This window comes from Apus apus, chromosome 3 (genome assembly GCF_020740795.1).
Source record: "Apus apus isolate bApuApu2 chromosome 3, bApuApu2.pri.cur, whole genome shotgun sequence".
Lineage (NCBI taxonomy): Eukaryota > Metazoa > Chordata > Aves > Apodiformes > Apodidae > Apus > Apus apus.
Genome location: NC_067284.1, coordinates 53,526,055 through 53,644,955, shown reverse-complemented (window position 1 = coordinate 53,644,955; position 118,901 = coordinate 53,526,055). Strand labels below are relative to the sequence as shown.

General features: G+C 44.5%; 1 protein-coding gene across 2 annotated transcripts; it reads right to left on the bottom strand.

The window, feature by feature from the left end:
- Positions 1-13,489: 13,489 nt before the first annotated feature.
- On the bottom strand, positions 13,490-84,422 carry SPRED2 (sprouty related EVH1 domain containing 2). Of its 2 annotated transcripts, none has more exons than XM_051613222.1 (6): positions 84,241-84,422; positions 45,751-45,928; positions 44,224-44,392; positions 41,347-41,411; positions 17,416-17,565; positions 13,490-16,994 (listed from the first exon to the last, which is right to left on the bottom strand). In XM_051613222.1, exons 1-6 carry the CDS (start codon positions 84,285-84,287, stop codon positions 16,344-16,346), a joined length of 1,260 nt encoding a protein of 419 aa, XP_051469182.1. In that variant the 5' UTR covers positions 84,288-84,422; the 3' UTR covers positions 13,490-16,343. The 2 variants fall into 2 exon arrangements, with proteins under 2 accessions (XP_051469182.1, XP_051469183.1); XM_051613223.1 differs by lacking the exon at positions 84,241-84,422 and adding an exon at positions 55,412-55,778.
- Between the last annotated feature and the right edge of the window lie 34,479 nt (positions 84,423-118,901).

Genomic DNA, 118,901 nt, shown 5'->3' with positions numbered 1-118,901 from the left:
CCTGCAAAAAAAAAAACCAACCCTCTCCCTCACCAAATTAAGATATTGCCTGAGTGAATAGAATTTTCAAAGGATTTTCAGATGTAGTAACTTGGTAGGTGTAACTGAAAAGGAGATTGCTGCATTAAGACAGATTGCATTTATCTGGTTCCCAGATCATGATGTTAGAATTTCCTCTTGCTGTACTGTTGAGATAACCAAAAGCTCCGTCTCCCTATAAAACCCTTGTTTTCCACACAAATGGAATGACCTTACACAACAGAAGCACCAGGCCTCTCCTGGCCAAACTCTTCTCTCTGCTCCACTGGTGGGAATCAAGAGTAAATGCCTGGAGCCCTGAGACTTGCTGTGCACTTCTGGGGATAGAGCAGACCAGAGGTTCATGCTTTGCTGGCAGAGTAATTTCCACAAGCTCAGCTTTAGAAATTCACTATAGAAACAGGTTCAAGCCAAACCTTTTGCTTAGTTATAAAGAGAAGGGATGGCTCCTTCTGTTTAAACCACTGAGTGGTTTATGTAATGTAGCATTGGGCCTCCAAAGTGTTTTATGGCAGAGCACATCTGGAGCCAGCAAAAGGCTACCTCAGGCCAAGGACTTTGTTCTTTACCATACATGAGCTAAACATGCAAGTTGGGTGTAATGCTTTGCCTAGAGTCATAGCTGAAGTGAGATAACACAGCTAAAAGTTTTGGAACTATCTGAAATAAATACATTTCTAAATAGACTTCTTTGCTTCTTAAGTTTTTATGACCTGACGTTTTATATTCAGTGACAAACAAATACCATTCTACTCTCTTACCAGAATGCAGTTCCCAGAGCAATTCATTCACACCTGTTGCTTTCAACCTAGCTTCTCCTTTATCTCCTTTATTGTTTATTCATGTCTCAGCTAATACTAGCCACTGTGAGCAGGTCAAGACTCTGCACTCCAAAAAGCTCCTTAGAAGCTAATGGAACCCAGCCCAGTGCCAGTAGGATGGAGGAGCAGGGTTTTACATTATTCACTTCCCAGGTGGTGACAGAGGTAAATTCCTGACTTCATTAGCTAATAGTGCAGACAAGAGCTAGGCCTTTGCCCCAGATTTTTGCAAAGAGAGGGGCAAACATTCAGTGAGTTGCATGTAGGAAACCAAATGCAGCAAGCCAGAACCAGAGCACGCCTTTGGACATTTTTGCCCTTCTTCTCTCCAAGTTTGTTGACAATATTTTGTACTGCAGAGGACATTTCCTCCCCCCTCTTCTGTAATGATATGGTGAACAGGATTATGCTCAAAAAACTGCAAGTGTTTCTCTGTAAAGACTGTGCTATGGTGTCATGGCGTACAGAAGTGGTCCAGAGCCCAAACAGACCAGGGGAATTTCTACAGAGAAGGAGGGAAAAGGCACAGAGCAGTGGCCCAGTAGGTATTTGCTGAAGATTTGCAACTAGGCAGGGGAAAAGGCACTAATGAGCCCAGTGTGAAGAACAGGAAAATGGAAGACAGGGCTCCATGTCCTCCTTCTATCTGCCTTAATTTGTCTCTGTTTCCCAGCCAAAACGTGGGTGTAATTGTTCAGGCATAGCATGAAGGTTTAAAGACTCGGAGTGGATATGGCATAGCGAGAGGACAGCATGATGTCAGCAAGGAGTTGTTTTCCTCAGCAGCAAAAGAATTAGCAAGCTAAAAATCCAAGCATGTCAAGACTTTAGTCCAAATTGGAAAGAGTATTTGAGCTCCCCAAATTGGCAGGGGACAGAGGGACAATTCTATGTCTCCCCTTGCAGAAAGGCTTGTTGATTTTCCTGAGTTAAGAGCCACCAAGAGCTGTACATATCACTCACACTCCTTAAAGTGCTGCAAACCCCAAAGCAGTGTCCCCATGGGGAGAGAAGCAACATGAGTTTGCCACGAAGAGGGGAGAGGTGAGGTGAATGCCTGCTCCTAGAGCAGACCTCTTTTCATTTAACAGCAGATGACAGTGTCACTTATTTTCACAGACAGCTATTTAACAGTCAACATAAGAAAGCATCATGAATAGAGAACAGCAGATGAGGCACAAATTATACAGCTAAACAAAGAATATGGTTCCTACTCTACTTTAAAAGGCAGGCCAGATGTCTCCAGACTGTTAGTCAGCATGGCAAAACCCCTTCAAGACCAGCTAACTCAAGTCACAATGTGTGCTTGAGTCGCTTGGCTGAACGGGGATCTTCCTGGGCTGTGAGCAGGATCTACATGCAGCTGAAAATACGGTGGGAATGAGTCAGTTCCTTGGAGCTTATGTGGGAGGCAAAGACAGAACTGTGGGTGGCTTCAAAGTGTTAAACAGCCTTTTAAATTCAGGCCCAGTTTCTCAGAGGAATAAGGAAACAGAGATATTCACCGAGTCTGGATTTAGTTCCATGCCTTGGGTCAGCCTTGAGAAAATTGCTCTCTGATAGTAACAGCCACTTCCCAGGCATGCAGGCCTCCTTGCTCCCAAGCCCATTCAGCCTCAGATGTAATTCTGCAGAGTTTAAGAGCAACTCAGTCTCTCACCCATAGCAAGGCAGCAGCAGCTGGCCCTTCTCTCCAGGAATCTGCAGGCTGCCTCCAAGGCAGGGCAGAGCCTCACCAGCTCCAGGTCAGGCGTTTGTCCATCTCTGCGCTCTGCATCTCTGCATCTCTGCATCTCACTCCTTTTGCTTCAGTTGCCTGCGATAATAACTCTGCCAACACAGGCTTCTTGGGTACCCACTCCCTGTGATGACGGAGAGCTGCTTCAACCTTTCCAGCTTTGTGTTGGCAGGGAGTTTCCCTGCCTGACAGTCTATCATTCCACCTCTGGCACCAAAAGCTTTGGCACGTGGTCTTACCCACAACTGGTCCACACATTTGGGGGAAAGGGGATGCTGTGGGTTAAATTACCTGGTGTGTTGGAAATTCAGGCCCCATCCAGTTACCTCCTGCCAACTGTTTGCCATTCAGCCCTGTTCTCCTACAGTGCAACCAGAGTCTGGTCAGCTCTAAAGAGGATTTATTGCTTTTACTGGATCAGGCTCACCCTTCCATTTAAGTGGATTAATGTGGGTTAGCTCTAACTTAGCCCCACACAGCATTAGCCAAGTCAACATAGAGTTCCCTACTACTGGCAATGTTGTTGTTTTTCCCTGTCATGATGAATTTTTAATGGTCTTTATGTGCAAAAGCAGCTTTGCAAAATCCTGGGCTCCTGCTTTCCAACTTAGATGATTTGGCATGTGAAGAATGCAATGAATATTTAAACCTGTAGTTTGGCATGGACTGCACAGAGCAGCTAGAAACCTAGTTCTGGTCTTTCGGGGCCTGGCCAGTAATCATGCAAAATCCCCAGCCCAGAGGAGCAGCATGGGGAGCTTGTGAGGATACATCAATCTTCAGCCCTCAAACAAAATCACCCTAACCCCACCATTCTTTAGATTCTTTTAATTAACCTCAGGATTCATATGGAGGAGCTGTATGCGGGTGGAGCTGCGGGTTATTTGATAGATGACTTGGATCACTCTGCTGGTCGTATTTTATTCACGTGAGAGTAGCTGTTGAAGGCTGTTATTTACCACTGGGACTGGGGTCCTCATCCCAGTAGACAATGTGCAACCATGTGGTAACAATCGCTGCCTGGAAGTTCTTACAATCAAACCAGATTAGACAGAAGGGTCAAAAAGGAAGGGACCCCTCTTTTGCCCTCATAGTACAGATGGGTGAACTAAGGGCTCACACACACATTCAAGCAGTCACCAATTAAGAGTTTACTGTAACCTCTTTGTATGCAATTTACCCCACAGCAAAATCAAGGCAAATCGACTTAGCTTTATCGGCTGTAAAAGGGCATCCAGTTCAGGAGCCATCACAAGAAAACCTCCATCATCCGCTTGAACACACAAGGATAGATGCTGGAATTCAGCCAAGACAACGTGGCTTTCATCTTCTACATGAAAGGGGGCTCCCTTTGACATTTTGAGGCCCACTTTTTAAAGAACTGTTATGCAAACTTCAGCTCACATGAACTTGAACAATACCGAGATGTGTACAACCGAAACTTCCAAAGTAAGCAACATTTCCACACCCTGGACCCTGTTCTGCAAAGATGTATGCAGGAACAATCCCATTGACTTTGGCTAAGCAACTCCAACAGGTTTCAGTTTGCAACCATCAGCCATAAAGAACCACAGCTGAAAGGCATTTATTTCTGGAATCAGTGTCCCTTAAGCCACGGGTTTGGTTTAGAAACTAGTACGGAAAGGTGCACGTTTCTTCAGGCATCTCTATTGCCCTCTGTTTCAATGTGTTTTTCTGGAAATCCCAGCTCTAAATATTGGCAGTTCTGAGCTATTTAATTTGGGAAGCCATCAGACCTCCTGTAGCCAGTGGCTGTCTTCAAATGTGATCATACTTAGGAGGCTCCATAAGCTGGTATGTCATTATCTCAGTGTGTTAATTAAGTCTGGCCTACATACAGTTAGCTGGAGTATTCCCTTTTGGTTGTTATTATTAGCAAGACCCAGACATTTAAAGCCTTTTGGAGCCCAGGAATCTTCCTCATCATGCAAGTAGATGCCCAAGGAAATCTTCTGGAATCATTGACTTTCTAGCTACAATAATTCAATTTAATAGATGGAAAGATGCTCATATTGATGCACAAGCAAGTGAGAAAAAAAAAAGGTGAAAGCAGACTTCAATCTGGCAACAACAACAAAAAAAGTAAATCATCCACCTACAGCCCTCCAAAGATACAGCCAACACTCTTAGCTGAGTTAACAAATTGTGAAGCAGACCCTTTAGCAGCTAGAGTAAAACTGAAAAAAAACAGGGCATTACTTGACACATTTATTTGCCCTGATTGGGAAAACATGTCACTTCCTTTCTAGATATCACTGGTATATGTTAAAACAAGTATTTCACAAGTGATGAAAACAACAGCTCTTGATTTCCAAAGGATGTGTCTGAGCATGACTGGCTGTTTAAGAGAGAGATATGATGTGAAAGTTATAGAATCATAGAATCATAGAATATGCTGAGTTGGAAGGGACCCATCAGGACCATAGAGTCCAACTCCTGTCCCTGTGTGGGGCACCTCAGGGCATGACTGCCAGCTCGGTTTACCCACAGGTAGGGCATTCATAACAAGGTTTTTCCCACATTGTTTTCTGGGTGTCTTAACAGGAATGAGCTCAGCAAGAGTACTAACAGCTCTCTGTTTTACCCAGCTGCCTGTTTTTATGAAGCCCATAGGAAATTAATTTCTTCAAGACCTCAGTTTGGTTTTCACTGGCCATGGGACTCAAGAACCATTATGGGAGTAGAACAAGCAGAAGATTAATGGTGCAAACTCAAATCTGTTAGAAACCAAGCCCAGGTTGAATTTGTGTGCGTCTTTTTACTCCAAGCTGTGGTTAAATTCAATGAAGCACAGAGCCTCAGGACCCACATCTTAAAAACCCCATACCTACTATTTTCAATGAGCTGTGGCCTGATTTCCGGAGATGTCGATCATCTGTAGTTCATGTTGAAGCAATCAACAATTCCTAAACAATCCAATTAGAAGACTCAAATTAGGATTCAAACATCAACCAATGATTTGCTGCAGCAGAACTGCCAAGTTTTGACTATTTGGCTGAATTGCTCACCTGGGCAGGCAGGCCTTGTTTTAAGCAAAGCAGGTCTGTCACTTGCAGTGACTGTGACTAAGGCCAAATAGATGACCTTTAAATAAATTGTGATGGCACCTTGGGCTGCAGAATTCTTCTGCATTTCTTTATAGGGAATGGGAAAATGCATAGAAGAGCTTTGTACAAAGAAATAAACAAGAAGAGGCATTTGGTATTGCTCTATGCATCAGCCGGGCTCTTTGAAAAATAGTTGCTGATTTAATTAGTTTCCTAGGTCTATATTTTCAGGGTCATTCTCTATTACTGAAGCCAGTGGGAAGTTTGCCATTTACCTCAGTGAGGCCACTTGTTTTACACCTACCCAACTAGGAAATCTTAGGTGTTTCAGGAAGAAATTAAGACATTCAGCACCTCTCAGAGCAAAGAAACTAAATACAGACTTACACCTTCATCTCAGACACCCAGTTCATCCTAGTTTATATTCACAGCTACAGCACTGCTGTCTTAGAGAGTATCTTGAGTCCCAGAAAACAAGTATTACAAATCCAGCTCAATATCAGCAATCTGACAAATAAACAAAACAATAAATGTGCTGTCTTTTCACTACCCACCTCATATTCTCAATCTGTTTTGTATCCTTTGACACATAAGAGGCTTCAGAGAAACTGTGCAACAATAGGAACACAGTATCATCCCATCGATAAGATAATGGAGGTTAAATGATCCATAAAAGGGGATTAAAAACACTTGCCAGGACAAGGAGACACTGGCATTTGCAAAATGGCTGCTTTAGTGTCCCAACTCCTGAACATCATCACATTTGCAGGATAACTGTTTAAAAAACTGTCAGGGAAAAAACCTCAAACTGCCACTTCAGCACTAGAAAAATCTCCAGAGCAAAAGGCAGAAGGGTTGTTATGGTAGTTCAGATAAATCAAATACATTTAAAATAAAAATTTGTTAGGCTTAGTGAATAAACTCACATCACTGTTACATTCACTTGGATTTTTTTTTTTTTTTAAGAGGCCCATAAACGTTCCTATTTGAGGGGATAAATTGATGACAAATTGTCTGATGTTGGGAAGAAATATCCTCTGCTAGCAGATGATTCCAATACAGAGTTTCTTGTATTCTCTCCCTTTGAAGTATCTGGTACAGGCTGTGGTTAGAGACAGGATATCAGCCTGACGAACCCCAAAGACATTTTCTTGTAGCTCAAAGTTCAGATGGTCACAAACAGCAGTTGTTCTGGTTAGAAAAAAGTATCACGCATTTGCTCTAAGTTCAAAAGCTCTCTGCTCAGCACCTGGACTTTCTGCTCTTCGTGCCACATCTTTACAACCACTTCCTTCAGGAACTGGCCATAAAATGTACTCTGATGGTGACAGCTCTTAAAATGTTATGTATGTGAGTGGGTTTCAAAACACAGTTCTTTCAGGGGTGCTGCTTTGTTACAGGAATTTTTTCTCATGTATGTTAGTACACAGGCACCCTTTCAGCCCTTTAATCTTTGACTGGAAATTCAACCTAATATCAGAAAGAATTGCTGCCAGCCTGAAACCCTGCAAGCCATTAAAAAGGAGTGAAAGGTGGCTGAGGGAATGGCCCTGCCAATTTGTCACTTTTTAAGTCAAAACTGCTCACTCCTCCAAGATACTTTCTTTTCTTTTCCAAGCTGGTTTGTGAAGGTCCAAGTGAATTATATGGCCTGGCAATTGGGCACAGGGAAGAAGCCCTTCCTCAGCCATCAGAATGATGCTCTTGCTCCTCACTCATCCACTTTTTACTTGGCAGGAGCAGAAAGTGGCTCCTATTTCAAACACAGCCCTTTAAAGACAAAACTGGGGAGCTGGTGCACTGTGTTGGGTAAGAAATCCCTTGTTATGGACTTAGGCTGCCATTATACCTACTGTCCCTGAGGAGAAGGAGCGAAGAAGAGAGTTCACCTCAGGGAGTTGCCAGCTGAGGGGTTACTTTGTCTGCCAAACCTTGAAGTACTAGCATCCAAATCCTGCAGATCCCAGGAGAGAAATCCTGGCTTCACTGAAGTGGATGGGTTTTTTGCTACTGACTTAAGTGGAGTCAGGATTTTACCCCTTGGAACTGGGAAACATGATCTTCTGCCATTGAATGGTCTGCTCTTCTCCAGTCTTCTACCTGATGCAGGAAGTAGACCATTTGTTCAAAGTCTAGGGAAGCAGAAATGCAGCAAATAGCATTGCATCTGTGATGAGTGCTGGAGTTTTGAAATTAAATGTATGTGGTATCCCTTGCTACCTCTCTGACACAATACAGCTCTCTGAATGTCTCTGCAATGGCAGGGGTAAGTGTGAGGACTTTGCTTACCCAGCAGCCTGCTCCAGGCCTGTGGTACTTCTGGCCACACTTGGAAGTACAACTATGTCTCAGCCCTGTGGCAGACTACAGAAACTGTATCTAAACTGTGGTACTGGCATCACTGCAAAGGCTGCCTTGCTCTGGCCAAATGGTTTGCACTGGACTCCTCCATTTCAGGCAGATGAATGCACAAGCTTTCCTGCTCTCCAAAATGCCCATGGTTGCCCCACAGCCCAGTCACTGGCCCCAGAGAAACAGCCCAGACCATTCAGCACATGACTCAAGTCACAGCAAAGCAGGTAACTCCTCTGAGCAGAACACGTTGCTCTGCCCCATCCTTATTGCTATTTTGCTCTCTGCTTTGGAAGCCTTCCCATTTCTGTGGCTGGCACAACCACTTAATGGGGTTCTGGGGCTTTCCCCAAGATGAGGATGGTCACTGAAGTCTATTCACTAGGTGAGCAGAGAAATCCTGCAGCAATACCCAATACCTGGGGCTACTGCAGAGAAAATACCAGTCTTTGTTGCTTAAGCCACCAGGGTCTGCCACACAGCTGGAGTAATACCTGTTTCTTTCTTTACTTAAAGGGTAACTACCACCTGGGCTTTTAGCTCATGCTGGTAATTTCAAATACCTGATCCAAAAGGATATGCACATATGTGCATATATATATATCTGTCTGAATATATGTTTGCTTCTTGGCAGCCTGAGGCGCAGTGTTGGTCAGAATGCTCCTGACAGAGGCACAGACCACCTGCCCTTCTGGGCAGGAATACAGGGCAACAAGTGGGATACTTCAGCTTGAGCATCAGGTCCCATACCAGTACACTACTGGGACACTGGGAGCTTCATTTTAGGTACCCCTCAAAAAACAAATGGACTGTATTTCTATTTAATATCTGGAATGAACCATGTACCTTCCATCTGTATCCAGATTTAGCTTCTACTCTGTCTTTTTTAGCTGCTCAGTTTTCTGATACAAATTTACAGGGATTTGAGTTTTGCAGTGCTCAGACTCATGAACAAAACCAGCAAAGCTGCTGCTTTTGGCTGCGAACATCAAAATGCTTTCTGTTTTAAGTTGTGGCCAGCACTTTGGCAAATTGTGGTTGAAAGTTATACTTTCTTTCTAACCTGGCTTTCATCAGTGTTCTCAGGAAGTTGTAAACAGTAAGCACTTTTAAAGTGAAATCACTTGAGTTCAGTAGCTCTGGAATTGGGCTTTTAAGGTTGGGAATAGCCCTCCAGGGCACAAGGACATTAATGCTTCAAATTTTAGAAGTCTCTGAGCTTTTAGTTTCTGAATCAGAGCAAAACAATCTGAACACCAGAAATCTCAGATTAGAAGATAGGGTATATTTGAGAACGCATTAGACTTGACACTTCAACGTCAAGGATCTCACTGTTTGCACCGACAAGTTCCCTATCCCTGTGCTTTTTTCATAAGATTGAAATCTCCCACCAAGAGCTTTAACAGTTAATAAGCTAACATAGGCACAACACTGAAACAGAAAAAAGTGTGAAGAGTGGAAAAATGCCTGCTCAAAGCAGTAAGCCTGATACTAGTCCTGTTAGTTGCCTTAAAACAGACACTGGCCAATTCTGCAGTTTTTTGTGAACCTTAGAAAATGCAGAAAAAGAAAGGTCAGTTTGTATTATACTCTCTATATAATTAAAAGTAATTAAGAATTCTAGATAAGGTTGTGTATGACTTCATAATGTCTTAGCCATCCCAAAGTATGCATCAATTCTAGCTCCCCCGTGCAATGGTATGTCTTCTTAACATCAGTGACTCCTTGGGTCGTTACATGAATTATACTAAGTCTGGAAATGACTTTGTACTTTCCTTGCCACCCCAGAGCACACATCAGTGCATGCAGCTGTGACTGCACATGCAGAGAGCTGGGGTGCCTTACAGTTCTCAGAAACCTTTCTTTTTACAACCACCCAGAGCGCTGCTGTGAGATCCTGTCTCACATGACGTTAGGCAGCAGGCTTGAAATCTAGCAAAAGCTAAACCAAAGTCTGTCAACTCTTCCTAAATTAATTTACAAGCAGGGGAATGGGGGAATGAGATGAATGGCATGGGATGGTTGCGCATGAATGCAGGAAAGCAACTAAAAATATTTGTAGATATCTAAGTACACCACCCCAAAAATACACACATACTTTCCACCATTTATATATCTTGTCTCTGGGTGGAAGCCAAGCATTTCTCTATTTATTTCCATGTATGCCACAAAGATACAAAGGAATTTAATTGCCTAATTCAAAATGTTAAAAAAATACCAGAAGGCTGAACAACCTGGAAAAGGACAAGGTGTTAGGAGGATGTTAACTCATCTAGCATTGTGTACTGAAGAAAGGACAATGTTTCTAGTTGCTAGTGCTCCGAACTCTCTCCCAAACGATTCGTGAAACATACTGCGTTTGGTCTGGATAAGAAATCAAATTCTGCCTGTGATAAGCACTGGGAACACATGCAACGATACCCCTCATTTCCAGGCGTCCTGACAACTACTTCCAGCTTGCATTTCTGAGTGGAATTAGCAGAAAGATTTACACATTCCATGCTCTTGGGCTGACTGGTTTGATTTGTGCTCCACGGCAGTGGGGCTCCTGTGGAAGCCCAGACACCCCCCACTTAATCTTCAGAGTGACAGGAGAGACAACCTTTGGATGAAGATGGTGGTAGACTTGTGCTCAGGATACCTGTGCCACAAATTTCCAATGTGACATTACGCAAGTCATTCAAATCCTCTTTGACTTACTTGTTTTCACAACAGGGATGTCAGTTTTGCCTATTTAAATTACAGCTCATTCACCAGAGTGAGAAAAACTTCTTATTACTGAGCAATTAAAGGAGACCAGGTGCAAAAATTCTGCCCCTGAAGGTAATTCTGGGAAGCTGCAGCCACTCCTGAGAAATGCTTGACACTGTTACTGTGGTGCCTTGCAGGAGAACAGAGCTGCTGTAACTGGAGATCCATACTGGTTATCTCTTGCAGTTGCCCTCCATTCCCCCTGCAATTTCTGACCTGATACTGCTTTTATGAGAGGCTTGCTGGAAGCATTTGCAGGTTTCCTGAGTGAGTGCAGCCAAGAAAATCCTCTCCTTGCCATCTGTCTCTTCAGTTTCACAGGCTACAAAGAGAGAAGTTCATACAGATGAGACTGCTGTGTTAACATTTGTCTGAACCCAAGGATGCCCCCTCCAGAGAAAGGCCCGGAGGTGGACTGGGTCTGCACTGGTCCTGCTGCCAAAGCAGGGAAACGAGAGGCCGGGAGAGCCATTCTGACCCAGACAATGGTAGCAGCACATTTGATATCAAGTCTCTGCTATAAAATGCCAAGCTGTATTTGTCAGTGCACAAAACTCAGTCTGGTGAAAGACTTTATTGTAAAATGCAATTCATATTACATTTACTAGTGTAATGTTTGCAATATCTGTGTCCTCTTCAAAGTCAGTCTCCTTGATTCTATCTTGCAAAGAGGACAGTACCTGTGCCAGATGATCAGCAGGAGGAAACCCAGGACCTCTGCATTGATCAGGCTGCAGATTGCCTTTCATGGTACCTTGTATCTTGGTGGTGGTTGTTGCATTTTCCACCAATCTAGGGTCCAAACGTACCATTTACTGGTTCAGTATAGAAACCTCTAAGCATAAGCAACCCCTTTGATTTACAGAAGAAAGCAAACTTGTCCTTCTGCAGGACAACTTTATTTGAATGACCAGAAAACAGTGCTGACATCTTCCTGCCATAACTAGTCAAAACAATACGAACTGTAAGCAACAGGCCATTGGAGTCCCTTTGCCCTCAGCTTTGCTATGGATGGAGCGAATGCCAAAGCAGACCAAAGGATTTTGTGTGCAACATGAGTCCTCCTGAACACACTACCTGGCCCACAGTGCTTCTCATAAGGCCTCCAAAACCTTTTTTTTTTTTAAGTTAATTTCTAATAAATACACACTCGTATAATATATTTATATAATAGAATCATCATAGAATAATTTTGGTTGGAAAAGACCTTTAAGATCATCAAGTCCAACCATTAACTTAACTGTGCTGAGTCTGGTGCTAAGCCATGTCCCTAAGCACCACATACATCTACATGTCTTTTAAGCACCTTCAGGGATAGCAATTCAACCACCTTCCTAGGCAGCCTGTTCCAGTGTTTTGATAACCTTTTTGGGGAAGATGTTTCTTCTAATATCCAGTCTAAACCTTCCCTGATGCATCTCGAGGCCACTTCCTCTTATTCTGTCTTGTTACTTGGAGGAAGAGACCTACACCCTCTTAACTACAACCTCTTTCCAGTAGTTGAAGAGCGTGAGGTCTCTCCTCAGTCTCCTTTTCTCCAGGCTAAACAATCCCAGTTCCCTCAGCTGCTCCTCGTAACACTTGTTCTCCAGACCCTTCACCAGCTTCATTGCCCTTCTCGGGACTCACTCCAGCACCATTATATCATAAGAGCATGTAGTATTTTGAGAAACACACAAATACAAACTAATAAAAAGGGAATGCAGACTCAGGACCTCAGCAAAGCTGTGACAAATTAACACTATCAAGGTTACTTAAGCAATGGGCCCGTCACCTCCTGTGCTGGGTGGGTGCAGAAGGGTCAAAGCACTGCCACTGCAGGAAGCAAACCTTTTATCCAAGAACACGCAGTTTGGCACGTGTGCTCTTCGCCTCCCCTTACATGGCACTCCAGGCAGCTTGGTCATTCAGCAGCAGCACATAGAAACAAAGGAGCACGGCTTGGTTGTGTTCTCACTTACCTACAAAAACCCTGGGCTTTTCCGAAGCGCACAGTGTTGGCCTAACTAGCTCCCATGAGAAGTAACTGTAAAAATTCAGATATTCTCACTGGTTTAACTCTGGTTTCTTCAGTCAACTGGCCACAGCCTGGTGTGTTTTAACCGGGTTACTCCTCTTCCATCTTCCCTGTTAAACCTCTCTCAGCAGGGACGGCAGTGCCAGCCACCCCAGGTGTCTCTCCCCAGCAGCATCCAGCCAGCCCTGCAACCTCCCACCCTGCTCAAAAAGGCTTGGCAGCCACGTCTGCCGGCCTTTCTCTCTGCTTTCCCTGTTTCTTTGGGGCTGCCCTGCTCAGGTGCAACAAAATACAATAAAAACATTCAACGTGGCATATTTAGCCCAGGCCAAAGCAGCACATGGGATGAGGGCCAGGGAGAAGAGAAGGGAGGGCAGGAGGGGAATCCTGTCTGCTGTCATGGCTGTTGTGCCACCAGGCCAGGCCACCTCGCATGCATCCTCCCCAAAACTCTGTGAAACATCCGAAAAACACCTAAAAAACAGTCAGAAAGACACCTGTCCCTGCACTCCCTGCTGTGTTTGAGCCAGGGTAGCTTGTGCCTGAGGCGAGCAGCATTTGCCACCAAAAAAAAAAAAAAATCCCATTTTTTTCCTCAGGAACCCCAGGGTCCTCGGGAGGCGGCTCTGGCAACAGCCCTCTGTTTCTCAGGACCATGTTGTTTTCCCTCATTTTCCAGTCGGCTGAAGAACAATAAACAGTGTAATTTTGATATGATGTATTTATATTTACATGGTACATTTTAAAGCAATAGCTACACTGATCATACATATTAGAAACAATAAAAAAAGAAGTTAAGAACTAAAATGTACATCATACACTTGTATATATATTTTTTTTTTTACACAGAGGTAAAAAGGCTTATAAAAATCAATACAACAGGGTTTTAACTTTTAGTATATAGATACAATAATGATGAGGCTTCAGGCACTTTAATTTGTTAACGTGAGCGACAGCTTGGAAAAAAAACAACAAAAAATCTTTCCACAACAGAAGAAATAAAATTTGGTTAATGTTTTGTTACCACAGATACAAAAATAAAATCTGAATAATTTCTCTCAAATGATTGATGTCAGTATTGCAAAGCTGACTGGGAGAACGCTACACACTGTTCAGCAGCAGTGTGGAAATTAAGGAGAAATATTTACAAAAAAACACCCATTTCTATCATTGTGCCCTTACACCACTGCCTTCACAAACCAAATAACACACGCAGCAAAATCTACAAGTATTACAAAAACCCCAGAGAAGAGGGAAGAAGGAGGAGTGGAAGGAAAAAAAAATAATAATAAAAAAAAGAGGGATGTTTTTTAAAAAAAACTTTTATTTCCAGACATACAGAAAGGCTTGGATAGTATGTCTAATTTATTTAAATAAATAGGGGCACTTCAAGACCGGACAAAAAGCTGTAAGATCTTTTTGTAGTGTTGTGCTTTATAGAGAGAAGATCTTACAGATGTTTGTTTACATGAAACAACTTTGAGAACAGAAATAAAAGGAGAAGGTTGTTCCATTTTTTTTTTTTTTTCCTCGAGGCTGGCTTGATGTTTACTAGACACCATTGAGAGATTTGTCAACTGCTATTAGGCACAAAATATTTATATTTCATTCAGCAAACCCAGACATATCACCCAGAGTGTAACACTCTATCCCTTTTCTACTATCATTCCTTTTTTTTTTTTTCCCAACCTAAAAGATCCCCAGCAACTGCTACGAATTAAGCCTACCAAACTCTATAGTGTATAAGCACGTTGCATACTTAATTCATGGTTGACTAAAAAGCTGTGATTAATTCCCAGAGGAACTGTTGGGACATTCCACCGAGAAAGAATGGCAAGCGTTCCTTTTACATTTATTTGGCAAATTAAAAAAAAAAAAAAATTCCTCTCTTTTAAGACTGATGTCAATGTGCAATAGAGGGAGGGAAAGGACATGCAACCACTGGCAATTTACTGCAGAAAGAAATTATGGCAGGAACAGCAGTGCCAGCTTTGACAAGCCAATCCCTAGCTGCCTCAAAGTATTCAGATTGTACTATGCTAGTTAGAGCTCACTGCGCTAAATCATTTTCTTTTAATAAAAATTATTTGGCTATTCCTTGTAATATATTAGAAAAATACTCTTTTTCCAAGCTAATTACAAGCCTTGTACACAAGACAACATGACATTTAAAATAATAATAATTAAAAAAAAAATTAAAGTAATCTTTATCCTGCTGTATGCACCTTATGCATCCACTTGATAAATCTGGGTGGTGAACTAGGGAGGGGATAGCCAGGGAGACACTTCGGTCTGGCTCCTGCAAAGACTCACGTGCTTCATATCCTACACATGGACTCTCAGAAACGCCGGCTCCACACGCAATACGTCGAGACGTGTAAGCATCTGGAGGACTGGGACCGCAGGTCAGGGAATGGAAGTGGTGGCTCACATCCTGGCCTTTGATTTTAAATCCCTGTTTCGACTGCTAAATGTAGTTTCTACCGTGGATGCGTATGTTCTCATGCTCATGTATTATTATACAGAACGAACAAACAAACATGGTTTTCCATATAATCCACCACTTAATGCAGCATTTCCCAAGAATTGCCATAATAGTGCTTTTGACATTGCATTGTTAGTAATTCTTTGCATAACAACAATTTTCCTCATCTGGAACCGTAGTGTTTTATTCACAATCATTACATGGCTGGCTACTGAAGAAGTTCCCTTTCTTTTGGGCAGAACTCTGAAAACACAGTTTTATTTTTCCAATGTTATTTAGGGAAAAAAGAAAAGCCTAACATCTAAGTTTCCCTTTCAAGTAGTGGTCTGAAATGATTGCAGGTAAGGAGAACTACCAGACTCTCAATGGTTATGTGACTATGGTAACTGAGCCTTGCTTTCTGTTCACAGAGCTTTATGAACAGAGAAATAATTTAAGATGTTTGCTGAAGGAAATGACGATGGACTCTAGAAGACAAACTGCAGCTTAGATGACTATTTTGGCTTTGGAAAACAGAACGAAAAACCCAAGGAAACCAGTGACAGAAATACTGTGTTGTGGTACAAGTTTGTTACTAGCACACCTTCTATACACACACAATAACTTGACGGCAAGTTAAAATACCTTCCAAGTGAGATTTCATTCACCACACCACCCCTTTTCTAGAAATGCCAGAGCTTGCTAACCCGCTGATGGTACCACACAAGCAGAGGCAAGACGGACACAACCTGGAGATGTTCTACAATCCACCACCATTTAAAGCAGTTCTTTTCTCAAACTCATTGTAACTGGAAAAAAAAATAAAAATAAAATATAAACATGTACAAGACAGTCTGTTTTGATTACAGATTAATAATACAAAAGTCTATGCTGTAGGTTAGTTAGTTAGAACACTTTATGAGCAAATTAATGCAGTGTGAGCCCCAGACGACCAATGTAAGGTGATCCAAACTGGTGGTTTCTGGATGCTGCTGGGCACAGTGGCTGCATCAAAATGAGTGATCTCAATGCTCCAAAACCAACGTGTTCCTTGAACTACAGGAAAAAAGTAACACTTTGAATGCATCTGTAGTCATCCAGCAGCTTTGTGTTTTCCACCACAGCACCTGCACATGACCCCACAGTGGTAACAAGCCCGAAGCGGCAAGTAACAGCACATACATGGAGCAATGAAAGACAAGGCGATAAGGGCCATCCACCGGAGGCAAAACATTTCATCACTGGTGTCACACGAGCAAGGATCTGTATAGTCTCCTTCTGGATCGGACATACAGTGATAGAGCATAGTGTCTGCACACCACATACAGCTCACTCGATGGATGCAAGTCTTGACGCGGTCTGGAGCATCCTGGCATTGACCCCGTTTGTTCTCCTCGTGGTTGAACATGTCCCTGCAGTACACACACCGTGACCTCTCACCATCCTCCTTCCGCCTAGGCTTGAATTTGACAGGTTGAGTCTTTATCACAGCACCCTTGACATCTTCACCCAGGTCAAAGTCCGAGTTGTCTACATAAGGGTAAGTGTATTCATGTTTTGAGGCCTCGCTTTTGGCAAAACGTACGTAGGAGTCCATGTCATCAGGATCAAAGTTCTTTCCCCGTGCTGGGGCATGGCGATAGTCCTCGTATCCAGTCATCCAAATCTTTTCCCGAGGATTGATTCGCACTATCTCCTCATCATCATCTGGAAAGTTGACGTGCCGGTAGGATCGCGATACTGACTGTGGAAGTAGGGATGGAGATGAAAAGGAAGAAAAGATAAATAAGCTCACTTTGCTATCAGCAATCACTGTCTCCTTGCTTAGTGAAAAGGCCATGTTTAATTGTTTTAGTTTTTCCTTCTTTGTACACCCTTCACCATGACCCATCACAGAGGCTCAAGCTTTGGCTCAGGAATGAGTACAACTGTCACACACCTACAATGGTCTGGGAGCACACAATACAATATAACAGACTAAATCACAGTGTAAGCCTCTTTAAAAAAATAAAAATAAAATTGGAAGGCATTTAAAGCTAACTGAGAAAGGGGCAGAACAGAAGGAGGGAGGGTGGTGTCTTTCAGGGATGTGGGGAGAGAAACAACCAGCCTTAGCTATGGCAGACACAGCCGCTTTAGGTGGCAACCCTGGGAAGAAACCTTACTTGTTCTAGATGGTAGTGGTCAGAGCTGTAATGGTCGTGAAGGTGTCCACGAGTGCAAATTCTTCGATGTTCGCAGGATGGAGGAGAAGCCAGTGTTCTCACAGGCTGTTCCCTTTTTTGAGAGGAGTTAGAGGAGCTATCTGTAGCATTCTGTTTTAAATGGAAAGGAGGGGGGGAGGAAATTGTCACACACTCAGCTGTTACCATGTGCAGTATTAAAAGAGATGTTTTGCTACTCACTGACTTCGTGCACACCTGCAATACTGGCAACACCTGACAGCAGCCGCTTCATAAAGTATCACATAAAATATGTGAAAGAGGCAGATCTGTTGCCAGCCCATAAAAGCTGTCGCCACACACGTGGAAAAATAATATGCCATAGCCTACCCATGACACATTCACCAACACCACTCGTATTTGCTTGGCACGTTATTTGTTATACTGGGCATTGAGGGATGATGAGTGTTCACGTTAGAAGCTCCCCTTGAAGAGCGAAGTTTAAACTCCATCAAATGATGCAATTGTTTAAGTCCTGCAGGCAGACTCAGACAGAGCATCTGTGTGCCCAGGCTGTACCTTACTAGTTACCCAGGCTACAAAAATACTGACAATTTTTTTAAGGCATCCCATTAAGCCAAATAGTCCTCTACACATTCTTCTCCAAACGCTCACCAAACTTCAGTTCATTCCAGGCTACTTGAACGATCAGATTTCCTTTAAAAACTTCAGGATTTTTTTCCTCATTATGTCACTAATCTGTAATATGCAATGAATGCTACTTGTGTTTTTGTACATTCCTGGCTCACGGTGAGTACTTTCTTTAGGTTAAATAGTTACATCATTACACGATCATGAAAGAGTGAAGTATCACGCAATAACATACTGTTGCCAATACACACAGCTTCTCAATACACATATTCCTTCTCCTGGAGAAATACACAGTGTGGTACCAGTCTTAGCCATCCTCTCTCCATAGCCTGCCCTTGGTTAAAACAGTCTCCATACAATTATAGAATCATAGAATGGTTTGGGTTGGAAGCGACCTTAATGATCATCTATTTCCAACCCCCCTCCCATGGGCAGGATTTTTCCCATTAATTCTTTTCATGGATTGGTTGGGCTTTTTCATATTAACATGAATAGCAGAAGACAGCTGTTAACTACACTAACAGATAAGGAACACAAAAAAGAGCCTCCATGCGCAACAATTCTAAGAGCTGTAACACTGCATATGCCTAAAATGTGCTTTGAATGAGGGAAAATCAGAGAATGGTTTGGGTTGGAAGGGACCTGAAAGATCATCTAGTTTCAACCCCCCTACCTGGCTAGGGACACCTCCCACTAGACCAGGTTGCTCCAAGCCTCATCCAATCTGGCCTTGAACAATTCCAGGGATGGGGCATCCACAGCTTCTCTGGACAGCCTGTGCTAGTGTCTCACCACTCTAACAGGAAAGGATTTCTTCCTCATACGAAGACAACTCTACCATCTTCCAGTTTAAAGCCATAACCCCTCAGCCCGTCACTACAAGCCCTTGTAAAAAGTCCCTCCCCAGCTTTCCTGTAGCCTCTTCAGGTATTGGAAGCCCACTCTAAGGTCTCCCTAGAACCTTCTCCAGACTGAACAATCCCAACTCTCTCAGCCTGTCTTTGTAGCAGAGGTGCTCCAGCCCTCTGATCATCTTTCTGGCCCTCCTCTGGTCTTGCTCCAACAAATCCATCCCCCCCCAACTAAGAAGCTGTCCTGCAGCTACAAGTCCAAGGGAAAGGTTTCCATTTGCCACAACAGTTAGCTAGAGACACAACCTCAAGAGCAGGGAAGTTTTATCGGCAGTGGGAGAAGACTGGTTTTACCTGAAAAACCTTCTCTCATTAAGAATGCACTCTCTAAATATTATTTTCTAGACATGTCTGTTACTCCAAGACTACAAGAACACTCATTGTGAATATCTGTTTATTCTGAAAACAATACTCTAAAAGACTCTATCCAAAGGTGAGCACACCTTAAAGCATTACAACACAAAATAGATGTTGATCTTCTTTAACTGATATAGCACTTTAAAGCACTGAACTCCCAACTTTGTTGAAAGCAAATACACAGACCTGTTTGCACTGTGATGTAAAGCCAGGCTGGGTTATCTAAGAAATACAATGAGCAGGATGAGTTTTGAATAGCTGACCTGCCCATTAGGAACAGATTTTTTAATGCGTATGTTTGTTTTGGTTGTGGGTTGTTTGTTTGGTTTTTCTTCCAAACAAGTACCTAGAAGCAGAACAACTCTTAAGACAGTTAGCAACACCTCCAAAACGTAACTGCATTGATATTCAGGCTCTTTTAAAAAAGCCCAGTCTTTGCAATTTATTAGAAAAAGGCATTTCAAATCTGGGGTTTAGAGTCAACAGAACTAATTCTTGTACCTGTAACTTTAGGTCATCCAGTATCTAGCACATCTCAGGGACATTTCAAAAGAAAATGAGCAGCTTCTACAAGCAAGTACTTAAGCTTCTAACCTATCTGAAAAACCTGAGAAAAGTTAGGATTTAGTTACAACACCTGCCTCACATGAGCACCTTTTTACAGTGCTGTATGCAGAGCAGACCCAGATGCTGAGCTGTAATTTAAGCTTCTCAGAACAACAGAAAGTCACGCAACCCATAGCCCAGGCAGCCTCAGCCAACAGCATGCTCTTCAAGTTAAACTTTGACTGCCATGAACCAAAAAGGAGGCAGGGCCTTACCATGGTGCCGTGCTGGCCAGCAGGACCCTTCGCCTTCACTGGAACTATGGCCAAGCCCTGCTGGGACAGGCCTTTTGTGGATGCGTTCCAAAAACATCGTGGGTGCTTGTGGTCAAAATAACGAAGCCTGGGAAAATCACCCAACTGGAGGGGGTTGTGCATACTGGCCTGCAACCCCCTCACCCTCCTAGATGGAAATAAAAATCTCAAACTGGATATAACTACTAGACAATCTCAGTGGGGCAGATGGGAGCCATACCCAGCCCTCTAAGCAGCCTCCTGTTTGCTGTCTCTCGGGAATGGCAGTATTTCTGCAATAGGCAATAGAAAAAGAGGCAGTAGGGATTTTTATCTTGCTAGATTCTTATCTACCCTTGCTTTCCTCCACACCTTATTCTCGTTCAGACCCAGCAGGGCAACTGAGCCTCTCTTCCACATGTGTTGACATGGCTACAAAACCTGTTTGCAGCATATCACGGAGGCTGTGGTTCTGGCCTCCGCTTTCACCTTATTAAAAATTGCTGCATTTCCACGTTCAGTGTCCTCACATTAGAAGGGCACTTTGCCAACACAAACACTTACTCTGAAGTGCCCAGAAAGGGAGAAAGCAAGCTATCCGAGACTAGGTCTCTGCTCACTTGTCTGTAAAAAAGTTCCCACTGCCTCCTGGTTGGTGACGCTAAAGGCAACTGGTTGACAAATGCCGCTGCCTGCAGGGTTACCTTGCTGACCATTGGCTGGGATAAGCCAATTACTGTTATTTTCCTACAAGGTCCCCCATTGAAGCTTCAGACCTCGGTAGGTGAGAAAGCTCTTGACACTTAGGAATGAATTGTTTGAAGATCAGGAAAAAAAGGTAGAAAATATCCTCTCCTTCCAAGCAGAAGGCCACCTATGAACCCCACAGGCTCCTCTCCTGTGCTTGTGAGCATACTCATCCATGATCTCAAGAGAGAGGTGAACAACAAGAATACAAGGTTTTCTGATGAAACAAGTTATTCTAGGGTGTAAAAATGAAAGCTGACTCTGAAAAATTCCTTAAGAATCTCATAATGCTGAGAGACCGGATGCTAAAAAAAACCCACCATAACTACCCCTAAAGTGCAAAGTGATGGCAACACCTCGGTCTGACATGTACAGTGATGCACTCTGAGCCAGCTGCTACTGCTGCTCAGGAAAGAGGTCTTGGGCTTAACACAGACAGCCCCAATCTTGGTGGCTTAGCACCAGAACAAAAAAAAAAAAGCAGGAGCAACAAATATTATCATGAAGGCATAGCATTTATCTGCTGTGCTTCCCCAGTCTCCCCAGTCCAGTCTGTCTGCAGTTCTGGCCTCAACTCCACCCTATGACAATAAGAGTATTTCTACCATGGCAAGCTCACAGAGCCATAGTCAGGACAATCAAAGATATGGGATGGCTTCTCATAAACAGCCTGGACTCTCAAGTCTGGGAAAGAGATGATGGAAGGGACTATGGAGATGGGAAGAGAAGCCTATTGAATCATGAGTCTCATGGGAATGTGAGTAGCAGGATATTACTCTTCTAGTATCCTTCAGAAGAGAAGATTGCAAGACATTCACTGGAACAAGCTAAGATAAGGTTCAAACGAAGGAGGTACTTCTGACAGAGCTCACAGTTAGAAAATGGTTCAAGAAGCCATATGGAAACCCATAGAAGAAAGTAAGTGCCTGAGGATCAAAGGCATGATGATGCTCAGACCTTCACAAGCATTCTCTCAGTGCCACCTCACTGGGACTGAACCTGGACTTAGTGACTGCTGAAAATCAGGCACATTCTCAAAAAGAACAAATGATGGCAAGGCACTATCAGTCATGGAAGCAGGGAACAACTTCTGTCCCCCATGACAAGAATGGATCTTGGCTCGGATTTTCTATCACCAGCATTAGCAGTGAAAATTTTGGGGAGGATGATGGAAAGGGGAGACATGAGAGGTTTGTTGCAAGTCACCCAAATACAACACACTGGTGAAAGGACATGGTCTCCAGAGCCAGGCTACTTCACCCATGGAAAAACATGTCCCAAACCATCGAGCCACTGGTCTGTCGGAGAAACACTGTCTTCCTCTAAAGCCTGTTGAAACCAGTCCAGCTCCAGTATTGAGGCAGGAAACTATTACGTGTCCAGTAGCCACATAAGACAAATTAACCCTAAACCAAAGTTGTTGGAACAGGGAGTCCAGTAAGAAACTCTGTTTCAACATGCCCTCAAATGCTCAATTAGAGAAATTTGTGCTGCATGTACTAGAGCTTTGCAATTGCTACAGAGGTCCTGAAGTCTTGTGGTTTCACTGCTTGGATAACAACATCATTAATCATGACCATAATAGTAATTTTATAAAACCTGTGCAATACATTTCCTTTTGCAAGTGAGCTGTACATATCTGACCAAGCACATGTACTGCATGTTGAATTGGCGGCTTTGAGAAACAACCCTGTATGCAAATGACTGCTCTGTGATAATTTTTAAAAAGTCTCCGTGTTTCCCTGTCAGACTTTCAGAAGGGACTCGCTAAATTAAAAAACCCTAGTCATTAGTAAAGAAGATTATGTTAATGATTTACTGCAGCTTACTTCTCATTGAAATGGATTTGTTACACAAGATCAGCCGGCTAATCAGGTGTCTAAGTAATCTGCTGAGATAAGCATCTATCTTAATAACCAGTGACAAATGAAGCCTTCTCCTGCTCCGGACTGATCACCTTACCTCTGATGTCATTACAGAATAGATTCATTCTGTGTGATACAACATTCAAGGATGACTACAACAAAGAAGAAAGACTCATCTCAAAATTATGAACTAATACAATCTGTGGCAGCTTGTCAGAAATTGGTTGCCAGAGGGAAATTATGGAGCTCTGTCACTTGTAACTTCCAGAAGTGCTCTCAGCCAGCTAAAGCATTTGCAAGTTTGCTGTCAAAAAGAATTGTGGGTCAAGCAAGACTCAACAGCTTTTCTTGCCCCTCTAGGATTTTAATGGTTACATGAGATAGAGAGTACAAGGGGAGACAGAAGTATCATTACGTTGAAGAAGTAGTTTTGCAAGTAATGGTCCCAAAGGAATTGAAAACCTGTGCCAGCCTGGCCTCTGCAAAGCACAAGCCCTCTACAAAGTGACCTGCTCCCTACTGCCATGTTCTGCTTTGCTCATCTTGCACTGCCATGCAAGTCTGCTCACTGCATCACCTGTATCTGAGGGGGACTGTCGACATGCAGCATGGAAATACAAAATTGGGTGGGGGCTCAAGGTCTCATCTTTACCAAGACAGCCTTCTGCATTAGCCAGACCTCCTTGCAGCAGCTTCTGTGCTGACTTTGGGAAGCCTGGACATGTTAAAGAGGAGCCCACTGCCATCTTGTAATCTGAAAAACATCAAAGAATCATGGAATGCCAGGTTGGAAGGGACCTCAAGGATCATCTGGTCCAATCTTTCTAGGTGCTACCATAGTTTATATGAGACAGCTCAGCACCCTGTTAAGCTGAGACTTCAAACTGTCCAATGTGGGGGAATTCACCACTTCCCTTGGGAGACTATTCCAATGTTTGACTCTCCTCATGGTGAAAAATTTACCTCTTGTGTCCAACTGGGATCTCCCAAGGAGCAACTTGTGCCATCCCCGGGACAAGAAACCCCACTCCCTCACCAGCTCACGGTTTGAGCATGAGCGTGGAAAAGTGACAGCCGGCAAGCTGCATCCTCCTCCTGGCTCCAGCCCAACCACCTCCAGCTGAGACCCACACGTCGAGCTCCCTGCAGGCAGCCGGAGCCCTTTGTTTGTGTGCTCTGCCCAGGTGCCATCCCTTGGGAGCCCCGGCACAAGCCAGCTCTTCTTCACTTGGCCCTTTTCATTGGCTAGAGTAAGGGAAAACACAGCTGTGCTATCAATCCGGAAGGGAAAAATGATAAAGTCGGCACAACGGCACAGCAAGCGAGAGGATGGAGCTGTGCGCCAGCCTGAAGTTTATCTGCAAGAGCCTCCACTGTTTATGAACTTCACAAAGAGGAAGTTTCAGAGTTATTTCGGACGCATGGCAAAGAAACTTCCACCTTTTCAAAGAAATTAAGATAAAATATAGTCTCCCAGAACTCCCTCAGCTTAATCTTGCCAGAACAAGTCCTTCCTTTCCCCTCCAGCTTTTCTTTTTCTTTTTCTTTTTTTTTTAAGCCTAAAGAGATACAGCACACAGAGAGAGAAAGAACAAAGATCCTAATTTTTGTTTCAAAACAGCTTTTTCTCTCTATTCAAGAAAACTAGGAAAGGGAACAGGTCACGTTTTCCATCCATCTCTAAATGTGCCCCGTATACTCAGGACAGCTCACTTCAAAGTAGGTTTAGATTATCTAAGCATTAAGAAAAAGGTTCAGCATGAAAAATCTTTTAAGATTTGAGACTCCTGTCTTCTGAGCTCAAGCTTTTCACTTGTCACAGCAAGATAATGCCATGGAAGAAAATGCTTTTGTCAAATGTATGTTTGTTTCCTACCACTAAAGACAAGACAGAAATTGTAGGGAAGAAAATAACTTCCATATATTTTTCAAAATTGACATTCTCATCCACTGAAGAACGCTGGAGTTAAATCTAGTTTTATTGCCTCACAGAGAGGCTGAAGGAAAAGCTTTGTGTTAGATCATATTCCAGTACAGTTCAAAGACAAATTGGCTGTACACAACCCTTACAGTAAGCATGGATTACGATTTTTTGAAAACCAGGACAGGACTATAATTTCTGAAATGTTTGGACTGTTTCCTAGTCACCACTTACACAAATACCAATATAAAGCACAGAAAGCTAGCTAGTTTTACTGCTACCTTTTTTTGTTTTTATTTTTAAGTTTTGTGGTTATAGCTTTTAGTGCCAGAAAGATGTTAGTGGCTGTGCTGTCTTAAGTCAGCAAAATGTGAGGTATGTGTAAACAAAGATTTGGTGCACAGTATCATTTCCACTAAGCTGATGTCAAACCCGATTCTGCCATCATCAGTCAGTTCTGTGTGGACCACAGGTGTGGCGTAACAATTCACTTTGAAGGAGAAAAAAGAATATATGAGAATCAGGCAGCGTCAAATAATACAGAAAACGCTCAGATGTGGTAAGGGGGAAACATCAGTGAGATTTTGCTGTTTCAGTACTTGCCAGTGATATAAGGTGTCAGACACATTTCTGCAAAAGCAGGCATTTGAGCAAAGAGAAATGCCTGCAAAAGCCAGAGGACTGAAGTATGACAGTACCCCATTTAGCTTGGACTCAGCTTAGGACCTGAGGGGATCCACACCTATGATACCACACGTATGATACCTCACTGCACCACTGGGCCAGAGCACTGCTTCAATGGAGGGAATGTCTGTGCATCAGGTACTTATAAGTGAAAATGAGAATGCTGTAAGGTGAAAAAATCCCAAACCACAAGTCCCAGTTACTGGGGCTGCTCCCCAGGCAGCACAGCAATCCCATGGTACAGGGGTAAGAGTGGGATGGCTCTGCCTGCCTATGAGATGCCCAAGTCCCTGTCAATCCAGTGAGCTGAGAAGAGGTAAATCACTTTAGCAGCATCTTTTTACCCAAGTCCTGGAACTGTTTACCCCAACCAAGTGCTTAAAACCATCTAGGAACAGAGGCAGGCTTCTCCTTTTTGCAAAAAGGGCTCCTTTGATCTGTTTATGCCTTGGAAATGACATCTCAAGTGTGGCCTACAGCACTGTCAGGATGATCAGCTGCCCAATATTTGAGTTTGTACAGCTCCACAAAGACTTGCAAAGCCTTGCTCCTCTAACAAGTAACATTAGCCACATTACCACAGCTGTGCTCTGCTAAAGCCATGAGAGATGGCCACCAAGGTCCATACCACTTTGGGGAGGTAATGCTCCCTGCTTCTTACTCCCATCAGTCCCATCACCTTGCTCTGTGTGCACGCTCGTGCGGAGAACTGCAGGAACCCAGTCCAATGTCTTTTGTATCAACTACCTGACTGTAGTTATCACCCACCACTGCTGATGGCACAGAAGGGTTTCCAGGCAAATCAGGGAGCACTCTGGGGGGTTCAGAGAGAGAGGTGGGTACAAACTCCTCTTCAAAGTCTTCCCTCTTTGACCTGTTTGTCATCAGCTTAGTGGCAGCTAATTTGGAAAGCGCTACCTCCTAACTTCAAGGTGCTAACAGTGACCCTGGCACATCCACCACTGCTAAAATGCTTCCATTTCGGATCATGGGTAGGGATGCTGGGAAAGAAAGAAGCCAAGCTCAGCTGGGAGGTATTAAAACACTGCACGTGCGCAGAGGAGGGCGAGAGGCTGCGCTGCTGCTGAGTGTAGCCAGGAACAGATGGCTCCACATAACTCACCACTGAATCTCAACCCTTCTATACAGAAATTTCAAAGGCTGGGGAGGGAGAGGGGGAGAATAAGATCGGTGGGGGAAAGAAACATGCTAACGATTATTAGCTAAGCCAAAAGAATCAGTGCACTTAATCCATCATTAATGTCTTTGCTATACACAAATGCAACACTTCAGCCTCCGTGTTCAGTGGTGCACTCCTCCTATATAATACATCAGGATACAAACAGAAAGGAAAAAGCAGTTAAATGCAAACTTCCCACAGCGGGCTGATATGGTATTTTAAGAAGCCAGTTTGGGGTCATTTATTCACACAGTTATGAGCATCCATGTTATTTTAGCTGGACTTCATCACCAAAATAGATTCCAACAGCTGATGCAAACTTTTAAAATACCCTCTTCACATGCACTGCAAATATGTCAGGCTCTGCTTAAAAATGCAGTGGTACTTACTTACTTCTGCCTTTCCTTCTCCTTTTGCTAAATGAGCCAAAGCTAGAAAACTGCTTCCTATAATCACTTTTAATTTTTGTAAAATATTTACGAGAATCAAGACAGGCAGACCCTTGGTAAAACACATTAGGCAGGTGAGGGAAGGAAAAAGGGCTATTTAGATGCAGTTGTTTACAACACACTTCTGTGCTGGGCAGAGGTCCATTTTAAGCTCCCTGGACTCCTATATTCTGTCATTCATCCTCAGTTAGTACCGAACACATGCCTGAGGGTGGAGGGAACACCATCCTGCAGTATTTTGTCAGTCAGAAGGTTGTTTTTTTTTCCTCTGAAGAGATAAAAGAGGGAGCCTGCCACTTTAAAGGAAAATAATTCTTGAAGCTTCATATAAAAGCACATTTCATTGTTTAGCTTTACCAAACTCCTCTTTTCCAAACTCTCCAAAATAAGAAACCTCAATCAAAACAAAACATCTGAGAGGAAGCAACCAAATTATGGTTAGACTAGTTAAACTCGTTTGTGTACTCCAAGCTGCCTGAACTCCTTGTGTTTTGGATTTCTTTCTCCTTTTCTACCTGCTACATGAGACAACAGATTCAAACCAGATTTACCAGAGTTTAAACAGCACATAGAAATTACAGGATCCTTCAAGAACAGCAGTCATTTGCTGCGTGGTTCTAACTCAGCCCCCTTCATTTCACTGCAAAACAGATGCTCCAGCTCAGCACCAGGAATCATAGAATGGCTTAGGTTGGAAGGGACCTGAAAGATAATGCAGTTTCAAACCCCCCCTGCATGGGCAGGGACACCTCCCACCAGACCAGGTTGCTCCAAGCCCCATCCAACTTGGCCTTGAACACTTCCAGTGAGGGAGCATGCACAACTTCCCTGGGTAACCTGTTCCAGTGTCTCACCACCCTCAAAGTCAAGAATTTCTTCCTAACGTCTACCCTAAATCTACCCTACAAATGTCTTTCCTAAATCTACCCCAAAGGCTTCTCTTCCCCTCTAGATCATGCAGAGAGCCTGGGGTGCCAGGGGTAAGCACAGATTTTCCTGCTTGCTCCAGACCTGCATCCTTCTGGTGCCACCAGTGCTGTGGAATTCCCATGGGAAGCTGTCAATCATTGTTCTGTCCCCTGGCCAAGATTGCCTCTTTCCAACCATGTTTATACTCTGCACAGGGCTCACTCCACCAGCCACCTTCAGAGACGGCACCTGGGGCTGGGTGAGACACCCCAAATCCAGCCTGCGTCCCTGGTACCTCCTCCTGTCAGTGCTCCAGGACAAAGTGTTCTGTTCAAACACAGCAGCCAGATTACAGCTTAAAAACATATCTGCTTGCTGAAAGCAACTTCCTTAGGTTATATATTAAATAATGGAAAAGGCCATTTTCTGTCTCTGTGAAATTTTCAAGCGCCTTGTGGGTAAACAAGGACGGTACACTTCAAATGCATGTTGCATAGCCTGGATTAAAGAAGAAACCTAATGGGAAACTACAGTAATATAAAGTATGTAGTTTCAAGGTAAAAGCATAACATTTGGCCATAACACACTCCCACCGACATTGCCTCAGCTATCCTGTCACCTTCTTCCTGGCTCACCTCACCCTCCTGCCATGTGCCACTGAAAAGCAAATATGAGGCTCTGGCTGAGAAAAGCCAGCCAAATGAAGATGAGGACGTTGGGCAGCCTACAACAGAGGTACGCCCACAGTCGGAAAGACCTGCCACCCATATTACTGTGACATCCACAAAGAAGAAAAGAAGGGTTATAGTTGTAGGTGACTCCCTTCTGAAGGGAACAAGGGGTCAGATATGCTGGGTAGACCCTCCTCCCAGAGAAGCCTGCTGTCTCCCCAGAGCCCAGGGTAAGGACGTCACCAGGAAACTTCCTGGTTTGGTACAGTCCTCAGATTATTACCCGCTACTGATCGTCCATGTAGGTGGAGAGCAAGCTGAGACTTGCAGTCTTAAGATCAATCAAAAGAGACTTCAGAGCACTGGGATGGGTGGTGAGGGATTCTAGGGCACAGGTTATCTACTCGTCTCTTCTTCCAGTTGCAGACAATGACGCTGGAATGAACTGACAAATACAGTCTGTTAATACATGGCTCTGTACCTGGTGTCACTGCAACAATTTTGGCTTTTTTGACTGCAGGATGGCCTATACAGCACCAGGCTTGCTGGCATCTCATGGGAAACACCTTTCTCAAAAGGGGAAGAGGGTCTGTGCACAAGGGACTGTGGTGCTGATTGACAGGGCTTTAAACTAGGTTTGAAAGGGGAGGGGGATGTAACTGGACATGCTAGTGAGGCCCCTGAGGGTAGCAGCTCAGCATTTGTGGGGCAGTGTGCTGGCATTTTTTAGAATCAGAAGGCCTACCACCCCCCAAGAGCAAAAACTGAGTGCTCAGCTCCCTCTGAAATGCTTATACACCAAGTCATGCAGTGTGGGAAATAAGCAGGAAGAGTTAAGAGATCTGTGTTAGGTCACAGGGCTATGATATAATTGCAGTTTACTGAGACATAATGGGACAGCTCCCAAGACTGGAATGTTGTCATGGACAGCTACGTACTCTTTAGGAAAGATAGAACAAGGCGAGGTGGTGGTGTTGCTCTTTATGCACTGAGCTCTATCCAGGGCGGGAGGAAGAACATGTTGAAAGCTTGTGGGCAAGAATTAAGGGACATTCAAATGTGGGTGAAACTGTTGTGGGTGTCTACTATAGATCATCAAACCAGGAAGAAGATGCTGATGAGGCCTTCTACAGACAGCTGGAAGTAGCTTCTAGATCACATGCCTTAGTGTTCATGTGTGACTTCAATCACCCTCCCATTTGTTGGAAAGACCAACATATGTTGGAAAGGTAGGCATACTCAGTCCAGAAGCCTCTTGCAGTGCATTGATCATAACTTCCTAATGCAGGTGGAGCAATGCGCTGCTGGACCTTGCATTAACAAATAAAGAAGGTCTGGGTGGGGACGTAAGGTTGGGGACAGACTTGGCAACAGGAATCATTACATGGTAGAGTTTAGTATTTTACAAGGAAGAAGCAGGGCAGTAAGCAGGATTGCAACCCTGGAGTTCCACAGGGCTAAATTTATACTCCTCAAAGATCTACTTGGAGGAATCCCACAGGCTAAGACTCTCAAAGGTAGGGAGCTGGTAAATATTCAAATGTCACTTACTCCAAGCTAAAGACAGGTGCATTCATAATATTCTGTGATTCTATGGTTCTTGTCTCAATTGAATGATTAATTTTGCAGTAGCAAAATTAAGAAGGAAAAAAACATGAAATACAAAGCCAGGCTCAGCCATGAATGCATTAGAACCCCCTTACTGGTACCACTGGCACAAGCACAGTCAGGGTATGCAGTGAAGCTATCCTGCAGAAGGCTGTGCACCCACAGCCAGCAGGTACGCAATGAATTTCAGGCAGCACAATGACTACCAGTGTGGTGGGGGAGGATTTTTGCAGCCTGCTTAGCTCATCACTCATACGCTTTCCTTTGAGCCAACACTTCTGCTTCTCTGGCCCTACAGAAAGCTGCCCCGAGGTTCTAAACCATCAGGAAAGTATTAACTTTCTTTTATAAGGCTAGTTTGTGGTTCACTTGCCTGGGCTGGCTCAGCTGTGCTGGTAAAGGAGGACTGTAGGAGCCCCTCTCCACTCTGCTGGCTCCCAGCAGCGCTGAGGATGCACCAGTCCAGCCGCATCCTGCAGCTGTGGCCTCATACACAGCACTGAGATAACCCCTGCAACCTCATTCCTGCTGCCCCATGCCAGCCCCACTCTTGGCACAGCTGGGCTGCAAAAGCAAGGGGCAGGGGGGGAACTGAGATGGCTTTTCATGGGCCTCCTGCCTCAAATCAGGTCCCCCTTACATAATGCTGAAGAAACGCATTGGGAACTGCAGCTGAACAAAAGTGAGGCCAAAAGAAGGCGGCCACAAACCCAGCCTGCGAAGCTCCATGGTCAAGTCCAGGTAGGCAAAACTGCCATGCTGCAAACGCAGAAAAGATGTGCTACACTTGCAGATGCTCCTCCTGGTTGAAGATGAGGGATCCGAGCTATGCAAGGGAAATAGCAAGGGCCGTGAAGGCTGCTTTTGGGGAGGAACAGCAAAGCCTACCTTCAGCAAGGGGTTCCAGGAATAGCTTTGTCAGCAGCAAGCGATTCAGGCTCCACTTCTGGATGCTGACCCTCCTACATCCCCCCTTTATCTGGGTGTCTGCTGTCGCCTGTGGGGCATCTTAAAATCATAGAATGGTTTGGGTCGGAAGCGACTTTTAAGATCTGGGGTGGGGAGGTTAGAACTAGATGATCTTTAAAGTCCCTTCCGATCCAAAATACTCTACGATTCTCCGATCATCTAGTTCCAACCTCCCTGCCATGGACAGGGACACCTTCAACTAGACCAGGTTGCTCCTAAGCCCCATCCAACCTGGTATTGAACACTTTCAGGGAGGGGGAATCCCTAACTTCCCTGGGCAACCTGTGCCCATGTCTCACCACCCTTACACTAAAGAATTTCTTCCTAATGTCTACCCTGAATCTACCCTCTTCCAGTTTAAAGCCATTCCTCCTAGGCCTATCACTACAATCCCTTGTAAAAACTCCCTCCCCAGCTTTCCTGTAGGCCCCCTTCAGGTACTTGAAGGCTGCTATAAGGTCTAGACCCCCCAGAGCCTTCTCTTCATCAGGCTGAACAGCCCCAACACTCTCACCCTGTCTTTGTAGCAGAGGTGCTCCAGCCCTCTGATCCTCTTTGTGGCTCTCCCCTGCATTTGCTTCAACAGCTCCACGTCCTTATGTTAGGGACTCCACAGCTGGACACAGTACTCCAGGTGGAGTCTCAACAGAGCAGAGGGGAAGAATCACCTGCCTTGACCTGCTGGCCATGCCTCTTTTGATGTAGCTCAGGATATGGTTTGCTTGCTGGGCTGCAAGCACACATGGCCAGCTCATGTTGAGTTTCTTACCAACCAACAACCCCAACCCAGGTACAGGACCTTGCACTTGGCCCTGTTGAACTTCATGAGGTTAGCATGGGTCCACCTCTCAAGCCCATCAAGGTCATTCTGGATGCTCTCTCTTCCCTCCAGCAGGTTGACCACATCACACATCTTGGTGTTGTCAGCAAAGTTGCTGAGGGTGCACTCAATCCCACTGACCATGTCAATGACAAAGACGATAAACAGGGATTATCCCAGTAACAACTACTGAGGAACACCACTCCTCATTGGTCTCCATTTGGACATAGAGCTGTTCTAAGCTCATCCACATTAAAAAATAATCCTTTTTAAAAAAGTAAAAAACGGAAGAAAAATCTCTTCCCCCTCCATTTTACTAAACATTAAGAAAAGGCAATTTTATCTTGCCTATGTTTTGCTTCTGACACATTTGTGCCTTAAGCACACAAATGCACTAAAGCATTCAGCTCCAGATGAATTAAAAGGGAACATGCTCATAAACAGCTTCACACTTTAACTCATCAGAGTTTAAGTACCTCACTACACAACTAAATTACCTTTTTTTTTTTATTAAAAAAAAAACAGACGTGCAACTAGCTGATTGCAAGTGTGAAATGGTGTTACAACACACACAGATCATGAACTCATCAGCTAGAAACTACAGCTAGGATGGCACCAGTCAATTCCCCTTAGGACAAGGAATCCTACAGGCAGGTTTCCTAGCGGCCCTTCTTGTCCCAAAGACACAGGTGACTGCTTATTCCAAGAAAACTGGCTTTTGGGAGTCAAAAGATTACCTGAATGAATGCAAGTCTAGTTATATCTAAGCAAATAATTCAGTAACAGTATAAAACCGTAAGAGCTGACACACTAAAATATGCCACCAGATCATAATTTAAGCACAGGGAAAGGGGAAAATGGGTGTTAAAAAGAGAAAGAAAAAAATACAAAACCCAGACAAAAATCTTCTTTGAACTGCTGAGGCAAGCTGAGAAAAACCCAATACTTAACTGGTGCAATACTGAGAAGTTCTGGCAAGATACAGCTACAGGGAAACTTCCATCACGGCAGAAGATCGTATTTCAGTTTCCTGCAGGTCCCAGCTCAGGACCAACCGTGTTTGTATGTTGGAACAGTGCAGAGCCAGAAAATACACAACAAAAACAGTTTTGAGAGGAAGAAGCGTGACAAGGGAAACTGCTTACCCTCAGCAAGGTAGCTGTCCTGGTTTGAGCCAGGATGAAGCCATTTTCTTTTTACTGGTCTGTTGTTTTTTTTTTCCTTCAGTGAACTCTTAAGCACACAAGTTTTCCAGCTAGTGGACTGGTAACACTGGGATGTTTATAGATACCGCTGAGACATCAAGGACACTCTGCTCTGCTTAGGACAGTAAAGTAGTAGAAAAGTTGTATCTGCAACCCTCCTCTAGGGAGGAGCAGACTAGATGGACAGCCAAGTCAGCCAGACATACTACATACATATATATACACGTAAGACTCAGTGTAAGGTCAGGCATCACGTAAGTCAAGCCCCTTCCTTCCTGCTTCTTCTTCCCTTCTCTTCCAACCATGGCCAGCATCCAGGGGAGGACTCCATCTCTCCATCACCATTGATCCCCAGGCTCATGCATCCCTGACCCTCGTAACTCTCCCCTCAGCTCCTGGCTGCTCTGCCGCTCTCTCTGGCAGCTCCAGGACATTTCAGAACTGCTCACAACTCAGGAGATGCTGTGGGAGTTGCTGGGGGTGGAGGGAGGCAACAGGGGTTTTGCACATTCGTGAACACATTTGTATATATTTGTACATATTTCTTTTATCATTAGTATTTAATTAAAGCTGTCTAGTTTAGTTTTCAATCTGGAAAGTCTCTCTCCTATTTTTCTCTCTCCTTCCCTAGCTGGGTGGGAGGGGATCAGAGCATTATTGTCACTGGTTTAACTGTTGATCCTGAGTCAAACGGTGACAGTAGCTCTACACATCCAAGTCACGCTATAATTAGCTACATAAAAACTACATGACAACAAGACTTGGATATTCTGCTGGCAATACAGGTATTTTCTGCTTAATAATTTGTTACTGAATGACAGATGCTCCTCACCTTGTCGTCAGACACCCCAAATGCCCCAAGCTCTCAGTGGACTGATACTTGCAGGAAAGGAATGCCTACCATACTTAAGATAATGTGGGGGAAAAAAAATAATAATAAAAAATATATATAAATTATATATATATATAAATAAAAATCACAGCCTTTCTTTTGGGTCTGTTTTAGTGACACCAAACTCTTTCCTGCCTTTTCCACAAAGTGCACATGGGTGCCTGCGCTGACTGAATTTTCTGACTGCATTTCCAACGTGTGCCCTCTGGCACAGCTGTGACTGCCAGACCTCAGGAAGCACAGCAGTACTGGTCGGGTGATCACCTCCTTGCCAGGGACTCTGGAGTTCAAAGACTGTGTGTGTTAAAACAACCAGACTAATAGTTTGGTTTAAAAAAGGGGGAAAAAATAAATAATTGTTTTACTGTTTTAAAGCCTTAGACTGAAGTAGTGCCAAAGCAACTGAAGTTCAAGGCATTTGGGAATTGTGTTAAATGGCATATTCCTGATCTGCAGCAAGAAAAGCCTGCTTTGCCCACCAAAGATTGACCTGAAAGCAAAAAACTAGTATGATAAACACAACAGAGCAATACATAAACTGTGTAAGGCCTCTGCTTCTCCCTCTTTTCTTTTAAAGAAAGCAAATAAAGCTTAAAATGTCCCCCACAGTTCTGTCTCCTATCAGTTCCCCTTAGCTTCACTCGATATACATCTCACAGATCTTTTACATACATGAGAATGAACAGATTTTAGGTACTGCGTATCTCCACACCACAGCCATTTTTGTATAATCTTCTGTCCAACAACAGACCGCGAGGAACAAGGACAATCTACAGGCTGAAGTAGGTAGTAATTGTCCCTTTTGAAAGACTTAAAGAGAAGAGCAGCTGCCACCCCAGATCACAGCAGTGAGACCTCCATCTCAGCAACAATCATTATTAACTATCAGTGAGTAAAGCTTGTACTGGTAGAAAGAGTAAGAAAATAAATGGGCTGATTTCCAGCATCACTTAAAAGAAATGGGAGGTCCTGGAGGAAAGAGAGAAACATAACACTGTACAAAACCTGACAGCCAGAGAAAAACTTTCCACTTGATGTTCCCAACTGAAAAATCTCTTAGAGCATCATTTTCCATTCCCATTGAGTGACACGAAATTTGTTGTGGGCAAAGCTGATCTGAAGAAAGGCAGGAGAAAAGGAATAAAAATAAGCTAGCCTTAAAATAGCTGGATATTCAGGACCTTTTCACTATTTCAGTGGCATCTCTCCTACCTCCTGACTCCTGGCATAAAAGCAGGAAGAATTCCACCAAGAAGCTAAAATACTCTGGTATTAATGGGAGGAATTAAAAGAACAATTAAACCTCAGATAAACCAATGACTTCAGACTCTCGGCCTTCCTTAGTAGTCAGTCTGCTGGAAAAAATCAAGGCAGATTTCACAGCACTGAAGTGTGAGGAGTGAAAGCCATGTCCAGACATGATGAGCAACTGCTAAGTTGGTGTTGCGCTGAGCGTTCAAGTGTCGGACAGGGATGCCCAGAGCACTGTTTATAACTTGAGAAACCCAACCATAAAAAAAACCATAAATAAATCTTAGTCCCGGTCATCACTCAAAGCCAGGAAAGGATTTTTTTTTTTCTTTTTTTTTTTTGAGGGAGGGATTCAAGCCTGCTGGTTTCTGCCTGTGAATTTTACTCTTCTTGGCAAGCACTTTCCCCCCCCCCCTTAAAATCTGAATTAGAATAGCTGTGATTTACAATGCAAGCCCAAAATTCAGACATCAGAGGATGTGGCTAGCAGCAAAGAATCTTTCAGCCATACATGCACAGCACAGCTGTGGCTGCTGAGCAGGAAGAGTAACATAGGTAAGGCCATCTAGTCCTTTCACTGTGACAATCCCCTAATTGCTTTGCTCAACCTTACAGAGCAAACAAGGTGGATTTGCTCACAGCGACAATCTAAGCACCGCACCCTACAACCCCTGTACAGAGCTCTGCTCTTCCAACAGACTTTCTTTTTCTTTCTGTTACTTTATCTTAGCCTTAAGAAAAAGGAAATTGCAGACTCTTGCTGCTCCTCATTCCCTGAATGCAACTCATGAAATAAAATCCTGCCAGTCAATGCTTCTCTACTTTCAGGAACATTGTTTTCCATAGAAGGGTGGGATGAGAGATGCTCCAGCATCACATGGAACTTGCAAACATATTCCAAAGTAATTGGACTGGGTTTCTACACAACTACTTTAAAGAAAAAGAGCTGCAGTGTTCTTTAAAAGAACCATCTGAATGTGAAATGACCAAGCCAGCAAGAAAAATTAGATTTAGTGTTTATCTAACTAACATAAATCTTATACATTTTAATAGTGAGGCTGTAATGTGCTTGAGGCCCACATGGGAGATGAAAGTAAGGGAAAAGGTTTCATGGAAAGGCAGCAGGGAGAATTTTTTTTTTTTTTTAATTAAGGAACTAGAAGACATGCAAGGAAAACCATAACGTTAACATCTGCCACAACCTACACTGTACTACAGTGGAGAATGGATAATTGTCTGTCTTTTAAATGATTGTCAGCAGTGTCCAAGCCACACAACAGACTTCCTAACTTGAACATACCTGAGCACACGAGTACAAGTTCATGCTGAGAAAAAGCACATGGAGCACAGATCACTCCAAACACACAACTTTGTGGTGAATACATGGGTTTGAAGATTTTTGCTGGAAGCCCATTGTGAATCCCAGCACCCTGACACTGTACAGAGAAGAAAAGTGGTGGCAGCAAAATCTGTCCACATGACCTTGGTGAAGCAGAATATTTTCCCTGTCTTGTAGTTGAGAAACCAAGACAAACAGTTTTGTGGGTTTTTTTTGCTAGGAGTCTGCAAGAGATGGATCGAGTCTAGGTGATTTGAAACACCACCCTGCAGCTAAGCCACGCACCTCTAGATTGTATCTGCTCTACCTGCAAAATTCTGCTTATCTCATTTTGAAAAAAACCCCGATTTAAAAAAATTGTTAATGACTACATGAAACAGCTATGATTGTAACATGCATATCAAACTTAGTAAGGTTGGATTTTGTTGCCTTCTCTCTTTCATTCCTGTTAACCCAGGAGACTGCAGTAATTTTTAGGTTCACAAACTAGAACTGACGTGGGAGCTGTTGCTCCTCCTGCCAGTGGGTGCCCTTTCTTTAGCACTAAAGCAGGCACAAGGCTGAAGATTTATGTGAAAAACTCGTAAGTGATGTTTCAGTTTCAGCTGAATTGGTCATAAGGTTTCAGAATGGACACCTCTGCTTTTTCAGATAGGTTGCTAAAAGAGACCATATTTCAGGCACTCTGCAGATTCTGGAAGACATTGACCTTTCCTTCCTTGGAATCAATTCACATTTTTCACTTCATGGTCATGTGGGATTATTATCTGTAATTGAAAGTAAAAGTGTAGATTAAGGAAAAAAAATTGCACAAGAACTCAATTATACAGCAAATTCTGTGGCTAAGGCACTTAAATATTTAGTCCTTATTAAACATTATTTCTGAAATGAATGTTAATTAAAGAAGGCTGAAGATTCAGGCTGGATGGATGAAGACAAACAGAAAAATCTCAGATCCTTGCAAAGACAATGCTTCCCCCAATGGAGACAGGACGGACGGCTAGTCTTACTCAGATTGCATCTCTTGAGAGGACGATTTATAATGTACAAGACAGGAGAAATTTATTTGCTAACATATGGAAAACATTTATAGGCTCTACTGAGGACCTGGAATTAAAGAAACACAACTACATATTGTTAAAACTTCTAAATGGAGATTTCATTTTAGAAGTGTTTTCCCCTCAAGTCAGTGACATTTATTTCTATACACCTTTGCTTTCTTCCCTGTTAGGTATGGATTTCAGAGCAGGGGTTTGTATCAGTTTATCTAGTTGCTGTAGGTATAATCCACAGGAAAATTATTAGATGGCAAAGTCCTGTTTTTACAAATACAACCCATGTTTCAGAATGATGGACGGGGAGCCTACATGGTAGGTATGGGGCAAGGTACTGTCGCCCAAGCTATGGCCTTGGCACTGCAAGTTACAGTGACGGGAGGATATAAGGCTAAAGACACCAACAATACTCCCCCAAGCAAAGGGTCACATACCCACAGCTGCAGATAATTTACCCCTTTAAAATCAAAAAACCCTCCACCTTCTGGTATAAGAAAATGATCCTCCATTAAGCCACACAAGATGATAGCCTGAGGGAGAGCTCTGCTGCTGGGGCAAACCTTCTCTTCCCCATGTAAATAACTTGCAGGATGCCCGGAAGGGTTGCATGCTGGCTGACAAATAAACAAAATGGCTGATGTACGAGTTGGAAGCACAAAAATATGCACAAAGTCATCATCCCACAGAGCCATATTGAAGCTAACAGGATCCAGGATGGTAAAAAAAGCTCTTTGTCAATCAATATCCAACAGCCATATCAGGGTCACTGCTTTTATGTAATGAGGTGGTTGTTTTAAAGCCATGGCCATTAAATAGCTGGTACCATTACACAATACACGGTGCAAACATCAGTGCTGACGTGCAAGATAAAGCTGGGGTGGCCGTCTGCAAAGCAGCAGAAAAGTGAAATTCTGGACTGCTGTGGTTGAACAGATTGAAACATCTTCAAGGAGGGACAGGACCTCGGGCCAAATATTTGAGGCAGCAGCGCAGCAGCGACGGCTGGGATTTTCAGAGACGGGTAAATGACTGATTAAATGACTCAATCATGCAGATGCTTTTGAAAATTCTGCCGCACACAGTTAAGTTTATTCATGCATGTGTGGGAGAGGGGGAGGACTGTGAAGATTTTAATAACCACCCTAGGAAATAAAAAAGAACAACTGTGATTTCTCTTTAAAACAGAGCAAAAAAACCCCAACAACCCCAAACCCTAAAAAGGTATTGCTGTGTCTGGAGGGAAGAGTTTATAGGGAAGTTTTAATGAAGTTTTTTTATGTAAGGATGACCAAATGGACCATAATCCACAAGTCAAAAAGAAGTGCAAAAAAAGAAGGAAACAGAAGGATAAAAATAAAACAGATCACAGCCCTATCAATTTCTTCCAGTCTAAAACCCCTCCACACTTCAGTCTGTTATTTCTGGCTTATGCAGACTTCATTCTCCACTATCACCTACTGGGATTCCCAGATAAATGGGGAAGTCAAGAACTTCAAAGAGCTTAGGACTGCAGTAAAAGGAGAGACTTCACCCAGAGAAAGCAAAGTAGTATTGAGGAAAAAGATGCTCCTAAAGCCTTGCTTTTGGAACACGACAACCTGACATGACAGGTTGACTAACAGCACTACACAAGCTCCTACTATTGGTGTAGTCCTCTCACCACCATGGAGATCATGCAACATGCAGACATTGCTGCCAGGCAGGGCACAACTCCAGGTGTGAAGTCACCCTGGATCCCAGCAAGGCACCAATGGCAGCTGAGGTTTCCCTCCTTGCTAATTGAGTAGCTTGCTCCTCCTTCTCCACTGAGCATCCTACCCATAAATACCTGCACAGCAGGGGGTTATCTGTCACTTCCCCAGGGGTCAAGCAGGGGGGAAAATGGAAGTTTTGGCTCTTCACTTTGAATGCAGGAGTAGGAGTGATTTTTATGCAGCTGGAGCACCATCCATCCAACTTTCCTAATGTAAAGCAACACCTACTTAAAAAGGCAACAGCTTCTTCCTCTGGCAAAAAGCACCCTACAAGTTTAAAAATCAGCACTCAACCACAAGACTGAACTTGTAGAGAAATTCAGGAGCACTCTCAGGTCCCTGAACATCAGCTGGTTGTATTTTAGCTAAAATAATCCCTTCCTATTTCCACAGACTACTTTTCACTGCTCTAACAGTATTTCTTCATCTAACTCAGCAAGAGCTGGCACAGGTTTGCCCAAGTCGTATTTTGACAGTTGTCCCCTTTCCAACAAGCAGAGAAGAGCTGCACCCAAGTCCACCGTGACATCCAGCCCCAGCAGAGCAAAGCTCACCCAGCGAATCTGGGGACAAAATAGCACAAATTGGTAAACTGCTCTGGCTCCAGCAGTGCCTCCCCTGGGTCTGTCCCATCCCAATGCCTATAAATCACTTCTGGCAGGTAGTTGGGAAGCAGCTGCTAATGATAGTTTTGCTGCGGAGTGCAGGAAGTCACCTTTTAACCCTGCCTGCTGTTGTTTGTCTCCCGAGCAGTGACAAAAGGACAGATGCGGACAACATGCCAGCTGCTGGGAGGATCCAGACAAAATGCAGCAGGGAGCCTGCCCTGGTCCCTTACCCATGAAACATCACCCTCAAAAACACATTTTGGCATTGGGTGCTTCCCACTGCCCTTTTTCAAACAGCTTGATGCCTCTCCTCAGCTTTTCCTCGTTCACCCTAAAGATGCAGGGAAGTATCCCAAAGATAACTATAATTCAGATTGCTGCTACTGTGCTGAGGATGTCCCACCTACCACCCTCCTGCCATCCAGTCCCCACCTGGGCCATGGGACAAGAGGGAATTTATAATATAACTAACACACATACATGTGTGTGGGGGGGTGTTGTGATCAGAGATGAGCAAATAAATTTTTAATAAGAGAAAGTATTCTTTTTAAGCATCTGCTTTTCAGCCCATGGAATATCCAAGATCGGATTACAATTTCATCTGACTTTATTTATTTTTTTTCCTTTTAAAGTGTGCAAGTGTAGCAGGGACAGTAGCTTCTTCTGTTTCAGGAAGGCTCCACAATACACTTTAGACATTACCACAAATGAAATACAAGCAACTCACTCCTATTTAAGTCACCGCTGGTTAGGTAGATGGCATGCTACTGTGCCTTCCTCCAGCTGAAAAACAACTTGTTTGAACTTTCTACATTTCATGCATAAGTGAAACACCTTTAAAGTTGGCTTTTGTTAACAACTGCAATTCAAAATCTTATTTAAGTATAAATAAGAGCAGCAGCCCCCTACTTGAATTTGTGGGAAGCTTCTCAGGGATGGAGAGAGATGTATTAACAGGTGTGTGCACAATTCAGACTAAGCCTAAGAAATTTGAGGGCGATTATTTCCCTCACTTCTAGCCCCGATAACATCTGCTCTGTCATGCTTTTCACGTGGCTACAGGAAGCCAACAGGAAGCCAAGGCTTTACAGTCTGCAGAGAATTTAATTCCATCAAATAAAACACACCCACTGGCCAAACCGGCTGGCAGCTGGGAGCCAACCCCAGGGCATAAAAAGAAAAATCCTTTCCAACTCGACAATGTAAACTGGACCATAAAGGAGAATGACTTTGGGTGACATATACTTACTGTGAAGACATCATCATCACCGACCTCAGCCTCGTTGTGAAGCGTTGATGAGGAAGTCGTAGACCCTAGAAACAAAAAAAACAACAAAAAACACAGCTTTTTAAACACAAGACGTTCCATACAACTTTTTTTTGTTTTTATTAGGCTGGTAAACATTTGGGTTCTCAGAACTTTGTATGTTGGAGATGTGTAAAAGAGTGCCTCAAATTAAGGAAGAAAAAGCCATCTCCTGGGAGCTGGGTTGAAAAGGTAAAATCAGAAAGTGTTTCTTGACATGCAACTGTATGGCTGCCAATGCTAATTAACTATGTCAAAAATAGCAGTTAACATTTCCAATTACAGAAGATTTTAACTTCTGAAGAATGGTAAAACTACGTACGGATCAGTGCTTAAGACTAGATGCTCAGCTGTCAAGAAACTATATATTAATTATTCTTCACATATTCCCTAAATCTGAGGGAAAAAGGACTTTTTATTTAAAAAAAAAAATAAACTGCATTTTGACAACTAAGAGCTAGATTGGGGTTTTTTTCTTCTTCTAATTTTGGAAGTTGTCATATATTGAAAATGTCTTCTCTGTTATCAGCTATTTCTCAGAGAACCCCTTTGCTCCACCTAAGTAAAGTATATGAAAGGAGCTGAAATGTATAAATACCACAGACAAGAGCAAAATACTAGGGTACAGTTCTCATTAATTCCATGGCAATTGTTTAAAAAGACATTATTCCACCCTCTGTCCCCACTCAATGAGTATCCTCTCTCCCTATAATCACTTGACAGCCTGATTAGAGCAAAAGGGCTGTGAGGAAGGTGACACATGCCATCACTGGACTTGGTATTCAGTTTATGTTGTAGTTAAAAGGGGGTGACCCCTCTCTCCACCACTGACTGAGGGTCCTGAATCCCCTTCCTGACCAGCCTCACCCCTCATGAGGCTGCCTAGGAGGGTGGGTGAAGCAAGATGGTCTGGTGGGGGAAGAAACCCCAAGTCAAATTTTTTTGTTGTTTTTTTTTATGTAAGCCAACTGTCATATTGAATTAGGGCCACACCACATCCCTTAACTAAAATAGTTGAACAGTTTGTACCACATTCATTCTGGAAATTTTTAAAAATAATGTGCTTTATATAATGCTATCTGCACCAGCCTTGGCTGCTCTCAGTTGCATCATCACGAAGATGTGCACAGTTAAGTGTGAAAGCCCACTTAAAACACTAAGTAACATTGAAAACATTTGTTCCATTTGCTACATTAGCTTTAAAAGTAAAAAAGCTAGACACTCTACCAAGCTGCACAGGTTTCCTGTACTTGTGCACAAAGCTTCTACACTTCTGATGCTACAGGGAACAAACTATTGGTTAAATATTAGTAATAAAGCAGTGATCTAATGAAGTGAAGTTTCAAATGCACAGTTTGCTGTTCTTAATATTACCCGCTAAATTTGATCAACTCCATGAACAAAATATGAACGATGTGTGCACGAGCCAGTTATTGTTTTTCATTCAGAAAGCCTTATTTGGAAGTTAAGGAGGAACACATTCATGAGGATCAGCCTGTGCTGTTAATGGGATAAATATAGATTTGCTGATTTTTGAAGTATTCAAGATACAGCAGAACCGGGTTTTATACACCTCCACTGTAAAATGGATCAGAAAGAGCCAAAGAGGAGTTGCCATGTACCAGCATCTCCAAAATACCACTCCACACAGCCGAGTTACCATCTCCTTGAAACTCTGCACAATCCTGTGCTACTCACATAAAACATCACTTTTATGACTCAAAATGCTTCCCAGTTGTAGTAAGCAAGAAGAAGAGAAACAGAAGGCAAAACTAACTTCTTCACATCGATAGCACAGGAAAAGGCAAATGAATTAATAGTTGAGAAGATCCTTCTTCTAACTCATAAGGTATTTACCAGGAAAGAGACCTTGGGGATTAATTCTCTCCCAGTATCTAACATTTCCATGTTAAAGCAAGGACAGGGCATCCAGAAGGTTAAGCTGTCTTATGGAGCTAATGTCCTCAAAAAGAATCCACATCTGTATATATATTTGAGCTAGTATCCTCAAAAAACAGTAACATCTGTATACAAAAATATACCAGTCACATTGGGTGAGAAGGAAAAAGGCTTTGGACCACCGAGTCCCTACATAAAGTGGCATGGTTAGAAAGAAAAAAAAAGCAAGCAAAAACCCCATGAAGACTCAAATTTCATTAATATAAAGTACTATTGAATTATAATGGTATTAAGATTGCAATGAAATGTGAAAAGGAAAAAATGATGACAACTTCAAAGTACAGGCAATTCAAACACATTTTTTACAAAATTAAAAAAAAAAAAAAAAACCAACAACCCCAAACACAAAGTCTTAAAGAACTATCCATCCAACTAAGCGAATGCAGACAAAACTAATTAGTGCAAAAAAACAAACACAAAACAAAGTTTTATTCAACTCCAGGCAGGAATTCCTACTATGATTTAACAAAGATTCTGCAAGATGAGATCTGGCTGCATATAAATAAGAGCCTGGATTGTCTGAATGGCCATCACTAGTGTGAAACCCAAGCCTATCAAAAAAAAGCAGTAATGACAGACTTGATGATAAATAAGTGGGGAAAGTCTGGTTAGACCAGGCCAGACAGGATTAGAAAACACTTGGACTGAAATCCCTTCTCCTTAAGGGATAAGAAAACTCAGTGCTTCAAAGTAGAGCTGGAGCTTGCTCAGCACAGGACAAGTGCCCAGCTACACTTAAGACATGTGCACAAGAGATGTCCAAGGCCAAAACCCGATTTTAAACCCATCCCTCTTTCCCAGCTCCATGACTCAACCCCTTCCCTGTTTTTCCAAGGGTGGAAGTGGCCACCCCTGCGTTACCTTCAATGAGGTCCTCAATGGCTTTCCTCACTCCTCTGTCAAAGGCTCGAGCGTCGGCAGGGCTCTGAAAAGTTAGCCCAAACTTTCTGTTGTCGACTTTCCAGTGGTGGAAGGTGGGGTTCGCCTTTGTGTACACCAGGTCCTTCTTCACAAAGCACTCAAGCACCACCTGGGAGGGCACGAGTCCCAAAAGAGGAGCAAAGTCACTTTTCCCACCCCAAGGACAGAGCCAGCACAGTCTCAGCCCCAACCTAAAAGCAAGCCAAGTCATGCCTCATGTAGAGGAACATCCTTCCCTACCAAACCATGACTAATAAACACCAGACACTGTAATTGTTCTCATAACCATCACACATTCATCTTTGCTTATGCTTTCGGAAGGTCCTTTCTCCCTACCGTAAGTGCCTATTTTGGACTCAGATCCAACATGGCACAGGTTACAGCTAGTGAGGGCTTGGGTGGAGGGAGAACCTCTTCCCTCAAGAATTTTGCTCAACAGAAATTTTATCTGTCAGCAGCAGATTTAAGGAGGTGCTGCAACACTCACCCTCACCTTTTTTTCTCCCTCACCCCCAGCCAGGATCTTATCTCAATCTTTGCTGTGCCAAAAGACAGCTCTAGGGTGATGCTCAGGGAGAAGAGGAATGGCTTGTATGTCTTACCCCATCCCCTGAAACCAAAAGAATGGCTCCAAAATAGTGTCAAAAAAAAGCAAAATAGTATTGCAAAAGACAAACTGTACTTCAAACAGCTTTAAAACACCAGTCTTTTTGAAAGTGAGATAATTTCTGACTCAAATAATGTATTTTTTTTGTCCAAAGATTGAACTCACAGAGCCTGTGCAGGGAGCATATTTTAAAGTTAGCCCGTCTCTTCACGGGAGCAAATATAGAGAAAGGAGATTACAAACTGTAACATCTAAAACGGACCCTGGAAACAGGAAAAAGGTTTTATAAATCTGATTTGTGTGGGGAAAGAAGAGAGCTCCTTTTCAGATAAACAGCTAGCAGGAGAAACTGAGTGCGTCAATTCATAAGAGACAACTTGTCTTCGTATTCTCACTCGGCTCCTTCAAACCCTGAACGGCACGCAGCATAAATAATTCATTGCCATTTTAAAGGCTTGCACTGCATTACTCAGTGAAATGTGACTGGCTTCACGGGTTCTTTACACTTTGATTCACTTCTCAGGTACCTCTGCTAGGTCTTAGGAAAAAAAAAACCAAAACAACAAAACAACAAATCCAAACAAAAAACAACCCAGGCCCTTTTTCAATCATCAATGGACATCTTTGCACATGGATGTCGAAAATTTACCTGCTCCTTCCAGGTGGCAGCATGACAACCTAGACAGCAGAAGATGGCAGTTCTAGAGGAGAATGGGTTTGTTTTGCCCAATCTGGTGCTATCTGCACATACCTGTTTTTTTTTAATTTAAAAAAAAAATCTTGCACAAGAACACAATAGCAATAGATTTGGGATAATTCTCATTATAAGAACAGACAAAAGTTTAATTAGGTTCTATTACCAGTTTGTCTTTCTGCCTTTCACCATGGATTAGAAATCCACTTCTTCCATTGCCCTCCGGGTACGTGACCTTGCAGACGCCAACTCTACTGAGACCGCCTCCTTCTTGCGGCAACCATCCCCCACTAGAGTCATCTCGGGTCATAACCACAGCTTTGACTCGCACAATATAGCTGTCACTGCAATGGTAACAAAACAAAAACAAAACAAAACCTTTTGTGAGCATCATACAATCTCGTCAGGGTGGGTTTTTTTGAGAGCAGTATTTAGGCAGCACTGATCCAGTCCCAACACTGAGTTTCTGCCCAGGATGGAAGTCCACCTCCATAGTGGATGGGCTTGACTGCTCAAGCTACCTCAGGAAAGAGACCCATGAAACAAGAATGGAATGGCCTGAGGTTTCCAAATACCAACATACAGATCAAACAACCCATCATCCCAGACACTCTTTCCCTTATGCAGTTGGGGACAGTGACCAAGAGAGTGCAGTGAGTCAAGCAGCACCCCAAGGCCACTGCCCATAGGGGGTGGATGCACTGGGGCATCAGGTCTCTGAAGAGCTAGAAGAACATGGGAAGCTCAAATAACCCATGAACAAAATGTTTTAAGGTTTTTGTGATAAAATTAGTGAAGAGGGAAAATGACACTCAAAATTCCTCTGCTACTAGGACAGACTTATGGGAAAAAAACCCACAAGTGTAGCTCCAGCTGGTACCTCAAATGAAAGGACATGGGCACCACTTCAGCTCACATCATCAGGACCCCACCATGTCCCTGAAACACAAGCAATTCCAAGGGGCTTTCAAAGGCTGCACATCATAACCTCACAAGAAGTTATTCTGGAAGCACCTGAGAGATTTGGGGACAAACCAAGTGCCCATCACAAGGGGTCAGAAAAGCCCCCACAGTGGGAGACTCCACTCCCCCCACACCTCCTCCCATACCCTTTCCACAGAGCAGCTGCTCCAGCATCTGCTGGGGATCTCTCCAGGGAGGGGGTCATTTGGGAGCAGAAAGGCCACTACAGAATGTAAGCAAAAGTTGTGCACCCTGCATTGGACTCATAACAGACACCAAGCTAAAATGTGTTGTTCCCAGACCTGCTGGCAAATTCCAAAATTAGCTTTTCCATCCTCAGGCTGTTGCCGAGTCCCAGCTCGGTGTGACCTGTCATGTGTTAGACATTGATTTAACCAGTCACTGCTTAGGAAGGGTGCCAACAGCTGTAATGTCCTCATGAGGAGGTTACCATGGCATGGTTAGATGTCAATCATGCACCACTATGACACTGTTGGCTACAGAGCTGCCAAGACATGCACCAGCATCTGCAAAGGTGCTGCAGGACACTCAAACCTAGGCAAAACTGGGCACATGACAGGGGATAAGAAAAAGGACATGCAAAGAAAACTGCCTAGGAATTGTCCATCTCCAAGACACCATGTAAGCTGACCAGAGGCAAACTCAACCTGTAGAGGACTAAGCTCCAAGAGGAGCCCATCCTTTAGAGAAAGAAAATCCTCCTTGAGGAAAGCTCTGTATGTGGGTGTTTTCCCAGCATCCTATAGAACATGACAAGAGAACAGGCCCTTTCTACCCAAAATTAAAAAACAAAGGTAATTTTCTTCATCCCGCACTATGTAAAACTGTCTTTTGTTTTCAGACTTTATTTTTGCATTGGTTTTGAAATTCAAACGCTAATATTTGAAGTTTTAGTCCCCCTTTCTCTAATACAGCCAGATTTTATTTAATACCTAAGCAAGCAGCCTCATGAATCCTACTTGACAGCAGTTTTGAGGCCAGACCAAGGAAGGTAGCGATTATCTTCAGGGCAGAGGCATCTGGGAGCAGTTAATCCCTTTTGCAGCTGGACAGATCTCACAAAACACACGCTGCGATTTTCCCTTCACTGGCTTTATTTTATGGATACACCAGACCTACACAAGGAAGGCAGTACACAGATGCCTCAGGTCCACCCCTATTGCTCTGAGTATTTCACATTGGCTGACAGAACCCATGCTCAGACATTTCTAGATATTACCAATGGCAACTTCAATCTTTTGGCTTCTTGATACTCAAAATTAAGCAAAATACTTCAGCTAATTTTCTACTGTATAAGAATTTATCTGCTTCCATCCAAGACAATTTTTGTTTTCTTCTCTGTACCTTTCCCGTATGGTCTGTAAGGATTAGCAACTAACAGATAAAGAAAAAAGAAAGCCACCTATAAGTTTCTGTGTAGTTCTCCTCTTCCCCAAGGATCCTTTCTGGACTTATTTTTAACTTCTGTGGAGTTCCCATTAAATTTCAGGCTCTAGTCTGAAGTCTGAGCCGCTCAATACTATCTTCCTTCTCATCCTCCCACAAAAGTAATCCACACAAACTGCTGCTTCTCCTTCCACACTTGAAATTGCCACTGGCAATACAACTTCCTGTGGGATTTACCATTAACTTTCACGGCAGCAGCCAAAGCCTTCAGCGGTCCCAAAAGTAACATTGTCTTCAGATATTTTCTTGCAGAAACTCGTCTATTTGAAGGAAAATTAGGAAAGCAGCAACTACTCAGTACTTTGTGAATTCTACTGATTATCTGCACATTTCCATCACCTCTTGGTAAATTTGTCTAGGCTTGCAATTACGTATGAATGCTAGTGGATGCCTATAAGCCAAATTTAGGTCCCCTGAATACCATCCCTGCCCATGATAACGGTAATCTGGTGGGACACAGCCATACAGTTTTCATTTTCATACCTGTGTTGATACCATGATCTATGGCTCTTACGATCTCTGCCACCAAGGCCACCGATTTCACCCATGTGCCCAACAGCTCCATGTCTAGATGCAACATCCATTAGGGAAAAGACTGGTGCTTTGTTAACTCCAACTGATGCTTCTGTTTTTGAATGCCATTTTTTGGAAGTCAGCATCCTCACCCTGAGATGCCTCATCTGCCTGGTTCAGTGGTTTGGAGACCAGTAAGAAGACGGGACAGGTTTTAGACCAGGTTTGGCAGCTGGCATCTGCCCCCAGCAGATTGCTCCTGTGATGGTAGAGGGTCAGTAAGTGAGAGGCAAGGGGGTGGGGAAACAAGCTGGAATAGCAATTATTTGACCCAAACAGGACAAGGTAATTTGTTTTAAAGGGAAGTTGATGTATTTATACTGGCTTTTGAAGAATGTGGTGGATGACCTGAGTGTAAAGTGAAATATGTTAAAATTTACTCCTTTTCTCACCACTTGCTGCATTGATCTGTGACCCCCAAATACCCAGCAGAACACCAAAGAAACTGCATTTCTCCCAACCAGAGGAGCTAACTCCTCAGCAAAGCTCTGGTCCGTTAACATAATCCCTTGGCATGCTTTCCTGCACAATCAAAAGTCCCTGATGAGGCTGCGGTCCTTGGAGAGCCCTGTCCCACTGCCACTACAAGCCACATGCAACCTATGCCAAAGGATCTAGGAAAAAGAAAGAGAAGGAAGAGGGAAAGAAGGTGGTACAGGTTTCTAAGAGCTTTACATCTTGGTTTAGTTACTGGACTGGGACTCTGAAGCTGCACGTTGAGTTTTCAAGGCCACGCACTCCTTCCTTCAGTTTTATGTGTCAAAATCTTGCCTGCCGTTTCCATCCACAAGCCTAGAATAGGCAATGCTTCTTTCCCTCATGCCAGTGTTGATAAATACTTGGGAGGTACTCAAATATTTCAGGTCCATATACGGACCTTGCTTCCTTAGCGTAAAAGCCATTTGTTTTCTTTGCCATTTAATTTTACGCGACTGCACTGAGGCTCTGGCTGGTTTCAAGTGCTCTGAGTCCTCTGGTGCAAAGAAGCAACCTGAAAATCTCACATGCATGGCACTGCTTCAGTGCACCAAGATTTCAGGAGTGAAACAACCACATTCCAAGTCAGCCCTCTGCACTTTTACCACAGCAACTGCCCATTCTGACTATTCCAGGAGGAACTGCTAATGAGGTACATGAAAATATTTGGTCCGTTCCCACTAACAAGATACTGATTGCTGCCAAGATCAGATAACATAAACCTTTCATATAGTTAAAAATGAAACAACTAAAAAAACTCCCGCAGTAGCCTCAGTTCCCCTCCTTTTTATTGGCTTCTTAAAGTTTAAGACCGCTTTAATTGTCAGGTTTATGGCCTACGTGCTACATGTTTCATGAAAGCTATTCTTAATTATGCTCTTAAATGGAATACTTTGCTATCTTAACTCTACAGATTTGTCTTCAACAGCCTTAAAAGCTTGGGAAGAAAAGTATCTGCAGGGACTCCCAGCTGCATGGCAGCTGGCCAGCATGTTCCAGGGCTGCTTCAGGTTGTTCGCCTGCCCCACCCAGAGAAAAAAAAACCATAATGAACTTGGGGAGTAAAGGTAGTGCAGAAAACCATGTGCTGTTTTTGTTGGAAGGAAAACAGAACCCTTTAAAAATTATAGCTCGTGGGTGTGCATATATATATATAAAATATATTTTTAAAAGAGTGCATGCGTGTATAATTGCTACTCTGAAGGATATTGAGGATTTTCCTAAACAAGAAGTGACTGAATTTATTACCTTTGTGATAACTGAACCGTAGTCACATTACCTATAGCCTAACTTTTACAATGCATTTGTGTGCCTAAGAGATAGGCAACATTTTTAAGGTGGATAGAAGTAAAAACTACATTGTAAAATGTGACTGACATCATACTTCAGCCTCTGATGTGAGCCCTATTACTTACAGCAACCACAGCAAATCCAAGAGCCCTGAGCCTTGGTGTGAGCTTACAGCTGCAATCCCACATCCAGCACTAAACAGTCAATAATTCCTTTGTTAGCCAAAGCTTTAATTTTGCCAGTATCTTTGTAAAAGTAGGGTTAAAGTACGCAGCTCCCTTCTACCAGCCTGTCTTCTTTTCCATTTTGCTTCAAATGCAGTCACGTTTAGCACCTGAAACACTTCCTGGACACCTTCCATAATTCAGTAATTTTTTTGGACCTAGCCAGGCTAGTTGACAAAATATAAAGTTATAAACCCCATGCTAATGCAGCCATACAGCACTTCAGTGTTATCCTCCCTTCTCAACTTCCCAGCTTACGAAGCCAAGAGAAACTCAGGTCTAATACAGAATAGTAATTGCATTTAATGGGTTTCAAAATTGTGGACTGTTATCTTCAATTCAGTGACATTCCCGGATCCCAGATTCCAGGGAAGAGCCAAAAGGACAGCAGGAGGCTGTGAATGCAACGGCGGCAGAGGTCAGTCAGGTCATTCAGCTGAACAGAACTGCAGACACCAGGAGCTTAAACACAATTTAAACTATTTGGATCCATGCAAATTTAACTGTATGATTACTGGGGCATATCTCCCTTTTGCTCAGCTTGATGTACTTCACAATGCTCTTACTTTGCTATCCATCCTTGCCCCAGGAACTCTGACAGCTGGAGTGAAAGCCATCCAGTTCGGCCCTGGTGATCTCTGGAAGCTGTACTGCAATTATCCTCTCTGCAGTTCATCCTATAGCTGGAAAATGGCATTTTCATGGAAGTAATGAAAACCTGCTAATTCTGGGGTCCCACTTTATGAATCTGATGCTTGGTTCATGAACCTTCTAGCAAGGGGGAATTATCTGCAAATTACAACCAGCGTTTTCTTCTTCAAAACCCTAACTTACCACTTTGTTAAAGAGAAAACTTCTGAGCATGTGGAGCCACAGTGAAATAAAGTCTGATATTTTGATACCATTTAGGTTCCCAGCAGGTTTGAAACTTTTTCATTAAATATCAGCAAGAATAAAAGCCATCTGAATCTCTCGTCAGACCCAACATTAATATAGAGCCTCTAGAAAACCATGGAAAACCTCCCGAAAGTCTTCCTTGCCCACACCTCTTCATCACACTATAACACAGAACTACTGCACTTGTAACCCATCTCTAGTATAGAAATGTAGATTGCAAATTTGCTATGTCTTTTGAATCCAATATTGCCAGAATAAAAAGGTATCTGGGAAATCTGGTTTCCACCCAGTCTGAGTAAATACAAGACATGTGACTTGTTCCAGCGATGCCGGCTGTGTCCTATGGTATGTCTGTCCTGTGGCACTTCACCTTAAATCAATACTAACCTTACAAGGTCAGTTAGAGGACAATTCTCCCTCTCTCTCAGCAAAATGAGAAAATTTCATTGGCATTTAGTATTTCCTCCCAACTTCCCTCTGAAAATGGAACAGTTTTCTCTTCCAGCTTCCCAGTTTACACCTGGCTCCTGAACTGAGTTTGGCAGCATGTGTTTAAGCTTGTAGACCAACCATTTCATGAAAAAAGGAAAAAATGTTATATTAACCCAAAGAACACTGTCAACTTGCAGCAGCACAGAAGGTAGAGGAGGAAAACCCTGCTCTTAAGGAAGCCCTTGTGCAGCATTTGGAAATCACTGCTGCGTGGTTACAAGACACAGTTCTACCAGTGCATCCCATAAAGCACCCCAGAAGCAATTCTGCATGAAGGTTATTCACCTGTGGGAGTTTTCCTGCTGGCTGAATGCTGCCCCAAATCTTGTGGCGTGCAGCAAAAAAACCCAACCCAGCAGGGTGATCACTCTGATGGACTGCAGTGGACCTGGGTGTGGCAGCAATGCCCTAAGGCTCAACCACCTTCAGCCCTCAAAAGCTTGTCTTCCTATATGACACATGGCCTCATGCAAGGAACGTAGCTCCAGCAGGCTGAAGCAAACCCAGCAAAGTACATTTTGATTTAATTTTTCATTCCTTGATACCTTCTGGGTCTAGAGCAGCACCAAAGACAGAATAAAGAGAGGCTGGGTACTCCATGGCTAGGTGCCCAGCAGGTTAGGGTTGGCTTCCAGTGCTGCAGCCCATCCAAAAAGCCTCCCTAAGAAAGATTAATAGCAGTTTTGTTTGGCTGTTTTTTGGGGTTTTTTGTTAAGTTTTTTTTCCAGAAGGAAAAGGACTTCTCAAAAAACCAAGACACCTGCAACAACCTAGCCCCCAGCCTCCACATCTCCCTTAAACACTGAGGCAACAACGAACAAAGGAACCCTTTCACCAAAACATTTGCTAAATATTTAAGGCTGATTTTACCAAGTTTATGAGAAACAGCTCTACCCTACTTGCTTGAATGGGATTTCATAATCCCATAATTCTTTGAGAACCTTCCAGGAAGTACATAGGCAACTGATTTTTTGAAAATATATATCTATACATCTATAAAACATAAACAACATAGCTAATGCAGATAGAAAGATTTTATATATATACTAATTTATTTATAATAATTATTTTTTTAAATGACACACACAAAAGCATCAGCTTCTGCTCTGAGAGTAACTCCCATAGCACATTTTTACAATGCAATGTCCCAGCTAATCTGGATGCACAAAACTACTGGACAAGAGTTTTAATCCAGCATAACCTCTCCTCCTGTGCCAGGCTTGCCCAGCCTTCCCTGCAAAATGCTATATACATGGACAAAACCCCAAACGAACCAGCAAGTGGCTTTTCAGGGAAAAAACAGGCTTGCAAACATGCTGATGAGCAAGTGAGGACCTACTTACGCAGCTGGTGCACATAGATTTTCAGGGCTTTCCCCAGAAATCAGCTTACTATGCAAACAGTATTGAATTAAAAAGAAAGTTTAACTACGTAACAGGTAATTTACTAGTCAGGGTTGCAGTAAAGCATCTATGTCACTTATGTTGAAACTGAATAACTGAGTTATTGTAACCCATGGCAAACCTTGCTACAAAAATACCCCAGAAGTCTGAGGTTGTTTTGTTTTTGTTTTTTTTGTTTGTTTGTTTTTCTAAACGACAGCCACAACACCACTAGGACACACTCTAATGACAAACTTTTAATGAGCAAACATTTAATGAAACCTCTTTAAAAAAAATAAAAATCACAGTGAACCTCTGTGTCAATGGAGAATCAAGTTACCTCAGGATCAGTCTCATCACAGCTTTGTCAGCAGCTGCTCTGTCACTGATGGCAATAGGGATTACTAAAAAAAAATATTAAAATTCTTCAAATTTGTTTAATGAATCAACTTTGCAATAAATCCTTATAGCTGCACACAATGGTATGTCTTAGTTGTAAGGAACAGGAAAACAAAAAAATCCATTCAGTAACATAATGCATTTTAATAATTTGCACTGCACCTCATCAAGTCAGCATGCAGTGCAGGCAAGACTTGCACACTCAAGTCCCACTACTTTCATGCAAGGATACAAAATATTAACTGATTTCAAGGAAAACTAATTAGCTTTATCATTTACTGCAATGAGAAGGGAAGTTGTTATTGCATGACAGATGGTGTTTGTTTTGTATCACATGCAAGATAAGTGAAAAGCGCATAAAAGCTCAACCAGCCAAACAGGTAGTTGCATGAGATCTGCATCCTGAATTGATTTCCCCCTATTTCCCCCACCCTGAAAAAAAGCCACAAATTTTACCCTATTTTTTTTCCAACATACACTGACCATAAACACCGTCTCTGTTTTCCTGCGTTAGCTAATGCATGGAGAAATTTAGGAAAATAAGAAATAAAACTAACAAGCACAGCAACTGCATACCAGCTTCACAACTTTTATTGCCATTCTTATTTTGTAAAATGAAACTAGAGATTCGATACCGCTCGCCAAAAACTGCAGAGGAATGCAACGGAGAGATCTCTTCGATTCACAAGACGACGCTACTGCCACACGACACTCTTCCCCATTCAGTGAGTTTTTGCTACCATGCCATAGCCTGCCGGGATGCCCACGATGCCACCACCCACACTGGCCAGAAGAGGTATCTCATTACTTCCATATAACATCACATGTTGCAGATTTAAGTGCTACCTGTCCTAACGCAGCCATACTACAGAGCAAGGGATACTTCGGCTCCAGAATCAATGATACCCAACGACACAAAAATAATTATGTATGCACACACATATGTACATATAATTTCTCAAACATTTTAAGTTTACAAAGAAAAAAAACAATTGCAGAAACTGCTCGCCCTAAGCCATCTGCATTTCCCCTCCCTTCCTCCATTTTGATGAGTGCAGAATATAACTATATTTATCCCCCTGTAAACATCCTCCATGACATGCATGATACAACTACAAAGCGTAGACCATATTTTGCAAATACAAAAACCACTTCTGTGACTCAATTCCAGCTGAATGTGTATCAGAGAAGGGCAGGAGGGAGTAAGCAGGATAATTGTGGTCTAAATCTAAAGGGTTTTTATCTTTTGCCAGGTAAACGCATTAAAAAAAAAAAAAGGAAAATAGAAGAAGACATTCTTAACTACATCAAAACAACCAGTATGCATGTTGATTCTGCCGTCCACCTCTCTTTAACCCTGCTACCCCAAGCAGTGTCCATGGAGAGGGACATCAAAGGAAGCGGCTTCTCAGGCAACCTCTGTTTCCCTCTCGGGATTTAAGAGAGGGTGCACGTTAAAACCATTACTTCTGAAAAAAAACTGGTATGCAAGCATAAACGAAAGCCCTTGTTTCACAGAAGTCATACATTCTCACCGACAAATTATATGCTGATTTAGAAAAGACTCAGAAGCTCTGTGGGGGGTGAAAAGAGGGGAAGTGGAGGTTAAAAAAAAAAAAGTAAAAAATAAGAAATGATACACAGCAAGAGCATACACACGTACCTGCTGGGGGATGCCATTTCCTCTACATTTTACACCCCGATTGCTCTGGTTTACCATCATTGCCACTTCCAGCCACCCGGTTGCTCTGGCTGCCCCGTGTCCCAGCTGGCTGCTGCCGAGCCAGCGAGCGGCTTCCCCCCATGCGTGATTCAGTCTCCTTGAGGGATGTACTGCATTGTACCGGGTGAGTCATCCCAGAGGTATTCTGCATGTTACAGCCCCACTCATTCCCAACATCCTCCCGGCTCAGCTCCTCAGCTCGGAGAGCACCAGTGCACGCACTGGCCAAAGATCCTTGCCTCCCCACCCCAGTTACAGGCTGGGGAAAAAAATAAAATAATTACGATACAACCGCCATAAACCAATAACGGGGGCGTTTGGCAGCAGCTGACGGAGCAAACTTGCTGCTGAGAGGTTGCACCAGCCCAGCAGGCACGTCACCCGCTCACCCAGGACTGCAAACAGGTCCAAAGTTGAAAGCGGGCGTCATCTCCTGTAACCCCGGCTGCACTTTATTCCCCAAAAGCTGCTAACGCAGCGCTGAGACCAAGAGTCCAAAAAACCCAACAGGCTTGGGGGAAGTGCTCAGCCTCCTGACATGCCAGTCGCCATCGCAGCTTTTAACAGGATTTTAAATACTTCCAGCTTGCAACAAATTGTTACTTATAAATATCAGCCCTAGGTCCTTCTATACCAGGTCTTTGCAGGCAACCCACACAACTGCAACACCAATGCAGCAACACCCCTACACGCAGGCTTCATTTCAGGCAGTTGGTCCCAAGTGTTCCCTTTGCTGCTCAAAAACTTTCATTTAACCCCCTGAACTCCTTGCTCTGCCAGTGTGTCCCCCTTCTCCCAAGTTATATGATCATCCTTAAATGCCCTCTTATGTTTTAAAAGCAGCCACGTTGCTCAAGAACTGCCTCAGCACCAATGGCAAGAACAAAAATTGTGACATTTGGGCTCTGAAAGCAGCTTCTAAAAATAATTGCCCAGTTTCTGAACTAATACACACTGATGACTGGGCAGGAGTGGGGGGGAAGTAAGCTAGTTTATATGTTTCCAGGCTCATTGCTTCTGCCTTTCTTAAACCCAAACCATTTTAACTTCCACTTGGAGCAAAAAATCCTTTTCCAGAAGGGAGAACAATGGCTGAAGTAATGGTGCCTGAAAACAATCTTTATGAAAGCTGCACCCCCATTGTACAGATATCATAACCTAAAACCACTCATGCTCTTGCAAACTCCAAGCTGGGACCATGAAACACCAAGCCTGAACCACCAGGCTGCACAAAGGATGCTGAGGACATCCCAAGTCACCCGGACAGAAGCATTTGTCCGCTGCTGCTCTCCAGCATCCAGTGAGCACGTGTGCGGGTGCAGCTGTGGGCACCTATTTGCAGCTTGGCTGGATTTTGTCACAACAACGGAATTAAGATGCAGTCCAAAGCCACGCTGAAGGTAACAGGCAGTATTTGTTACAGTGGGAGCAAGTGACAGCTGCATTTACCCTATTTCAATATAAAAGATTAAAAGGTCCTTAATTTACCGGGGAAAGCATGCTGTGTTTTGGTAGAACTGCATTTGCAACCACTGGGTGACTCATTAGCCAGTCACAGTATCTGCTAACCAAGTAATAAAAAAAAGGTATTTAAAAAAAATAATAAATGAACTGCACACCCCAGTCCACACCTGTCCTACCCTAATGAGCCAGGATTTTCTGCCTTGCTTTCCTCTTCAAGCTTTGTAGCAGCACTGCTTTTAACCTCAAATGTTTAACACAGCTCCCACCAACTCTGTCCTCAGCTGTTTCCAGCAAGAAGACAGCACATAAGTCCAGAGCAGCACCAGCCAGAAAAATTGAAAGAAAGATGCCTGGCCCTTTTTGCTGCAAGTCCAGTTTCCAAAGTCTTTCTCCCGAGGGATGGAGGAACATTAAATTAGCCTCCCAGTGTAAGAGAGAACTATCTCTGTATAAGTTGTGTTGTAATCATGTTTTTGAAGGAACAGCCTGAGTGGTTACATCTCCCCAAAGCCTCTCTGGTCCTCTTAGAAACTCAAAAAACAGGACACAGTGAGATTCAGGACTGAGCCCCAACAGAAAGCAGCTCATGGAAGAGTAGCATTAACAAACAGGATGCTGGCATTACACAACAAAACACAGGTTTACAGGGAAAAGCCATCACACTGTAAAGCTAATACAACTTTGCAGCTGTTGCAGGGTAACTCTCAGCTCACCTGGCTGGGTTGGGTATCTCTGCACAGTCGCCCATTTGCTGCTGTGCCAGGATCAGGCAGGGAGAAACACTGCGCTTGAAAAATGCAAGACACAGAAAAGCTCTCATGTTACAGTGCTCAAGCCATATGAATGTAAATAAAGCCCTGGCCTTCTGTCTACACAGAGGAGTTGCTTCATCAGTCAAGAACAACTACCACCTAATTCAGACGGCTTCAAGCCCTGTTCCCAAGGGTTTTCTCCAAAGGGAAGCGGATATTAAGTCACCAGATAGTTGTGAGCATCAACTGAATCACTGGTTGGGTTCTTGCTTTTGCAAATGTTCTTTGAACTTAAGGCTAAGCTAACAAACCTCAGCTCCAGGGTTGGCAATGCTGCTGCACTTATTATTTTTTCCTCTTAAGTACTGCCCTGTCCAGTACACCTTAGCATATCCAACCCAACTAGCTTGGTACTACAGTGAAATATCCTCCAAAGCTTCTGTGCGTGTCCTAGTTTGGACTGGTGAGCAGCTGCTCTAATACAGGAACATCTTCCCTAGTTTCCAGCAGGATGCACACTGCCACAGGGTTTTGCTATTAGAAATCTAAAGTAAACATTGCAACTGGAGAGCCAACAAGGCAGTGGGTTTGCTTTCCGCTGCCTGCCAGCCAACTACAAGCACAGTTCAAAGAGCTGAGGCTGTGGTCAGAACAAGAGGAGCCCATTTCCACTGTAGCTGCTGGAGCATTTGTAATTAAGATAATGAAATTCAGTCACCTCGTTAATGCCAGTCGTATTAATGGGCTTAACTTCTGCAGCACAACATTAACACAATGCACAGGACCAAGCCCTGACAGCTTGTGAAGCAGGCAAAAAGATGTTTCAGCATCTAATTTTGGTGCAGCATAGGCTTCTGAGTATCTACAGTCCCAGGTCCGCCTAGGACACCCTGAAACTTTTAATGTCTCATCATCTAGGAACACCAGGCAACCTCCCTGGCACAGCATTCAAGACTTGATACAGCAATAGTGCCTAGACATCACTTACTGCGCCTTGTGAAAGGTAAAGAAGGTGACTTTTCTCTTTCTGTTTCAATTTGAAAGAACAACAAACCCAAAACAAAGACTATACAGACGTGGTCAATGTAGCCTTTTGTCCAGCACTTCAGAGACACCCATTTCATTCATGCTCTCCTGGTTCCCCACAGAGTTTTCTTGAACACAGCATTCACCCAAATCACACTGTAGGGAAGAGCTGGAATTACAGCAGAAATAGGAAAAATGGTAGAACCACTCAACCTTAGGAATGACTTAAAACTTTTTTGTGATGTTCTTGGGGCTGCTGAACACTCAGAAGCACTGAAATGCTCCTCCCTACCTACTGTTATCATGCTTTCCCAATTTTCCATGAAACTGGTGTAAGGCTCTCCCATAATGCACACCTCTGCCAGCACAAAGGCAAGGTATTAACAGAAGTCCAGCAGAACAGCACTTCAGCAGTGGAAGAGTCTGCTGGGGGACAGGTGGTCCATAAAAGCCCACGTGGGAGCAGTTCTGGTCACAGCACAGCTCAATTCTGCTTATGCATTTCTCAAAATAGACTTTACCCAGATGTTAAGCATCACCAGTCATGATACTTTCCTAACACCAATGCATCCCAAGTAGTCCAATAAAACTAAAGCAAGAAGAAAGATGCAGTATTTAATCTCTCGTAGACATCACCTGATCCAAAACAGAGGATCCGTCCCTTTTTATTTCTGCAGTTGGCTCCAGCAAGCTGCAAGCCACCAGCACAGTGAGAGCATTTTGCCATTAGCACTCAGGAGCAACTGCTTTGCAGCAGCTCAGGGCCCAGGCTGGGAGGCCATTGTCCCAGCTGGACCAGTGCAGGCATCAGATCATTACATACAGTACAATCCCAGGTCCTAGTGAAGGCACAACCTGTTTATATATTATTGAGGTGCCAAATGAACATGGCAAGTTGGAGGCAGCATTTCATTGCCATTTCAAATTGTGCAAACCAAGGCAACTCTTCATAAATTGGTTTTAAAAATTCATCTCCAGGTGACTCACGGCTTGCAACAATCATTTTTCTTTTCTGAGTGTTTTAAAGCTTAGGCATTTGACAGACACGTCATCGACGAATGGACCTTTGTAAACAGAGACGACAATACAAATGGACCCCAGCATAGACGGCTATTTCCATCCAGCATGCAGAAGTTCTGGGTGGAGGCCCTGTGGATTTAATTTTCCTGCAAGCAGATCAAAGGAAAGCCACTGAGAGCATCTTACTCGACTCCAAATAAACATCCATGACCAGAAGAAAGGTTACACAAATGACATGCACCAAGCTCCTCTGTGCCAGAAAAACCCCATATGCATTTCTTCTAATTAAACGCTTCCTCCATAGCTAATTGATACCTGGACAAACAGCTGTAATATACTCCAGGAAACCTAACCCTGTACTTTGCATTCATGTAACACAGACACAGTCATCACAGGGCAGGCTGTGAAATTTTATTTTCTTCATAAAAACGTGGACAGAGAAAAAAACCAAAAAAGCGAGCTAGTAAAACCCCAAGACCTTTCTCCTTCCCTTTTCACACTTAAATTCTTAGCTCCAAGGAGAGCTGCTTTTGATGTCCTGCCTGTTCATGGTTTGCATCTGAATTTCTGTTTTTCTTGCACTGGTACCAATATCTCCTAGACTGGTCAGCAGGCGGAGTTCAACCACCTGAAGAGCTCCTTGCCTCAATAAGCCAACATCAATTGCAGATGGATTCATACCTCTGACCCCTTCGGAAAACCAATTGCTCACTCCTAACACAAGTTAAAGAGCTTGACTTGGTTGACTGTTCCAAAAATCAAACTTCTGTTTCATTTCAGCTTTAATCTAGACTGTCTAATCAAACATATGCTTTACTCTACTTTATCTACAAAAGATCTCAAGTGATGAAGAATCCACAATATCCCTAGAAAGTTGTTTTCTTTTAAAGGGTGAATCTTATTTAGCTTTTAACCACTGTATCTTTACTTTCCCTTTCTGTAGGATAAAAATTTTTCCCATGCAGTACTCCCATACTAATTGTGTGTACCCCAGACTGTGTGTATTGTTTCCTGTCTTCTTCAATTTCTTCTTTCTAGATTTCAAGTCACTCTTGCAGCTCTTTCTGAGGGCTGAATCTATCTTTTGCAAAGCTCTCATGCCAGGACTCGATACTTCATGCTAAAAGCACCTGTAAAGGCAGCAAGACAGCAGACTATGAGGGAAGCACCACAATATGATAACCTTTATCCTCCTGTGTTTCTGAAAACTTCCACAAAACAGCACTGACCAGCTTCAAGCTCTCACACATCAGCAGATGTTGACAGCACCTCCTGTCAGCCAGCTCCCTGTTTTGCTGGGGACAGACTTAATCTGACCAGCTTAAATTTTCAAGACCATTCTGCCTCAGAGTCCTTCAAGTGTTAGTAAAACATTATCTTCCTCTTAAAACGTACCTTGTCCAGCTCCTTCTATTGCTCTTAGGAATGAGCTGCTATTTTAAAGCCTTAAAGGAAGATGTTTAGTGCTTATAATTCTGCTTTGATTTTTAGTAGGGTGGGAATTATTTTATTGCTGATTTTTTGTACTGATACTTGCAGTCTGCCTCTTTTGGAACACAGAAACAACATGAGGCAGGTTTCCCCTCCTGCACAAGTATGCCTGCCCTGTGTTGGGACACCCAGCATTAACTATTGCACAGCTTTCTGATGTTATTTAAATCCTATAGCAAACAGATTTCTCACCAATACCTTCAGTTTCCTGCAGCCAACTGTGTGCATCTCCCAACATCTACTTAGCTCTCCCTGCAGCTCGCTTTCCTGTTTACATCTCTGCCGCCACTTCCCTTGCAAAGCAGAAAGGCTTTGGAAAAAGCACAAACAAACAAGCATTTCCTCAAGCTGCAGGCAGTTGCGTGCCTCTCCTCCCACCACCATCCTTCACCCGGTCACAAGTGTCACTCATATTTAACGACTTAAGTTTCCTGTGGTCTCTTTTAATAGGCAGAACCTTTAAATGCTAGAAGATATGGCTGTGTGAAGTGCCCATCAGTGGCAACAGCAGCTTTTTTTGTACACAGCAGAGAAGTCAATCAGTGGAGATCACTTCGGGGTCATCCCATATTCTCATTCTGACACGTAAGGACAAGTTGTTCAATGTGCCGCACATTGGTGTTTTCAAGCCAATTCCTTTTCCAAAAACGTTTAAGTTTTAGATATGGCTGCCAAGGGACAGTGTGTGTCCTCTGGCCTGTCTGAAGGTGACTGAGGCCTCCCATGGTCTTTCTTCTTTTTGAGCAGCACAGGAGCAAAAGAGCTTCTCATCCTGTTCCCATCAGGGTTTCTGGTGCACTCAGTATCAGCTGGGAGCGGCAATCTAAAATCTTCTGGGTTTAATCAAGGAATACAAGAACATCAATGGCCCATACAAGACCAAAAAACCTGCTAAGCTTAGAAAATATCTAGTAATGGCTTATGTAAGTCTACTCATTTAACAGGCCACAACTCTGTTTAAAAACACAAAGAAATAAATACTGAAGAAAAGCAACGTTATCTTATTGCTGAAGATCGGCAAGAAGAAAATATTTACCTTTTATCTTTGGGTAAAAGCCCATCTATACCTTTTCTATTCCCAATAAATTATTAAGGTAATATCTAGAAGGGAAGAAGAAGATTCACCCTGATTTTTTTTCCCAGCTTCCCACTTGTTTTTCACTGTCTCAAGCTGTTAAAACCACTCTAAGCATGTTCAGCAGATGATAATGGAACCACAAGCATTTATCTCAATCCAAAAGGGCTTATTTCTTTTTCTCCCCTTAAACTCAGATTTAACTAGGGTTTTAATTCTTGTTTACCAAGGACGCAAAATCAACAGGAGGTGCATGCTTATCCTTCAACGCCCCATCTACAAAATTGGTTTTCTTTTTCCTTAAGGCTGTTACAGCTTAAGTCTCCGTCTTCCTTGCTTAGGATTTACCTGCTCCTGCCACTACGTCCACCAATACCTTGAAGTAAGTGGAATTTTAGAAATAAAGCGCTATGGGTCTTCACTGCATTCATGCAACGGCGGGCAGCTCCACACCCAGCAATCCAGTGGGATGTTTTGGCTCCCAGACAAGACGGTGGTGGAAGTACGACATGCCAAGACTGCCCTGCAATGCCTTGTTGACCACTAGAAATTAATATACAGAGAAAACAGCCATGGCATTTCAGCAGGCAAAGTGAGAGAAATATGCACACATTGCCCAAAAGCAAGTTAAATTGTGAGCTTTGTGAAACAATTTGCACTGTGATGGGAAGAAGACCAACAGTATCTTGGGATGAATTAGGAAGAATGTGGCCAGTAGGTCAAGGGAGGTCATCCTCCCCCTTTACTCTGCCCTAGTGAGGCCACATCTGGAATACTGTATTAAATTCTGGGCTCCCCAGTTCAAGAGAGATAGGGAACTGCTGGAGAGAGCCCAGTACAGGGCAACAAAGATGACTGGAGGACTGGAGAAACTCTCTTATGAGGAAAGGCTGAGAGAGCTGGGACTCTAGCCTGGACAAGAGAAGGCTGAGGGGAGATCTTATTAATGCCTGTAAGTACCTAAAGGATGGGTGCAAGAAGGATGGAGCCAGACTCTTTTCAATAGTGCCCAGCAATAGGACAAGGGGCAACGGGTATAAACTGGAACATAGGAAATTCCATCTGAACACAAGGGAAAACTTCTTTACAGTGAGGGTGACAGAGCACTGGAACAGGCTGCCCAGGGGTGTTGTGGAGTCTCCTCTGGAGATGTTCAAGACCTGCCTGGATGCAGCCTGTGTCATGTGCTCTATGCAATCCTGCTTTCACAGGGGAGTTGGACTAGATGATCTTAAGAGGTCCTTTCCAACTCTGATGATTCCATGATTCTGTGAAATCACATTGTCCAAACCACAAAATAACCCCCCCCAAGCCTTTCTGAGTCTGATCAAGTACTACTTCCAGTATTAACCTACAATGTGAGACAAGTAGCAATTCAAAAGGTTACACCTTGAAGGACCCACAGGCTGCTTCTTCATCCAGACATGCCTATTTTATTAATGATAGCACCATGATGAGGCAGGAGCCTAACCCATGTCTTCCCCACTGTGGGACAGCCCTTAAAGAGCCATCAGGACAAGGCTGTGAAGACACTGTGGATATGGATGCAATCCTGCACATAACACTGCGGTGCCAGCACAAGCATTGTTATGGGTGGTGTAACAGACCCAGCTTCAGCAGATTCTGTGACACAGATGGATGATGAACGCTCCATCTGAGATGGAAAGCTGAGGTGGAAAGCTGGATACTCACCCCAATCCAGTGCTTTCCCTCAGAGATGCATGGCCAATGCATACCATCAGCTCTGAGGTAGAAACCACATCCTCGCTTCAGCCTGTCCAGATGTGCTCAGGCTGTAACGAGTCCATGGAGAGCTGAGAGTTGAGACCCCAACCACCGTGTGCATGCATGCACATTTTAGGAGGAATACATTTCAAAGCATGCATCAATGCACATATTTTAAAACTGAGCTGAGATTAGGAAAAAGTAACAGAAGTTAGTAGCATAGTGGCTGAAAAGATTACCTCCATCCCATTGTAATAAGGCAATGCCAACAACTGGACAGAGAAAACAAGCACTTCTCTGTTGACTAACGGCAATGCTCACCTTGCTCATAAATTAGGTGGAAATCCATGGCCATCTCAAAACAAGCTTTAAATGCAGCAGCATCACCCCTTTTGTAGAAGTCTGCGTAACACCTGGACAGGAGACCTCCAGATGTACTTACAAACACATAAATGAAGTTTAGTTGTAACACTGCTTTGCTAAAACCAACACAAAGACAGTGACCTCTGGAATTTGGGGCTTCTTGCAGATGTCCTAAAGAATGCCACTGACTAAAGTAATTCAAAAGGTAGTTTAACCCCTGGTGGTGATTAATCTAGGTCTTTTTCCTAGCAAAAAGCCTTATTTCTGAGGGAGGGTTTCCAATTATTCACAGGAAAACTCAGAACAGAACAAGTAGATACTAATTCGTTAAAGAGACAGATAAACATGTACAGGAAATACTGCTATAAAGGTCCTGATCCTTTGAAGATTAATAATCTACAATACTGGAGACAAAACCATGACACTAAGGAAATAAGCAAACTATAAAAACAGGAAGAAGTGGAAGTTTATTTTTTTAATGTTATTTTGAGGGAATATTTGTTTTTCTGAAGCTTAAGATACCGACAAAATTCCCCATCTGCAGGTCACTCTATTTTCTATACAAAAGCAGCTGCAGAGAGTTTCCTCATCCAGGTCCCCAGAGCTGTCAGTCCATCCTGCACAATATGGATAAGCTGCCTCCCTAGCCAACATTGTTATTTGGTTTTCACCTCATATAAAGTCATTACAAGTCACTGAAAGATCTGTCGCTGTGTAGACAATTTTTTTTTGTAGGCAATACTACTAAATCCAGTTATTTTGCTGTTGTACTTCCCTCCCACAGCCACAGGATGAAGGCCCTCCCTCCAGATATTTATTTTGGTATATTTACTGTAATATTTGATACTAAGTAATACTTGTTGGAAATGAAGGCATTTGCTACAAAGAAACTACTATCAGGAAAAGCTGTCCTGGACTTTCCTGCCTTGTTTTTTGTTCAAATGAAAACAGAACTACCACCACCATGAATTCCATTACCCCAAGGATGCAGTGGGGACATGCCGAGGCCAACCACCACTTCTGCAATGACTTGGTGGCATAAACTCATTTCCAGATCATCACAAGTCACCTAAGCTGAGCCGATACAGCCACTTTGTCCAGAGGCACTAACCTTTTCTTCCATCTCAAACATCTCATGACTTGTGTCATGTCTTAACATAAGTTATCTTACTTAAGTGAGTGTCGCTGAGGCTGCCCAGGGGTCTTCCGCTATTAAAGGAGGTGAGGACAGTAGCGAACGGGAACACCGTATTAATTTGGCCTAATTCAGGAACCTTCTGAAGCAACTTCTCCACCTTCTTCTTGCAAAAGCCTTCAAGAAATGTAGATAGTTTCCACTGCAACCCATTCTATGCACATGTACTGAACGCCAGCCTAAGAGCTCGATTAAGCTCACATCTGTCTGCAAAAATCCTAGAGCACAGAAAGCCATCAGTACAGAAACTAAGCTTAACTTAACCTGAAAACAAGTTTAAATACTTATTCTTCTAATAAGTTCTCGTCACTTTGCTCTTTAGTACCATATATAGTTGAACTATTTTTGTCCACTGGAAGTGATTCCTTTGAACTAGGGCATTCATCGCTTAGGAAATAGAATTACATTTCCACACTATTTAGCAGATGTTAGTTAACTGTGGGGAAAATTACACACATTAAGGAAAAAAAAAAGCAAGCGCAATACTATCAACCCAGTTTTCCATCTGGATTTGACCTCTACCACAACTGCAATGAAGACCTAGATGCTATTTGCATGCTTGCTGCATGGAACATTTCCATAAATATATAAATATCTATATATTCTATTAAATGTAAGCATTTGCCATTTGTCTGACACAGAATATACCAAGCCACGTTTTCTGGTTTAGTACATATCAACTAGAACAGGACCGACTATAACAATGGTACGGTCAATTAAACTGCAGTAAAATCAGAGAAGCAAAGCTCTGACTTTGAAAAAAATTAAAATTGCAATTCACTCAAATTATGCCTGTCTAGAGAAACACCAATGCTGCTGCAGTGGCAGAGAGCCAATCAACATGTTCCCCGATTACAAGGGATAAGCAAAGATCTGTGCTCAAAAGCCAGGCTAGCTAGTGGGTACCTGCCTTATGCCAATTCACATTCCTGTTTCAAGTCATTACTTACATTAAAATCTTGCCGAACTGCTGCACATTCAAGTAGACCAGCTGTTAAATGTTTTCTGTTTTTTGGTTTTGTCTCCCATGTGTGCTAGCATACCAGGGGTTTGCATGACAGAAGGTTTTAACACAAGGAGCTACGAGGTGGCTTTTAACTGATGGCATTGGTAATTAAACAACTCACATCAAATACAAGCACAAATTGGAATAATAATAACAGACAGACGGAGCCCTTGAGTGTTGGCTTCCAGGAAATCACTATCAGAAGCACTGCTAAAGTTCACACTCTCCGGCTAATGAAGTATTTGAGGCAGCAATGAGAAGCTGCACCCGTATACGGCACTTCCCGAGGCTCCCCGTGCTTCACACCCTGAAACGTCAGCCAGAAATGCCATTTCAACCCTGAAATTACACCCAGATATTCTGGCTTCACACTTTTTTCTGCTAGACAAAGACATGAGATACCAAAAAACTAACAACCACTGGACAATACTTCCACAAAAACACCGAACTTTTACTCCTGACATTAAGGTATTTCATCAAGTGTGAGCCAATTAGCAAAGTATCATTCTACTTTTCTTCATTGTCTGCCAGTGCCCAAGAGATACTTTCAGAAGTCACAGTTTGACTCTTCAAGTCCCTTTCTTCAAAGCATGTAAAAATAGTATGAAGCAACAAAACGACACACTAAAATGATGTCTGCCTTGTCCAAAGCAGCCTTCCAAACTTTGGCAGGCCTGGTTACAAAGCACGTGGTGCACAAGGACAGCTGTAAGCCAAATGATGCTGAAAAGGGTTGGACACCTCTTCTTCTGGGTTATCTCATGGCATCTCACTTTTGCACAGCCCTGGCTGAATGGGGTGGTTTTGCATTATCCATTAAATCAATCAGTGTTTGAGGTGTGCGGGCACTTTAGTAAGTCAGAGATGCATGCCAATGACATAAGAAATAAAACCAAGAATAAAAATTAAAAAATCAAGCAGCTTAAAAAATTTCCATGTCGCTTACAGACTGTGGACTCTCCTGCCAACCAAGGTAGCAACAGGCAGGTCTGGGTGTTGGTGCCAGGGACCCCAGATGTCCATCATGCCTATGATGACCAGCTATTGCTGGTATTTCAAAATTCTCACTCCTAGATAGTGGCTGGGACTTCGCTGTGACCCTCTGCCAAGCAAGAGGCATTGTGAGCTCAAAGTGGCTCCTTGTCTGCTTTCCTGAATGCTGCTGTGAAATGGGCACAGATGGGTCTCATGAGCTGCCACAGCAGATTTTATTAACTTAAACCTGCTAACAGCTGGCAATGCAAAAACCTGCCTCCATGGGCTGCTGAAGGTGCTACATCCCATTTAGATTTGTAAGGCTAAGATTAAGCTTTTCCTTTCATATGGAGTAATTTTAGCTTGGTGCCCCAGTGCTTGTTTGGACAAGCTTTCTATTCACCTAGGGCAAGCACGCTCTTCAAGTTTAATAAGGTCATATCCCAGGCTAAAGAATTTAATAGTTAACTGAAACATCACACCAGCCTACGGTGTGCTCTGCATGTGTCTCATGCCTTGCGTGGTGGAAGTCCAAGGGTGGGAGCGCAGTTTGGGGTGGTGAGAAGGTTTAATTTTAGCCAAAAGACATTCAGTACACTACCTAGCTAAAGAAATAAAAATAAAACAAAAATTCACTCTGCCACAGTCCTGTTCTGTCACATGGGAAACTAATTTATTCATGATCCATAATGCAGAGGAGTGCTCAATGGCAAAAAAGCGTTCACAAAACTAGAGCCTCAGTCATAGACGATGTAAGCCAAGAGCGCTGTGCTACCCAACACGGGGAGAGAGCCTTCATAACTCTGGACACTACCACGCGTATCTGCACTGACACAGAGGGAGTCCACTGCAAACCTCATCCTTGAGCCATCACAGCCAAAGGCATGGCCTTGCAGAGGCTGCCGGCCACACTCAGGCAGGAGACTGCATCTTCAAGCTACCCCATGGACATCACACACAGAAACAGAAAGAAACACAGAAAAAGAAATACCTTCTTCTATAAAGAGGTTTCTTGCAAGCTTACATATCCGCATGCCAGGTTGTTGTGTGTTTTTGTACAAAAAACCCACAATGACCAGTATCAGAGAGACTTTTTCCATACCTGTCTACACATATTTGATGGGAGGGAAGACAGTAACAGACTTCTGACCTTTAGAAGAGTCTTGAGAAAATTAAGGCTATCCGTCAGAGAGGAGTTACCACATACAGAAGTAAATATCTTCCTTAAGCACAGAAGAAGTTAGTGTATTTAGTATCTTAATTAAATCATGAATGACAAAGCCACATTCCTGTTAAAAAAGTTCCTGCATTTGAGATGTTTCAAAATAAAATTAATATACAGACTAGAATTTAGCCTTTTAGATATTTCCTTCCCTGTATTTAAGGTCCACAGCTTTCAGAAGGAAAATATAAAATTCAAAGAACATGTACAAGCTGTGAACATGCACAACTTCTTTCATTCAATCAAGCAAAGAAACCCTTGCACAGCAGAGTTCACATTCCCTGAAACACAGGATCTTCCAACGAGACACATTCTCCCCTCTCTCCAGTCTTAAGTTTTCTCTGGATTTAAAAAATGTACTTCTGCTGTCAAAGGTGTTTCCAAATTCCCTTTATGAATTATACAGAAAAAGATGCCTGAGTCAGGTGCTCACTCAGGCACATTTCTATTGCAGCATTCAAGGCAAACCCTGCTTGGTTTTCTGCCATCTCAACCAACCTAAGGAGCTGCAGGGGCAGCTCAAGCAATCTACAGGTAGGACCTTTCTGGACCTTATATTATGCCTCCTGTATAAAGAGGATTTTAAACTTAGGGAGGTTTTGTCCATCCGAAATTTGAAGCTAAACATCAATTCAGCAAAACACTCCAATGGATTACTGCCTTTTATTAATGAAAACATTAACATTTTCAGGTGTCTTGAAATGCATAACGTAACAGGAAAATGTACCTATGGATTGAAGAGAATCTTTCTGCATCTTCCACACTTTTTGCAAGAGACCCTGGGCACAGGTTTAGGCACTGGATAGTTTCCTCCTAACACTACACCACTTCTGAAACACATGACATGGTTCCCTTTATCGTTTGCTTTGCACCGTGGACTTCCACGCCAACCACAGCCATCCGTCATGCTTCAGTCGCCTCTCCCTGGCTATTTACTTAAGGCTGGGTACAGCCAGGAATTCCTTCATGTAACAAAATGTACAAACGTGCTTTTGTACAGTGCATTTCGACACTGGAGAGGCCTCTCAAGGAGTTTCCCTTTTCTGTGCCGAAGAGCTTTTTTTACTGAGAAGTTCAGGGAGCAGCAGAAGTTTCTTGCTGAAAAAAGGCACATGCAGAAGTAGAGGAAAGGGTCTGAGCATTTATTTATTCCATCCACCTAAGGAAACGACAGCTCAGGAGAGGTTGGCTATCAGCTCTTGGGAGTCTCCTCCCATTAAAGAACTTGCAAACCCCAAAGCATCCCCATTTCTTGGGCTATTTTCCAAACAGGGACTTGGTGGGACCTTGTGCTTCCCACTGCTTCATGGAAGAAAGAAGAATTGGTTTTTCCTCTGTAAACATCACAGCAACTCAAGGCTGCTAAGCAAATGTATACAGCTGCTGTCATGGTAGCTCTGGAGTCACCTGAAGCTGCACTGGCAACATGCATCTGGGTGACATCAAACAAGCAACACAACGAAGATGAACCTACAGCACACAGGCCTGAAATCAGCAGTTGGGGTTGAAGCCAAAAGGCCATCCCCTGCTACCCTGCCACACTGCTGGACATCCACACTCTGCCAGAATTCAGAAAGTAAGACACGGTTCTAGGTTTAATGGGTAATAAAAAGCCAGGTGCTCTGTACCTAAAGAGAAACACACCTCTGAATGATAAGCCAAGGAAGACACTGTCTCCAGAAACAAAGATTATTCACTTCTACTTGTCAAAGAAAAATACAGTTATGACCATCTTATGTCCCTTGTAGTGAGGGGTGATCCAACTGGCCTAGGTCCACATCATGGCAGTTTATAAAACCACAAACTGGAATAAATCAGTACAAAAAACATTAGTACTTTTGCTGCCGACCCATCACCACCTAAGTCAAGAAACTTCTCTGCCATCCATCCCACCCTTCCTTTCTTTCCCCACTGTTACCATTGCATACACGGATGTTAACTTCCATATACACTGCAAAAAAATATCCAGTACTAATCATAATCAAAAGCAATGCTGGTAGCTATTTACCAAGTATTTTCTCATGCATCGTAATAGCTGGACTGTCGCTTTCATAAAAAGATGAGTGAGGATGTGAAGGATCTCTCTTTGATGCTCACTTCATAGCTGAAGGCCAGCTAACATTAACCATCTGAAGAGACAACCTCTTCCAGGCACAGGCATGTTCCCTGCTACCATCAGCAGCACTGCTCCCTTAAAGTCCACAGAATGAGTACTTTATAGCATTAATTGCAACAAACAGCGTGTGTTACATACTGTCTCCAACTGTTCCCCGGAGGGCTGGTCAGACAGCAGATCCAGAAGCCCCTTGCAAAGCAGCTGAGTTTTTCCACCCTTGCTCACAGAATCAGAGAATGTTAGGGGTTGGAAAGGACCTCTGGAGATCACAGAGTCCAACCCCCATACCAGAAGGGGACCACCTAGGGCAGGTCACACAGAACGCATCCAGATGGGTCTTGAAAGTCTCCAGAGAAGGAGACATCAAGACCTCTCTGCTCAGCCTGTTTCGGTGCTTTGCAACCCTTACAGTAAAGAAGCTTTTCCTTATGGTGAGGTGGAACTTCGTGTGTTACAGTTTGCATCCATTGCTCCTCATCTTAACATAGGGCACGACTGAGATTGGCCCCTTCTTCTTGACATCCACCCTTCAGATATTTGTATACATTAACAAGATACCCTCTCAGTCTTCCCTTCCCCAGACTAAATAGCACCAGGTTCGTAAGGGGTTGCTTTCCTGCTGGACAGCCATGGCAACTGGCTCCTTTAAATGCCAGCACCATGAGGTAGAGGCAGGGCTCAGCATCACAGGGCTCACCTACAGTGGATGAACACCTGGAAAGGGTTCAACTGGGAATGCTCATTTTTAGTCCCACCTCTACTAGTCATACCCCAAGCACAGAAATCAAGAGTATATTTCAATACATTATTTTTAATAACTTTTTTCTTTCTTAGAACACATATAGGGAAGTACTACTTGCAGCCAAGTATTTTCAGAAGCATACCAGGCTCTCGTAGAACCACAACCTGATAAATGGTCTTGTGAAAAATTATTCCTCGTATTCCTACTGCAGAGAGGAAGCAGTAGAGGGAAATAGTCTAGCAATATTTAACTCCTTTTTCTTGATACAAAGTCTGCACAAAAGGTATGCATTTTACTGAAATATCAAAATTTAAATGCTGGAACAAAGGACACATTTTCCCCTGAATCATCTCACCCCAAATCAACACACAAACTTCAGATAAATTTGTAATCCAAAAAGACCTGATTTACAACAGCATCTAGTGATGTTACTGCTTTAATCCCCATAGAACTTGGAGTTCATTTTGTCCAACAGAGGCAAAACCAAAGCAGCCAAGTGTTCTCCTCCTAACTGCCTTCGGTTTTGTTTCGTTAAGTCAGCACTGAGAAAGCAAATTAAGCTTCTGGCTCTCAAGTCCTATAATCGCATGAATTACATGGCACCAACTCCAGAAGTTTATATATTTTCTTTTAAAACATGAATGGAAAAGTGTACACAAACACCCTTCTTTCCCCATCCCTTCCTTCCCATAAGGAGGAGTGTTTGTTTTTTTATTTGACCTTATGAAAGGTTGGGGAAGCTATTCTACTAATACTCTGATAAAGGTAGCCCACACTTCCTCAGATATAGTAAAGGGAAAGAGGCGGGGGGGGAAACCCACCCGAACACCCTCATCAGCAACAAAGCTGCTAGAAATATTTTTAATTACTTATTTTACAGAATGGCAAATTATATCAATAAATTAACCTTGATTACAATTCACCTAGAGCTTTCCCCGAGCAAGAAAATAGAGGTACAGGGATGCACAGGCACTAAGCACGGCAGAATTTTGGCACTCCATAACCAAAGCCTCATGTCCAAGATAAAAATGCCTCAGGGCTTTTTGCATTTCAATTTATAGATCTTTCTGATCACTATTTCTAAAATAATCCATACAGCTGCACATTTTAGGTAATAGTCTTTTTGTTGCTTATGAGGGTTTGGGGTGGAAGGGGAGAGCTTTTTCTGCATGCCCTGGAAACTTATTTCAGGGATCTTGTTTAAAGGCATGCATGCAGAACCAAACCAAATGAGCAGTTGGTGGCATATCTCATTAAGCTGTAATTTTTTTCATTCACAGGCTGTGATTTCAAAGGGCTCCTTAACCACTTGCTGGGGGAGAATCTGCACAGCTGAGGTCAAACAGGCACTCCAACCACTAGCTCCACACCCAAAAACTGGGAGACCCCAACTAGATCTTGGCCTCTGGGTACATGAGCATTTCTGGGACCTAACAGTAAAACTGGTAAAGAAGCAAGACTATTTTTAAGGTGCAAACACATGGCAGAAGTAAGGTAAAAACAACACTGTACCCCAAGCAAACATATTTTAACACTGTCCAGCCCTGCATCACGCAAGACAGCCATGGTAACTGCAGGACCAACAAACTCTTGGGAGTTCAATCCAAGGCATCAGCATAAGCTTGCTCCTGCCTCTCCTTTATCTGCTGTCTGTTAATCATTTCTACACATATCAGACACATATAAGCACAACTTTCGGGGGGGGAGGACCACCGCCCTCACACACACATCAAGTCAACTGGATAAAATCACCCACCCACCTTCTGCCTCTGCCCATCCCCACCAAGCCATGCAGCTCTGTGCTTCAAAGGATCTTAACCAAAAATGGTCACTTATCCAGACAAACTGACCTGGGAACCTTTAAGATTTCTGGGCAAGGGAGACACAGCTTTCTTAATAACTGATGAAAACACAGATAGACGGGATGAACAGCTCAAAAAAGAAAAAGGCTGATATTTATCATATAACTTGTTTTAGGAGCTACTGTAAAAAGGCACATCACTGACCTTGTAAGATCTTCCAAAGAGTTTCCGTACACATAGGCATAGGGGGAAATGGTTTATTTGGGCTTTAAGGTTCTTCCTGTGTGATGCAGTGTTTACAAAGGGTATTTCTAGAACTTCCTGACTGCATTTGTGAGACTGTGCTCTCTGTATGCCTCCAGCTCCTCTCCAAAGCAGCCTGACTGTCCACAGAATTTACATCCAGTGCCTGAGGAATACAGAGGCTGTAGATGCTCCACAAGAAGTCCTGCTGTTCAGCAGGACCAAGCTCCAAGTCACTAAGGTGGACAAGATATAGGAGAAGGAGTTGTTCTTGATGATTTTTCTTCCTAGACAAAGCTGCACACTATCCTTGTCTATATAAAGTATAACGCTGTTTGGGTATTTAACTGCATTTTAAAAATGCATTTAGTCTCCTTTCTATCCCTCTCCTATCACTCTCTCTTTAATGTTTTATGTAATGTTTTTAACCAAGCTAGCTAACTCTCTACATTTCACTTCCTTTGGATAAAAAGCAGAAGCTCATCTCCAGTGTTGCTTAATAGCTTTCCAGCCATTCAACATCTGGGTTCTGATGCAGTATTATAATACCAAAATGCTAAATACTTGCAGAGAAAAAAAAAAGCAACAAACACAAAAAAACAAAACACAAACACATAAGAGGATTTTTTTTTTCTTTTAAGCAGCTCTAGTAGTTTAATTGTACCGCAGTCTTTTATTCTTGTTTTTAAATGCAGAAAACAATCTCTGCACAAAGTTCTTCCCCTAGATCAACTACACATCAGCTGCCTTTTTAAAAACACAGGGTCAATTCAAGCAATGCAAGTATTGGAATTACAGTTTCTCAAAACTCTATAGCATTTCCTAACCTTCCTATCTTCACAGCCACCAAACTACATACGTCCAGTAAGAGCATATAAAGTAATGATGGGCTGCAAGCAGCTTAATACCTCCCATGCCAAGTTTCAGTCAGGGATGAATTACACTGGCAGTACTATAAATCTGCAGCAATAAGGTTTTTGCTGCAATTCATCAGTATTTAAAAAAAAAAATAAAAAATCACATGCTTAGTCCACTGAAGTATCAATGGCTTTTCTGCAATTTATACACACAGATTTCATATACATGCAGTGTAAAAAGCTCTGAAACACAAGGATTTTCACTGCAGTTTAACAGTGATGACTGTACCCCTGGCTCTCCATCCCCACTGAGGCAGCAGGGGTTTTAATAAAAGTCAAAAATTAAACTAAACCAAAACAAACAAATAAACAAAAGCAGTGGTAAAGAATCGGGTACTTTAGCTGTTAGGAAATGTGATCAAATAAGGCAGTTGGATTGCTAAAACCATGGAGAAGATGGTACAAGGCTGGTCAAGCCCCTACTTCCAGCAATGTGCTCTCTCCCATGCAGGTCTTCATCTGCCAAGCATAGGGTGAATTTCTCAGCCTGCTGGCACCGTGAGGACCCACTGCATTGGGCAAGTCAAAATTAGGCATTCATCTCCCCATTGTACTGCTGGACTTCTGTCTTTGCACCCCCATCCATGCAGTACAGACAAACAACAGAGGGATGCAAAGGTCCAAACATTACAGGAATTGTGCTATTAAAAAAAAGCCCAGTTCAGCAGCTGAAAAAACTCTTGAGCGTGCTTTGAATTAGCCTGGCTGATACTTTCAGATCTCTATGTAATTTTTAAGAACCAGACTGTTTGTAAATAACCTGCAACCCCAGACGCAGAAGCCCTGCAGCAGCAGCTGACTCTACTTGCCAGCTCTGCTGATGCCTTCCGGCAGCTCTTCACAGCACCCCTTTGATTTCTGTAAAACAACAAAAAAAATAGCTCTCCAGTATTTACACTTGGATACTACTTCTCAGCCCTCAGAGATCTTCTAAGAAGACCCCACGAACATCCATCCCAGTGTTCCCTCCTGGCACCACAGCCCAGAGGCAGGGTGATGGGACTACAGGAGAGCAGGGGTGCCCATGACAAGATGCCTGGGCTGCTGCTTGCTACTGGGGCATGAACGCAGCTATTCACACCTCCTCTTTGCCTCATTTTGTCCCAGCTCAAGGCAAAGCACACGCTTCTCTATATGCTGCAACTTGAAGCATTAGTAACCTTATATCAGCTTGGGGGCATACCTTTCTACCCATAAAACCACGTAAACAGCCAGCTTGCCTTCCAAGCGCTTAAAAACCCAGGCAGGAGTGTTTGGACATGTCAGCGGAAGAAATGGAGCAAGGGGAGGTGAGCTGAGCTCTCAGCTTTCAGCGAGTGCAAGCGCAGGACAGAGGGGAGGGTGAGCACAACAGGGATCTTTCTGGGGAGCACCCCCCTCACCGCAGGGACCTGCTCAAGGTGAGATTGCTGAGGGGTCATTTTTGCCTGCAGAATAAGTGTTGCTCATTTTTAAAGGGAGAAAGTCCCCACACAGAAACACAAGGCTATGGCAGAGCCTTCTTTCACCTCATGTTCCTTCCACACCCCAAATGCTTTCCACCAACAGTATGTTAATAAATAAATAAACAAAAGGCATAAATGGTCTAGAGGCTCAAAAGGAAAGAAAGCAAAAAACTATTACAAAGATGTGCTTTAGCTCAAATGCTAATTGCTACTAGTGGCATAAACTAATCCTAAACATAGACTTAATTCCTGTAAAACCACATAATTTAAGAAATGCTGTCCTTCTGCAGGCTAGGGTAGGATGAGGAAGGAGCTGGCAGGCAAGACCATGGTGCTGCAACAGGCTGTGGTGTTTAGGGAAGAGGCTTTGTGATTTCTCACAGTGTTTTGAAACTGATTGCTGTTTGAGCACCTTCAGTGCATTTTGGCTATGGCAAAGGAACTTAACCTTGCTCCTAACTCCTCAAAAATCAGGCAGGCAGTACTTAGTGTTTTAATGTACAGTGCAGGGAGGGAAGCTGCCTAATCTTCAGACCCACTTTTAACTAGCAAAAAAAGAATGGGGCTATCCACACAGGACCTATGGATAATGCAATTTAAAACAAACAAACAAAAAAAGTGTTTCCAGGCCTCCTCGGGACTTGAGTGCATGTGCAGAACATGTTCCTGTCCTTGCACAGCAGCACAGGTCCTTACAAGCAGAGAGACATGTTTCACATACGCTAGATCAAAAGACACTACCAGGTTTTACAACACATCTCCCAGCACCATCAATGCGAGTCTCACAAACAGCCAAGGTGTAACAGCAAACAACTCAGCTTTCCTAATAAAAAAAAAGTGGGGGAGAGGGGGAGGAAGTGGTTGCTCTCAACAAGAGACACATTTTTGTTCCTAGAGAGCGAGATGTATACAGGTAACAAGTTACAGTGATACTTTTGAAAAGCCATTTAATACACGTGCAAACGAAAATGTAATTGCTTAGGTAGTTCACTGAAGGCAGTATTTCTGGCTTTCATCTTGCCTCGTTTCTGTAGCACCTCAGACAAAAAGCACTAGCTAGCAAGAAATTAGTTCCACCATCACAGTAGTCTTCAGGCCACAAAATGCTTTTCTCCTTGCTAGGCACCACTGTCAAAGTCCAAGTACTTTGTGGAGGCAGGCAACTCCATAATCTCACTTTTGACACTACCACAGATGGGGAAATTCAGCAATTCTGTTAGAAATCCCTGTAACTCCTGATCCCCACACCTCCCAGTAAGAAGTTTCCTTCCTAGCTGGAATAGTCATTAGCTATCAGGGCTCAGCTGAGAGACTCAAGATCATGCCTCGGATTACAGCAGATGTAGGAGTTGAGAACAAAGGGGAGGAAAAACAAAACAGAACACCAAAACATAGTCCTTGAAGTGCGAGTTGCAAGTAAAGAAAGGCAAAGAAGAAAGTTATTCAAAGAACCTAGGAACAAGTAGACTGAAGACAAAAATAATAATTTGTTTTAAATCTCACTTAGACCTACTGCAACAGGTAGAACCTGCCAGCTGTTGGCAGAAAGGTCTCTGACAGCCTTGACAGTATATTTTGTAATGCTGTTTTTGGTAAAACACAGCTTACTTTTAAGGTGAAGCATCTACTTCTACTGCATGAAGCACTCAGTGTTTTGCTCCAATGGCTACATCAGGTGCACAGTGCAGGAGACCACCTTCCCCCAATGGTAGGGAGAAAATTATTGCCAGACATGTTTGGTTCGCATTAGGAGCCGTGGCGATGGCAGAAGTCCTGCTTCCAGACAAGACTGCCAAATGAAAGAATAGAAATAAAAAAGGTAAGAGACAGAAAAAACAACCAATGAACTCCCAAGAGTGCAGGGGAAAGGAAGCGAAAGAGCACAAAACAAGAAGCGAAAGGGAGAAAGCGGGCAGGAAAGCACTGAAACTCAGCAGAAGGAGAGAACAGCCCCGTGTTGGTTCTGCACAGAGAGCTGCTCCAGCCTCAGATGGAGGCAAAGATATGCTTCTTGAGCCTGGGTGCCAGCCAAGCAAGCCCGCTGCCCTGGGTGCAATGGGTACAAGGCAGGGGAGGGAAGAAACACTGGTGACTTTGCCACAGGAGAGACAGCAATGAGATTAAGACATCCTCTTGGACTTAAAGGAGATGATCTTCCTCTGTCCAGCCAACATTTGGTTGACACTGAGCGGCACTAGGGAAAGAGGTAAGGAGCTTCGCTGTGCTATCTCCTGGTACTAACACCAATGGTCACTTCGATACGATAAAAGCCCCAAAACTGACTTGTGCCAGCAGGCAGAAGTGCAGCATCTGGGCACTGCTTTGCTATTCTTGATGACTTAGCAGGGCTCGTCCCCATGCCTTAGCTTTGTTTCTGCAGCCTGACACCCTCGACTCACCAAGTGGAGGGGACCAGCACGCAGACAGCCTCACCACACAAGGAAACAAAGTGTGAGAATCTACACAGGCAAAACCAACCTTTGCTCTGAAAAGCTAATGCAAAACCAAAGGTGAGAGTTAGGTGCAAAGGGAAGGCACCAAGAAGCTGGCTGGTGCAGCTCAGCTGCATTTCTCTGAAGCCACAGAGGGTCAGGTTTTCAGTATTGAGCAAACACTAGAAGAATAAATGATTAAAGGAAATTTGACAAGGAAAGGGGGTGGACGTGGGTAGGGAAAAGGAAAGGAAGGAAAAGAAAACTCAAAATCTTGACAGAAAATCAATAGGTAAGAAAAGAAGCAAGGAAAGAAAAAGCATTAGAAACCATCAGCTGAGTTTACCCATGGCCAAGGTGGGAAAGAAAAGGTCAGCTCAAGCTAGATGCTGGGAGATGCTGTGCACCTCTGCTTGCTGGCAGGCTTGGAGAAGACCTTTCTTACCAGTGCAGGGATTTACATGACAACAGTTTCTCGCTTTCTGTAGTCCACAGAAACAGGGACCGCTGTGGCTTGCATCTGCTGTCAGTCAACTCCACAGTCTATTTGTGCCTTTTTTAGTCAACTGACCTTTTTTATTTTATTTCTTTTTGAACTTCCGCAGTGCTTCAGAAGTGTAAGTCCTCTAAAAATCTAATGCTCCACTATTAGTAAACGGCGTATCTCAAAAATGCAGTTGTACAGCTGTACTTTTAGTTTTACTGATCTCTGTGCCCTCTCCACTCCTGCACATTTCTTGCAAGAAGAATCACCTTCTACTGTTAAAAAATAAGGGGAGGGGAAAAATGGAAAAATAGGAAAACAAAAAATAATTTCTGACTAAATTGTTGAAGACACAAGTTCCTATAGCCAAAGCTGGTTCTAACAGCGCAGAAAGCAAGAGATGCATCTTTGCCAGTGAGCCACAAGATCTCAAATTCTGCAGTAACAGGATGCTGCCATTCAAGGGGCTGGATAAATGTGCAACCCTGCTTGTGTTGGGATGCATCCGACTGCCTGCACCCTTTCAGTACTCAAACTTTGCAAGTATGCCTCTCCCAAGTTGAATACCTTTGTAATATCGTTAAATTGTTATTCTGTAGGAGGGAAGTAAATTAAAGCCCATCCCTCAACCATACCAGAATGCGTGAGAAAGCAAAAGGAAGTACTGCAACCAATAGTTAAGCTAAGTCTTGATCCTCAGCTCCTATTTTCCAGTCTAGTCCCTGTGGTACGGTGGCCAACAGGAAACAATTTTGTGGTTTAAATCCAGCTACCAGCAAACTGACTCCACGTTAAGAGCAAGTCTTGCTGCACAACGTTCTTTTGTTTGCAGCCTCAGGATTTAATTAAACAGGCAGATAAAGCCTACCTTTTAACCCATGCTCGAGGGTGCGCCCCATAGAGATAAAAAACAGGTTGCAAAAACAGGTCAAAGATGCTCCTGTCACTGGTGCTGCATCTGTGCCACGTTTGGATACCATCCACCTCCACCATCCCACCACACCTCTTGCTGAGAGGAGCTCTGCTAAAAACCTCTCTTTCTGGCCAGAAGTCAGGTTGTTTAGGTTTTTCCTCTTCAGTAAAGGATTGGGGTCATCAAAGGGCTGCCTGTGTCTGTAACGCAGACTAACATGCTGAGAAAATAAAGTCCATCTCTCTCCTGCTTGTGGCAACCCTCTTCCCACAGGTCCCCCCTTCCAGCTGTCTGAGGAAACACCCTCTCTGTACATCTTCCACCTACAGCTCCTTTCCAAGGCACTTCCAGGATCTAAGTAGGAAGGGTAGCTCCCCTCTATTCATCCTTCATCCCACAGAGCTATTATTCTCTTGTAAACAGCAACTTCTCCCAGTAACTGAACAAGGCAGCTACTTACATGTCATATTTTAAACAGGCATGTTTTCAGGCCAAGAAGTAAACAGTTATATTTTGGCAATCCTTCATTTCCTGTCCTATTTACGAGCAGTAATGTCATGACACACAATGTGTCCCATGCCTTCCTCCCCAGCTTAAACTTGCAGGAAACAAACTCAGCTGAATGAGCTGCTTATGATACCTAGGGAAAAATGATCAGGATTGGGCACAAGTGTGGTGAAAATGAAGAAAAAAATAAATTATTTTTTTCAGCAGAAAGGGCAAACAGCAACACTGATATACTCAGTACTCAGAGCAGGCATTGCCAGTCCCTGCTCAACAACGGAAGGAAGTGGGATTTGGGGACCAGCGAAAGGACAAATAAGCATAAGTCAAGTTAAATTTTCTTGCCCTGGACTGGGAAAAACTCATCACCCTGAAGCATGATCTCACACCACATTTTGCTGTCCCAGACAATACCACGGCAACCCCTTGCACCATCCAACACATATCCCACTTAACCTAGCTTGTTAAAAACCTCCGGGGGACCAGTCCCACTTGCAAACACTTGGCGCAGGCGCTCGGGGCTCACTGGAATAAATCAAGTGTGTTCATTGAGCAGCCAGGACAGCCTGGGGACGCAGCCGCTGCCTGGCTCGGGCAGGCGTCGCGGCTCCATCCCAAGCAGCGAAAGGCTGCGGACCAACACTTCCTCGTTCTCTGACCTTTTCCATTTAATTACTTCCTGTGACTTTCTTGGAACCGTGCATCGGAACGAGCAAGGCGGCAGCCTCCGGGCGTAACCGAATCACTAAGTATTCGGCTCCATCCTCCTGCTTCCAAGTGGAAAGATGCCAGCAGCCCATCCGGGAGCCGCTGGCTGCCCAGAGGGTCACCGCTCGCAGCAGGCAGCTGCCCCTTTCCCGGGTGTAGGCAAAGCTGCCCAAAACTCTCCCACCACTTACACTCAGCACCACAGCTCCATGCTTCCAAATTATTACTGAGCATCCCTGTTTCCCCACACACACCCTGAAACCTGCAAAGGAGAAGCACAGCATTGAAGGGCGGGAAGGAAGGAAGCAGAAATAAAGGCTGAGAAGCAGAAAGAGGCGCTCGCTTGGCAATGACAAATTGACCTCTAAGTATCGATCTGAAATGGTGCAGTCATGAAGGGACCAATGAGTTTCCAGCATCCTAAGCCCTATTTTTTCTCTCCTCGGTTTTATAAAGTGTTTCAAAACTCAAAATCTTATCGAGCTGTTCTCAACGAATTAAAAAATAATAATAATAATAAAAAAGGTAAAAATGGGGGGGGGGGGGGGGGAATCTTCATAATTTACTTAGAGGGTTAGTTTAAAACGCATCCTGACAGTGGTCCTTTTTTGTAATCTGGCTGTTACCATTTGCTCACAGTGCACTCAGTGAAAAGAGAATAGCTATGCAAATTAAAGCCAGATATCTAGGGCAAATAGCACGCTATACTACCATTGTTCTGACAGCTTGAGAAAACTTATCAGGAGAGCCTGTCCTTATTTCTTTTAACACCATATATATTGGGAAGAAGAAGAAGAAAAAAAAAAAAACACTTCACCCACCACCGAAATGAAAAACAACCCATGAGTCACCAGCTTCAGCGACGCTATCAATCAATGCAAGCCTGGAAGCAAGGAGCTTATGGAGGAAACCATGGCTTACCTAAAACACCTCACTGTGCCCTGCAAGGCAAACGCCTGGACTAAACTGCAGGAAGCCCAACTGCAGCCTCCAAACCAGCTGCTTGGGATGTGCACAGGGTTAAGGACCACTGTGCATCATTCACCCTGAAAGCCAACACATCCAGCTGTCAAGAAAATGCTTAATGCTGGACTGGGTACCAGCTCCCCAAGGCCACCAGCACTTCCCATCTCCTGAGGACTGGAGCACAACACTGCTGGGATGACTGGTGTGATTCCAGGAGCTGTGGCACGACCTGTGAGCTTCCCTCCCCCAGTGCAGGTAGGACACAGATGAAACCCATTAGCCAAGGTCTCCTTCAGCATGGCAGCACGTGGAAGAGAAATTTACTCCAAAACAAACTGCAGCCTACAATTAAGAGGAAAAAAAACCAACAACACAACAACCAACAACCATCAGCGCCAAGCGCTTGCTGTTTTACACCGACACTCACCTCCACGCTGAGCCCTGCAGGGACACGGGCTGGGGAGCCACGTCTTCCTGCTAAATGAAGGTTGGTGAGCACCAGCTATCACCCACTGAACTTGGCTAAGTTGGCCCCTGTGCTCTCAAACCCAAAGACAGCGACCTACCTCGCCTCCCCTTGTCCCATTTGAGAAAGCAAACAAAAAAATAAACAATAAGCCAAGAACCAGCTGGCTTTTACTGGAAACGAGTTGTCCACATTTTTCCAGCCTGCTAGGTCATGGCAATCTGTGAGAAAGAAACTCAAGCTTTTTTTTTTTTCGGTGGGTGTGTGTAAGAACCATACCGACTTCAAAATAACCACACTTTCAGAAGCTACATACGAACATGTATTTATAGTCTCTTCATTAAGAAGTGCCAAAATAACAATTCCTCTTCACACACACAGAGACACACACTGCAGGCAGAAGCCATTTCCTTCACCGCTCACGTTTCTCCCCTAAATCGCCTTAAAATAAGCTTTGACGCTCGGAAGGTCTAAGCGCAGTCCGTGCCCGCCAATTACGATTTTGTTTTCAAGGCTCCAAAAACCCAGCCGAAACAAAAAAAAAAAAAAAAAAAGAAGAAAAAAAAGTTGCACAATTCTGACGCCGCTTTCTAAGCCCTGAGAGAAGTCATTTTAAAGCGCGGTACATCCTATGGCGCTTGGCACCCAACCAGTCCTGCACGCAAGTGAGTCATTTTTCTCGACTGTCAAAAAAAAACCCAGGAAAGGGATCGCCAGGAACAACGTCGGGACAGCGCAGCTTGTAAAATAAATAAATAAATAAATAAATAATAATAATAATAATAATTTAAAAAAAGCCCTTCCTGCAATTTCGCTGTAAAAATCTTTTTTAAGTTTTATTTTGGGGAAGAATAACCAAATGAATATATATATTAAAAAAAAATTAAAAAGACATGAAGGAGCACCGTCAGGCATTTTGGAAGCCTCGGTGCGGCCCCTCCGGATGGGGGGTGGGGGGGGGGGGGGTGGTGTTTATTCGTGAGGAGGTTGCGGGAGCGCTGCCGAGGGGGGGGAGCCCGTGCGGGGGGTGTGCAGCAGGCACCCGCAGCCCCCGGGGCGGGGCTGGGGGGGACAGGGGGTGGCGGTGAATGGGGAGGCCGCCGGTGACCGGGTTTATGAATGCGGCGTCATGTGACGGCGGCGGCGGCCGCCCTCCTATTCACAAAACGGCGGCGGCCGGGGCGGGGATCCGCGACGTTTCCCCCCCCCCCCCCGCGCTTCCCGATTCCCCCCCCGTCCCCAAGCCCGGGGTGCGGGGCGAAGGAAGGGGAACACACCGCCGCGCCGCTCCCCCCTCCCCCCCTCCTCGGCTTCCGCCGCAGGCCGCCCCCGCCGGGCGCCCCGACACCCCCAGCCAGCCAGGGCGGGGAGAGGGGGCGGTGGAGGGCGTCCGGGTGGGTCGTGTTTTTCGCCCCCCCCGGGAACCCCGCCGTCCCCGCGCCTCCCGGGGGTTTTTATGAATGAAAAGGCGGTATGCAAATGAGCGCGGCCCGGGGGGGAGCGCGAAATGGCGGATGCGCGGGCGGGCAGCGCGCACACGTACGCGCGTGTCCGCGTCCCTCCGTCCGCCCGCGGTCTGTCCGTGTGTCTTGGGGGGGGGGAGGGGGGTGGGTGTGTGTGTGTGTGCATGTGAGGGACCTGCACCGGCTCCCGCCGGGGCAACAAAGGGTGGCCCCTGCCCGCCCCCCCCCCCGGCCCCGACATCGGCCCCGCTCACTCGTCAGGGTAGGCTTCCTCGGTCATCTTCTCCCCGTCTAGGCTCATCCCTCGCCGCGGGCGGCCGGGCTGCGCCTCCGCATCTTCCTGCGCTTCACATGGCGGGGGAGGCCGCGTCGCGGCGGGCCGGGGCTGGCGGCCGCGCCGGGCCCGACGGCGCGGGAGCGCGGGCGACGGCGGCGAGGTGGGGAGAAGGGGTGGGAGAGGGGGGGGGGCGGGGGGGGGGGCTAGGGACGCGCTGGTCGCCGGGCGGCGGCGGCCGGGCGCGGAGGAGGAGAGGCGGCGGTCAGCGCGCCGCGGGGGCGCGGCGGGGCGCGGCGGCGGCGGCGGCGGCGCGGGGTCCGGGCCCGGGGGAGCGGCGCAGCGCCCGGGGGCAGGCGGCGGCGCCGGGCCAGCCCCATGGCCGCGCTCACGCCATGGCGGGGCGCCGCGGGTGGCGGCGAAAGCGAGGGGAGGGACGGGGTGTGTGTGGGGGGGGAAGAGCCCCGGCAGGAAGCGGCGGCGCTGCCGAGCGGCCGCGGCCGCCGGGAGCGGGCAGGGCAGCGCCGGACCCGGGCGGGCGGGAGGGAGGGAGGGAGCCGCGGCGGTGGCGGCGAGGAAGGAGGAGACGCGCCTGGCAGTGGCACCTCCCCCGCGGCGGCGCGGCCCGCCCCGGCCCGGCCCCCCGAGCCCCCGCGGCGCAGCGCCCGGGGTGCGGCCGCCGCTGCGCTCGCCTCCGCCCGCTGGCGCCGCCCCCCGCGCCGCAGCCCCCGCGCCCTGCCCGCAGCTCCGCTCCGCTCCGACCGGCGGTTCTGCGTCCGGCTCGGCTCGGTCCTACTGGCTTCTGCTCAGTCCGGCTCGGCTCGGTCTTGGGCGCAGCTCGGCTTGCCCGTCTGGGTTCCTCCTCGCCCCGTTCAGCCTGACCTCGCCAGGCCCGCCTCAGCCCGACCTAGCTCACGTCAGCCCTGCCAGGCCTAGCTCGCCTCAGCCCGGCCTCGCTCACCTCGGCGGGGTTCAGCCCAACCCAACCTGGCCCAGCTCGTTTCGGTTCGGCCCCAGCTGCCTGCCCCGCTACAGCTGCCGGCGGCTGGCGAGGCCCGCAGGAAGGGCTGGCGTCCCTGCAGGCAGCGGGTGCGATGCGCGCAGCGAGGGGCGCCACAGCCCGCTGGGAGCAGCGGGGCTCGGGGGCAGCGCTGCCCCCCCAGAGCCGCTTCCCGAGGCGATGAGGCTCCTCTGGCTCCTCTCGCCACCTCTGCGTGTTTCCCGCTCCATCTTGCCCTCTATTACTGCGCAAATCAGCCTTTGGAGCCACGCTCGACAACGCTGTGGGGGAGCACGGGCACAGCGGCAGCATCGCACAGCTTTTTTTGTACGTCACTTGAAGTGATTTTTTCCGTAATGAACAGTGCCGTAACCATAAGCCCTCTCCCAGCTTGTGTGTCCACAGCCACAGCATTACGTCTCCTGCCCTGGAAACCTGCTTGGTTCCCAGGGAAGGGGGTGGCAGGAGTTGACTTTGGAAAGTCTGGCCCATGAAGTTGAATAACTAGCAGCGAGTTTTTGTTACGTTTTCCCCATCAGGTCCTCTGTGACCAGGCAGTCCTGGGAGAAGGCATCTGTCCAATTCAAGTACATCAGCTTGCCCTTCTGGCCTCCTCAGCTGCAGCATCTATTTCCTATCTCGGGCAGGGAGATGTCCTGTCTCTGCTCACACCACCTATGGATATTCAGACCTTGTATGGCTGCAGTTCCTAAGGAGGTCACTTAGCAATTTATCTTTCAAATCTAATATATGGGATTTAGTCTTGAAGGAGTGCTCAGATTTGGGGGTGGAAATTGTTTTTGTGCTCTAGTTTCTAAGTGCTGTAAATTTTATTTGCAGGAACTTCTCAAGTGGAAACTTGGAGAACAATCTGTGGACTGCTAGTAATGCAGTGGAGGCAAGAGCTGCTGAAAGCTTTGAGGTCTTCTTTATAGGAGGTTACCCCCAGGGAGAAGCAGCATGTCCTTTGGAGATGGTACCAGAAGCCACAGCTTTGGTGGCATTCCAACATTATAGTAATGCACTTGTCATTGCTAGAGGATCAGCCATAGCACCAGATAACGTGTGAGAGCGCAGGCCCGCTTCCCTCCCCTTGGCAGCCTGCTCATTCAAGTGGCAATGCTGCCTCTTCCCATCCCCTTCCCACCCATTCATTCCTCTGCAAAACAGTCTGACACCCCCTTGGCTGTGCTAATGCATCCCCCTGTCGGAGAGTTAGGCTGCTGGATCTGGTAAATGGTCCCAGCTAATAATACTCCCCAATACCTCTTTATTTTGGAAAGTTATTCAAGGATCCAGCTTGCAGAATGGCATGATAAATATCTTGGCAAAGCTGAGCTTGCAACAAAAGGAAGTGTCAGGGCAGGAGTGTAAGCAGTTGGGGGCAAGGAAATGGCAGAAACATCTTCAGCTGCTTTTTTTTTTTTTACATAAAAGACCAGATGTAATTATTTGACCCACTTCCACCCATCCTATGCCTTCCAACCCCCACCACCCTCCGCCAAATGATGCTGAGATTGCACAGACATCTTTAAAATCTACCACGCCAAAAATTTCTGTGGTCAGCAGGAGCATCTATGCACAAGAAGTGGGGAGCATGGAATTTAGCAGTTGGCTACTACAGAAGCAGCATCAGGGGAGAGTTATGGCCATGTTAAAAACCCAGGGTGCAATCATGTAATTAAAAGACCATTATGATGCATATACCGCTGAGAAGGACTGGGTATTAATCACTGTCTGATTAATGCTTGAGCACTTGACTGGATGATCTGGGTATATTTTTATGTACTTGTGTTTTGTATGTGTACGTTTGCCCCAGTGGTGAGAAGCGAACGTGTCTGAGGCTTGGAAGCTGAAGTTTTACTCGATCTAGTTTCTTGAGTCATTTCCTGTGGATTTGCAAGATCTCGCATTTGATCTCTGCTTTCACTGCCCTGCTAATTTGGAGGCTGCTGAGCTATTTATTCTCCGAATGATTTCTCTCACTGCACAGCCCTCTGACTGTTACTTCCATACCGATAAATATTGAATTTTATTTTTCTAATATTCAGGTTACTGTGCCAGTTCCTGCGAGTAGTGCTTTCAAGATGACTGACTTTTCTGAATGAAAAGGCTCTCAGAGGTGCTATTTCTGTTTGTGCATTGTACTGTTTGTATACAGAGCTTCTGCTTGCACACAGAATAGCGCTTCCCCGTGATGCGATCGTTACGGTACCTAGAATTAATTAGCCATTGGTGGCAGAGCTTCAAGACAGCAGCTTCTGCATACTAATTATTCGTGTGCTATGACTATCCTGCATTTTATATTCAACAGGAATGTTTCTTTTGCAGCATGATATTTTAGTCATTGTAGAGAACCTGGGAAATGGACCTTATTTCTGCTTGGATGAAAATGGATTTCCTGCAAGTGCTGTTACACTTCTAGTTGCCACTTTTTTAGGGTGAGAAGCACCGGCACAGTTTAGAATGGCATTTACTGCAGGCTTGCAATGTAGCCTGCTCCCTTCATCCACTCGTGCTTTTAACACCCAAACCTTTGAGCTGAAATCTTCCCCGCTGTTAATTTAGGAACCTAAATATGAATGTCAGTACCTTATTGCCTGTGCTAGTTTCAATGACTTTTCCACTGACTCACACAGTGACTTTGAATGAGTGAGGAGCAGAAGTTAGCAGTCCTGAATCACACCATCCTCCAGACAATTACCCCCCTCCTCGATAATTCTTTGGAGCAGCAATCATATTTTAACAGCAATTATTACATCTGAGTTTCCCCCCATTATGATCGCTCTGGATTTAGGAGCTACAGAAACAAGCTGCAACATTTGCAGCCAGCTTGAAAGCTTTCAGAGTTGACACATCTTGGGAGGTCACAGAGTTTCGAAAGACAAAGCTATTTTTTCAACAGGAATGGGATTTAAGCATGCCATTTGGAGAATTGTTGGGAGGATTTTGGGCACCTGCCAGGGGAGAAGGAGTGGAGGGCTCCTCGAAGTCATCCCAGGATGTCCTTTTGAAGGGTGGTAAGACTGGAGCAGGAAAGCAGAAAAGGACTCACTGTCATAGGGGCTGTTTTGCCCAACATCATCCCACTGTTTTCTCAGTTTCTTGGTTCTGGTAACTGTGTGTTTTACTAAGACAGAAAATGGCAACAAAGCTTAGGTGATCTCTCCACTACTGCATGTGTGCAACTCTGTGTAACTGCTGGGGCTGGTGACCTGGAGAAGAAAAGGAATGGAGGGATGGGGAAGGAGAGTAGAGATCTCCAAAATAACCCAGTGCTTGCTAGTTCAGATAAAATAAATGGCTGGTTACAGCAGCAGCTCAGTGCTTTCAGCTGAAAGCAGAGGTGGAGCAGGAGCTCAGCTCTTTCTAGACACCATGGGATCCATCTGGAAAACAGCAATGTCCCAATGGTTGGGAAGGCATTGACCAGCATTTGCAGTCAGCCATGAGTCACACGTATAGGACAAACCTGATTTCATTAATAGCTGTATTCATGAAACCATGTGGTCTCCTTCAGTCTCTCCAAAAATAAAAGAAAGGTTTATTGAAAGGAAGGGATTGTGAGGAAAAACAGGCATTTCAAAACTCGTACTTTGCTATGGGAGCTCTGATGTCCTCTTAATATTCAGCGGTGATTTATAGCCCTCCTGACATGATGGTTTGGTGTTTCCGTTGTATGCGTAACTTCCTTTTGATATAGAGGGATGATAACAAACCCAAATTGTAATCTCACAAGCACATGACAGTCTTTGTGGTGCAGATAGTAGAAAAATGCTCTCATCTTGAGTTCAGTGCTTCAGCCTTCCCCCCAAATTTCACCCTGGTGACAGGGTGGCATTAGCAGGTTTAGTGAGACAGCAACATTGGTGGAGGTGAATCTTTCAGATGTAGCGATGCAGGGTGACGTTTTGTGGGAGTCCCACTAGAGTTGAGTCCCCAGCATGGTCTCAAAAAGAGATGAGTGCACAGCTGCTTCTTGAACTGCTTGCATACGTTTTTGTGCCGAATGCTTGCAAGGAAAACCTGCTACAAAACCTTCACATTTCACCATCGGTTCCTCAGCAATGCTTTGCTTCTGTGCACTCTCAACTCAGAGTGTGCCCTGGTCCATTGGATCAAAAAGTAAGTGGGCATGAACTCTGCCAGTGTGACACTGGCAACCTCAGGATTATTCCTAAAGCTGGGCTAGTTTTGGCATGAGGGAAGGTTTGCTCTCCTCTCAAGATGCTTTTCCACCCTTGAGAGGTTTCTGCATTTATGATACAACTGTTTCCAGGGCCTCATGGAAGCTGAATAAACTGATGCCAAATAATCTGTTTTTACTTCAGGGAGCACAAAAGTGAATGGATCTGGGAAAAACACTGGAGCTGTGCATATCTTTTCCTTCTTAGGGATTATTTTAATTAGCTTGAACACTTAAGTTGCCTTCCAATACCCAAACTTCATTTGATAACTGGTGTTCCTGCCTTTCACACACCTAATGGGAGACCATCCCATCTGAACAACCCTGTCTCCTTTATGGCAAAGCTCTTTGGTAAGCCTCAGCAAGTGACAGGATGAACTGTTGACTACTTCCTTTGGCAAAACCAGTTTTCGTGGCTTGACCTGCTTTTCTCACCTTGCATCTTGCTGTGAGTTGAGGGTACTAGTTCAGTATCTGAGCAGTTATAATTGCAGGTTTACGCAGTCGAGACCCAGCCGTGGCAGAAACACCCCCACAGGTATTGATCAGGAAAGGCTTCTGGAGTTAAATTAAGCTTTTGAAATATGGAAATGCAGACATAGCTGGGTCACACATTTAGTGACATATGGTACGCAGAGGAAACAAGTGGAACGAGTGTTGTATGTACTCTGTATTGTCCTTAACCAAGCCATTGGCGTCAGGGCTGCTCAGTGATGCTGACCCACGTAGCTTTTTACAGACACTCAACAATACTTAATTTCAAAGGGTAGCAGTCCACCCTCTTCTCCAGGCAGATATTTTCTCTTTTGTCAATGTCCTCATAACAACTCCAGCTAGGCAAATATAGCATGTGGTTTATGAGTGTCCTGGAAGGACTCAAAGGTGGAGAGTTAGGGCTAAAGAAAGTTCATAGTATCCATGCAACACTGGATAGCTTTGCCAGGAATAAGTTGCAGCACAAGTTGAAGAAGCTGGGAGGAGAGTTTAATGGTGCTGCAGAGAGCACCTTACACAGCCATCCACCAAGACGCTTGCATTGCTGTTCCCAAGGATTCCCATGGAAAGTAATCACATGCTCCTTTTATGTCCTTGTAATCACGAACATATTATGCTTCCCTGCCCACTTCTAAGGAGAAAAGTAATTAGTCACCCCACACAAATCTTTTGGGACTGTACATACACTCTGGTATGTATTCCAGCTCTGTCTACAAGGGAATGAAGATGCACTGCTCTGCTCTGTGCATGGTTATTAACAGATGCTGCCATTTGCAGAAACTGGGTGCAGGGCCTTTCATGTGTATATTGCCAGCTGCATCTCCAGCAGCATTTGCTGCCAGAATTGCAAGCCCAGGTTATGCCTGCAAAGTTAAAGCATGGGCTTCTTCCCCAGAGCTCACAGCCTGCTCACAAAACTCCCTTGTTTCAGCTAGGAGCCTCTCCAGTCTCTTACCAAAAAAAAAAAAAAAAAAAAAAGGCTGGTTATTTCTGGGTGCACTGGCTGACCTTAAAACCGGAAGTAAAACCAATCCAAGATTAGGGGCATGCTGAAGTATGAAGCTGAAGGTGCCAAAATTGCAAACAGGGAGGAGTGGGAGTTAATTTAAGGTTTATTGTGACAAAGAAGAATTATTTATAAAGTGCTGGAAAATAGCAAATGGAAGACGTTCTAGAAAACAGGCTTTGTCTCCATAGTCAGGAGTACTTGTGGTAGGGACTGTGAAGGAAACCTCCTAGATTCATGGCAGGTAAACATTTGCCTTTGATTTTGTTTTTCTTTTCTAAACCCCGGTATTTACACTTAAATGGATGTGCTGAAAGCTGTGTTTAGGAAGAGAATCTTATCCCCTCCCGCAGGTATTTTTAACTCGTGATAATTGTTTGACTGCAGCTTTACAAAGTATGGCTGGAGGGGTGTTTTTTACGGGAGGAGTTCTGTAGCACCGATGATAACTGCCTGATTCGGCTCCACTGAAGGCAGTGGCAGCAGGAGCAGACCATGCAGAATAGATGTTTTATTTAAATAGCCATAATGTACCTTCAGTGGCTTACAGCAAATTCCTGCCTCCTGATTTTACACATCGGAGATGTCCCATTGATGACATGGAGAACACACATGTATTCTTGGGCCTTGCGTAGTTTCACTGACACGTGTTCAACATAGGCATGAATCTCTTAAAAAATTATGGGCCTTGCTTCAGAAAGGTTTTCAATTGCCCTGCATTTTTGGGGGAACAAAGAACAAGATCCTCAGCAGTATCCAGACACCTAGCTTCCAACTCAGCAGCACTGCCTGGCTTTTTAAACATTTTAACATCCTTTTTAAAAAATATTGTGTTTTGTTTTGTTTTTTAAACAGGGAGCTAGAGAAGGAAGGAAGGAAGGAAGGAAGGAAGGAAGGAAGGAAGGAAGGAAGGAAGGAAGGAAGGAAGGAAGGAAGGAAGGAAGGAAGGAAGGAAGGAAGGAAGGAAGGAAGGAAGGAAGGAAGGAAGGAAGGAAGGAAGGAAGGAAGGAAGGAAGGAAGGAAGGAAGGAAGGAAGGAAGGAAGGAAGGAAGGAAGGAAGGAAGGGAAGGAAGGGAAGGAAGGAAAGGAAGGAAGGAAGGAAGGAAGGAAGGAAGGAAGGAAGGAAGGAAGGAAGGAAGGAAGGAAGGAAGGAAGGAAGGAAGGAAGGAAGGAAGGAAGGAAGGAAGGAAGGAAGGAAGGAAGGAAGGAAGGAAGGAAGGAAAGGAAGGAAGGAAGGAAGGAAGGAAGGAAGGAAGGAAGGAAGGAAGGAAGGAAGGAAGGAAGGAAGGAAGGAAGGAAGGAAGGAAGGAAGGAAGGAAGGAAGGAAGGAAGGAAGGAAGGAAGGAAGGAAGGAAGGAAGGAAGGAAGGAAGGAAGGAAGGAAAGGAAGGAAAGGAAGGAAGGAAGGAAGGAAGGAAGGAAGGAAGGAAGGAAGGAAGGAAGGAAGGAAGGAAGGAAGGAAGGAAGGAAGGAAGGAAAACATTTTGGTGACTGATGATTTTTTTTTTTAATGCCATCCGTTTTGTCTCCATCAGACCTATCACAGAGTCTGGGCTCTTCTTTTTCTGCCTCTTCTCTCCCACCAGATCTGTTCCTCTCATACAATGTAGTCCAACACTCATTGAGGGGTGACAGAATTACCCTAATTGCATGGCCCATATGCATTACCTTGCATATAACTGCTGCTCCTTGTACCAGAGCCATTGCTGCACTACCAGGATTTAATTTATTACTGAAAAAAACACTCCGGATAATGGTGACATTGAAAAGCTGCTTATAAATTGGTTCCTGCTCAGCTCTAAAGAGATTTGGGTCCTCTCTGATGTTTCTGAGTCTAAGGAAGTAACAAACATGAAAGCTCTCCTACATGACTTGATCAAAGGCCTGGGAGATGGCAGTTTGAACTTAGGCCCTACTCCCCTCTTGGGGTCACAGGCAAACCAAGAGAAGTCTTTGTCTTCATGAAGGAAAGATGGAAAGCTGTCTTGCTTTAAAATCCTGGGACAGTGCAAAGCAGAGGTGATTTTCACCTTGCTGTAGCAAGTCAAGGTAGATTCCATCCCCTCTGCAGATGGACTTTATCTCCACAAGTCTTAGGATGAGCAAGGAACACTCTGAGAATGAGCACCAGAGCCTGCAGCCTTCTGCTTTCGGAAGAATACTCACAGTGGAAAGGTCTTTGTGCCACTATTATGTGGCTGTCACCAAAACTATGACCAGAGCTTTACTTGACCATAAAATCTACTATACCAGAAAGTGGTGGAGGCTTTGCAGTAGCTTCTTTAGCTGCACACAGTTACCCCAAAAGGGCCTTTGTAGTTTTAGCAATGGCACTTCATTATGCAGAACATTCTCATATTGATTTTCCAAGAATCAGGGAGAGATAATCACATGAGATCTTGAAAAAAAGGTAATTGCCCGGGTAATAAATGATATAATGTGACTTTTTGTATAGTTAATGCATCTGTGGAATCAGGTCTGGTCTTACATACTAGTTTTCACTACTATCCTTCATAGTCATTTGTAAGGGCAGAGAAGAGCATTGGTCAACCCCTACATCAGAAGAAAACACAGCCTGAGGAGATACCCAGGTGTGAGGGGGAGAAGTCAGACTCAGGAGCATCTAGGCCAGGAAAACAACATCCACTTGAGTTTAATTCCCCGTGCTTATTTACGTGTGTCTAATTGCTTGGTTGTAAGTGGTATTTAAATCACTTAAGCCCCTCTGTTCCCCTGTAATTTGCTATCAGAAAGGACAGAAATAAATTCTAAAACGTTTGCGAGCCACACCAGAATTACTCCAAACTTAAGAGAATTTTGGAGTAAAGTTAAATGCTTCAAGCCTAAATACCACACTGCTTATTCTCTTCTGATAGTTTAAATCAGTATGGATTTAAATGAAATACTGCTGTGAAGCTGCTCCATCAAACCGAATGTTTGTAGTCATTCACACAGTGTAGCCTGAGTAGCACGAGTGTGCATTTCCACCCTGACAAAATCCTTCACACCCTGATTTCCAAGACTGAAAACAACTCTACAGATTAAGCATTTTTTTTATCCTCCAAAGAAGTGCTTTCACCTACAAATACTTTTTGCTGCCTAAACAAGAGCCCTTTCCTTTGCACTTGTGCCAACATGTAACTTGGATAAAGAATTAAACTTAGATTCTTCGTTATAATTCTTCCCTCTTCTTTTTTTTTTCTTTTTCTTTTTTTTTTTTTTTTTTTAATAATGACTGTAAGCCATATGCTGTCTCTCTTCTGAATTTTAATCTTTCTAATGAAGGTGTGTTTGAAGAAGGCACGCCCTTCAGAAAATGTTTTGCGGTATCATATTTGTGCCTTTAGTGTTGAGGACCAGCTGCCTTTTCAATTTTAAATGCACTTCTCAGGGTCTTACATCACAGAGGCCTAAATTAAAACACACTTACCATAAAGGGGTGCAGCATATGCATTCATCCTGGAAATTGCACTGCGACATGAAAGATATCCAAACACTATATGTAATTTTGAAGATGAGCAAGGCTTGGCCTTTCAGATGTCCCACACAAGGGAAGCACCCACATCCTGCAAAATTGCAAGCTTCTGAATCATGGAAGTCAGATCATAAAGCCTCTAATTCCCACTGGTTTGAAAAAGAATGCGACTGTGAAAATTGATCCCAGTGCTGAACAGGGGGTGGACGACTGCCTGGAGGGTGGCAGCCTGTCCTGGAACCTCTGTGGCAGGCACCCAGTGCAACGCAGGGAGCTGCAGAGCTCAGGCATGGGGTAACTCACCCTTTCTGCTTCCCAGCTGCTCCTCCACATGGTTTTCAGGTGCAGGGGTCAGGGTCTGGTGGTTCCTCATGGTGTAAAGATTTTGCTTACTCATTTGCAGGCTAAGAAGGACTGGTCATGCCCAGTGTAAAGAATTATTTGTTTAGCTACAGATGTATTTCTCTTGAGATTATTGGAGGAAATTTTGCTCTCCAGTATAGACCAGGAGAAATACCACTGGGTGCCTTTATTTTGGATATGTATAACGTGGTGAGATAAACAGCTGTCCTTTAACATAGCTCCCTAAAGGTATGCTACGGTCAAACCTGGCCACAGGCTGTGCATCCCTGCAGAAACAGGGTCCTCCTTTCTGAGTTGGTACGGGATTGATGCCAAATTTGTTCTCCATCTCCATGGCTCCTGGGTAGCTTCCAAGACACATCAGCTCCATCAGCCTGTAGGTATACAGAGGGACCCCCCCCAGACTCCAGCAGGAGTGAGACTTCCTCTTCTGCCTCTATTCAATGGCAGTCTTTAGTCATAACTCACTGTTGGGGGGAAAGATTTCACAATCTGTTTCAAGTATCAGATATTGGCAATCCTTCTTCTAGAGCATCTCAGTTGGAGAGTATCCTGGGCAAATTTAGGAGGCACAGTGATCTCCTGTGCCTAGACATTGCAATAGATATTATTCAGCTGCTGGTGCGGTTACCAGGCTTGACACAAATGTGCTAGCCAAGCTCGAAAGGAAGAGGAAATACAGGAATATTCACCACCAGAAGACATTGCCTCTCCTGACATTTTCATCTACAAAACAATGGCTTACAGACAATTTTGAACTGAAAGGTGTTGTTGACCTTTTTTCCTTTTCCTCCTTTGCCTTTTCTTTCCTGTAGGAGAGTCTCTGGAATTACTTAACATTGTCATTGAGTCCTAGGGATTCCCCTCCCTGTCCGCTTCCAGTTGTGCTACATCTCCCAAGTTCTCTGTAATGCAAAATTGCTGAGGAAAGACATTTATGTTTAAACTGGAAGCCATGAACAAAAGAGCTGCTCCTCCTGAAGGAAATGTTGTTGCTCCTTTTTTCTTCCATGTCCTCAAATAAATCTTACATCTTTGTACCCGGATAGGTCCACTTGGGACTTCCCAGTTTCCTTTAAATTCTGATTTACTCTCTTACTGAGTCAGAGGAACCAGATACGAAATCCATTTTACTGAAAAAAAAAAAGAACAATAAAACCCTAATGGAAATATTTTGCTGAAAAATGTCACAGCATAATGATTTTTTAAACAAAAGCCCAAGAAATATTTTTTGCTTTTCTAAACTAGGAAAAAAATGCATGTGTACACCCCTTTAGTTGGTGTAGAACTGGAAGAATCTGATACATTGTACTCAGTGCCAGCTTCAGGGAAAGGAGAGCCTGGCTTTGGTTTTGTATGTGTATTTGTGTGTCTTTGTGATGAATATTGTAGGCTCTGTCCTAGGAAGTTTTGTGGCAATGTTGAGGAGAAGGTGACTGTCTCAGGCACTAAGGCTCCTTTGGAAATCTGGCTGCCTGCCCTTGGGTGCCCCTAAACTCCTCTATAACCTCAGTCAAACTACAGGGGCTCTGCACCCTGCACCTCACTTCTCTCTGACTCAGGGCAACTAGACGCCCTAGGCTTGGGTCCATCCTGGTGTTCTAACAAGCATCTTTGGGAATTGTTTTGTCCTGATTTTTTTTTTTCTGGATTTTTTTTTTTTTTCCTGCCAACAAGCCCTTCTTAAAATGCAATGAACAGCCCTTATTCCATGCCAAAAAGACAGGATTGTCCTGTGCAGGAGACACGTGCCTGAGCAGTCTCAACAGCCTCCCTAACTCTTCCTCCCTTCGCTGCTCCCTTCTAACTTCGGTCATCACTCAACTAAGCACCTCGTGAGTTGGATGCATTTGTACCCCTGCTCTCCCAGATCTCAAGGAGTAAATTCCCTGTTGATCCCACACAGAAGGCACATTCTCTGTGTGCAGTATCGTTAGGGTGCAGCATGCAGGATTCCCTGGCTGAAGCCCAGACACCATGTTCCCCTCCACCACGTGAAAATGAAAGTCAGCTTGGCCACAGCAAAACCACAGAGCAGCAGTAGAGCCTTGTGTAGATGGTGTAAGGTGCCCAAAGCTTTACTTCCGATTTTCAGGGGGTTCAAAATGCATGGATGTGTCCATCAGCAGGACCTCCAGAAGCACAAAGTGTCAATGGGATCTCTGCTACAAAGAGCTGCCCTAAGATTGGTGTCACAGGATTTCCGCAAGCTTGTGCTTATCTTCTAGACAAATCTCCTGGGGAGGAAAAGTCAAACACACACAGACAGGTACAGTGAGCACAGCTGTCTGTTGTGGGGCTGTAAGGAACTGCCGGAAACCCACAGAGGAAGACTTAAAACAAAAAAAAAAGTGAAAAAGGGAAGGGGGGAGGAGGGAAGAAGCTGTTTTTCTCAAAGCTTGGCTGCCCTTGTAAGCAGAGTAACGTCGCCAGAGAGACACACGTGTTAGGCAGGTTTAGACCATTACAACCTTTCCGTATTCTGTAGATGCTGCAGCAGAGGGAAAGAAAGTCTGCTGCACAGCAGTGCAGTGGGTAATGTGCTGCTTTCAGGAGAGTGCACCCACAAGCAGACACATCAGCTTGCTGTGCTGTTAATGCTCGTTTCTGCTCTGGAGCCAGCGAAACTGAGCCATGGAAGCAAATTGACCTGCCAAAGCCACACAGTAAGTGTGACTGAGTTAGGAAGAAGATTAAATACAGATTCCCATTACCCTGCCTGCTTCATGTGCTCATGCAAAGATTATATCTGCACTGAGTGTTTCAGATGCTCTGGAAATTCATGAGTCAGGCAGCCTGGATAATACCGACTCAATTCTTATGTAGAAGTTGAGATGGAGTAAAAATGCAGCACCTGAGGGTTTGGTTCATCCCAAAGGAGCAGGGCTTTGTGGCTTGCTCTGTGTTTTCCCATGCACTGCATGGCAGGGGGGCACAAAGCAGGGAATATGGAAAGACCTGGGAAAATAATAGCTGCCTCAGTTCAGGGGCTGAGCTGAAAAAGAGAGGAAAAAAGAACTCCTGGATTGGGTAAAAGTGAAAGACATGGTTGGTGTTTTTTGTGTGTTGTTTTTTTTTTTTTCCTTTTTTTTTTTTTTGTCTTTTTTGTTTTGTTTTGTTTTGTTTTGTTTTGTTTTGTTCGGGAGAAATGAGAAAACCCCAACATGTTATTTTGGGTCAACCCGAATCACATTTTGAATGTAATGTTTTGTTTTGAGGTTAGTTACCCCTCTTGTTTCTCACACTTTCTTATATTTCAGGCCTCTTTTGAGTGGAAAATGCCACTTCAAAATAGCAAATCAAAGTGTTATGTTTAAGAGGAATTGAAACAAAATGCTGTGGCATTTTCAAAACAAATAATTTATATCAAGAAGTATAGATATGTATGTCCTTTCCCCCTATATTTTGGGTACAGTTGAAAATGTTTGACATGTTTCATTCATTTTGGAAGTTCCAAAATTGCATGTTTAGAGTTTGTCTTTTTTCCCCCTCAACATTTTTTTTGGGTTCCTTTTGGCCTCATTCAATTCCTGCTGAGCAATTTATTCTGCAGAAACAAGAAAAGGGAGGCATGTAACCTAGGGAATGGGGGGTATGGGGAGTGGTGGTGTCACATCTCATATTAGCAAAAGGCACTAGGACTGCCTGAAACTCCTCGTTTTGTCTTCAGAACATGGGACAAGCCTCACAACAGTCCCCGGGGCAGAGCCGAGGCTATGACTGAAGACAAGAGCATTACCAGTGCCCTCTTATTTCCCAGCAAAGCTAGTGAAGAAGCAGCAGCGAGGAAAGAGTTGAGGCAATGGGACGGATGTGTGCAGTTTTACAGTGCTTAGTTTGAAATGGCTCTGCTGCTGGATGGTTGGTTTTCTAACCACCAGATTGCTGGCACCAGCCTTTCATCCCAATAAACTCCAGGTTTTCTCAGTTTGCTGGCAGGTCATATAGAGGTAGATGTGTAGGGTCATGTGAGAGGTATTGGGGGCTTGTTTTATTAGCATGCACACCATTCCCTGTGGGGCTTTGCAGGGCTCTCTCCTTTGGTGGGTTCACCCTATTAGGGCTATGGGTGAGGAGGTGCACCCAGAACTACCTCCCTGCTTGAGCTGAAAGCTTGCTTGCTTACCAGCAGGAAAGCTAGGGACCTATGGAGAAGCAAAATGCCTTGTGCTCACTTTAGATAAGAGAGGTGATGCTGATAGGCATGAGAGAAACATCTCAAGCAACTGACTGAAGCAGAACTGTGGTTGCATCTGGAGTGTTTGCCTGAATCATTGGCACTCTCGGGTGGGGGTAGGCAGGAGCTGATCCCAGGCAACCGTGGCTGCACTACAATGTCCAGTGGACTATCAAGTCCTAGAGCTTCTCTTTCCAGCCACAACATCTAATTTGAAGACAGTAGCCCTTTTAAACCAGATGTATGGTAGCTGTCAGCTTAGGTGATGGGCATTTCCTTCCAGACCAACAAATAATGGTGTGCGCTCTAACTAGCAGGGGACAGAAATTCTGATTTCAAGCCATTTTAAGCTAGCAAACTCTTTTTCTGATTTTCTCAGAGCTGGCCAGCTGTGGCCTTCTGTGGCTGCTCCAGCATGCAATGTTTTGTAATGAAATGGTGGGTTCTCAGCAGGCCTTATTCTGTCACTGGAACAATGGAGCATGGACTTTCTTTATACCCTGAAGGGCATCAAATAATAAGAACAAGAAAAGCTGTCCAGCTGTGCTTCAGCTGGAGTAGTTTTTTCTTTTCATTTTTTTTCAGTCAGCCTAAGTAGACAGCTGCCTAATTCACTTACCTTCTGAGGAGGACACTTAAAATGTAAATAGAAAACTAGAATTGAGAAGTGGTGTGTGTCCAGCATGAAGGAGTAAGAATTACCACTGCTGGAATAACCTTCCTTTAGTTGAGATTATATTAGAGGGGAATTTGGTCTGCTACTTGGCAGCTCTGTGCACAAGCTGAATGTTGGCATCCTTGGCAGTGTTATTAACATCTAGAAATTAATTCCTAACCTTAGTTACCTCAGGTGATTTATGCTTGAAGAGATCACATAGTCTGATAAATTTGGGAAGGGTAAGTAAAGGAATACCAACCCAAACTACCTTCTGTCTGGCAAGGAGTAGGGTTACTCAGGCTTCTTGGTGGTGCTGGTTTATTCACTACTTTGGTTTAACTCCCTGCAGAGTCCATGTAGAGGTGAAGAATTATGACAAAACCTGCTGGCTGGTCCCTCAGCTCAGAGGATTAGCTGGGGGTGGCTGTTATGGCTTGCTGGTTTTCAAGGTGTTGGGAAGAAGGAAGCCAAAGCATCTGGCAGGTGCCTGCCAGCCTGCAGGAGATGTGACTATGAAGGTGCAGGCAGAAGTTTGCTGCTCACAGCCTGTCTCCAGCTGCTTGTCACAGCAAGGTGAATGCTTAAAGAGTAGATTTTTAAGGGAAAAGACCTGTGTGGGCAGTGGCAGTGGGAGTGACTGCCAGCATAGCTGCAGCTGGAGGAGGACATGTACCTCCAGCCATATCCCCTTGGTGGGACAGGACTGCCTGGGAAGCAAAGCCCATCTCAGCAGGGACCTGGGGAAATAGGTGGTGACAAAAGGATTCCCCTGCACCCACTGAAGTGCATCAAGCAGGCTGCATGGGCTATGGCTCATATGTTAAGCCCATCATACTTGCTATCAGATTTTTTGTTGTTGTTGTTGAAACCACTACAGAGAGTTGCACGTTTCCAGGAGCCTGGCTCCAGCAAGCAAACTTCCCTGTGGCTTCCTGCTGGCTTGGGGAGGATTCGTGGCTGGGGATGATTTACCTCTTCCGTGCCAACTCTACTGGAGCCATGTCTCAAGATGGTTCTTTGATATCCTATACAAAGGATTGTCCCTTGTGGTGTTTTTGTCATGAAATAATATGTTGCTGCAAAGTTTAATCTGATTAAAATACAAAGAATTAGGATGGGGGACTCGATACGTGCAAAGAAGTATTTATGTATCTGTTTCTTTTGTTAATAGATGAGCCTGCCAGTCCCACAAAAACTTAAGCATGCACTTAATGTTCCCAGTGGCTAATCCCACGAAGTCTATTCCCAGCATATAGTCAAGCATACACGTACATCTGTATAAGGCACGGACTGCACAGCCCTAATACTGATGTGCTGACTTAGAACTGTTGCGTTGTGAATGTTTGCATGTCTGCGGCGTCTCATCAGAGTCAAGGATGCCTAACCCCTCACTGTCTGGATCTACAAGGTATTAAGTAGGACTTAGAAAATGGAGGGCTGGCAGGGAGAAGCACGGTGTTACATTTAACGATGTGAAATAATCATAGAAGCCAGGCACAGGATCATTAAATAATAGCTTTGGTTGTTCATGATTTACTTCAGCCTTCCTTCTGCCTCTGTGAAATGCTGACTCCTGCGCAGTCTGTCTAGCAATGGCACAGTTGACATCACTTTTTTCAAATGGACACTCTTGTTTAATATTTCGAAAGCAGGCCTAAAACGTACACAAGTATCAGTGTCAGGCAGAGGGAGAGAAAGCTCAGAGATAATGCAGTATTATGCACGTAGTAAAGCATGTGCCTTATCTCTCAGTGAAATTGGTGAATTACTATCAGTGCTGCAACAGCAGTCTCAATTACTGCAACAACTTATGACCTTTGATACAAGACCACCAGAATTTTCGTCTTCAATCTGATAAAAAAACTGTACCAAAGCAGCAAAGAGATTAAAAGCAAAACAAACAATTAAAGGAAATGGAAAAAAAAACCCCACCCCAACAACAACAAATTAAAAATGACAGGCTGGAATTAGAATTCCATTATGTATTACATACTGAAAACTCTCACTGTATATTACAGTGCTGTCTTGAAGGTAGATCTGTTGCACATGTGAGACTGGAGTGACTTACACTGGTGTGTAGGTTCTGTGGTGCAATTACAGGATCCCTAGAGCATCTGTAATTGTGAATCCTTCCTTCCTGCAAGGACCCTATATCCCCTGGATACTTGGGGAGATGTGCTGGGTTTGGCTTTCAATTTAACCTGTAGCAAAAGTCAGCTTAAGGCTGTCAGATTGTGCCTGGTTTCAGATCAAGCCCCTGTGAAAGTAGTGAATTGAGTATGGTTTTCACTCAAAACCATAAATGGGTCTTGATTTTGCTTGAAACTTTGCCTGGGGTTGTTTTTTGATTTTTTGGTTGTGTGTTTTTCTTGGGTTTTTGTGTGTGTGTTTGGGGTTTTTTTAATTATTATTTTTTGTTGTTTCTTTTTTTTTTTTTTTTTTTGCAAACTTGGCCTGTGTTCTAGGTTTGAAACAAAACCTAAACCAAACATCACTGGGTTTCATGTTTAGTTGTGAAATTTTAACACAGAAACCATTTTCCTTTGGGGGCATGCTGGCTGGTGCACTACGGCTGACTTTTCATTCTTCCTGAGACTGACGGTGACAGTTTGTAATTTCTACCTTGAAAGCAGCTGGAGAAGAAGCCTTGGCTCAACATCTGATCTGGAGGACAGAATGGAGGAGGGTGACCATCACATCCCTGGTTGCATCTCCAGCCTGGCTTTCCCATGGTGGTTAGCAATGGGGAATGCACTAGTGCAGAGCAGCCCCACTGTCTCACTGCTATGCCATCTAACTCAGACCAGTGCAGCTCTGAATCAGGGTCAGCATTTGATAGCATGGAGGCCAAAGATGTCAGGAGGACAGATTTTTGCCTGGCACATGGTAAGATCAGCAACCAGGAACCATGCCACCACAAGAGAAGGAGCTGTAAGAATTTTCATCTTCCAGCTCACTCTGAATTCCTGTCTCACCAGGAGTGAGGCTTGTCATGTACAAAAGCAAGATACCGTCCATTAATTGCTGGCAGCACTTTGTCTTTCTGTGAGATAGGAGCTTCCGATTCCTCTTGTGTTTCTCCCAGCAAGCTGAGCCTCACATTTCAGAAAAAAATGTCCAGGCTGGCATGCTACCCTTGCTCTGGTCTGGCAGGGAAACCAGGACTCCTGCATTTTCCCATTAGCCCAGTGCTCTATGTGCTGTCTCTTGTGGTGTGAAACAGAGCTGCCTTTTTTTTTTTTTTTTTTTTTTAACAAGATTTCTACTGTGCACAAGGTCAAAGACTGCAGGAGTTACTCTCTGCCATGCTAAAACGTTTCTGCTGTTTCTGATGAGCACAGATACGCTGTGTGGTCCTTACAGCTTTTGACCCAGAGGCGTGAATGCTAACACCAGAGCTCTCTTGGTGTGCCTGGCTATAATCACAGGAAGCTCATTCATTACTCAGGTCCTGAAGATATGGAAGTCTCGGTAATCAGTTTGGATGGGAGGGGTAAATTAATCATTTCCTTTTACACTTGTTGATAGAGCAATTCAATCTGTCATGAGAAAATTTGTAAGTGGGGGGAGTTTCAGTAAACTGAGTAAAACCTGAGATTTCAATCAGATGTAGTGATTTCGCTGCTGCTTTTCTCCTTAATCTTACTTGCCCTGTCCCCTCACAACGGGGCCTTTTTCAGCGTTAAACCATGTTTCCCAAAGCTATCCTTTTGACATAACCGAGATGGTAGATAACTTTTCATCCAGGGAATGGACTGGGAACCTAGGGAAGAGCATCTGCTGTTCCCATTCAGGGGACTGCATGAGATCCCGGAGAAAAATGCCCAAGGCAGTACAGCTACTATTATTTCCAGCCACCAGCAGCAAAAGCAGATTAGAGACCTCCTATGGAAAGTAGGAAATGAGTGTCCCGGGCAGCTGGGACAAATCGTTTTTGTCTCTGCCTGGCCTGTTGGGCACTGCTGAACTCTGCCGACTTGCTGTTACAAAAGGATCTGAAATAACACTCCTTTGGCAGCTGCCCTAGGCTAGCTTCATGGGATGTGGGAAGCAGTGCCCATCTCCAGCACCCTGTGTCCTTCCCTTGGCAGTGCTTGACTCTTGCAGGGATATTTTAGCCTCTCCAGAGGCAGCTGCTGAAATATTGTTGAGCACAGAACTGGAAAATAAGGATAAATAAAACTGGGGCTGGGTTTTTTGTTTTGCTTTGGGGTTTTTTTTTGCTACATCAGGCTTTAAACTGCTAATTCTGACAATAACGTTTCAAATCATAGTCCAATAATACCACCATGTGTTCTAGAGACATTGCTATCCTGGTGGTTTTAGATGCCTGCCTGAGTCCTGCCAGTTGTGGTGGGGTGTGTACATAAGGGACTCTCACACTGCCTAGTGACACTGAGGTCTGAAATCAGAGATCATTAGCAAATGTTATGTGTTAAATCCGTTTAAACATCCTATATCATTTAGGTAGAGTAGTTGTCACAGGAAGTGAACCTTTACATGGCTTTTGTCTTAGAAGAACATGCTGCTTATTTTGCCTAATTGCTTACCTGTCTGCTGCAATCTCTTTGTGCTAACTACAGACCTTTTTCAAGCTCCTTTCCGTGGTTATTTGGTAGGGTGGGACTGGATGTTATTTAAATGAGAATAGGGGGAGAAAAAAAAAGAGCAATTAGTGTTTCCTGAGATCACAGAATCACCTTTCAGTTACACCACTGGGAGATAAAACTTGTTAGTTAATTGGAAGGGCTGAAACCCCAAGGCACCAGATGCCATTGCATTTAGAGGCTGCAAAAGAAGACAAAACTGTGCTACAGGAGTTTTTAATCTCCCAGGAGTGCATGAGTGTGGCTGCACTTTCCATTTACAAAATACAGCTATTATTGTTTTTACTAAGTTAGTTCAGGTGTGAAGTGGTCTTTTTTAGACCTTTTCTCCTCAAAGCACCAGTGCTATTTTATCTGTATTGAGGCAGTGAAAACGCTATTTGCTACCAACCCAGCTGTGCACCATGTTAGTCTATGGAGCTGACAAAGGGATTTTAAATTAATCCAGCTGATTTGGGAGTGCTCTGATACAGAGCTGACCTCTAGCTTCATGTTGATGACAGACAGCAGAGAGTGGTTCCATCACAGGAACTTGGTACTTGCGGGTCTTTAAGCTGGTATAAGTGCTCCTTCTTACTCAGGTTGTATTGATATAATTCTGTGGATATTTATAGTTAGAGCTGTCAGTGGGCAAAACACTGTCCTGGGGTTGCAGAGACCTTGCCAAATCAGGTAGTACCAGCTGCACTGAGCTTGGAACAAAGTGATGAAATGTTGGCTATGTAAATGCCTGTTTGTTGGGTGTTGGTAACCCTGCTGCTTGGCAGGACCAATTTGGTTGGGCATTGGTAAACTTTCTGCTTGGCAGAACCTATTCCTGTAACTGCTGTAAGAGCAGTAGCTGCAACTGCTCTTTTGTAAGTCAGTGCCCAAAACCTGTATTGATTGTACCAGACCATTTGGTTTCTGCTCTTGCTCTGGTTCCTCAGGTCTGAAGCTTTTGCTTCAGCTTTTGCTGAAGCTTTGCTCCTCAGCTCCTGCTCTCTGTTTCGTATTCTGGAGTGCTGGTGCCTCTCAGTGCAAATGGTGGTCTTGTCTGCAGTTGATGTACAGAGGCTGTGATACAGGGGTATTGGAATGGGAGGATTTCCCTGCTCTGCCTAGATGGGCCATGGGCTCTTCCAGTGTGCTTGGGAGCACCATATCTGAAAGAGTTTCTCAGAGTCATGTTCCTGGGAAGCTCAGCTCATAAAGACAGACCTTACCCTGGCAATATAATGCTTTTGCTGATGGGATTTTGGCCCTGAAATGATTCTTTGCTGCTATAATTGTACCTAGACAACATTATTCCTGGTAAAATGATGTAGTGCAATCTTCCCTGCCTCCTCATAGCACTGTAATCCAAATCGCTGTGTTGGTAAAATAAAGGGAAAGTTACAGAAGAAAGCTTAAGCTGATCTAGTGACAGATTGCTACTAGGAGAGAGGATCATATCTCCCATTTCCCTGTCCACCCCACTTCTGCCCTTAAAAGTAACTATTCTGCTTCTCCCTTCATGCCAGTCTTTACCCTGTTTAGGATCCTTCTGTTGAATGCACTGAACAAGAGGCTTGAAAAATGAAACCTAAAGTGAAAAAGTAAAAACCTAAATTCACACACACACACAAAGGTTTTTTTGACCACACTGGTCAGCAGAGAGTGGAGTTCAGCACATGGGAAGGGAAGGGACAGAACACAGGGTGAAAAAGAGAGCTGCAGTGAAGATGGGAATGGGATGAGGAAGAGGCAGGAAGGAGGAAGAGGAGAGCAATGAGCTGCTATTTAAGCACAGTCATTTTGTGGAATTTCACCTTCTTCCTGTAGCCCAAGTCTTGTGGTGAGAACTGTCCTCTGCCATGCATCTTCTGTGGACCTTTTTGTCATTTGTTTCCAAACAGATATGGCAGCAGCATTAGCAGCCCCAGTACCTGCTTGTGTGCAGGAATGTGGGATGCACACAATGGTTTGGGACCCCCTGCTCTGGACATCTGGATTAAGCTGTTGGCCTCGACCTACCAATCACTGCTGCTGGACACATTCATGCAAAGAGACCTGGGAAGAAGCAGGGGGTTGAGCTCTGAGGCAGGGAGGAAACAAGCTGAGATGAATGTAAGAAGCACTGTTTTCTAGGCTGCAAGACATGTAATAACTAACCTGAGCAAAAGCTCTCTATCCCAGCAAGGTGTTAATTATATGCCTTGTCTTTCTGGGTATGTGTGAACAGGGTCTCTTAGCCCACTGGTAACAATAGCTGTAATTATTATTTAGTTGCAAAGAGAGGAAGCCCAGCTGCCTTTAATGCACAGGATCAGATGAAGGCCAATAAAGTATATGCACACGTGGCCTGCACTCTGTGGCTTAGTGTAAACCTACAGAGTTTGCCAGTGTAATTCTAGGGTGTGGAAAGAAATCAGCTCCCCCACTGCTGGCAAGGCACTGGTGTAGACAGAGCTATGCTGACAGATGAGTGTTTCTGACAGTTTAGTGTGTCTGGGTATGTAGGTGGCGTTGCTGTAGGCTGAAATTCCTTTTGGTGGCACAGGCCAGGTCTCTGCTTGGGGGTTCAACCCATGCTGCTCCATGGCAGTAGCTCTCACAGGACAGGCAAGGACAATGACACTTTCTTTGTTGTTGTTGTTACTACATGATACCTCCTATCCTGAGAAAACTTTTTTTCGTGTGTTAGTTTGCTGATGTTCCAGATGTATTATAGGGTACAGTGTATGTCTGTAACAGTTGAGCTCTGTGTTTCAGTCTCTGGCTGAGGAGTGCCATAGGGGAACAAGATCTCTAATCTCCTGAAGCAGGAGAGTATCTATGCCAGAAAGGGATGCACAGCTGCTCAGGTCTGCTGGAGAAAGGTGGGGGGCTACATCAGGAGGACCTTGTAGAGACCCACTTGAGCCTGTGTATGTGACACCCTCTCTCCTACATTTCTAGAGCTAAATTAGAAGATAAATCTCAAAAACTGTGATAAGACTGTCCAAGTAGAGACTGATACTGCTCTGTCTCTGCCAGTATCTGTTAAGTTCCCCCAGTGCAGGACATCCTCTATACAGAGCAATCCCATGGCGGAAAGCTGCCCAGCTCTGCTGCCTGCAACAAACCCTAGATGCTGCTCACCACCTCTTCATGACACCCTGCTATGGTACGTACCTCCAGCCTGCTCATTCTCTCCTTCACTTTGAGAATCGGAGGGTTTTCCCCCTCCTGGCTGAGCACACGAAGTGTGGACCATTATGTCAACATCCATGCTGGCTCTGATTTCAAGAGTTGACTGTCATCAAGCATCAGTGTCACCAGGGAGATTTCTGCTAGGTATGGTCCAGACAACTACTTGGACTGATCATGTTAATGACTTATGTGCAGCTGTAGAAGAACATGGAAACCTTCTCTGCCAGAATTCTAAAGGAGTTTCCAGGTTTAACCCTCCATGGAGTATCCTAGGCTTTGAATGTTACCTCTTCTGGTAAATTACATTAATTTTATTAGAAGGGAAAATGCAAGAAACTTAGCATTAAGTTTGCTCACCAGTACAGTTAAGTGTTGGTTGGGAAAAAGCACAGAGACCACCTTATGGGTAGCTTAAGCAACCATGGCTAACCAAAATCTGAGAGTGCAAACACAGAGCACAGATCCTTCTGCTACCTTGTCATAGCGTAAGGACTGAGCAAAGAGGTGGTTTGACAAAAGTTTTCTTTCTCTCTCCTAAATGCATGCTTTTCCTGAAGAGGTGCCACGTGTAAAGAAGAAATAATGCTAAAGGCGTAATTTTGTTTTCCAAGTCAATGTTTCATTTGCCTCCTCATAGAATATACATTTCTTTGCTTATGATCTTGGCATGGCTGTACATATTTTCTATTCTCTTCAGGGGTGGTTTGCTTTGTTGTCATAGCAATGCCTTCTAACTCCTGCACTCACCAGTTTCTTTTCAGGTTCCTGCAGGCTGCAACCAGTCCCTCATTGTGATGATCACATCTCCTAGCAGCTTTAACGCCTCTTTTTTTTAATCTCCTAACTATAGGCACACTCAGTAGCACGATTCCAAAGAATTCTGGCCCAAACAGGTTTTCAGCTTAAAGTGAAAAAGAAAAAAAAAAAAAAAAAAAAGGAAAAAGGCAATAACATTGTATCTGTTTGGGGTTTTCATTGTTCTACTGATGATCTAGTATTTCAACATTTTTATTCATTCATCTTCTTAGCTTTTCTTGGACATAAGCTATAATTGCCTTGCTGATCTGACTATCGCAGATAGGGTGCACCAGGCTCATCAATGTTACTTGAGGACTGTTTTTTCCTAGGTCATGATCAGAATGGCAATGGGAGGCTGGGACCAGGCCAGTTCAAACAAAATGGTCCCCTTTTCCTGTGCATTCTCACTCAACAGCTTTCCTTCTGCAAAGCTCTGCTTTTAGAGGCTCATCGCCTCCCCTTGTGTCCAGTTCCACCTTGAACAGCTGATGAGGCAGAGCTCTTCAGCTGTTCATGGCTAAGCGAGGCAAGCGTGAAAGCTAGAGGAGGGAGGCTACGTCAATTTCTTAAACTCCCTCTGCTCATCCAGGACACTGTTTTAGTACGAAGTAGATCATCCCAGCCATGCGATATTGCTGGATGTGGGCAAAGTGAGATGGGGTAAGGACTCAACTTTACACTCAACCTTTGGGCCCAGCTATACTGCAGGCTTTCCTGTCCTTCAGCATGTCAGTGTCTCCACTCTGCATATTAGCACACCCAGGATAAAAGGGAGAAATCACTCTTTCTGCCTCCTGCAGGAGGGCAGAATCCTTCTGAGCTCATCTAGGCTTAGGTACGCCCATGAAAGGGATGATGACAGATACTATGTAGGGAGAGCACAGACTGACTTTGTCATTGCTGCTGTATGTGTCAGACCACAGCAGGGAGAACTGGGGGCTTGGAGGTACTGCTCAGCAGCTGCTCTGAACTAAGGCAGGGATGCTACTTTGATGCAATGTACCTAGATTTAAGTCAAAGACAAGCATGGTCCAACCTCCTCGAATTACACCTCCTTTGTGTTCTGTAGCCTCTGCTTTTATATGTATATGGGAAACGTTTTCACAGGCTGGGGTGACTCTACCATCCTCCACCACACAGCTCTGCCTCATTTTGTTGTTGGAAGCTGTGCATCTGAGAGATACATGAGGTTTTCAAAACAGCAAGCCAAAGGAGCTGTGGCCTGTATGCTATGGATATTTTCTTGAGACAGATTATTGCAGGCTTGCATTCCACCCTTACCACACAAAATACAACTCACAGAACAGAGATGGCTCCTGCCCCAAATAGCTTTGTTCATCACACGGTGGCTGTATGAGGTTGCTGGCTAATAGTTTGTTGCTGTTGGAATTAGTTTCAATATGAATCAATACCATTTTTTTTAGTGCGGTAGGCACATACGCTATACAATTGAAAGCAATTTTAAAGGAACTTGCACTTTAATGAAAGTCCTCTTGAGTGTCAGTTTCAAAGTGACTACAAGGCAGAATCATTAGTTATTTGCTGTCTTTGTAAACATTACATTCAGTTTGGGTTGTTGTTGTTGTTGTTTTTGTTTTTTAAATGAAAGATGTTTGATTTATTTATTTATTTTATTTTCCCCCAAAGTAGGAATATTTATCTTTGAATCCTCCAACAGCTATGGAATGCAGCCTCCACACAGACTTTAATAGCAAAACCCACTTCTTCTGACTCACGGACCATTTGATGAAATGTCTAGAGAAGCAAAAAGCAGCAACAAAAAAAAAGCTTTGCACAGATGCTTCCCTGTGACTAACAGAACGTCCACCCAAAGCGGAGAGTATAAGTACGTTTGTCATATGTGGGTGTATTTTTCCCATACATTCATTTTTAAAGCTATGCAGTACAGCACTATAAAATTATAGTTTTACAAATAAGCATTATTTGACCATCACTGGGCTGAACTGATGACTCACTCTGTGACCTCCATGCAAGTCATTCGATTTTCTTGTTCCTCAGTAAGAGTAGCTGGGAAGCAGGCTGAAAAAAAAATAAAAGACAAACCCAGAAGACATTCCTGACAATATGTTCCCTACCTGAGCTTTGTGTGTTGACTGGAAACACAATATTGGAAAGAAGAGCTTTACTGCTGTTGGCTTGATGTCTATGCCCAGCCCTGTAGGAACTGTGGGTGGCCAGTGCCTCTGAAAAGCAAGCTTTAAATATGGGCTGTGGTGTATGACCTAGTCTAAAATATTAGTAGCAGAAGACTTGCAGCCAGCTGACAATATCATTATAGAGTCCCATTGTCATTGTGGTGTGAGCTGAGTCTTTTAGGGATATAAACGTGCCATCTCCAGATGCACTTGGAAACATTAGCCTTGTAATACAGAGCTCACAGGCTTCAGCATGTCTCTAGTCATCTCTGTCAGTGTTGTTTACTTTCTGATACCATGTTTCACTTTGACCTGAAAGCTACATGAAATCAGTGTCATAACGTCCAGAAAGGAGCATAGTTGTAAAGTGTTTGCAGGGCCCCAACTATTAAATCACCCAACCTATGCAGTATTACCTGCATTTTTAACATTTCCTCCCTGTTGAAAAGTTGTGGGGCAAATCTCAAAGAATTACCAGGTCACTCTGGTTTTAAAGACTCAGTATTTGCTAGCCAGATCTGGGTGTCTTTTCTGTTTTTTCTTTAAAGCACATCTACGTTATGTTTTTGAAGTTGTCTTTGCAGAGGATAGAAAGAAGGAGAAGCGAACTTTCTTTAATGACACTGGGGACTGTGTGCTCCAGGACCTGGGTCTTAAAGGGTGAGGCTTGCAAAGGCCTGTCTGTTTTGCCTCTGTCTTTGTTTTACATATGTTTCCAGTTTATTTTCCTGTTTCTATACAATTGCATTTTTGTTTTGCTTTCACTATGCTTTTCCCTCTGTTTCCACCTAAGAGGCTTTGATCTATTTTGAGAAGGACATAGAAGTTATCTTAAAAAGCAATCTCATTAACTTTGGCTGATTCTTTCTGGTTACCAGTTATGCAAACCCCTCCTTCCAGCATGCCGTCTAGTGTAATTGCAAGCTAGGAAGTGCAATGTTAAGCTTTCCATACATACATACAGTGTGACTTATTAGGTGTCAACTGTGAAGCATCTATACCATACCTTGAAGGCACAAGCTTGCTTCAGAGCTGACTCATGACTGACAAACCGAATCTACTGGATTTAAGTGCCACAGCCAAAGAAATAATTGCCCTTCTTAGTCTCCATCAGGTCCTGGCATTTCTGCAGCAGAGCTGGAGAGTGTGGCTTGTTTCTCTCTGTCTTTAAGCCCAGTTCATGCTCTGTCATTTAGATTATGCATCTTATGAGGACAGGACAATGGTATCAGGTGAGCAAAGCCAGCGTTTCCTTGTACAGCAGTCCTGCTAGCAGGATTACCTGCTGGACTCTGATGCTGTAGCTCTCCTTGTCCATTGTGGCCTGCTGGCCACAGGGATCCAGGATGTGGGATGGGTGAGACCTGCAGAAGGATCTGTGTGATGGACAAGCTTGCCAAGCAATAGAACTTATGAAGCAATAGTGAAATCAGCCCCAGGAGGATGATTCCTCTCTCTTCTGAGCGTGTAAACTGCTGAAGCTGAGTCACAATCTCAGCTGTTTGGAAGGATGGGGGGCTGAAATGAAATACAGCAACAATTAACAAAAGAGAAATGTACTGAATAAGAGCCTCCTCCATTTCATTTTCCTTATGGATGTTACTGATTCATCACTCTAGCAGTCCTGGCTCACACCCAGGATGCAAAGGGCATAATACAGGTTGTCTGGAGGCAGTGGCTATGGAAGATAAGGACTGCTCCTGTTGAGTATTTTTTTACAAGAAATCTTCTCATATGTGTCCTACCCAAACGGCTTTTGTAGAACTGTAAAATGTATCATGGGGAAAGAATGGTGCTGGTTTGGATTATTGTGCTATTTGAAGGTGGCTGCTACCAAGTGGGTAATATCAGTTACTGTGAGTAGTTGTTTTGGTAGCAGCTAATGCAGTCAAAGCTGCTTCCTATCTGTCTTCATCCCATGTCTCTATATACACAACCCTATAACTACGGCTTCACCCAATTACTTGCACAGTCCTGCACCACCTCCAGCTTCCTCCAACAATCACAGAATCACAGGATGGTTAAGGTTGGGAGGGACCTTAAAGATCATCAGCTTCCAACCTCCCTGCTATGAGCAGGGACAACTCACACTAGACCAGGCTGCACAAGCCTCATCCAACCTGGCCTTGAAAAGCTCCAGGGAAGGGGCATCCACAGCCTCCCTGGGCAACCTATTCCAGTGCCTTACGACTCTCATGGTGAAGAATTTCTTCCTAATATTTAACCTAAATCTCCCCTCTTTCAGTTTAAAACCATTACCCCTCATCCTATCACTGCCCTCTCTGGTGAAAAGTTTCTCCCCATCTTTACTGTAGGTCCCCTTCTTCAGGTACTGGAAGGCCACACTGTAAGGTCTCCCTGGAGCCTTCTCTTCTCCAGGTTGAATAACCTCAGCTGGCTTGTCTTCATAGCAGAGGTGCTCCAGCCCTTTGATCAGCTTGGTGGCCCTCCTTTGGTCTATATCTTTATTGTGCTGAGGACTCCAGAGCTGTACACAGTACTCCAGGTGCAATCTCACCAGAGCAGAGTAGAGGGGCAGAATCACCTCTCTCGACCTGCTGGCCACACCTCTTTAGATGAAGCCCAGGTTGTGATTTGCTTTCTGGGCTGCGAGTGCACACTTGTGGCTCCTGTCGAGCTTCTCATCTACTACCACCCCCAGGTCCTTCTCCTCCAGGCAGCTCTCTATCCATTCTCTGCCCACCCTGTATTTGTGCCTGGGATTGTGCCGACCCAGGTGCAGGACCGCGCACTTGGCCTTGTTGAACTTCATGAGGTTGGCATGGGCCCATCTCTCCTGCCTGTCAAGGTGCCTCTGGATGGCATCCCTTTCCTCTAGGGTGTCAACTACTCCACACAGGTTGGCAGGATACACTAAGTCCCACTGTCCATGTCTCGTATAAAAGCTTTTCTTCTTTGCATCCCTGCCAAGATTTAATTCTATCTGGGATTTGGCTTTCCTAATCTGATCCCTAGCTGCTTGGACAACCTCTCTGTAGTCTCCCCCAGGGTACCTGCCCTTGCTTCCACCCTCTGTATCCTTCCTTCTTAAGTCTGAGCTTTTCTAGGAGCTGCTTGCTCATCTACACTGGCCTCCTGACTGACTCCCTCTTATTTGGGATGCATCGCTCTTGGGCCTGGAGAAGGTGATCCTTAAATATCAGCCAGCTTTCAAGGGCCCTTCTACCCACCATGATTTTGTCCCATGACACTCTCTTGAGCAGATCCCTGAAGAGGCTGAAATCTGCCCTCCTGAAGTCAAGGGTTGTAAGCTTAAATGTGAGCCCTCCTTGCTACCCTAAGGATCTTGAACTCCACCATTTCATGGTCACTACAACCAAGGCTGCCCTTGAGCTCAGCATCCCTCACCAGCCCTTCCTTGTTGGTGAGAACAATGTCCAGCATAGCACCCCTCCTTGGAGAAGGAAGTTGTCATACACACACTCTAGAAACCTCCTGGTTTGTTTGTGCTTTGCAGAGTTGTCCCTCCAACAGGTATCAGAATAGTTGAAGTCCCCTATGAGTACCATGGCTTGTGAATGTGAAGCTGGTCTTACCTGCCTGTAGAGTGCCTTGTCTATATAGTCCTCCTGGTCACGCGGCCTGTAACAGACCCCCACTGTAATAATCACCCATCCCTGCCTTCCCTTTAATCTTAACCCATAAGCTCTCAGTTGGCTCCTCATCTGCCCCCAGGGAGAGCTCCGTGCACTCCAGCTGGTCTTTGACACAGAGGGCAACACCCCCTCCTCATCTCTCCTGCCTGTCCTTCCTAAAGTGCCTAGAACCCTCCATTCCGACGCTGCAGTCATGAGAGCCATCCCACCAGGTCTCCATGATTCCACTAAGATCACAGCCCTGCACACACACACACACACACACATCTCTAACTTCTCTTGTTTATTCCCTATGCTGTGTGCATTTGCATACAGGCATTTAAGCTGGGCTTCCAGTCAAGTTAACTGGCTAGCTGGAGTGGCTAGGATTTCTTTATGCTGCACTCCAAGTGCTGCCCTGCATATCATATCAGTCTCACCTGCTTTCCTATACCATAGTAACAGCAAGCCAAGCAACAGACACTTGGTATGGGAGCTCATGTAATCATTATATAGACAGGCTGTCTGGGATGTGCACACTGCTGGGTCACGACATGAGCCCAACGGGTGACTGGAACTACATGGCCTTCCCTGAAACAAGGGCATTCATCCGGGTAACACATCTCAGCCCAGTGTTCATTTTCATTAAGCTCAGTGAGGTTGCAAAGATATTATTTTCCTACCTCTCTGCCAAATTTAGCTAGAATTGGCCAACAGGTTTAAAAGCATTTGAAAGGAAGAGGAGGGTGGGAGAGGACGGTGGGAAAGGAGAGGAAAACAGACAGCAGGATCACCTAAGCCTCATTTCATTAGGAAGCCAGGCTAAAAAAAGAGTGTAACTTCTAGCTATTAAAATATTTGGACTTGTCTTTAATACTTAGCTGTACAAAGAGAGCTGTTTTTTATCCAGACCAGTTAATAAACAGGTGTCATCGCTGGATATGTTTGAGAGATTGTTTTTCTGTTGCCTATGTGAATTAAAGGAAGTAGGAGAAATTCTTGATGCTTATATAATTGGAAGGGGAAGGTGGAGAAGTAGAAGAGAATAGAACAAACAGAGGGGGCAATGCTGTTCGTATACAGTTAAAATAATTTTTACCATGGTAACAAAAAATAATCTTCTGTAGAATGCACTTGAATCTACAGAACAATTGTAAGCTAAGACAGCAATGAAGTATGTCTTCTTTTGAACATAATTCATGGCAGCTCCAATGAAATTCTTAATGAAGTGTGGTGTTTTCCTCTCAAGAATCACTTTTTTGCAAATGGAAGCTGTTAGACTCTTTTAATCTTCACTTCCAATTGTTGCCAGCAAAATCTGATCCTAGGAGTCAATTAGAAAGGATTCTCTTGTACTCCAGGTTTAATTATCTCCTTGTGCATTGAATCACTGTATATATCTTCTAACTTCCTGCACAGAGTTTAGGATTGTTAAATCTTCTTTTCCAGAGGTAGCAAACAAACACTGAATTGTACAAAGCTAGTATCATTGTGTCTATCTTGTAATGATGAGAATGGTCTCAAAAAGGAAGGGGAATGCTTGGATTTAGGGAGAACTTTCCCCCCAGCAGTTACGGTTGATGGTGAATACAATTATGTGTAAGCAGAAACTTTGCTTGGTTTTTGTGTGGAAGAAGCTACACATGAAAAAAAAGGGAATCTAATCCCTAGACTCTGTGTCTTACTACTCTACGCCAGCTGTCTGAAAGGAAATGGTCAAAATCTTGTCAATTGTTAAGAACTTGTTTTCCAGATGTTCATAATAACCCTGTGAATATATTAAAAAAAAAAAAAAGGGAAATCTGACTCCTTAGTGAAGACCAGGGCTTGCCACTCCTGTTTCATTGACATCAGCAGGACTCTGTGTGTCACAAAGGGCAAATACTTTCTGAGAGCAGATTCCTGTTCTGAACCCTCCTACAGCATTTACATACACGCCATCGTTAGGGGGTTGCTCAGAGAGGCTGCTGCGGGTGACCTCTTTCTTCCCACCTCCCCCGCACATGTGTGTGAGCCTCTCGGACTCAGAACCAGACTACTCATGCATGTGGTCTGGGCTTGATGGAGATGTTACTCCTGGCAGGGACGGGAGGCCTCCTCCGGGATCCTCAAAACAGATTTAAGTATGTTTGAAAGGGGTCATTCAGCTTGGGAAGCCACCAGAGAGTAACAGCTCAGAAGGACACTCATCCTCTTCTCCATTCGGCTGGACCTCTGCAAAGACAGTATCGCTTTGACAGAGTTGTCCATCTTGCACCCACCGCAGGCTCCAAGGAAAACCTGCCAGCTGGGCTCAGCCCACCGATTCAGACTGTTTGAAGCCAGCCTGATTGTGCCTCAAGGGCAGCACTTCGATAAGGCGATCCCAACTAGAGAGGCAGGGAGGTGGTGACCCACCGGCAGGCAGGAGCTGACAAGTCAGCGGGAGGTGGATGCAATTTTCCAGCAGAGCAGCTGGTTTGTTTTTTTTTTTTTCCCTGCTGGTCAGGTCTTTTAGTCCTAACTTGTGACTGCCTTCCGAGAGCCGACTGAACAGAAGAGAAGGCTGTTGGGCCTTGCAAGAGACCCATTTTAGGATCAAAATTTAGTTGTTTTTGGAGGGGTGCTCCATCCAGACGGATGGGGGTGTGTGTGTAAAAAGATGGTAGCTTTATCTGAACACCCAGCCACCCTAAAATGCTGCTGCGCTCTCCTGGCCACAGTAAAGAGCAGCCGCTGAGGCTGCTGCATTTTGGGGAGGGGGGGAAATTAACTGCTCGGAAGACACCGTGAAGAATGAGTCGGGCTGAAGAGCAGCAGTGTCACCGCAGCAGAGCAGCACGAAGGGGCCACGGAGAAGGAGAAGTTCTATCAGGCAGAGGAGAAGTCCCGGAACAGCCGCCCCGGGCTGGAGCCTGCCCCGGCCTGGCTGCAGCGGGCGGGCAGCCGCAGCCGCGGCGGGGGGCGGCGGGGCGGCCCTCCCGAGGGCCTCCGCCACACGCCAGCCCCCGGGCAGGTCTGGGGCGGCCCCGGTGAGGAGCCGCCGGCTCTCCCCGCCCGGGCGGAGGCGGAGGCGGAGGCGGGCGCGGCGAGGGGGCCCGGCCCGGCCCTGCCTGAGGGGAGGGCGCCACCTGGCGGCGCCCGGCGCGGCCGCCGGGGGCGAGTGTTGGGGAGGGGGCCGGGGGGTCGGTCTGTCCCCTCGGCTCACGCCGGCTTTTCCGTCACGCCGGCCGCCCCTGCCTCTTCCTGAAGGGCTCTTCTGCGGTGGGTCTCGCCCTGCTCGGCTGGAAGAGGGCAGTTCTGAGCCGCCGGCGGGCGTTCCTTCCCGAGGCGGGTGGGAGGCTGCGGTGTGGCCGAGCCCCCCGGGTGCCGGCCTGCGGGACCGGCCCCCGCAGCTGGGGTGCGGCGCTGGGGCTTGTGCTGGGTCTGCCACACGGTGTAGTGGTTCTGGAGGCGGAGGTACCTGGGAAAGGAATCTTGGCAGGGCCTGGCACGGCAGCGGGGGTCCACAGAACTACACCCTCCAGAGCGGGGGCTTTGACGTGGTCCCGTTCCGCTGGGGATGCAGGAGGAGACGAGAAGGAGGTGGCAAATCGATGAGTGACTGTCGTGAGGCTGCTGTTAGGGAGGGAGAAGCAGTGCTTTGACTTCACTCAAAGGGGGACAGGTTGCTCGAAGCCTTCCCCCGGCACATCCTACACGAGGTCACACGGAGTGTTAGCTCTTGGAAGAGGCCTCTGGAGATCATCTAGTCCAACTTGCCTGCTGAAGCAGGTTCACCTAGAGTAGATGGCACAGGATCCCATCCAGTGCGTTGTGTTGGTCTTCAGGGAAGGAGGCAATTTCACTCAAGTCTAGTATGAAACTGCAGTAGACTTGTCCTGCACAGGCACTGTAAGCACCAATACCTCCCACTGAGAATGGTAGGACCAAAGCCAATGGTCCTGGACAGCCTGCTGTAGGTGATCCTGCTTCACCAGTGGGGCCGGACCTTCACAGGTCTCTTCCAACCTCAATACAATTCTGTGACAACTCTGAAAGTCAGGCTCTGGATTTGCCTGGCTTTTCTACACCAGCACTGAGAAGATTAGTCTGGGAGAACAGTACAAAAATTTTTGCTGTACCCAGGCATGTTACATCTAGGGGAATTTGAGAATACTGGTTGACTGACAGGATGCAAGTTCACAAGCTTTGCTCCTGTCTTCATCCCCCAAAAGAGGAATTTAGGCACATAAATACTTGACACAACGGCTGAAGTCATGCAGTACATTCAGCTTTTCTAGTCTCCATGTACCAGAAGGAAGTCACTGCTATAGAACAGATTTGTTTGTCTTACAAGGATCATGGAGATGGGATGTGATAAAGTTCCCCAAATAAGGAATAGTGGAGGAACGATGAAGGAAATTTCTCCTCGTTCCATCATCTGTGGAATGTAAGTGACTGGCACATCCTCTGCAAGTAGCAATGGGACTCATATCTTTGAGTCCCTGCAGATTTCACCCTACTTTCATATATCTCTCTAAGACATTTTCATGACTCAGTCCCCCATTGATTCCTGTTTTGTAAGAGACAGTGCTGATTAGCCTGATCTGTAGCCTGTCCTCACTCTAGCTTGAAATGTGGGTCCAGCTGGGTCTCTGATCTTTAAGGAGACCTGGTCCTTCTTGATTGTTTAGTAGTTTTAATAGACTGATTTGCAGGGGGACTATTTTAGTATTGTGATTGTCATCCCGTGACACAGGTCCAGCCAGGAACATGCCCTGGTCCTCTGGAGGTCCCATAGAAGAAAGAAAGAAGCAGAGATGGCCACAGAGGCCTGTTCACTGTAACATAAAAGCTTCAAAGCTGCTGATTCCTAGAAGGGATCACAGCTGCCCCAAGGGAATGCATCTTCACATAACCTGGAATTAGTCTCCAAAACTCATTGCTGCTAATTTACATTGAGACTGAAACTCAGCAAGGTACAGAAAGAAGAAATCCTCTTTGCCTGATT

Excerpts from the sequence above, each read along its gene's own strand:
- SPRED2 (XM_051613222.1), bottom strand. The coding sequence starts at position 84,287 with ATGAGCCTAGACGGGGAGAAGATGACCGAGGAAGCCTACCCTGACGA. Across the intron at positions 44,393-45,750 it reads AAAGGCAGAAAGACAAACTG|GTGGTGCTTGAGTGCTTTGT; the intron begins GTAATAGAACCT and ends GTGCCCTCCCAG. Across the intron at positions 17,566-41,346 it reads GTGATGATGATGTCTTCACA|AATGCTACAGATAGCTCCTC; the intron begins GTAAGTATATGT and ends CATTTAAAACAG.